Consider the following 136,516-nt stretch of genomic DNA (forward strand, 5'->3'; position numbering starts at 1 on the left):
TTCGGAAAGTGTTCAGGAAACAAAAACTACCAAAAGCAAACCCTAGCAGATTACTTAGCCTGGCCCCTGGCAAGGGTGGTGCAATTCCGCCTCGAGCAAAGACACTTAAGAATCACTGCAACAGACCCCTCCTCCAGAAGATCAACAAGAACATCCAGCCCAGGCCAAGTTTACTGATCAGTAAAAACTGCTAAACTCCTGTGCTAGGGGAATATAGCACATGGAATTCATAGCTTTTCCCTTATGATTGTTTAGTCTTTCAAAGTTAATTTTTTAAATTTTATTTTTTTCTTTGAATTTTTCTTCTTTCCTATTTTAACCAACATCTTATCTTATCAATCCCTTCTTAAAAACCTTTTAAAATTTTCATTTTTAAGTTATATTCCATCTCTTCATTGTATTTAACCTTATTTTTGTATATATGTTTTTCTTTCTTCAAAATTTTGGGAAGCAGTTCCTTCTAACAGACCAAAATATACCCAAAGTCTAGTGTATCTGTTTTATTCACCAGCCTGATCATATTCTCTTTTTTTTCCCCCCCTAGTTTCACCTCTCTTCTGATCTGTTTAATGTATATTTCTCAGGGGTCATTATTACCCTTTCAGCATTTTGTTCTCTCATTCATCTATTCCTCCCTGGACAAATGACAAAACAGAAAAACTCACCTGGAAAAAAAAAAAAAAGAACAAGAGGCAGTACCGACTGCCAGGGACCTAATCAATATGGACATTAACAGGATGTCAAAACTAGAATTCAGAATAATGATTATAAAGATAATAGCTGGGCTTGAAAAAAAGCATAGAAGACACTAAAGAATACTTTTCTGGAGAAGTAAAATCTAACCAAGTTGAAATCTAAAAGGTTATTAATGAGGTACAATAAAAAATGGAGGCTCTAACTTCAAGATAAATGAGAAAGAAGAGAGAGTTAGTGATATAGAAGACCAAATGATGGAGAATAGGCAAGCTGAGAAAAAGAGAGATAACTACTGGATCATGAAGAGGAGAATTTGAGAGATAAATCATAGCATAAAGTGAAACAATATTAGAATAATTGGGATCCCAGAAAAGGAAGAAAGAGAGATAGGGGCAAAAGTACATTGGAGAAAATTATAGAAGAGAACTCCCCTTATTTGGGAAAGGAAACAGGCACCAAAATCCAGGAGATACAGAGAACCCCTGTCAAAATCAATAAAAACAGGTCAACACCCTGTCATCTAATAGTAAAACATACAAATCTCAGAGACAAAGAAAATCCTGAAAGCAGTGCAGGACAAGAGGTATATAACCTAAAATGGTAGAAACAGATTGGCAGCAGACCTATCCACAGAGACCTGGCAGACCACAAAGGACTGACATGATATATTCAAAGTACTAAATGAGAAAAATATGCAGCCAAGAATACTGTATCCAGCTAGGCTGTCACTGAAAACAGAAGGAGAAATAAAAAGCTTCCAGGAAAAACAGAAACTAAAAGAACTTGTGATCACCCAAACCAGCCCTACAGGAAATATGGAAAGGGGTCCTTTAAGCAAAGAGAGAGCCTAAAAATTAACACAGACCAGAAAGGAACAAAGACAATATAAAGTAACAGTCACCTTACAGGCAATACGATAGCACTGAATTCATATCTTTCAATAGTTACCCTGAATGTAAGTGGGCTAAATGTAGAAGGGCTAAATGCCCCAATCAAAAGACACAGGGTATAATATGGGATTAAAAAAAGCAAGACCCATCGATATGCTGTCTGCAAGAGACTCACTTTAGACCCAAAGACGCCTCCAGATTTAAAGTTAGGGTGTGGAAAACCATTTATCATGCTAATGGCCATCAAAAGAAAGCTAGGTGGCAATCCTTATATCAGACAAATTAGATTCTAAACCAAGGACTGCAATAAGAGACAAGGAAGGACACTATATCATATTTAAAGGGTCTAATCAACAAGATCTAACAATAGTAAATATCTATGCCTCTAACATGGGACCAGCCGATTATATAAGCCAATTAATAAGAAAATCAAAGAAACACATGGACAATAATACAATAATAGTAGGGAACTTTAACATCCCCTTCATTGAAATGGACAGATCATCTAAGCAAAAGATCAACAAGGAAATAAGGGCTTTAAATGCCACACTTGGACCAGATGGACTTCACAGATATATTCAGAACATTCCATCCCAAAGCAACAGAATACACACTCTTCTCTAATGCACATGGAACATTCTCCAGAATAGGTCACAAATCAGGTCTCAACTGGTACCAAAGGATTGGGATCACTTCCTGCATACATTCAGACCACAACGCTTTGAAACTGGAACTCAGTCACAAGAGGAAAGTTGGAAAGAACTCAAATACATGGAGGCTAAAGAACATCCTAATAAAGAATGAATGAGTCAATCAGGAAATTGAAGACTTTATATAATTCATGGAAACAAATGAAAATGAAAACACAACTGTTCAAAATCTTTGGGATGCAGCAAAGGCAGTCCTAAGAGGGAAGTATATAGCAAGAAACAAGAAAGGTCTCAAATACACAACCTAACCCTACACCTAAAGGAGCTGGAGAAAGAACAACAAGTAAAGCCTAAATCCAGTAGGAGCAGGGAAATAATAAAGATTAGAGCAGAAATCAATGAAATAGAAACCAAAAGAATAGTAGAACAGATCAATGAAACTAGAAGTTGGTTCTTTGAAAGAACTAGCAAGACCGATAAACCCTTGGCCAGACCTACCAAAAAGAAAAGAGAAGGACCCAAATAAATAAAATCATGAATGAAAGAGGAGAGATCACAACCAACATCAAAGAAATAAAAAAATTATAAGAATATATTATGAGCAACTATATGCCAACAAATTAGACAATCTGGAAGAAATGGATGCATTTAGGAGAGCATTCCTAAAGATGTATAGACTACCAAAACTGAACCAGGAAGAAACAGAAAACCTGAATAGACCCATAATCAGCAATTAAATTTAAACAGTAATCAAAAATCTCCCAACAAACAAGAACTGAGGGCCAGATGACCTCCCAGCAGAATTCTACCAAACATTTAAAGAATTAATACCTATTCTTCTGAAACTGTTCCAAAAATAAAAATGGAAGGAAAACTTCCAAACTCATTTTATGAGCCTGGCATTATCTTGATTCCAAAACCAGAAAATGACCCCATTAAAGGTGAATTATATACCAATATCCCTGATGAACATGAATGCAAAAATTCTCTCCAAAATACTAGCCAATAGGATCCAACAGTACAATAATTAAAAGGATTATTCATCATGCCCAAGTGGGAATTATTCCTGGGCTGCAAGGTTGGTTAAACATCCACAAATCAATCAATGTGACACACATTAATAAAAGGAAGGACAAGAACCACATGATACTCTCAGTTGCAGAAAAATCATTTTACAAAATATAGCATCCTTTCTTGATTGAAACTCTTCACAGTGTAGGGAATAGAGGGTACATACCTCAAAATCATAAAAGCCACCTATTAAAAACCCACAGTGAATATCATTCTCAATGTGAAAAACAGAGCTTTTCCCCAAAGATCAGGAACACGGCAGGGAGGTCCACTATCACCATTCCTGTTCAACATAGTACTAGAAGTCCTAGCCTCAGCTATCAGACAACAAAATAAATAAAAGTCATCCGAATTGGCAAAGAAGAAGTCAAACTCTCACTCTTTGCATATGATCCGATACTTTACGTGGAAGACCCAAAAGACTCCACCCCAAAACTGCTAGAACTCATAAAGGAATTCAGTAAAGTGGCAGGATATAAAATCAATGCACAGAAATAAGTTGCATTTCTATATACCTTACCAATTACGGGTTGTAAAGATAAACTTTATCAAAGTATCACTAGTTATAGTAAATTTAAATTAACCATGACAATAGAAAAAAACTTCATTTATGGTTTATCTTTCCTACAGAAATAGGATAATATGTTGTTTCCATATAAAGTAATCAAAAAGTAGGGGGACAGTATTTTAGGAAATAATATTTTTAAAGCATTGCAGAAAGTTAATTGGTGTAATATTTAAAATACTATTATATAATCATTGTTATATTGTAATAATCATGTGATACAGCTATAATAATTATTTGGTAATATGTTATTAACATTATTTTTAAAATATAATTTTGTATCTTTCAAAATTTTATTTTTGATTATTTCTCATCTTAAATAAATATTACTTTTGTATCCAATTCTGAACTCGCAATTTTATGTTTTTCTTTAAAGAGGATACTCCCTGCTGGTTTATATAAATTTCAGACTTCCCAAACCTGAATTTACTTTGGCCCCAGATCTCATGTTCTGTCAACCCAAGGACATATCTTTTGTCCCCCAAGTGGACCAAAATCCCAAAGACTTTGGATTCCAGAGCCCCAACCCAAATCTAATACACCCCAGGCTTGTGGCGACATGAACTCATTCACTCACTAATGTGGCTCTAATTCTCTCTTCTTTTATGGTAGAGAGGAGGGCCTTCCCTCCTTTCAAGACTAGACAAGCATTTTCTAATGTCAATTTATTTTTTAAATTTCTTTTTTAATATAAACTCAAGTAACATACAATATATGATTAGTTTCAGAGCTAGAGGTCAGTGATCCATCAGTCTTATATAATACCCCGTGCTCATTACATTTCATGTCCATCACCCTACCCTTCTCACCCGATGCCCCCACCTCCCTCCTCCAACAACCCTCAGTTTATTTCCTGTGCTTTACAGTCTCCTATGGTTTGTCTCCCTCTCTGATTTTGTCTTGTTTTATTTTTTCCTCTCTTCCCTTATGATCCTCTGTTTTGTTTCTTAAATTCCAGATATGAGGGAGATTATATGATTATATAATATATAATTATAGTTATATATAATTATATAAGACAATTATATATTATATACAATTATATATAATTATATAATTGTCTGTCTGATTGACTTATTCACTTCACCTTATACCCTCTAGCTCTATCCTTGTCATTGCAAATGGCAAGAGTTAATTTTTTTTTATGGCTGAGTCATATTCCATTGTGTATACATACCACATCTTTATCCATTCATCTGTTGATGGACATCTAGGACATCTTTCTATAGTCTGGCTATTGTAGACATTGCTGCTATAAACACTGGGGTGGAGACACCCCTTCAGATCACTACATTTGTATCTTTGGGGTAAATACCCAGTAGTGCAATTGCTGGGTCATAGGGTAGCTCTATTTTCAGCTTTTTGAAGAACCTCCACACCGTCTTCCAGAGAGGCCGCACCAGCTGGCATTCCCACTGGCAGTGTAAGAGGGTTCCCCTTTCTCTGCATCCTCGCCAGCATCTGTCATTTCCTGACTTGTTAATTTTAGCCATTCTGACTGGTGTGAGGTGGTATCTTGTTGGGGTTTTGATGTGTATTTTCCTGACGCCGCGTGACGTGGAGCACTTTTTCATGTGTCTGTTGGCCATCTGAATGTCTTCTTTGCAGAAATGTCTGTCCATGCAGAAATGTCTGTCCATGCAGAAATGTCTTCTGTCCATTTCTTGATTGGATTATTTGTTCCTTGGGTGTTGAGCTGGATAAGTTCTTTATAGATTTTGGATACTAGCCCTTTATCTGAGAAGACATTTGCAAGTATCCTCTCCTGTGCTGCACATGCATTTTAAAAGCATATTTGAAAACACTTTACCCAGTACCTTATGTGTTCAGAGTGGGAAGGAACATCTGTATCACTTTGTCAGCAAACATGGATGGAGTGAGCTTTTACTTTCTTCTGTAACTTTATGGATGCACACATATCCTAGGGTCCAAATTCCTCTCAAATGAACTAATGATAACGTCGACACAGTCCCTGTAATGTCCAAAAGCGTTGCATGTGCTCTGCCTTTAAGACCTTTAAGAGAACCCGGGGCATGGTAGAGGGGTTCTCGCGCCCCCACCAACAGACCAAGGCAACAGAGCCTAGAGATGTGGCTTCCCTGCAATCCCCAACTGGAGCCCAGGAGGGCGGGTTTCCCATGGAACCGCCCTGCCCTCTCTGCTGCTTTCCACCCGGGCTGAGACCGAGATACCGCCACATGTTTTCCCTCATCCATGACACCACAGCTGCAGATGAAAACATGCATTTCTCAGATTAGCCTGCCCTGGAATGGGGGGAAAGAATGAAAGGAATTCCCCCTTTGTGCCCCATCCCAGAATAGGGCCACCAGGTAAACATTCTCTCCTAATAGAAATCTGTTGGGGAAACATTATTACCTTCCTGAATGTCAGTCAACTGCTGTTGCTAAAATCGGAGCATGATTCGTTACCACTAAGTCCCTCTAAAAAGTGCCATTTCCAAGCAGCTGACGGCCATGTGGAGGAGACAGCTGGCGTTGGAGGCGCCAGCCTCTAGGGGAGGGCAGCTGTCAGGCTCCTTTCGGTCACGGTCACTGGTTCCTGGTGGGCCTGACTGGAACCCTGGAACCGAGGGACTGCTTCTCGCCCTCACTCTCCAAGTTCAATCACTGCGAGCTTTTCTATGCAGATAGATTCATTTGATTCCCTAAGCCGTTATTTATTAAATTTTAAATGAGGAGGAATGTTATTCGCCAACTAAACCCAAATTCCTAGACATTCCAATGTCAGAATCCGTGATCTAAGCCCGTTTCCCAAGTGTGACATTCCTCCCTGTAATTAATATCACAGGCTTATGACTCAGCTCCAAGGCGTTCTTGGCTGTGTTGACGACATGACCCCTGGTGATTACCAATTGTGATTTACACATGGCTGCAGGGAAAGATGCTTCTAAAATAACAAGAAGTTTTCCTTGGAGGGTGAAATCTGTTTTGAGAACCGGCTTGGAAAAAAAATTAAAAATAGCAACAAACAACTAAGTTCCCCTGCCCTCCAAAATGCAGGTAAGGCCCTGGAGGCTGTTCCCAGGCATCCAGCGAGAGCCGCTCTGTAAGGCAGGTGATGTATGGACTGCTGCGTCTTTCCGCGTGGCTGAGGGGAGCAGCCATGGGCTATTTTTAAAGTGAAATGACTACAGCTTCACTTGTCCTTCCGAACAGGCTGGACACTTTCTCTCGCATACTCCTCCCTCCCTGGTAACGTTTATCATTATGGAGAAGGTATTTAAAAGGAAAAGGAAGGAAATTCTTCTATGTCCACAAGCCTGGCAAAACTTAAGTGGTGCTTGAATGGTATCTGAACACCGACTACACACTTTCTGATGGTGGTCTTTCTTTAGCATGAGGGGAAGCCATCGTGCTCGCAGCCCAGCCAAACCCCGACGAGAAGGGTTGCGTTCTATCCCACCACATGGGCTGGCGGGCCGCGTGTGCGCCTGCGCTTCTGGGGGCTCTAAGTCCTTTCATTGCCCCCAGGCAGCACTGGTGGACGCTCTCCCCTGGCATCTCAGGGGCGGCCCCCGGTGTCTGGCCAGTGAGGGGTGTTGAAGCAGCCGAAAGTCATTTGACGGAAAGGATTATGAACTTGGAGCCGCTGTGTTAGCAGAGAGCAGAGGGACCATAAATTAAGGAATTAGGTTTCACTCTGACCAAACACACTGGAAACCCCACGCATCCCTGAGTGTCGGTTACCAGGGTGTTTAGAAAACATCTAGTTCTGCAGTGAATCCCCAGCCCCCTGGAAGGGAGTCCTCACACAGTCTCCCCTGTAAGCAAGTACAGGGGACACATCTTCTATTTGCCCGACGAGCAATCTTTCCTTTGTAGAATTTTGGTGACAGTCACTGTGAAAAGCAGTGAGCCTCCCCTTCCCAGTCCCGGGGAACAGCAGAGCACGGTGAGCTGTGATGAAACAGCCACTCAGGTTCTTGTCCGCGGTCACCTGGGAGCACAAGCCCACTGAGGGAGAGGCATGAACCTCCTCTGGTGCTTCCCAGTTAGAGAGGAGTAGCTCCGCTCCCTCCAGAGGCGACAGCCAGTAGGACTCGGGCCACCCTCCATCCTAGAGAGATGGGTGTCCATTCTGAAACCGTGTTGACGGAAATCAGAATGTACACACGGGGCGGCCGGGATGAGGAAGAAGCCCATCCAGCACGCCGGCTTGTTGCAGCGCCAGCACTCCTCCTTCAGGTCCCAACCCTACTCCTCATGTTCCGGTGGGATATTTGTCACGTGCGCCAGCCCTACCTAGAGGGCGAGCTCATGATCAAGTCAGACCACTCAGAACTTTCTCCCCAGGATCCTGAAGCTGTTGGGCATCTCACCTCTCTCGGACGCGTCTCCATCCTCCAGCTGCTGGTTTCCGCCTCCGTGCTGTAGTGCTGGAATCCTCCGGAAGCCCTTTGAACCTGGAATGGGATAATTCCGAGCTGTGTATTTTGCCTCATCTCCCAGCCTTGCCCCATGGGTGCAAGTTGTCTTGCCCCGGCAGCAGCTGGCTGGGCAGAACACCTCTTGCTGGCTGCCCGCCTTTCCCTGGATGATTCTTCTCCTCCTCCCCATCCCGGCACCTCCCAAATCCTTTCTCAAATCCTTGACTCTGGGTCTGCTCCCAGGAGGCACCTGATGGGGCCAGAGGGTGTCATGTTGGCTCGATCTATAGGACAGTCTGGAAACACTAATCCACTGCATTTTATAGGCGAGGACACTGAGGCCAAGGAGGCAGTGATCACGCAGCTCGCAGACAGTGTGTGTAGGGTGGAAATTAGAATTGACCCTGTGGCCCCTGGCAGGCTCAGGCGGTAGAGCATGGGACTCTTGATCTCAAGGTCATGAGTTTGAGCCCCACACTGTGGGTAGTTTACTTACAAAAAAAAAAAAAAAAAAAAAAAAGGTCTGAGAATTCACCCTGCAACTCCTATCCTGCACAATACAAGCGTTTCTCAGGCTCAGCCTGGGTCACATTTTGGGCAGGATCGCTCTTTGCTGTGAAGGGTTGTCTTGGGTAATGCAGAGTGTTTAGTAGTCCCCCCAACCCCCAATCTGGCCTCTATGCACTAAATAACAATTGCTCTCTGCCCTCGCTATGACAAGCAACAAGACCTCCAAACTGCTAAGGGTCTCTGGGAGGAGGGATGGATTCCTCCATGGTGAGGACCACTGGCTGAGTTAGGTGTAGTTGGAAAAATGCTGCAAGAGATCAGAGGTCTACACCGCTGAAGAAAGGCAGAAAGACCGCACCTGGCCTGTTTATTGACCCTGTATAAACCTTTGGTCCAATTTGGTATCCTCTAACTCCAGGTCTGGCCCATTTTCCGTTACGCCAGCTCCCTGAGATCAAATGTTCCATTGTTCTGCTTGTTGAAAAGTTCTTTCCTGTTGAGACCAAATGTCCTTCTCAGGCACCCACTTCATCCATGTGTGCTCCAGAGCTGTGCCGGAAGCCTAATCCCTCGTCAGGGGCTGACATTTCAACTACGTGAGGGTCGGTCATGTGTCCCCTGCCCTATAGGTTGGCACCAGCCATGTGCCAGGCACTGAAAACACACGGGGGATGGCTGTTGGACTTGGAGCTCAAACCTCTAGGCTCTCTCCCAACCTTTGAGCCAGAATTTCCAGAAGCCCAGAGTCTATGTGTTCTAAAGCTTCCAGGTAATGCGGACGTAGCCAGTATTTAGGGACATATTCATGTACATTCCAATCAGTTTTTAGAAGTTATTTACACAATTATAATGATGACCACCTTTTTGCTATTTCTTATATCTAAGGGTGCTTACATACCGGTGCTGACCCCTGGTGGAAACCAGTTACCCAAGTGACACATCAGAGGGCTGGGCCTCTTGGGGAGGACCACAGCATCCTTATGATAGATTTGAGCAAGGCAATGGGAGAGCAAACCTCATTTAAGGGAATGGGAGAGCAAACTTAATGGACACGGGATCACAGCGCATTCAGATGAAGATCCTAACTTCAAAGAAATGCACATAAAGAAAAAAAAAATGACAGCAGCAAACAGAGTACCAGGCTGGAGTAAAAACATAAAAATAGGCTCTTGTATCCACTCAAATTTAGTCACTATTCGCTCAGTCCCCCACAAACACGAGTGATTGTTTAATTCCCATCTGCTAAGGTTTTAATTAACATGCCCTATATTCTATTTTAAGGGTTTCCAGGCTTCCCCAATGAGCACACTATTTTCCTCCTTTTTAAACTCCCTTTTCCTCAATGAAAGAAAGTGCAATCAATGGCTTCCTTTTTTCTTGGAAGAGTTTTTCGGGTTTCCTATTCATTGTTGCACCAGCTAAATACTCCTCATGCAAGCTGAAGCCTTTACCTCACGTGCCTTCTAGGTAGGTGTTCTCCTGTCTTATCAGGTAGAGTCCTGTGTTCCTTCCGGCTGCTCGGGGCAGGGTCCGGGACCGTCCACGGCAGGAACGACTCCTCCCTTTGGCCACAGCAGCGCGGCTGATGAGCACAGAGGAAGTCTGCGCGTCTGAACGAAACCCCAACCGGCCCCACCCCCACTTCTTTTTAAAGTGAAATGTGTCTACATTTTAAACTCCATCACGGCAACTGGACACCGTAGAGGAGAGCCTCTGTTCTGCTGGAGGCATTTTCTGGATCTTTTGAGGGTGATTCCATTCCACGTTGTAAGGATTGTGTGTGGGTATGTAGGAAAGAGAGTGAGAGAGAGAACATTGAGAATTGAGAGAGGGAGAGAGAACAGATATTTTAGCAAGGTAACGTGCCTGAGTCCTGGCGGGTCATGCTACCCTAAATAACCTGGGCTTGCACTGGCTGGCTTTTGTTCATAAAATGTTAATCTTTTCAGGTGCGGATCTATATAAAACATTGGGGATTCAAGGGTGCACAGAAATCTCACCCTCTCCTCTGCTATGTAAGGTAATGTGTAAACTAACAGTCTGAAAGGATTTCGAGGGGACTAACCTTTGAAAAACTTCCTGAAGCTTTATCAAATACTAACACGGGCCATATGGCACAGGCTACATCAGACTAACGGCACCAGGCAGAGGGCACGGTCACTGTTTTCTAGATTGCCTTTCAAGGCACACGTGTCAGGGGAAAAGTTACTTTCTCACGTCAACTATGATGATGGGAGAGGGAGTCGTTTGCTTTCATAAGGAAAAGCGCACCTGGTATTGGAAAATAATTCTCCTTCGCTTGCAGGCAAAATGGGAAATGTCTGAAATGTAATGCCCAGAGTCCCCAGGTGCGGGAGGCGTGTGGCTGGCATGGCTGCCCTCCTGGCTTCGGACAGAACGGTCGCTGCTGTACGTGAGATGCTTGGCATGGCTTACCTCCCCTTGCTCCCGCAACCGCCGCAGGAGGTAGATCCCCACGATCTACAGCCTCGATGAGGAACGCACACGGCCGAGCTAAGATTCAGAGGCAGGGTCCTCCCCACGGTGTGGAGGCTTCCTTCCTGAAGTCACTGTCTACTCATCAGCAACCAGGCTGCCATCTTTCCGGGGAGCAGTTAACTTCCTGGAGTTGGAGGATGCTCGAAAGGAAGGAATGGGTAAGGATCTGCCAGAGAGAGAACTTGCGCGAAGCACAGACCCGCACGGGGCACTCTGGCTGGTTTGGTGAGTTGGAGAAAGGGGCCAAGTGTTTGATCATTCGGTTCTGGAGCCGATGAAAAGGTTAAATTTTGCAGCGATCTCAGTTGTTTGCAGTCCTGTTGAGAATTAACGTGAGGGACGCGCGACCTGTCCAGGTGTGCAGTGGAGTCATATTTGCTTTGGGGGCTGCGCCTTCTTGCGTTGTGTCTGTTCGCCACGGGAGTGAGCCAGTGCCCGAATGGCTGTGGGTCAGCTGGGCAGTGACGGAGTGGCCGGCGTGTCTGGTTGCTCCTCCCGCTTGCCTGGAGAGATGGGATGGGGCGGCTCTGGGGTGTGGAGACTGAGGATGGTAAACGCAGGGGTGGAAAATCATTCACATTTTGTAAACAAACAAACAAACAAAAAACTAGGAAACATCACTACAGTGGCTAAGTATTTTGAGTCATTTCAGAGGAAAGTAGGCAAGGGAGCCCACGGCGGCCCCAGCCCACCCAAGGAGCACCTGCCGGCCGGGTGAGAATGTAGGTTCTGCAGCTGGGCCTTCTGGGTTTGGCCCCACCAGTGTCTCGGGCTGCTTTTCGAGCTCTCTGTGCCTGGGTTGCTCGCATCTGAGAAGAGGCATAGTAATAGGCTCTATCTCCTAGGGGCGATTGCTGGGACTAGATGAATTGATGCACTTACGGCAGAACAGGGTTTGGCAACGGTACCGCCCTGCGGTGATGTCATGTGTTACTATTTTGGTCTCCTTTCCTAAATCAGGTGGCTCTCCTCACTTTCACTCTCCTGCTTTCCACTGTGGCCCTGGGAAGTGGACAGATACTATATTATCCTTTTTGCTGATGAGGAAATGGCGCAAGAGGATTAAGTGTGTTGCTAAGTGCCCCAGAGGGGAGCCAGGTCAGGCTCCTGGCTCAGCCCGTAGCACTTTCTATGATCTTGCAATGAAGCCTCAGATGGCAAGGGGGCAGCCCTGTGGTTGGTCCAAATCCTGCCTCCTCATCCACGAGGTCATTAATCCTTCCATCCACACGGTGTCCCCGATGGTAGGATATGTTCCTGGATCAGAGTCTCTTCATTAAGATTCATTTCCAAAAGCTATTAGACATTTTAGACCCCAGCCACGCCGTGTCTGTCCCCTGGCAATGCTTGCTCTGTTTTTGCATTTCTTGATGCCCAGAACAGGTGCGATGTTGTTTAATGGTCCCCCTCTCCTTTGCTCTGCAAAACTAGGAAGGCAGCTCCTTGGGTAGCTGCTTTACTAACGGGAGAGGGCGGGTGGACTAAGCTGAAAAGCAGGGATTCTTTTCAGCTCAGCAGATGCTAAGGCGATAAGCTGCACCTTTTAGAGCCTCTGGGAGGCTCAGCCAGCCTGTCTGGTTCTCTGCTCTCCAGCAGCTGCGGTTATGGACGTGTGTCTGCACTCCGGGCAGCAGCAGCCCAGGCGCCTGCGGGAAGCACCGTGCGCCCCGGATGGGGGCTTACAGCCGGCGGCGGAGGGGGCTTTCCAGGAGGATGGCACCGGAATACCCCCAGGAGGTAACCTCCGTCCTCACCATGACACCTTGTCACTTGCTTTCCTGGCCATGGCATTTACCAGTTAACTTCAGTGACGAGATTTCCCATCTCCTTTTAATTCTAGATTGTTCCTATTAGTGAAGCTTAGTGGAAAAGTGCCTGTAGGCAAGTGTGAGCAGAGCATTAAAAGTAATTCCTATTTTTTCATTATTTGCTTATCTAAATTTGTCTTGTCCTGTGTTTAAATCTCAAATGGTTATATTTTTGTCAGAAGAACTTTTAAAAAGAAAGAAAATCTTGACTCATGTCGTTTTTCACCGACATGTTCTCCTGGCAGCTGTGTTGTATGTGGGTTGCATTTCTGGACAGGGGCGCGGTAGTAATAAATAATAAACCTAACAAATAATGTCAGAAAAGCCAATGTATGGCATTTCAAACATTTATCATCATTTAACACGATAAAATTATATTCCAACTCATTAAGACAGGATGCTATCTATTTTTACTAAACTAGTTTACATTAAAGGCAATTCTATCTCTAAAATCTTGTCTCTCTAAAACTCTCAGACTAACATCGATAAATGAAAACATTATGTGTAATAAGCATAAATTTCTTTATCTTTATCAAACATGAAGGGTCTTATGGGAGAACATTTATTATTTATTATTTATTATTATATTTATGGCCACATTTCTTTATAATGTGGGTTGGTAAAATAGATCAGCTCCTTTGCCTGTAAAATGATGAGCCATTCTATATCAGCCCACTGACTTTTTCTACCATCTTGAGAGAAAAATAGGTCCCCAGCTGGTGCGCTGTGGAAGGGGAGAAGGATCCGACGGAGCCACGGTGGGGGAGGGAAGTCTGGACGGGCTGGCACTGGTCCCCGCTCGTCTGGCTGCTGGGAGTCACATACCCAGTGATGAAACCTCAGAGGGACAGGGAGCAGCCCTGTCCCAATTCCTTGCCCCAACCAGCCTGCACCAGCCCCTGAATTTCAGGGACTTTTTTTAAGGGTCGTTGTTAAACACGGCCATTATTGAAATGTAAGTTATGGAAACTTACTGCTAAATAGATGGTATAAAACGCAAAGGTAGGGACGCCTGGGTGGCTCAGTGGGTTAAGCCGCTGCCTTCGGCTCACGTCATGATCCCAGCGTCCTGGGATCGAGTCCCGCATGGGCTCCTCACTTCTCTCTTTGCCTCTGCCTGCTTGTGTGCTCGCTTGCTCTCTCTCTCCTTCTGTCTGACGAATAAATTAATGAAATATTTAAAAAAACCCGCAAAGGTATATATAAAAACCAAGGCGATGAATACTCACAACTCATCACGACTTACTTGACTACGTTTTGAGGTTGTCTTCATGGAGCTCTTCTGCTTCCTGGCACCTGCTGTGCTGCCCGGTGGAGAGCGGGGCGGGGTAGGGGGGAAGCACCCGCCTCGGTGGGCAGCCTGTGTCATTTCCCGGGGTGGGCAGTTTGGAATGGGAGCACTCCCACCGTGGTGATCACCAACCCTACAAATCAGTGCTTCTTCCCCTTGCCCCGAGCTGGTGGTTGAACATTTCCTGGCCACTGTCTATTCCTCTGCCTTCTGACCATCTCTCCAATGGGTCTGTCAGCCTCTCAGCTCGAGGGGACAGGCTAGGGCCTCTTTGGTCATTCACAGATAATGAGTTGGTGGTACTAGATGTTAGGAGCGTCCCCTAGTAAGAGGGGGGTGAGGGCCAGAGGTCTCCCTCCCGCCCCTCCAGCCTCCCCACAGCCCCGACCAGCACAATGCCTCCCGTCTGACTTGCTCACTGTTACTGAGCAGGTTCCGGCCCGGTCAGTGAAGTCCTAGGTCTCTGGAAGCTCACCTTTTAGGTCGGGGCCCAGAATTCTCCCCCCGCGGGTAGATCTCACACTACGTTACATCGGTGGGGGGTGGGGAGGCGGCAGCTGCCCCTCGAGAGCTGTGGACATCTGTCACGCTTCTTGACAACCCTGTCGCTGTGCTCAAAGACCGTTTCTCACTTTGCTGCTCAAGGACACTTTTTGGGTAAAATACAACAAAAATTCACGTCTAGAAAAACCCAATGAAAATGCGTGCGAAGACGTTTCGGTAACGGGACGTGGTCAGATTGCGGAATCGTTTCTCGGAGCGGACTCCGGCCGTCTGCTCTTCTGCGAAGCCGTGCGGGTGTGCAGACTCGCAGCACAGGATGGCTCTCGCGCCGGTGCTAATCAGCAACCCCCGAAACCGCCCGCCCCCAGTTGGGCTTCTGCAAACACCCTCCACCCCCACCCCAGGTTTGTGCCCCGGGCCACCTCCTCCTCTAACGCCTCGAGGGGACATTTCTGATTAGAGCAGCTCCAAGGCGAAGCGACCACTCCTTGTGGCTGCCGGAGCCCGGCCTCCACCTGCGGCTAAAGAGGTCCCGGCGGGTCTCAGGGAGCAAAGGCAGGTTTCCCGCCGGTTTCCCTCCAGCTCCTCCCTGCCCACCCCTTCCCACCGCGCCACCCGCCGCTTCTCTTCTGCGGACGGCCCTGCTGTGTTTGTGCCCGCGCGCCCACGCCTGACATGTCCCCCCGTGGCTCGTCTTATCCTGAAAGACTCGGCAAAACCGGCACAGTCTGCGCTTCCGTGACGTCAGCCGCCATCAGGCGCTCTTTCCCCCCCATTTTATGTGCTATTTGAGAGCTGCTCATGGGTTTAAAGGGTATTTAAAGCAATTGCAACTTAATAGGCCGGGCTCATCTGACCGCCTCCCCCGGGACCGCGGAGCTGGCTCGTGTTTGGGCGACCTGCGCCTTTTGAGGAGCAGTTGTAGGAAGGGTTTAAGGAACACGCTCCAACCAGCGTGTGGGAATGTTACTTTGCTTCAAGACCTAAAAATAGTCAAGTCTGTGTTTGCCCAGGGCCTCCGCCAGACGGCTCACTCTTGCCCTTCTGCTGGCAAGCTGGTTTTCTCCGGGGGCAGACAGAGGGCTGGGGATGGAGCTGCACCTCTCCGGCCTCCGCCAGGCAGCCCATGGACCCAGAGCATCCCCTGGTGTCTCACCATCTCGAGGAAACATCACACCTGGACTTTGTGTCCCTGTTGTCCCGTGTCACTCTGTTTTGTGCTAGTTTGCAGCCACGGTCACTGCGGGCGTCACCCCGTCTCTGGGAAAGCCCGTTCCCTCCCCATCTTACCAGCTGTGCCCCATGCGTGCTTGATCTGGATCAACAAATCACAGAAACTGTTTTACTTCCCCACCCCTGCAGGTTCTAACAAGATAGAACCATCTCTTCGTAGCCTCCAGAAGTTTGTTCCCACCGATTACGCCAGCTACACGCAGGAGCACTACGTGTTTGCAGGCACAGAGATCGTCATCCAAGAATCCATAGAGAGCTACGGAGCCGTGGTGTGGCCAGGGGTGAGACAGCCATTACCTTTGGGATGTGGGGCTTCTGGGGCGACAGTTCCACTCGGCAGGGCTGCCGTGAACAGGCTGCTGAGTGTTCTCACTTTGGGCTTCTGCAGGGGAGGGTTGTAACTTGTTGGCCCGGGGGTTGGGGGTTCACTTGGCTTCGCAAAACCCCAGCATCTCTCCCAGAAGCCATCATCCCCTCTGGGCCATGTTTCCTGAAACATTATTTCTTTTACATTAAGGTCAGCTTGACTATATCAGGAAGATGAAACATTCATATGAATTTTAAGGGAAAAAAAAAAAACCAACCATCAGAGCCATGTGCTGGCTTCCCTTCCCCACGGGGGTGTCCCCAGGGAAGCAGGTAGGAAGTCGCCTCCCTCTCCTCCCTGCAGCAGCCCCGCGAGCGGGGGTGGGGGGGGCATGGGAATGGGGAGAGGGTCTGTGTCGGGAGTCAGCCTGCTGGCTGTGGCTGCTTGCTGGCCTCCCTGCCCTTGTTTCTCTACGGGGACGGTGGGAGGCGTGAGCACTCGTGCAAACGCTCACGCCACCACCTGGGATTTCTCACCCACACTGCACCTGCCCGCGGGGAGGCAGCGGCTCAGAAAAGTGGACTCATTTGGGAGAGCTGTGCCACCGGCTTTGGGACAGCGGCCCTCCGAGGCCCGCTCTGTTGTTCTTTGGCTTCGGATCCAAGCTGCTCTGTCCTTGGTGGGGGACGGCCTGGGGTTGGAGTTCAAATACAGACGGGGGACTCGGAGGTGCTGCCACTCCCGGGGTGGGGGTGGGGGGCAGACGTGCCATGGAGCTGGGGGGGGCGGCGGGCGGCCTGGGTACCAGCGGCAGGTGATGGGGGCCAAGGAGTGTGGCTGAGGGGGAGGGGCCGACAAAGGGCTCCAGCTCCCAGAGCCGCAATCCGCCCTGCTCTGCATTTCCCCCTTTGCCGGCAAGTAGGATTTCCTTCATGGGGAAATGCTCTTTGGTGTAGTAACAAGTTTGAAAACCAGCACACTGTTCCCAGCTTCCTGTTGTAATAGATTTGGCGAGTCAATGACCACAGCAGGTGCCAGATCAGGAATGGAAGAGTATCTGTCCACAGGACGGTTTTATTCTCACTGAGGCCTCCACCGTTCACGCCCCAAAGCCCGGCCTCTCCTGGCACCTCAGTGTCCCGACAGCTGCGAAGGAAGGGTTCGCACGAAGTGGGAAGACACCCCTCCTCGTGGGACTCCGAGGGCAGCAGTCTGAGCAGGAGATCGCTCTCCCACGTCCGCTCCCGGCCGAGAAGGTGGGGGTGTTCGCAGGGCCCTGGCTCCTGAGAAAGGCTTTGTCTCCAGGCCGCCCACCAGGCACGCACTGACTTGGCAAACCCCTCCAAGCACATCTTCTTGGCGGCTCTGGGTGACACTCTTCCTCATGTGGAAACCCTGTCATCACAAATCACTATCCTTTTTCTTCTCCAGAAGCTCCTTTCCCAGCGCCCGAGCTCTTGGCTTTGCTGCTTGTTTCGCCCCCACCCTCCAGGCACAGCCCCTCATCCTTCCGCGCCCAGGACACCCCTCGCTGCCCGCCCCCCCGCCCGCAGCGTGTGCCTCCGTGACGCCCCTCACCTGTCTGAGCATCGGCTACAGGCCCTTCCCCAGCCCGGCCTCAGCCCCCCGGAGCGGAGACTCGACCGCACGGTCCCTGGGCCTGTGGGCTCTTCCCTGCGAGCACACGGGGATGAGAGGCAGCACCCGGGGCTGGGGCTCCTGCGCCCCGGCTCCCCCCCAGAACGTGGCATCCCCACCAGTTCAGAGCAGCCACGAGAAGACGAGAAGACGAGAGGCCGGAGTGCACACGGACAGAGTCCGGCTGGCTTTGTCCTCACGTCCTCCAGCCCGATCCCTCCCCCGCAGCGCTGCTGAGACCCGCGGGCACACACGTGAGCGGCCCATGCGACAGCGCGGATCCGCGGCCACCGTCTCTCCGGAGAAAGGTCAGAAGGCGGAGGCGGAAGACAATGAAGGGACAAGGAAGGAACGTGGGCGCGTCTGTCTACAAAGTTATCTTAACTCGTGCACAGCCTTTTTAGCATCTCCTTGCTGCTCCGGGAAAGGCGGTCCACGGACCGGCAGGTCGGCCATGGCCCGGGGGGCTGTAGAAACGCCTTCTGGAACCTCCCCTCCCCCGCTGCGCCCCACTGCCCCGAAGTGTGCACACCCCTCGCAGTCCTGTATTGATAGGCTGTATGGATCGATGGCCGCCTAAAGGAATGAACTGCCCAGTTGTCCAGGGTAGCAGACAAAACTTGAACCCACTTGAACTTGGAGGAAGGAGTCGGAGGGAAGCGGTGAAGAGGTACAGCTGTGTTCTGGAAGCAGGTGGCAGCCGGTGAGACCAAGAGGCTGCTGCTCTCAGACCTCCTTCCTGGACTTGGAAGAGCCCAGGGCGCCTGCCTCTTCCTGGACCCCCACCCAGCGCCTTCGGCTAGAGGCGAGTCAGCGAGTCTGTGTCTCCGTTTCCTCTGCTGCGGATCACACCTTTCCTATGCCAGAGGTCCGCACAGGGCACTGAGGGCATAACTGCTCGCGAGCCCCTCAATAAACCGCAACTACTATTAACATCTCTTGTAGTATTTGCTTGGAGTAGGGAAGCGGGGCTCGGGTTGCCGCTGTTTTCCAGTGTTCCCATGCTCGGTGACAACTGCAAATATTTTGTTTTAGGCCACGGCTTTGTGCCAGTATTTGGAGGAACATACAGAGGAACTGAATCTCCAAGATGCGAAGATTCTTGAGATTGGTGCTGGACCAGGCCTCGTCTCCACTGTGGCCAGTATTTTAGGTTTGTCTCTTTACTGCTGACTTTGTTTCAAAACACGCTGGCTTTGACAGCTTTCTGTCTGGCCTGCTGCGACTTGGGTGCTTGGCCATGATTTCACTCATGGAATTGCCCAAAGGGTCACAAACTAGGAATTGGTACTGTTGGCCCCAAAATAAGATAGTCACACATGAGAGAGGGCCTAGGAGACCTGCCTGGCCCAGCAGGGACCGAGGAAGCTGAAATTCTGGAGCTGTGACTCTCCTGTTAACAGCCACGTTATGCTGTCTCTTGGTTTTCGTTGCGAATGTTATAACTAACATTTTGAAGAAAAATAAGTGAGTTAATCCGAGGTAAAGGCAGGTTTATACACCAGATGCAGGTTGCGAGCAGGAGGTGGGCACAGCTGAGGCACACTTGTGCCTACCCTATCACAGAGCTTCTAGCAGAGCCAGTCTAGAAATGGGGGATCTGCTTCGTGAACTCCTGTCACTAGCTTTAAAATGCCTAACAACGAACAAATCTAGGTTGGAGACAGGCAGTCCTACAAAACAGATCCGATCTTCAGATAAACAGTTTTACAAAGAAAAACATGATGAATTATTAGGCAGCTAATTATCCTGAAATCTCCCAACTCCACTCAACTGTTTCTTAAAAAATGATAACATTATTCTATTTCAGTGGTTCTCAGCCAAAGGTGATCTTGCCCCATAAAGGACATTTGGCCACATCTAGAGATGTCTGTGACCGCCACGAGCTGGGGGTGGAGTCGGGGAGAGAAACTTGGGACACGGTCAAACGTCGGACAGCGCACAGGGCAGGGCTTGCACGGGAAGTTACCCAGCAGGACTGGGTCAGGGATGCCCAGCCCACATGTCAATTCGGACAAAGCTGAGAAGCCCAGTTCCGTTTCTTGTGACTCCCTGAGCGTCTGTGTCCACTATGCTGCCTGCACGTTTCCAGGTAATAAATACAGTTTTTCTCTCTGTCTCTTAGGAGCTCAAGTCACAGCAACGGATTTGCCTGATGTCCTAGGAAACCTGCAATACAATCTTCTGAAGAACACGTTAAAGCGCGCGGCGCACCTGCCGGAAGTCAGAGAGCTGGTCTGGGGGGTGAGCCTGGAGCAGCACTTCCCCAGGTCCACGTTTTACTACGACTATGTTCTGGCCTCGGACGTGGTCTACCACCACTACTTCCTGGACAAGCTGCTTGCCACCATGGCGTACCTTTGTCAGCCAGGGACAGTATTGCTTTGGGCAAACAAATTCAGGTTCAGCACCGATTACGAATTCCTAGATAAATTCAAGCAAGTTTTTGACACAACACTCTTGGCTGAATTTCCAGAGTCATCAGTCAAAATTTTCAAAGGAATATTAAAATGGGATTAAATTAAACAGAATGCCTTTTGAAACATAAGTGTGTCTTTTGAGCAGTTTTAGAAATCATACTGTTAACAAAAGACTTTTTTGAGATGGAGAAGGTAGTACGTAATAACGACTTTATGCCAAGAACAAACATTTCGTATTACAGCAGCTATCTAAAATACCCTGCTTAGGATTATCTGGTTAATCTAAACATCTACAAAGAGTAATATGAAAACTTAAAAGTAGCTGTGTTGGCTTCCAAAAAGTCTCAATTGTACAAGTGGATTTCGCCCTTGTTTTTTCTACTGCAAATCTGTCAATACTATACTTTGGTCACATGCTTTTTGAAAGTGAGCTTGAAAGCGTTCTTCAGTCTTAAGTTTGAAGAATCTACTTACACAGATTTTAGCTGTAGCAGAAGGAGAGGCTACTGAGTGACAGAAAAGAGTAACATGGACTAAAAGTGAAAAATACAGGAAAGGTAAAGGAATATGGAAATTTCAAGGATGTTGTCTTCGGAACCTCCTAGGAGAATCCACTCTACAAATACCCTGCTTCCATGCCAATGAACTGTTGGGATCATTTCAAGTTAGATTTCTGGGTTGTCTGTTTTTCTCTCATAGATTTATGATTAAAATTTCTAGAAAAGTAGGAAAGAATGGAATTTTTTTGTTGTTGTTCTGATAAAGGAAGGCTACAAAAAATCTAAAGCATCGTGATTATAAAATGTTAAAAGCTTCTTCTCTGATAGGGGAAAACAATAAATAATTCAGCTACCACCATTTCTCAGCATACATACTTGAAGCTTTAGCCAGTGTGGGAAAGCAAAGGAATAAATCGTGCACACTTAGAATGTAAGAAAAGGGACACTATTTGTGGATGATAAGATTGTTGAATGTAAGCCCGGGTCAGCAAACCTTTTCTGTAAAGGACCAGCTAATCAATATCTTCAGGCCACATACGGTTTCTACCCAATATGTGCATTATATACATATTTGCAGCCAATTACAAAAATTCAAGACCTATTCTTAGCTTGTGGACCCTGCAAAAAACTGGCTACGGATTGGATTACATGGTGGGGGCTCTGGTTTGCTGATCCCTGGGACTATGGATAAGCTACAGTGGCATTACTGGAACTCATGAGTTTAGCAAGGTTGTCCAATATCAATGTAGAAAGCTTGTGAATCATTACAGCACGGGACCTGACCCTTAAATCTCTTCTTAGACTTATAAGTGGATTTCTTTCACATTTCCGGGACAAAAGGATATGATGATCATATGCTTATTTCATTATGTTCTAAATGGACACAGGTCTGCCCTTTTAGAAAAGCCAGATTGATTACAATCATAGAGACTGTTTGTTTTCAAACTTTTATAGGAAAGTTTACATATATTGAAGGTAGATGAATTGTACACTTAAAACATGTGCAGTTTATTGGGCAGCAACTACAGTTCAATAATGCTGCTGAAGTAAGTAGATGAAAAAATCATGAACCATCCCCAGCCCCACCATGGATTTTAAACTCCTGGCAAATCTTATTTTATCTATACCTCCACCTACTTCTCCAAATCTGTGTTAATTTGAAGGAAATAATAGATATACTTTCTTCTGTAGATTTGGCATATATATATATAGACACATAACCATAATAGTCACCCTAAAATATTTTATGTAATATGAAATTTTATACTAAGTAATTTAGTATTACATTTTAATATTTTTTAAAATCCAGGGTTCCAATTCCCATTTGTCTCTTAAATACCATGACATTAGTTCTAGAGTTTGTCTGAATCGGGCCCCAGGTGAGGTCCACGTTGGGCTCACTGGTTGGCCGGCATGTGTCCAGAGTCTCTTTCAACCGGCAGCTTCTCCCTCCCTCTTGCTTTTCCCTCTGGCCATTTATCTGCTGAAGAATCCGAGCTGTCTGTCCTGTAGCACTTCTACCAACTGCGCTATGCTGACAGCGTCCCCAGAGTATCTTTAGTATACTAAAGACATCAGAGTATCAAGATGTCCCTCCACGCTGTCCTTCCTGTAAATTGGACATTTTTATGACTCAGCTTTGGGATCACCCAGACCAAGCTCAGCTTAGACCAAACTCCAGCCAAGTTGGACTCATGAGTGAAAAAAAATGTTGCTGGAAGCCACCGAGTTTTGAGGTAGCTTGGTAGATCACAGAGGCATATAGGTTAGTACCTTTTAGAATCACAAATAAGATGAAAATGATAGAAGATATTTCCAGCTGCTTTATATTCTACTCACATTTTGGATAAGACTTGGCATAATCAGATTCTAGAACTTTCATGTGATGACTGGAAATGCAGGCAGTCTTGGACATCTGTCCTTGATCCTAGAACTGTCATTATTCATGTTTGACCCTAGAGAGGACATGGCTTCAATAAATTATACACTTGCTTCTTGAGTTTTTGGAATCCTCTCACAAAAGCAGGGGTTCTAAGCGACAGAGACAAGAGACCTTCGGGGGAGGGTGCAGCTGGCCTGCTGCCAGGCAGTGCGCAGCGCGGTCGACTGTCTCCGCCCCTCGGCCCGCCTGCCGCCCGCCCCTGGGCTCCGGGAAGGCCGCTCCTGTGGCTGAGACCCCCGGGGGCTTCATCGGAGAGCAGTACTTCCACCTCCCCTCCCTTCCTAGCCTCCTGCTCCTCTTAGGACTGAGGCAGTTTTTTCCGTCTTGTCAACCATGTTCAGACTAATAAAGTTCAGTTCTTATTCTTACTTTCTTATTCCTTAAGGAAGTCTCTGTTCAAGAGTGTTTTTGAAGATTGGGGGAATGAAAAGGACCCTCCTTTCCATCTCTGCAGGCTTCTCTTAGATCCTACAGAGAAAGACAAAAACACACCTTTTAATGGCTGGGCCACTGAGCAGAGAACGGAACACTGCAGAGGAAGGCTCAAGGTAATTCAGATTCAGTCAATTTGGGGTTGGAACAGACACACTGAATATTCTGGATGAGACCCATGAAGGTCTAGTGACGGGGCACATCAGGGCCTGAGCCAGGACGAGAGCGCAGAGACACAGACTGGCAACCCAGACATCCGGCCGTGAGAGTGGGCAAGGAGGAGAGGGACTAAGTGGGAAGGAGCGGACCAGCCTGTGCTTTTCCAGGGCGAGGACAAGTTCCCCGAGGGAGGGGTGACAAATCCCAGGATGGCAAAGCTCCCGCTGATGACAACTGGGGAGCTGTCACGGGAAAGGCGCCAGAGACCTGTGCCGAGCACACGCTCTGTACCATCTCGAATGTTTCTGTAAGCAGTACCTAGTTCGTTCAGTTATCTTCAGTGGATGTGGTACAAAAATTGGCCGCTATTATTGGAAACAGGAAAACTGTCCCTGGTTTTCTTTCCTTTTTTTTTTTTTTTAAAAGATTTTATTTATTTGAGAGATCACGCACCCGAGAGAGAGAGAGAGAGAGAGAGAGAGAGAGAGAGAGCGCGCGCATGTGCGCACGCGTATAGAGGGGGGGAGGGGCTGAGAGAAGCAGGCTCCCCGCTGAGCAGGGAGCCTGGATGTGGGGTCCCATCCCAAGACTCTGGGATCATGACCTGAGCTGAAGGCAGAAGCTTAACCAACTGAGCCAGCCAGGGACCCCTGTCCCTGGCTTTTTTGAGTACTATTTTACAACCAATATTAACAGTAATGATTTTATGGAGGACACTTTCTTCTAGTGCCTATACAGGTACAGCTGTCATCATGGAGGCAGCATGATAAGGACAGAAGCAGAGGCTGACAATAGCCAAACTATGAAAAGAACTTAGATGCCCATCAACAGATGAATCGATGAAGATGTGGAAACACACACACACACACACACACACACACACACACACACACGGAATACTATGCAGCCATCAAAAGAAACGAAATCTTGCCATTTGCAACGATGTTGATGGAACTAGAGGATATTATGTTCAGTGAAATAAATCAGAGAAAGATAATGATCATATGATCTCTCTGATATGAGGAATTTGAGAGTCAGGGCTGGGGGTCGGGGGGTTAGGGAGGGAAAAATGAAACAAGAAGGGACTGGGAAGGGAGACAACCCATAAGAGACTGTTCATCTCAGGAAACAAACTGAGGGTGGCTGGGGGGCCGGGGGGGGGTAGGGAGAGGGTGGTTGGGTTATGGACATTGGGGAGGGTATGTGCTATGGCGAGTGCTGTGAAGTGTGTAAGCCTGATGATTCACAGACTTCTACCCTTGGGGCAAAAAATACATTATATGTTAATTAAAAAAAAAAAGCAGAGGCTGACAAGACAGCCGCCACGTCAGGGCTTCTCACCACGTGTTACACTGATGGAGCTGATCGTTCTAGATCAAAGCAGATTTTGCCAGTCTGTAATGTATATGCAACTTCCACGGCAAACTAACCAATATTCATTCTAAAATTTTACCATCTGTGGAAGACTTTAGTCCCCAAAGAGAAAAGTAGTAATTAGAGACAGAAGTTTTTCTTACAACTGAGAACTAGGATGTGGCTTCTTCAACCTTTAAAACAAAAGACTTGCCTGAAAATATTCATGCTTTACCAACTGTACTATTAAACAGCTCCATTATTTACTACCTCCTCCTGAAAACACAACACAGGTCACTTGTTTGCTTTTCAGTACCGGAGAGAGGAGGACCGGGAGGCCACGGACTCAGGGCATCACCTCACGCAGGGGCCGCCAGCTGGCCTGTGGGGAGGGCCCGGCTGCTCCTGCACCCGGAGCCCCACGCTGGTCTTGAAGAGTGTCTCCACAATCCAGCAGCGGCTGAATTCTTCTTCCACATTAAAAAATTTAGCACAAAGACCAAAACCTGACGTAGAAAGTAAGAAATCAGGGAGCTCGGGAGCAACGGTGTTTTCATAGAAGTCCTATTTGAAGGATCCTAGAATTAATTGTATCTTCACCTAACTCAGAAGACAGTCTTTCAAAATAAATGTACTACCAGAAAGTTTCTAACCTTAAATTTATGTTAAAATTGGATGCTACTTTCATGCGCTTAAGAGAAAGTGTGATGTCCTAGAAAATGGGGGACATAGTGTGTCAGTGAAAAAGCACTTGTGAAGATTTTCTACTTCCTAAAGAGTAATGAGGAAACTGGCAAAAATTCTCAAAGGCAAATCTTTTCATAAGTGTGGGAACTGGGGCGCCTGGGTGGCTCAGTTGGTTACACGGCTGCCTTTGGCTCGGGTCGTGACCCCAGGGTCCTGGGATCAAGCCCCATATTGGGCTCCCTGCTTGGCGGGGAGCCTGCTTCCCCCTCTCCCCTCTGCCTGCTGCTCCCCCTGCTTGTACTCTCTCTCCCTCTGTGAAATAAATAAATAAAATCTTAAAAAAGAAACGATGAAGTAGTGTGGGAACTAACCAAAGGCCTGGAGCAAGCTGAAGTGAGTTGACTCAAGTCAGACGGCCGGACCTCAGTAAGAGCAGCACACTTGGACGTTCCCAGCTGTCCTGTTCCATCCCATCTCCAGCTCCACGAATTGCCTGGAAATGCCCCAGCCTGGCAGGCCCTGGAGGGAGCCCCGCAGGAGTGGGAGCTCCTCCCACGCTTGTAATGGTTGTTCTCCAGAAAACCTCAGGGGCAAGGCCATCTTCATCTTACGAGACTCCGCTCTCTCTCAGGCTGAGGGGCCTTTTCCCGAAGGAGCGTTTGTCTAGATGATTACAGGCAACTGTGTAATGTTGTGGCTACCCGAGATGGTGAACAGTTGGGGCTAATCCAAAGGCTTAAAAGGAAAAGCTGGGAAATGAGACGTTCACAGGGGCTTTGAAACCTGACGTCCAGAAGGCCACGCACATCCTAGGGCTACACATCTCATGAAGAACCTAAGAAGGACCCACGCTTTCACCTGCGGCTGCCCGAGGAGCTCTGTGTGAGCAGGCGGCGCTCACTAGGAATGGCCAAACCTGCATCACGGAACAGATTCTATAATTAATAAGCGACCAGTCAGTCAGTCGTCCTACCCTTTTCTAACCCTCTCAATTTCCCGACTGGATGAACATGTATACACGGGAACCTGCGTGACCGAGGATGAAAGTACGTGTGTTTGTGAGAGAACATATGTGTGGTTGTTCATGGACGGGCTTTAAATTCTAGAATGCTCAGAAACTGTATGCAAAATGCTGGCATACTTATCTATTTTTTCATAAAGGCTCTAATGTTTTTATCATATAAAGAGGTCAACTAACACAAAAAACAGTTATGAGAGACTAGGTAAGATTAACTGGCAAGTCTTTTATAACAGCAAATTCTAAGGGAACAAGATTTGAAAACCATACACACATACAAACAGGTTTGCTGTCAGTGAGTAGAGGCTTTTCAATATTATCTACGTGTGTCTTTTTATTTTATGGAGAAAGGATGAGAGAAGCAAGTATAGTAGCCAGAAAAAAAATAATAAAAAGCCAAAAACATACACAAAAGTTAATCACATAAGAACTGGCGATATATTCAAATAATTGCATGCCTATAGGAAATACAAAGTAAATAACCTCACACTGAATTTTTTGTCTATTGATTTAATATATTATTTCTGTTCTAACCCCATATCTTATTTATGAAAAACTAAGACCAACTTTAAGAAGCTTCAATATTCACTTTTATTATTTGTAAAAAAAATTAAGGTATCAGAATGCATATGGTATATACTGCGATCTTGGTTTTGCACATTTATTCACGTGTTTTACATTATTTCAACTTTAATAAACATACCATATGTGTATCTTTACAATACCTGATAAAGATTTAGCTGTCTGGCACTTATACATGTATTTCATTCTGATGCTCTGCATATCAAGAGGATGTTAAAAATGACCTGAAATAACGCCAAGATGAAGATTTAGATTTAGTGAAGCAGTTACGCTCCAGCAACTGCCACACATTTATTTGTGCCGGTTTTATTTTATTTTTTTACCCTTAATTGAGTGTAAACTTTTGCAAAAAAAAAAAAAAAAAAAAAAAAAAAAAAGATAAAAGAAAAAAAAAAGTAAAATCTGGAAATGGAAGTTGTGTTACTTTTTAGTCCAATAAATAATTTTAGCTACGCTTAATGTAGCTTTTTAAGGCCTTCATACAATTGAAAAAATTAAAGTAGAGCATGTTAAAACCCTGTTCATTTATAAAATAAAAAATAGAATTTTACAGGTTTGCAGTTAAAAGTCACTGTTCAAAACTGATCATGCATGTATTAGCTGCAACCCAACCGAAAGTCCTTGGGGCCGGCAGTCAGGGCACAGCCTGCTGCCAACGATGTGAGGCATTAAAAAAACACCATGATGTCAGCGGTCTAGACTTACATGTATTAAGCCACACGCCAGCAAATTCTCTGATAAATACACATCATTTTAATAATCAGTATTTGATAGCGGATCAAAACATGCATTAGACTAAAAATGCCACAAATTTGTCTTTATATCCATTCACTATAAAACTTTCTTTTTTAAAATTTAAAGTCTTGGTTCCTATTTTAGAATACACAATAATCAGGAGGATACATGATGGGGAGCCAGTTTTCAGTAAAAGACGCACAATGGGTCCATCCAAGTAACTTCATCAGCTATAACGAAACACAAAAACATATTATTAAAGAACAGATTTTTTAAGCTCAATATTCAGGGTAAATTCTGCATTTGAGAATAATAAAGTGGTAGCATGCAAAACTTTCCTTCCATCCAACCCACCCACCAACCACACTTCCTACCCCCTGATCTTCCTTACCATCAACTAAACTACCCAGTTTCCTACCAACCAAGCTCTACATGCGATTATGACCATTCCGGCCAACCTTCCTTCTCTCCTGTCTTTCTACCAACCTTTCTGTTTTCCTTTCTTTCTTCCTTCTGCCTAACTTGCTCCCTTTCTTCCTATCAAACCAGTTGCCTTTCTTTCTTTTCTTTCTTTCGTTCTCTCTCAGTCTGACTGTAAGCCAAACACTGTTCTAGACACCGGGAAAACAGCACTAAACAAAGTCAGTCCCCACTTGCAGGACAGTTGTGTTCTATTCAGGGGAACCGAAGAATAAATAAGCTGATCAATGAACAGACGACCAAATGAGTATGTAGTTAAGCTGCATACATCAAGTAGACCGGAAGAATAAAAGCTGAAGAGACACCAGAGCCATTAGGAGATGGGATGGTCAAGACCGGGCTCTCTGGAGAGCTGATATTTATGGGGTAATTTGGAAAAGAAGAAACCTTCTATGAAAATCGGGGACAAGCTCTCCCTACAGCTAGACTAGTTAGGTTCCTGGCAGAAAAGGGCAGGAAGGGGCATGGTGGCTGTTTCAGCTGAGCAGAGGAGGCACGTGTGAGGGAGGCAGAGTCAGCCTGGGAAGTGTGACAAGGAGTGCAACTGGGAAGAAATGCAGGAGCCAGATCCTGTGGGGCCTTACGGGCCAAGGAAGGCGTCTGGATTTTAATTCAGACTTAATGTGATGGGGCTTCACCGGGAGGTGTCTTCAAGCCCTCTTTTCCAGCTGTGGTGAGAAGAACAGACAGGACAGGAACAGAGTGGAGGAGACACCAATTACAAACCCCCTGATAGGAACATCTGGGGCAGTCACCGGTTTTACCGATGTAAGAGCTCACAGATCAGTCGACATGATGCGAATCACACTATACACACTAACCATTAGTTCCAGAAAGAGTTCTCTTAACCAATTCAAAGATCTGAAGACGCTAATTTAAAATGTCTTACAATCTCAACGGAGCGGTGCACGGAAAGGTCTACGAGGGAAGAGAACCTATAGTTCACTCTAATTAGAAACTATTTCCCCAGGAACTTACTGATTGCTTTTACATCCAAAGAATAACCTTAAATAGAGAGACCAGACCTTGGCCACACTTGGCATGACCGAGCTGCCCACCCGATCTCATATGCCCTTTAGGCACAAACTGTGCGTGTCCAGAGACAAGATGAGGATATGATGATTTCTGTGGCGTTCATTAAGTTTTTATACTTGACCATTAACTTGTCCAGAGAGACCAGAATTTCTTATCTAGTGTTTCTAGCATCAACCACAGAATTTCTCTGCATGTAATAAAGGATGGTGTAAAAATCACAAAATGGCCTATCATTTCAAATGAAGAATAAAATCAAATAGAAACTCTAAAAGTTCAAACATTTTAGAGTTGAGCCAACATGTATTTGAAAGGAATGATTTCTGTCTCCTTCAGAAAGAAAACTCAGTCTTCTGACTGTAATTCTAAACTTCCTAATAATGTACTTTTTGCCTATGTCGAAAACATTTGAGGCTAAGTTTAGGTTCTCTGGACAGGAATTTTAAAAATTTAATAATAAGAAAAGTTTAAAAAATGTAAGGAGCTTACTGGTTGTCTCTCATGCTTTTATTTTATAATTTGCATGACATGAATGAGAGTAGGAATCAGTCATCGTAAAGTCAGTATCGCTAAGTCACTATAAGAAGGCTTTTAGCTATCTGATCACTATGTGATATCGAGGTGACATGTATCAGTGAAAATTTAATACCACTTACTTGAATACAATTTTTCCAGTTTTCTTTTGTTGGTTTTTCTTCCACAAGTTTAGTTGCAAATTTAAGGCTTCTCCCATACAATTTATGTACTAATGCATGCTTGTATGCAAATGTTAAAACCTATAATGTAAAACAAGATAAGGCTTATCCATGAAATATTTACATTTTATGGTTTATAGTTTTAATAATGAAAAAATTAAGGCCTTAATAGAAGTGCAGCTTTTAAAATGAACATTTTATATCAAGCAAATTTTAAAGATGTCTTGAAAGAACAAAAGCTGAATATCGCACCAATCAGCCTATCTGGGGGGGAAGATTAAAGTGTGATAAGTCACTAGCTCTTGGACTCTATACCAAACACCTCTTTATGCAAAGGAGAGCTAACATAAGTGATCATAAAAATGCAAATAAGGATAGAAGAACAAAACTATAAAGAGTCATTATAAATTACCAAAACTGCAAAGGGGGATAAAGTAAGAAAAAAAAAATTAAAATTAAAAAATTATGTCGTATAAGTGTACTCTGATCCTAACTCCCTTTCTTCAGCATGAACATGACTACGCTGCGGTGGGAAAACCTCAAGCATACAGGAAACCTTTTCTCCCTTCTCAGAGGTCTTTACTACAAATTATCGTAGTTCATCTAGAAAACAAGCATCTGTCTGTAAGACAAAACTAATCGCTTATGCTAGGTTAGGAGAATTCTATTTTCTTTATCTTCAGAAGAAAGGAAGATTGACAAAAACTTGTACTTACATAATCCCTACTGTAAGAATTACAGTAGGGAGCTAAAAGAGATTTGACATTTTTATATAACCAAAATCCAAAAAGTTCGTCAATGTTCCCTTTTCTAAACTGGGTCTGAAAACTGATGAGCTATAAATCCAAATGATAATTATTTAAAAGTCAAAGAGCTGTGAGAAAAATAATATCTAAAGTAACCAGAATGCCCCCCTCTCCCCCAACAGATCAGTACATAAACAGATATGGGAAGGCATAAACGCAATTTCTAGATGTTCTTAATTCTAGCTTCATACATAACCGGCTTAACCAAAAGGCCACTACACACATTCTCAAACTGTTTTCCAAATTAGTTTGGCTAAAGAGCCACTGTGCAGACAGAGAAAATGATAGTAAAATGGTTCTAAAACAGGTAAGACAAAGGAGATCTCACTAAACACAATGTCTTCTTCAGAGCCCAGCTTAGCCACACTCCATATATTTTCTTCCTCTTCTGGCCAGGGAGCTGGGAAACAGTAAAGAGCAGGCAATGGGGCACAAAGGAGGTTTGTGAAGTCACCCCCAAGAACTGTGCCAGAGCAAGAAGCACAAAGATTACCTTATTGTCAAAAAGATCAGTCCATTTTGTGGTTTCCCAAAAAGTTTCCATCACAGAATCCAGAGTATTTTCTCTTTCCTCGTCCCTCCCTTCGGTATCGCTTGAAACAGCCCCATCCTGATCTTGGGCATGAAGGAGGTGGTCGGCGAGGGCGCATCCTTTTCTACAAAGAGCGTCCACGAGGGTAGACTTCTGTTTGTCCATGTCACTGTGCGCCAAATCAAAAAGCAAGGCCCAGATCGGTAAAATTCCTTAAGAAGTAGACTTGTCTGAAACTAACAAACTCATGCACCATTTGCCTCAGATTTACAACGCAGAAATATTATCGTACATCAAATAAGATTCCTTATTTGTAACAAACACCAAATGAGCCACTACCTCACACATACAGATTAAATGTGTTAGGACAGCCGTATGTGGTTGAAACAGAATGCCAGAAAGCAAAAGAAGGGAAAGTGTGTTCAGCTCTCAAGTCCGTCAGCGAAGTACCTCTTCCTCAGAACAGCATCTTTTAGAAAGTACTTAGACTTCTCATACAGAGCAATCGTCACACATTTATGACCCGATGTAGACACGTTCTTTCAGCAGTGAACGTAACTTTCACTTACGAACGGAGCAAACACTGTAAGATGCTTCCTCCGTGCCAGAAACTGCTCTAGCACTTTTACATATTAACTCATTTACAGTTAAGACAGTTCTGAGTAAGATACTATTAATCATCGCCATTTGCAAAGGAGGAAGTTGAAGCACACAGAGATTCGTCCGAGGTCCAATGGTCAGGAAGCAGCAGATCCAGGTAGAGTCTGCTTCTAGAACCCCTGCTTTTAATCGCTACGGAAAAACCGCCTTGCGGCAGGGCAGGAATCTGTGTTCTGATGACTCCAAGTGTCCAGACAGTGCCTGGCACGGGACAGAAACTCAGTACATCACTGCTGAATGAAACGCAGTCGCAACCTGCACTCCAGGGGACAGCGGTACTCGTTAGGACACTTGCTTATCTGAGGCATTTTGTCCAACTCATGTCCCACACGTGTGGAGACAAGTGCGGAGAAGGTGCCACGGGCACTCGGACACGGATGAACGGACTAACGGTACGAATGACTCTGAAGGACTCGGGACTGGAAAATGCACATATGAAATCTGCTGGCGCTACGAAATCAACAATTTGTACAAAAGATAATGAAAATGAGAAAACAACAACTTGTTACAACCCAAAAAAATTACCCACCTTAATACATTTGCAACGTAGATAAATTTAGGCCAAAAAAGAGGCGTGAGATTTTCAGCAAAGAGTTTCAAAGCTTGAAAGAACCAATTTCATTCTCTTTTGGGGGAAACGTGTCAGGGAACTGCTTGGTTACTTTGGACTCAGGAACAAAAGAATTTCGGAGTTGAAGGACAGGTGCACAGCTTCTCATTTACGGAGCGCTCCCCCATCCCACCCCACCCCACCTTCTAGACGCCAGCCACCTTCTGAAACGTCTTACCAGTACTTCACTTATACATTACAGCATAAACCCTAGGAGCTGGACACAATTATTGTCCCCACTGTGTGAGGAAGAAGGCGGGGCCTTGGAACAGAAGTGGATCGGCAAAGGCAGGTGGGATCACTCAGGGCAGCTGACGGGTCCGAGCCGCCCAGAGAAGGGCCGGACGGACGCAGAGCTTAGAGGGCGACCTAAGCGTGCTGTCCGTGCCAGTCCTCGGTCCTACTACCTGCCAAACCCCATAACCCAGTTCTCGGATCCAATAATTCCACATATCTGGAATATTCCTTCCCTACCCTCGTCTAACTCAGAACGGATCAGCTCAGATCAAATATTTTACCAATCCACGAGGCTTTCCCCAGTCAAATGAAATCGGCTCTTCCTACAGGCTTTCACAATTTACAATATTTATCGTAACTCTTCAATCACATCCCAGCCGGCACCTTCACCTTCCGCATCAGAGCACGCGCTTCCCAAGAGCAGACCGTGTCCTGGTCCGTTTTTTTCATCCTCTCAGTGATACTTTACCTACAGTGTTTGCTCAGTAAACATCCGAATCAAATCTAGTTAGAGGTACCGATCAAAGTGGTAATAGCTGTATTTTAGGAAGCGCCTCAATCAGATACTTTAATGGCCTAAAACTGCAGTTCAGTTTACCGGAAACTCGATACTAGATCACGCACAAAAGCTACTATCACATTGGAGGTAAGAAAGCGGCCGTCAGAACTTCCGATGCACGAGGGACTAGAGGAAAAGCAGCTTTGCACGGAAGGAGAAACAGACGCTCCACGGCTGCTCCTGGTCAGCGGCCGCCGCCTCCGGCGAACGCCAGGCCCCCGAGACCAGCGCGGCCCAGCACAGCAGCTCCGGGCCTGCACGGGCCCTTCCGCCCAGCACGGAGAGCCGAGCCCGCGCCGGCGGGGCCCACGGCAGCCCGCGGCAGACGCCGGCCCCGTAAGCGCCGACAAGGCGCTCCGGTGCGGCCAGAACCGAACGAGCGTCTCTCGGCATTTTCACGTGTTCGCAGCCCCTTTCTAGCCTTACCCCAGCGTCGCCGACCGTCTCCGCAGCCACCATCTTTTAAGCCAGGGCCCTAGGCTACTGTCACTTTTCGCCAGCCACTGGAGTCAGGGTTGGGGAGAAGAACTGTGAGGGGAACGGGACTCACGAGACTGACGACACAGCTCGCCGTCTGCGGCTCGCCTTCCCCCGGAGTGAAGAACCTCCTCTGGGGCTAGAAGACTCAGGAAGGACAAGCCAGAACAGCAGCTGGGCTAGACGGACCTTCACATTTCCCGACATGTCTCCTCTTACTTCCTAGACGGGGGGTCTGAAGAGAGGACACGAATTTCACAAACTAAGCAACAGCCGAGCTAGAAGGGCCGCGGCGGCTACCAGCGGAGGCCGCAGTGAGGTCACGGCAGCCTCAGCAGGGCCACGGTTCCCGGCAAGAGTTTCTCACGGATGATCAAGCCCGGACTCCTCCTGCGACGGGATTAGCACGGAATGGAATTCAGGAAGGAAGCGCGGTGTAGACGGGTCCAGCGAGAAACCAGGGGCCCCCGGGGACGGGAGACGCATGAAAAGGACTGTGGGCTGAGGCGCAGACCTTGAAGACCCGGAGAAAGGGGCTCGTCAGCAGGGGGCAGCCATGGAGAGGAGGACTCGGGCTGAGACAAAGGTTGGCCTGGGGGGGGGGGTCTCTGTCCCCTCTGACACGAAGGACAGCATGACGAGGGGCGAGGCGGAGCGGATGCCCTAGTTGTCTGTGAGAAAGACATGAGGCAGGGAATCCTCTCAAGATGGGCGGGAACGCAAGGGGCTGCTCACAAGAAAGAAAAGCCCCAGCTCGGAGACCCGGCCTGAATCCGGCTCTCCCGTTTGCTCTTCGGCAGCCAGCGGGTAAAAAGGCCCCTACTTGGCACGTTACATAGAAGGTTCAGTTTAAATGAGGTAATATACTCAAAATATCCCCAATAATTCCTTGCACGTCACTGGCGTGTCAGAAATGGACAACAACAAAACAGCCGCGTTTGAATGATTCCCTCAGCGGGCGGGGAGGGTGCAGGTCCCGCGCACAAGCCAGTCTGAGTAACTTCATTCTGCCCGAAAACTACGACGTGCAGATTGCCAAGAGCTGCGGTGCCAGTCCGAGCGACGCGACACCCAGAGCTTCGGCGCTTCCGAACCAAGGACTCCACAGAGCAGCGCCTGCCTGAGGCCGACGGAATGGCTGTAGCAGCTCCAGGAAGACGCGCTGTTTCTACCCTCGCAGGTGACGGCCTCTGAGTGAAAATAAACCAGGCGCAGGAGGGAAAGCTGCTCCGGGGAGCGCTCCCGCGATACGGTCCTGAGAATTCAAGGAAGGCGGAGGCTCCGGTGGCTGAGGGACTGTCACACCACGTGCGGAGCCATAAGCTCGCCCACCCGCGCCCGGCGACGCCGCTCTGCTCAACCATCACCCCCTGCCCCTCACCCCTGCAATACCGTGACACCGGCTCCTAACTCAAGTTGCTGGCGACGGTTTCAACCTGACTTTATTTCTATTTGTGTTGCCAGACATTACCAACTAAATCTGGGCTTTTCATGCTATTGGCCAATGAACAGTTTAGAAATTAATCTTTTTTGCCTTCTCCGTACGTCCAGCTCCCACAAGTCCCCAAGGGGCGGGACTGTCTGATCACAGCTACTCAAGTCTCTCCACACAACGGACCTGGCGGCCGAGAAAGCAAGCTGCTTCTCTTCTGCTTCATCTCAAACAACTAAGAAAATTATCACGAAATAGCTAAGGGTGGAACATCCAAATACTGGTAACTCCAGGGACAGAACAAGCCGGAATAGAAGAATACTCTCATTAATTTTAAAAAAGTAACTAAGAATGAGATGCAAGAAAGATTATTTACTGGTTAGGTACTTTTTTATAGTAGCTGCATCGGGCCTGGGGTCAGTCTTCATGGCCATATAAACCGCTAGGGCCGTTTGGTCTATATGAGAAATAACAGCATCCGCAGCTTCAACAATTTCATTAAGTCTTTTCATCCGCTCCTAGGGAGGAAAAAAAGAAGAAATAAGAAATGGATGTTTCGGGGCGCCTGGGGGACTGTCGTTAAGCGTCTGTCTTTGGCTCAGGTCGTGATCCCGGGGTCCTAGGATCGAGCCCCGCATCGGGCTCCCTGCTCAGCCGGAAGCCTGCTTCTCCCTCTCCCACTCCCCCTGCTTGTGCTCCCTCTCTCGCTGTGTCCCTCTCTGTCAAATAAATAAATACAATCTTAAAAAAAAAAAAAAAGAAAAAGAAAAGAAATGGATGTATCAACGAGTACACCAGAGTCCCTTCATTTCTGTCGTCCCAAACATGACAGTCACAACCCAGCAGAGGGGGTGGGGCAGTCTGCTCGCAGCCCAGGGCGCTCGGTGCTGTCCCTCCTGTGACTGCCACAACATCAGCATCACCAGAAAACCTGAGCTCGGATGGGAAAATACCCAAGACACATTCCCCATTGGGACTAGATGGCGAGGGTAAGCCCGATAAAGGTTCCCAGAAATGTAGTGTTTTCTACCAAGGCAACTCCTTTTCTGGGCATCTTAGAAACCCAATTGGCTCGATTACTCCAGTCACACACCACATGAAAACAGAAGGGAAAAAAGCACCTGCAGAGGAACATTCTCCCTGGTTTATTATTAAAACCACAAAGATGGGAGCAGACAAGAATAGACCCAGCGGAGTCTAACTACGATCACTGCGGTGCTTGCGGTGCTCCCCTCGTGAGTCTTGGAGGTTTCCTTTCAACCTTCAAATTCACTCTGAACCCCTGATAATTTCTAATTGTTTATGGCTTGCGCTTCCCTACTGGCCAACATTATTAATGAGAGCTGTTAAGACAGTTTGGAACGATGGCCAATTCTTGAAAACTAGAACAGTAACAAAGTTAATGCAAAGTAGGAGCTGTTCCTCTGCTGCAGGTGTTTACATCTGCCGCATCGGCCGCAGGCAGCACCCCTGCCCTGGAGGTGAATGTCAGGAAAGCAACCCTGGGTACACCTTCCCTGCTACTCCTCCCACTGACCAAAAACAGGAGCGGGAATTCTAAGCTGAACTCACAGTCACAGCTGAGTTCTATATTTACCTTAATGAGAATAGTTAACAGAACATTCAATGTGACGGAATGTTTGCGTTTGACAAGAGCAAAGACAAATATAAGGCTGCACTTTTACTCAACGTATAAACTTTATCTAATGTTACAACAAAATGAAATACTCAAATATTAAGAATGGACATGTCCCACCTTTTCAGCGTCCAACTGATGAAGTCTTGCAACATATAGAGGAAGATAATTAGGATATGTTTCTTTCAATTCATTATAAATGTCACTAGAATCCAGCCTATGTATATAAGAAAGAGAGAAATGTTATATTTCGTTTCTGTTAGAAAGAAAACAATTTCCGTCTTCCCTATTATTTAACATTGCTTTAAAGTTCCAGTCCATAACATAAAGCATCAGTCTGAAATACAAGTTTCTTTACTGATAAGAATTATCATTATTTGCAGGTAGTATAAATATGCTTAACCTAGAAAAAAAAAAATCAAACTGGAGGCATCAAGTTTTCATATATGCCAGGTATAAATGTATAGAGAGGAGGAAAAAACAATCAAATAGCAAGAAAGATGAAAAGTTCTAGAAATGTCTATAATGTATAAGAAAAATGTATACTTTTCTGAAAAATCTGAAGTTTCAGATGAATGAAGAGACATTCCATGTTCCTGGACGGGGAAGCTGAATAAAGCTGACGACATGCGTGAGGGGAGCAGTGGCCCAGGCTCTTCCTGGCTTCCCTCGCCTGCCCTGAAACCACTTCCTGGGCTGGGGTGACAGGGGCCCTAGTGGTCTCAGCAGTGCCATACCCAAGGCAGGCCCTCTGCTCCCCTCAACCCCAAACATCCACTCATCACTCCGGAGGTCTCGGCGTGAGGCTCCCACATGCCCGGCAGCTCCTCCCCAGGAGAGAGTCCTCTGTCCGGGAGCCGAGGGGCGAGGGCGCCCCGTGTTCCGGCCGCAAGCGGCCTGGTCCCTGAGCTGCAGTGCGGAAGCAGGGGGTGGCCTGGGCTCAAGTACCACAGACTCTCACTTTTCTCCCTGAACTACAGATGTTTCTTCATCCTTTGCTGTATGCCTTTACATCAACTCCGGAGGTTTTAAAAGGCTGATTTAAAAAAAAAAAAAAAAAAAAAAAATATTTCACTCGTTTCCAGAGAAGTGGGCTCCTGGGACTCCTCACACCGCCGTGCCAGACGCCAACCTTTGCCATTTCGCTTTTGAAGGATTTACACGGTATTTTCAGCTGTTTACGACATCCTATAATCGATCAGAGACGGACTTACAGACTTTGGTTTCTGGTGGAGATACAGCCTAGTTTTAAGTGCAAAAGTCAGCCTGAACGTAGACGGACCCTGGAACTGCTCAATCCCTGGGAATTAGTTTCATGACACGATGACGTCTGTTCTCTAGAACAGCTCAGGACTGCAAGGTCGCACCCGTTCAGCTGACAAGGACTCCCACAGGAACGCGGTGGTGACACAAATACCGCATAACACAAATGGAAAAAGCAACCCCTTTGACTACAGAGAATAAATTTCCACCATGTAAAAAGTAAGCTAAAAGTCAACAAATAAGCTGAGGGAAAATGTGTACAAGTACAGCAAAGGCTTAATATCTTTTATGTTAAAAAGTTAAATGAAAAATCTGATGTCCCAATAGAAAAATAGTACAAGACACGTTCAGCTGACAAGAATGCGGTGACAGTTTTTAAAAGCCTCAAGTTTCGTAACTTAAGAAATGCAACTTAAGACCACGATAATGGCTTTTTCTTTTCTCGCCATCTATCAGCAAGGCCTCGTTTCCAATTCCACGGCATCACAGGCTCTGCCATACACCACTGGAGGGAGTAGAAATTCTGATATTCCCTCTAGAAGGCAATATGTCAAAACATAGCAGGGCAATTTTTAAGTGTTAATAATACTGATTCTCAATAATTATACTTTTAAGATGTGATCTGATGGATATTTAAAGAAACTACATGTGTAAAAATGTCCATCACAGCACCACAGAGAAAAGATATAAAAGTGAATGTCAATTAGAGTATTTAAGTGGGTTACATTTCATCCACAGGACTGCAAACCACATAGTCATTAAAATGGTATTTTAAAGGACTATTAAATGACCTAAGAAATGCCAAAAATCACATAGTAATTGGAAAACCAGGACACAACATCATTCACACTGCTACATGCAGAACTACAGAGAAATAATCCTAGGACAATGATTACCTCTGGAGAGTAGGCAAAAAGGTGATTTTTATTTTTTTCTTTATGCTTTCCAGTAAAATTCTCTTCCAAGAGCAAATCAGAATTAAGTGGTTAAAATAAAACCCCCTGTAATCCTGCCACCCACCGTTAACATTCTGAATACAGTCCATGCACATATACTCCACACTGCTTTGACTGGGAAAATAAAAGTAAATAGAGGCCGAAAATCCACTAAAACTTACTTTGTCATCCACTGAATTTTAAGATCTCGTAACGCTTCAGTAAACTCTTCTTTTAAATCTTTCTCCTTTTCTGAATCTTTTTCTTTGTCTTTGCTGCCGTTCTTAGTCTTTGTCGGCGGAGGTATTAAGTAGTAATGAACAGGGATCACATCCTATGAAAGTGGAGAGAGTCTCAGATTAACACACTTAATTTTACATATTTTAAAATCATCTTCAATACTGAGTATCTCAGAACACAGGTTGCCCTGAGTTGTGCTACATCATATTCCAGATCCTAAGGGCTACAACACATGAAAAATCCCAATCTGTGATCAAAGGAATTTTCTCCCAAACTTTAAAGTACTCTTGCTTTTAAATCCTCTTTAAAATAAAGATTTATGTAAGGGGCATCTGGCTGGCTCAGTGAGTGGTGTGTGCGACTCCTGATCTGGGAATTGTGAGTTCCAGCCCCACAATGGGTATAGAGATTACTTAAAAATAAAATCTTAAAAAAAAAAAATAGTGGAGGTAAGAACAAACTTTCCTCCATGAGTGTGTGCGATATTCTTAGCTTTACTTGCCACACTGGATTACAGACAGTACTACCTACCAAAGACTACTACGCAGCTTTCACTTGTTCTACTTGAGAAAGGAAGGAAATAACTTGGAATTTTTAAAAAGATCCTCTTTTCTATATAAATTTAAAGGGAAGTTTCTTCATTCAACCAAGAGGACTTTCTGAGGGCCTGAGACATGCCACGTAATGCTCTAAGAGGCGCAGACAGCCATGCAGACAAGGCCCTCTCTCGCCGGACCGTGTCCCGCTGGGGGAAGGCAGACAACATCAGGTAGCGCGGGGCCTCAGAGGACCCCGCCGATGTGCAGGAAGCGGAACGGGACGCAGGCACAGAGAGTGGCTACTCGGGGAGGTGGGAGCAACGCGGACAAAGTGGTGCCGGGAATTCCCGCTGAACAGGGAACATGCGACCTATGTGAACGAGGCTCGGCGGCCTTAATTCACCCAGCCGAGGAGAGGAAGCGTGTGGAGACGGCAGATGGGCGCATGCAAAGCCCTGAGCTCGAGCACCCGGCACGCGCGGCGGGACGCACTGGGCACGGGGGCAGCAACCACAGGCGGCGCGGCTGAGACCATCGGACCAAAATACAGATTCTATTCTAAATGCAGGGGAGTTGTAGGCAAGGCAGTGAACACGAGTCAAGATTTCTATTTCTGCTTCCTGACTCTGCGTCCTATATGGATGAGCAATGTCGGTTTGTTTTAAGAATTCTTCCTACTATTCGGAGAATGGGCGGTAGAGGGCGGAAGGCGAGGAGGAAGACAAGTGAGGCGGAGAGCGCGGATTCCCAACACTGCTCGGGCTTAAGAGCAGGCTGTACAAGAGGAGGAAATGGGCGGATCTGGATATCCATGAAGGTAGAGCCGACACTGCCTGCTGATGAGGCTTAAAACGAGGGGACAAATGAAACCGGGCGGGACGGGGGAGGGGAGGAGGAAGCCCAGGCTTGGAGCCAAAGCATTCCGCCGTCTCAGAGAATGCTGGGGGGTGAAGGAGACGGACACCAGAGGGGCTCCCTGGACAAGCCAGCGGGACGGAAGAGGAGTGATCCACCAGTGACAACAGCGGAGGGGGTGGCAGGGGCAGGACACGGTGGCAGAACTGTGCAGCAGTGGCTGGTCCCCGACACGAGAGACGTGCAGTCTCCGTGGACAGTGGGGGTGAGGGCCGCCCGAGAAAGATGCACGGAGAACAGGAAGTAAAGCAGCACAGATAGCACCTTTGAGAAGTTCTGCTTTGAAAAGAGCAGAGAAATGTGTATTTATATCTAATTACATCTATTTTGATCTATTCTATTAAAGCACGGAAATCTCCACTTGCGAAAACTAAGGCAGTGTCTGGGAAATGAAATCCTGTATCAGACTGGCTAGCTCTGGTTCTGGCACAATAACTAGCTGCCCTTCATTAAAAGACAAAGTCAATCTCACCAATTCTAGCTTCAAGTTTATATTAAAAATGCTTAATTAAAACCTTTTTTGTTTAAATTAACATTTCTAAAATTGGGGAAAAATATGTTACCGAAACTTTTATTTTCCTAATCATAGTAATTTCAGAAAAAAACTTTATACAGGTAGAGACAAAAAAATAATATTGCAAGCCCCATCTTGCCCTAAACAGGATTTTTAGGTGTAAATACGATGTGCATATGCCCATGTTAACAATTTTCGCAACTATATTTTATTTTGGGGTATAATTATAATAGCAAATATAAGGAACCACTGATGCAGTAGTTCTAATAGCCTTCCACCATCAAACGGTAACTGTGCCTTCAGTCTGACTCAGGTGAAGCGCCCATAAAACCTCTCCTGTGACAGAACCACACAAACCCACTTTCAGGCATCTCAGCACCATGCTCGGAGGCCAGGAGCCAGTGCGCCTGCAAGCCAAGGTCGCATGTGCAGTGTGGGATGGGGCAAAGCAGTAGGGCTCTGCTTGGAAAAGCTCCTTAGACCCTGCTACCCATCCGTCTTCCTTCCTCTTGAGTTCACTTTTCTAGGTGGGCACTGCTGGGGTGAAAAGCGTCTGCAAGATCAGAGTTGCTGAAGAACCACGAAGCTCTTATGGGAACAGATTGTTTCAGTATCATCTGTGCAGCACAGATGAATATACTGAAGAATTCGAGGGGCAGAGACAGCCCCCAACAGTTACCCTCTGTTCACACAGTCCTGTACTTCCACTGTACTTGCGTGGGGATGCCGCCTGCCTGGAGGAGGAGTCCCCACAGTCCATGCTGATTCTAACCTAACGTGAGCCTCCCTTAGTTCCCCTGCCTCCTTGACTGATTAGGGAGAGAGGCAACTTTCAGGATGGGAAGGAAGTCTCTGTTGTGAGGCAATGCCTCTTCTGAAGCTCAAAGGTAAGGCATTTGCTATTATGTTTGAGTACAGAAGAGAGAACACAGAACTGAATTTAAAATAAGCAATCCATTAAACTTAATTTATGATTAACAATAAACTCTAAGAAAGATCTATAAACAGAAAGAAAACCTGTACCACGATAGTCATAAACTATCACTAAAGATTAAAAGCATAAGAGACAGGGAGAGTTTGTGCTGAATGATGTTAGGGAGGAAATCAGGGTTTTGTGATCAGCATTTTATATATTAAATATCTCAAGTTAGCAATTATAACTGTTACTATAATCCTAAAAATATTTGAGGACAGTAACTTTATTACTATTCAAAATTACAAACACGGTAATTTTAACTCCTAATCAAAAGAAAAATGGAGGGTTTTTTTGTTTTATCATGTTCGCCTCTTTTTTTGGTATTTTTTCAACTCGCTTCTCAAGGACTTAGTATAGGGTTAATTTAATGGAAATCATTTTGTACCATTAAGCCTTGAGCAACTTTGATTATGATTTAAAAAGCTAGTCAAGAGTAATCTTCAGATCAGAAATGCTGAAGTTCTCTATAGTAGATACCTAACAGTAAGTTTTTCTAAAAAACATATTATTTCCGCTATTCACCAAGCATTTTGACAGTGTCTGAACAATATCCTTGAAAGTCAAATCTACCTGCAAAACTCATAATTATTCTTTGGATAACATACTGCCTTTTAATTTTTGGTTCAAAAATTATAATTTCCTTAGCTCTTAAATTATTAACTAAATTCAAAACTTTAATATCTTTATACAAACTAAAACAGCTATTTTAAAGATCAAAATCATACTGGAATGCTATTTATCATCTGTTAAAAGTAACTATATTCTTTCATATGAAAATGAACCTAAAAAAGGTAACCTGCATTTTCCAAATGAAAAGTCACTGAGACCCAAAGGACAAACCCATCGAGGATTATGCACCAAAAGCTGGTTGGCATTTTGTCTGGCAATAAATTAATATATAGATCTTTTTGGTAATGAGACTGTAAGACCAGGAGAACCGAGAAGAGGTAACTCTAGTTGCCCAAGTTTGTTATATATAAAGCTTTCCTAACCATCAAATAATAAATTTCTTATTCACTTAATAGCTTCCTATCTTATACAACCTGATCCAAACAAAATCCACCAAAACTCCCTAAAAGATCAACCCCAAAATATACAATAGGAAGAAAAAACCCCAGCTATGCTTTTGTGATAAGCATCTTCTATTTTTAATGGGCTCCTAGAAAACCTTTTCTTCATTTTCTAAAGCAGTGGCTTTCAAGCTATTTTCAGGATGACCCAAAGATAAACAACCTATAAATAAAAAGAAATTTGTTTTATGAGTCTGATGAGTGACATTTACTACTTTATTTTGTTTTCATGTTAAAGCTGGTTATATTTCATTAAATGAATGTACAGGGCTCAGAAACAGGCCGCAACGTTCAGCCCACAGTGAAGCAGATATTCCTTTAACTGGAAAGAGGATTCCCAGTGGGGCATTTTGTTTGAATAAAGTGTTTACCATTACATAACAATACAGACATTACAGAAGTTCTCTTTAATAAAGGCACTCCATCTGTTCTAAAATGATGATCCCTAGTTTCACATCACTGCGAATTAAGAAAGACCTATCTTTTATTTATACCTTAAAACACAAAATCTTAATGATGCTTTTCATCTGAACAGGAGAAATCAGTAACATGCTGAATGAAGCCGGACAGCTGAGTATGAGTATCCCTTCCACTAAGTACCTAAGAAATAGAATTCTGCTTTTGTTTTGAGTGAAATTTGGCTCTCGCAGTTAATCAGAGATTGTCTAATAAGTTGTAGGGAAATTATGTCTTAAGCCTGTTTGTATTCTTAGAGTCAATTTTAACCGGGGGTGGAAAGTCCTTATTTCTGTTCCCACCACCCACTGCTCTGTCTCTGCTCCTCCAGCATGATGATGCAAGAGCAGGGAAGAAACTTTTTTTCAAATTCCTTCATAGTATTTTAATAATCATATCATCCAATTTAAGAATGTTTTTGGGGCGCCTGGGTGCTCAGTGGGTTAAGCCTCTGCCTTTGGCTCAGGTCATGGTCTCAGAGTCCTGGGATGGAGCCCCGCATTGGGCTCTCTGCTCAGCAGGGAGACTGCTTCGCCCCCACCCCCCACCAAATAAATAAATAAAAATCTTCAAAAAAAAAGTTTTTGGACTTTAAAAAGAATTGTTTTGACTTATATAGCTAAGAAAAAAATTACATTAATTTCTCTGTAGGATTTTAGATATGTAAAATTTCAAATACTATTTGGCATATCTGTAGCTAAGAAATGAATAGCATTAAATTTTTTTTCTAGACACACATAAAACAGGGGTCCTTCCAGCAGTTTATGGCAGGAAAAAAACTTCAGGAAAGTAGTACGTCAACACTGACAAGCTAAAAGCACTATACTGCAGAACTTAAAGAAAGGAAACTAAGAGAGAGATGTTTTTAACGATTTATGATAGGTGACAGAAAAGAAGTTTAACTAATATGCAAATAAGGCTTTAAGACATCTTTTTCAAGAACTGACAATCAGTACCTTTTTAAATTTTCCTTGTCGTTTTGCTGCAGACTGCCCCTGGGAGTTAGAAGGACATTCTGTAAGAAAACATGCACAATCTACACGGGATGGAGACACCGTCTGTCTAATTGTCTTCCAGTTTATGTCCCACCTGCACTTGTCTCCGTAAGAAGGGTCAGGTCTACGATCAAAATGGCAGGCTTTTAAAGAAAGCGACATTGCCACTTTCACTTTAATAAAAATGTAATTAAATAGGTTATGCCTAAGGGCAAATGATTTCAACTCTGTATTTAAAAAATTGAGCACAGCAAAATCTGTTAGTTATCAAAAAGCTTTTAAAAACATTAAATTGTAGCTGACAGTCCAGAGTCTGATTTCAAGGAAGTCACAACAATCACACATGCCCGGGCATCATCACATTCAAGGTGACCATGAAAGGCAGAAGTGAAACAACACTCACCTTCCCAACTACCAAACCAGTGAGAAACGCACAGTATGAGGTAAGATTAAACAAACAAGGTGCTGACAAGTGCAATGAACTCTATGCCTTTAGGTTTTGCTCTCTCTCAAGAAAATCGACCCGGTAAGTAGTCACCTGGTAAATAGCTTACAGTTAATCCCATTCTTTTATAGTTTACGCCTCTGTAAGAACATTAGGAAGTAGTAACTACCTCTGACTGGCTAAAAGTGCACTTTCAGTGACAATGCTTTTCTGTCATAACCGTCACAAGAAGTAGACACCTGAGAAGAGTTATGTGGGTGAGAACCCCATTTCCCCATCCAGGGAGCCCACAGTTGGAAGCAGCCCTGCTGCCCAGGAAGTGAAGCCTACAAAAAAAAGACCAGGACCTCTTAAATCCGTACGTCTATGAATTCCAGTGTTGTTGACTACTGATTAACTTCAAATGACACTAAAGTGTATCTATAAATAAGTACAGTTGACCCCTAGACAACATGGGGGCTGGGGACACTACTGTCCCACCCAGTTGAAAATCCTTGTACAGACTCCCCCAAAACTTAACTACAAACAGCCTACGGTTGCCTGGAAGCCGTAACAATACATACACAGTCAAGTGACATATTATTTCATATATATTCTTAGATTAACAGTAAGCTAGAGAAAATGTTATTGAGAAAATCACAAGGGAGAAAATATATTTACAGTACACTACTCTATCTACCGGAAAAGAGACCCCACATGTTAAGTTGACCGCGCAGTTCCAACCCGTGTCATTCATGGGTCAACTGCAGTATCGACTGAAATGACACTCAAGAAATGTCAGGGCAAACCGTTTTTTCAAAGCACAGAATTCCCAAGTTATGCCTCTAAGATAGCAGTAAGTGACCTCTGGTTCAATAGTGGCAAGAAGTATACTTGTTAAGATGCAAGAAATCTATTCCATCTTGGTGTGGGTATTTATGATTCCAGCATCAGGTAGGAGACCACTATGTAAGATCTGATGCTAAGGAGAAATGTAAAACTGTAAGAATGACAACTTCATCCGCACTGAGCTAGCGAGTGACAGAACGTGACAGATCCACGTTAACACTATTCCCATAATAAATGTGCAATGAAAACAGATGGAAAAGTTAAAATAAGTACCTATCCAGTTGTAATGTTTATCTCTAAAAATGTAACAACCAGAAACATGTTTTTAATGGCATAATTTTAAAGCTATAAAATAAAAGGCAATGCCAAAAGAAGTATCTCCTAATTATCTACACAATTACGGAAAATTCTAACTAAGAGAAAGGTCTGTACAAGTGAGAAAAATACTGCTCGTTAGAAATGTTTTGACTGGTTTTCTAGAAGTAACCCAAGACCCGACTTATTTTTATATCCACAATATTATGTTGGTTAAAATTCCATAAAATGTTTTAACTTCAAACATCCCATTCACTTAAGGCAAGTTTAATCTGGATCTACATGTTTCAAAGGGAGCTCAGGTATATTAGCCATGTAAGGTAGGACCAGTTCAGGGCCCAAGTACTTAGGCCTGGAAAAAGAAAAAAACTAAATATTTTAAAATACAATCAAATATTAATTGACCTTTGGGAAAACACTACTCAATTTTTTTTTTTCCCCCAGGAAGAGCTTCTCTTTAATGCGTTAAGTGTGGGATTAATTCCCATCTTTTAAAGGAATGGAAATTTTGGAATAGGTAATTTCAGTGTTAAAAAAAAAAAGATACTTACAGCTTTCTTCCCAAGTTCAGTCTTGGATAATGTTAAGGATCCTGCAAGGTAGCATCCAGGTCCTGCCCCTTTAGGTATTCTAATAAGAAAGTTCAAAAGAGAAATAAAAGGAACTAAAGAGAAAGTCTCAGAAAGATAATCAAGGGGCCAAACATCAAAACAATTGCATTCTGAAATAATTCCCATAGCTCGGTTTTCAAAAATCAAAGGGAGAAACAATCTTACTCTAAAATGGTTGACAACATAAATAAACTGAGCTCAATGTAATGAGCTCGCATGAAAAACTTGCAGTAGAGACACATTAAGTGTAAGCAACACTATCACTTACTTGTCATCTGGTAAGGACGTAACAAAGAATGGTTGGTTATATTTGGGTGGTAATGTCAAATTACTTGATTTCTTCTTTCCTAGAAGTGCAAGACTATGATTTTCATGAATATCTAAGCTCAAGGTATTAGACAACCTATGAGAAACTATGAATGGAAGATCTTTAAGACGTTCCAAATCACTGATCTGCTCATGACGAATCTGTAGTCGGATTGTATAATCTCCTTTCTCCAGTTTCAAAGAATACTAAAAAAGACAAGGAACATTTGGAAAAAGAAAAGTCAACAGAAATTATAGCCAAGTCAACAGAAATTATAGTAAGAGGATAAACGGGAACAGTTACCACGTACAGAGCACTTACACTACGTGAGGAACAGTGTGCGTGTGCACGCACACACGCAAACACCTACACACAAGGGCCTGAACGTGCAGGCCCAGGAACATCACTTGAACAGTCCCAGGCCCCGTGCAGAATAAAGGGTAAAGGAGCTGAAGGCAGGTACGGCTCCCGAGCCCTCAACTTCCCACATCAGGCTCCGCCCATACTCTCAGCTAAGTCAGTGTCTTCTCAAGACTCATAAAAGCAATGTTCCTCTAGTTCGTGAGTCCTCAGAAACATGCAAAAACCACCACCAAAGGGGTGCCCAGGTGGTTCAGTCATTAAGCATCTGCCTTCGGCTCAGGTCATGATCCCAGGGTCCCAGGATCGAGGCCCGCACGGGGCTCCCTGCTCCTCCCGCTCCCACTGCCCTGTTTATGTTCCCCCTCTCTGTGTCTCTGTCAAATAAATAAATAGTATCTTTGAAAAAAAATAAATAAAACACCACCAAAACGAGCAAAACTGAAGTGCCATATAACACCTAAGACAAATATATACACGTGTGTATACACAACTGGTCATCTTTATGTCACAACCAAAGTGCCACACACCTCTTTATCACAGACGGGAAAAACGGAACCGGCAGAGATGGAGGAGCACAGACCCACTCGGCTCCTCCTAGCTAACCTGCCAGGAGCACGGCACGCCGTTTCCTCTGAGATTTTAAAAGCAACAAAGTAATGGCACTGCAATAACCCAGTCTGCACTGCGATGTGACCCGGCTTAAAGGAAATCATTCCCTGACTAGTTAACTGAAAAAAACCTGCACAAATTATTTTCACTATTTGGCATAAAATTATACATGTTACAGGAAACACCTCATTTCTTTGTGACAATGTATTAATCAGGGATGAAACTTCTATAAACTGCATGATTAAGGGGCACCTGTGTGGCTCAGTCAGTTGAGTATCTGCCTTCCGCTCACCTCAGGATCCCAAGGTCCTGGGATCAAGCCCCGCACTGGGCTCCCTGCTCAGTGGCAAACCTGCTTCTCCCTCTCCCTCTGCCCCCTCTGCTCGTGATCTCTCTCTCACTCACTCACTTTCTCTCTCAAATAAATAAAATCTTAAAAGCAAACGAAAAACCCTACGTGATTCAAAGTTTTTCTCCTTTTATACAATAGTGCCAAGCACTGTGTTGAGTACACCGCTGTCTCAGTAAGAAATCAATCTGGAAGTTCTAATAAACACTTGGCACTACCATACAGTGCGTTTCATCCCGTTCAGACCATGGATCATTTCAAGATGCTAATATCATCTTAGATGATTTGCTCTCATCCTTCATGTGGTGGAAGCAGTGGGAAGAAGAAATAATTAAAATTAAAAGGTACACCAGGGGTGTCTAGGTGGCGCTGTCGGTGAGCGTCTGACTCTGGGTTTCAGCTTGGACCTGATCTCGGGGTCAGGAGACTGAGCCCTGTGTTGGGCTTTGCGCTCAGTGCATAGTTTGCTTGAGTTTCTCTCTCCCTCTGCTCACCCCCTCAAATAAATCTTTAAAAAAACAACAAAAAAAAAAGCGGCTATACTGGCTAGTGCTCGCAAGCTGCATCCATGCACTCCTCTATCCCACAACTTGATTTAGCTGACCTACACAGCTGAGAAGCTGTCAAGACAACTAACTGAGTTTCTAGTAGTTGTCAAAGAACCAAATACAAAACTATTGCATTAAAAGAAAAAAAAAAAAACAAAAAAACACCTAAATCCACAAAACCAAAATTATCATAAATAAGAAATCAGAGATTCATTAGTTCAGGGAAAGCCTCAGTTAATTCCAAAAATCACTGCAAATTTTATACCTGATGTGGATAGGCATCTCCTGAACCCATCTGTCTTTTGTTCTGGTCAAATATAATCCACAGTTGGCTGTCAAACTCGGATTCATAAAGTAGTTCACAAAGTAGCGGGCAGCTTGGAGTTACTTCCCCACTCTTGGGCTATAAAAAAACAATAAATAATATGATTTATATGATTTTTAATGTAGATTTGTAATACTGTTATTGATGATATTTTTACAAGTATTAAAAACATTTTCTTCTGGTAACCAATTTTAAAATGTAGAACATCCAACACTTTGGCATTAATTAAAGGCATTTTTCTTTCACAAGATTTTAAAAATATAAACCTAGCTATTTTTAAGCATTAATAAATACTCTTCAGAATCTCTAATCACTTCATAAAATTGAAATTTGACAATTCACTGAAATCAATCATCTCAACATTAAAACCAAATTCATATTATGCTTCAATGAGTTTCACCAAAATCTTATTGATCCTACATAAACTCTTGGATTCTACATTTACAAGTAGCCTCAACTACTTTACTGCTCATTCAACTCAAGGGTTATTCTGACTTCTCATTGTTTTAGCGCCTGCCTCAGAGGAAAACCACCAGACCCAGTAACGTAATCAGACAGCATCCGGCACTGATGAGACATCGACCACTGGACAGGTACCTCTGAATAGGCGAGTACAAAAACTAAGGCTCAAAGGCCCAAAGGCCAGGTCACCACTAAATCAGAGTCAATGACTTCAGACCCGAATAGTTCCTGGACCATCAGAAATGATAATTTCCCAAAGACTAATTCCAAATTAACCAGTGTTAATTACTTGCCTCTATTTTATACATACACACACACACACACACACACACACCCCTATACTGAATTCCTTGTCCTTCCATTTTTGACTTTATGATTCATGAAAAAAATACAGAAGTTCATTTTGAGGTTATTCTTTCTTACATAAACACCCACCTGATGAAAGTTGTATGTCAGGACCATCTCATAAAGCTGACGATTATTTGGCAACACATCTCTTGATCCTAAAGGTTTTGTTTTTGCACTCAGTGGGCTGTAATTAGACAAATGCAGAAGTAATGTGATTCAGGAGTTCATTTACTGAGAGAAATAAACATAATCAACAATCTATAACACAGCACAATAAGTGACAATATGCATCTTTAAGCTCTGTCCTTCTTGGTAGAGTTTATAATATTTTAATCATCAGCTTCTAGAATTCTTTACTGACTGAACCATGGCAATACGTAATCTTTAGTTTAAATTCTGCAATATTATGGAAACATTTTCAAGTGTCCACAAACAGCTCTTAACATAACTGGATCCCAACATTAGGGAAACAAGCGCTAACAGTGTTAAGGCCAGGCAGGTTTTGACTTGCAGCCTCCTGTCCACAAACTGCAGATGGCAAGGACATGTCACAGGAGGGGTCGTGCAGATGCCACACTGAGAGCTTCACGCACTTGCTACCTAAGGCTCGAAGCTACTGCTGGGGCTGCGTCTTAGAGAGCTGCCAGGATGCCTAGGCTGCGAGTCCGAAACTGCATTTTCATCTCCAGCACTGAGATGATGTAGAGTGTAAGAGTGTAAGAGATGTCCCCGCTCCCACCACGCCGATGCGCGACACTGGCAGCCCTAACACATCAATGATACCGCAGTGTCTGGACCCAGCTCTTCAGGGTGATGCAGGGAGCCAGATCTTCATACTTCAAGGAGGACTGAACATCGAAACGATTGATGCCTTCCGATGCGTGCTACAAAAGATATTTATTAAATTAGGTTCTCAAACTTTACTGATAATAAACCGCATTTTTAAAAAAAACATTTGGACCTAAAATAAACCTCTGTAATGCCAAGTTTATAAGCGTCCATGAGCAAAGACTACTGTTATTTCAGAACCACTGCCCCACTAACGTTTAAATAAAACCAGTGAGATTATTTTTCAATAACACCAATAACTGACATTAAAAATGATGGAAATGTGGAACTTACAATGTTTAACTGAGGAGCAGTACACACTATTCCATGGAAAGAAATGGTATAATCAATATTGACGTCACTAAGACTTGCCCACCAGCGAGCAATGCAAAACTCAATTGCTTTCCCACCCTGTAAAGAACAATAAAAATTACAAATATGTCAATCTGTTTTCTCATTTTCCTTCAAATTACAGAATATAAATAGTAAGTGTTTTAAAGCAAGTCTAGCTTTCAGACTTTTCCTGTTGGTACAGCTGTGCGTGGAGTTATACAATTACAGTTGCAAAGACAGAGTACAGGCGCTTAAATACACAGCTTTCAAGCTCCTACGGTGCTTGTCATAGAAGAGCGGAGGCAGCTTTTGGGAGCACACAACAAAATAATAGTGAAAACAAAGTGGAATAAAAACTTCAGACCAAAGGAAAAATGATAAGAACAACAATGATAAGAAAAGGTGCACCACAGCTCCATCAGGCACAGTCAACACCCACAGCTGAGTTTGGGGCTCAGAGCCGCCCGGCAATCAAAACAAAATGAAATTATGCTCCTTTACATCTTTCTCCCTATTACAAAAATTAAAAACAAAAACTGTTTTTAGTACTGAGTTTTAAATTAGGTTTTGTAGTGATCAGTACATTATGAAGTCTGAAGACGGGTCAGAGGACACTAACAGACCAGAGCGCGAGCAGCAGTCATCAGAGACCTGAAAGACACAGGAAAGATGGGACACTGCGTGACCACATGAAGCAGCAGCTTAAGAAAGAACATCGGGGCGCCTGGAGGCTCAGTGGGTTATAAGCAGCTGCCTTTGGCTCAGGTCAGGATCTCAGGGTCCTGGGATCAAGCCACGCATCGGGCTCTCTGCTCGGCAGGGAGCCTGCTTCCCCCTCTCTCTCTGCTTGCCTCTCTGCCTCCTTGTGACCTCTCTCTCTGTCAAATAAATAAATAAAATCTTAAAAAAAAAAAGAAGAAAGAAAGAACATCAGTGCATTCCACTCCCATGAAGGAAGAATACAGCCCAGGAAAGGGTGGGGACCCACCACACTGAGACCATTCTGGTGGGAAGCAGTGGCAGCTTTACCTAGACAGCAGAACAGCCTCCAGCAGTCTTGACAGCTGGGCATTAATAAAATAACAAGCAGAACAATCTTAAACAAGGAAATAATCTCCTGTGTGATAAGGAAACCGTTCCAATCAAGCTTTGCAGTGTAAGCCATCACAATCTAGCAGACCAGCACTTTCGTTTGACTATGTTTATTGAAGAGTTCAAATGATTCATATTTACCTCCGACTTGGTCTCAAGTATCCCACTGAGACTACCCACCTTCCTACTTCACTTATTCAGCATTAATAAAAATATTCAGCCCCAGTACAGTCTGAATACAAACTGTGAAATCAAATTCCAATACTCAGGTTTAGCCCATACCAAAAATCAAAGAAAGAAATCATTTTGAGGATTTCAAATTGGTAATTAAAAACTTACTAAGACAGGAAAAGCTTCAGTCAGTGTTCCTTTTTCTGGAAGGGAACAGAACTTATAGAACTCATGACTTCGATATGCTCTTTGCTTCACGAGCTGTACCGCGTGAAGAACAAACTTGGCTGACACCTCCGAGGAACACGAACACACGGTGACTTCTGAAATGAGGGGAGGAAGCCAAGTTGTAAACGGACACATGGCTGTTTGCATTCCAACTCTTTAAAATGCAACATCTCAAGAATAAAATGATACATTCAAAAGAAATCCGCATATTTCCTTAAAAACAAAGAGTCGACAAAACATTAATCACGATGAAAGGGGAGGAAGATAAACAAATCAGTATCAGAATGAACAACCGCTATGCTCCAAACACCACGGAACAGCAGGTGTCCATGGACGGACACAATGACCCTAATCAGGTCATTTTTATAATACTTTGCCCCTCTGTGCTATGGGGAAACTTGCTTTTAGCTAGAAACCAACCAATTCCTGATAAAAGAGGATGCCTAAATTCCGTGTCTATTTATTCAGTTTCAGTGGTAACTTCCTAGTCTCTCCCTCCTGTCTACTTCTAGAAAGTATGACCATCAACTACACATCCTCAGCTTTATTCTGAGACCAAGCTGGAGACAAAACCAAAATCACTGTGAAGCAGAATCAGCATCTTATCTAATGCACACCCACTCTAATACAGGGAACTTAAAGCAAGGCTTACGTCTCTGGTTCACAAGGTCAAGTGGGCGCAGAGCTCTGTGAACCTAATCAATTGCTAAGAATAAAAAATCTAGTGTTAGGACAGTATTTCTAATTATTTGAAATAGGATACATCTGTAGTACATTTTTTTTTTTTTTTTTTTTGCTTTATATCCCCCATTTTACTGACACACAACTGACAAATAATGTTCAGCAAGCTTAAGGTGTACACTGCGAAGATCTGATATATACATAGACATTGTAAAATGATTACTGTAGTAAGGCTAGTTAACACATCCATCACTTTGCATACTTACACCAATTTTTTTTTTTTTGGTGGTGAGACTATTTCAGATCTGACTTTTAGCAAATTTCAAACACATAATTCAGAATAGTGAACTACAGTCACTATGCTGGACATAAGAGTCCTCGAACTTACTTTGTAAGTCAAAGTCTAGACCCTCTGAACACAATGTTCCCATGTCCTCCCTCTCCCCCGGTGCACTTCTAATCTGACTGCTGAAAGCTCTGAGCTACATCCATTCCAGATTATTCTATAAATTCCTATTTTAAAAAAACTAATTATTTTCAATACCAACCAAGTCATAATTAGAGCATTATAATTACTGGCATTCACTGTTGAAAAGATATCAGATTCAATATTAATTAATCATAGATTTTCCTTTAGTATTCTTCATGTACATTTTATCAGAGCTCACTGTTCGACAATTCCATGGGGCCCTAAATGCATTAGGTAGCCCAGAGTTGTTCAACAATACAACTCTGACTCTGATCATTAACAGATAAGGTATTATTCTAAACTAAGTTAAAACCTTGAATATTATAACATCTTCAGATAACTTGGATGATTTGATGTAAGAACCAGTGCAAAGGAGTATGAGATCTTAGAATATTTCAAACTTAACAGCAAATATAGGGTGTCAGATATAGTACTGTTATGACAAAAGCACAGATTAGAGACATACAAACGTCCTGTGGTCATAATCCTAGCAGAGATAGAAGGCAGATGAAGAAAATGGTCAGGACAGACTCAAATGTTACTTACCAGCCCATGTCGCACCCTCAGGAACCTCAATAAAATGCCTTCGAATTTGACCAGGTTTAAAATGTACATCTGTCAAAGCTAGATCATAATGTGATGATTCATTTACTCTGAAAATTAAAAAAAAAAAAAGGCTAAATGAGAAGCTGTCACCCAAAAAGGCTTTATTATCACGAGCCCACTGGTACTCTAGATCTTACCCGTTGATCAGAAACAAACACAGGGATTTAAAAGTTGGTCACAAAACAGTGTGCACAACATTATCTCATTTTTGCAACATGTCAGCAGTGATATAAGTTCTGGATAGCCCAGTGTAGATTATTTTTCCTTTTGTCTATATTACAATTTGTCTAAAAGACACAATTTACAGCTCCCTCATTCACAGGATTTCCCTATTAGAATCTGAACTATCGTGAGTCCTAAATATTAAAATCAAAGGTAATGTTTCGTGTCACTGATACTGTCTTCCAGCTCTGAGACTGGCATTAAACCCCTTGTACAGCTCCAGAACACCTCATGCCATAAAAGACAAAGGAAAGAAGAAAACTATTTTCATAGCACTTTTGTAGGAAACCAGTGACACACAAAGGTCAAACGTGTAACATTCTACTACGGAAAACTAGAGAATATGCAAAGGACAAATTCTAATCAGTATGACAAACACTTAATGAGCACCTAGTGTTTACATGAAGCACTGTTAAGAGCTACAAATACAACAGACAACAAATACTACATACAACATATAACACAAATACATACACAACATATACAAATACAACATTCTCCGCTGCCCTGGCCAGTTTCACGAGGACAGAAAACCACCAGAAACATTTAAAGTGATATGCTCTGGGTGGACAGGAAGTGTTCGTGGAAAAGACATAAAAGGTACTTGGTGCGTGGAAAAGCTTCCTGAAGGAGACTATATCTCAGCGGATTAATGAATCTTAAAAATTATCGTCTAATATCCTACTGGACTTCAGGGAAAGTCTGCCTGAGAATTTCAGCATTCTACAATTTCTCCACATGGGTACATCACTCTTGATCTCCCGAGTTTCACCCCGCGTTTCCTACGGGCTGACACGTGCTGCGCGATGACTGCTTTCCAGCTCACGCACCGGGGAGCGGCCGCTCACTGAGGACTCCCGGCTGTCCTCGGGACTCGCATCTCACTCTCGTCCTTCGCCTACTGCACAGTCCGGTTCGTTCTGAAGATGCTGTATATCGGGCTCCATGGAGGAATTGGTAGGACACTGGCCCTGCGCCTTGAGTAACCCCACACGTGGGGTAAACGGAACCTGACAACGTCCGGGCTCAAGCTGGTGCCACTGGCATGTACGACGCGCCATGAAGGAGCAGGAAGGGCCTCCCTGCATCGGGGAGGACTAGGAACGAGCCAGCCTGAGGAAGCCCGAGTGCCGGCACCAGTGACCGAGTGCAAAGGTGCAGTCTGGCGGGCAGGTGACAGGAAATGCTGGCTCTCGGGGACCGCTGTTTGCTATCTGAGAGCACGATCCTGGGCAGGATATACTTTAAACAGGAAGCAGTAGGACAGAGCAGAGTTCCTTGGTCCTGGGGCGGAAGACCAGATGGGAAGGGAGAGTCTGGAAACCGACAGGAGAAGTGCAAGACCCAGAGAAAACAGTGATCCCACAGACAGGGGTTACGATGGTGGAGGGGGTGGGGGAGGGGACAGGGACGAAGTAATCTTGCCCAGTCCTGCGCACGGCCAGGCAGCTGGGGGCACCGTCAGCTCCATGGAGTTTTGGTGCAGGCACAGGGCACGGGAGATGCCTCTGGGATTCTCACAGTCAAAAAGCAATAGAAAGACCACATGGCACCTTGAACTTTGTAAGCAAGAAGCAAAACTAAAACCCAGCTACCTGATTCTGCTCTATCCATCTTTAAAAGTTCACACTATTTCCATAAATAGCCATTAAAAAATCGCACGTGACAGTCAGCTGTTGGCACCTCATTACTTACTTGGTTGCTATAACGGCAGTGATTGGAACTCTGAACAGAGGACCTGCATTGGGGGATGCTATATCGTAGCCACAGACCTTGAAAAGAGAGTAAGTTTCAGTAGCCATACACTTTTACGAGAGAAAAAAAAAGTGACACCTATTCACAGAGTAAGTTAATCTGACATTAAAACGTAAAGATCTTCAACACAAGTTGATGCCATTTTTTCTGGCGTTGGGTCACGTGTTTAACAGCACATAAACGAGTGCATGCATAACCACCCCTGACCATTTCAGACTGACGGGGAAACGGACTGCCTACCACACCAGGTACTTTTACACGCTTTAAAGAGTATTTAGAAAGTAGCAGTGAAGATGCACCAATACCTCTGTGTAATGCAATCCTTCTCTTAAGCCCCTGGGATCCACACGTATGTTGATGTGTCTACATTGATTCATGAGTTCCAGATGGCTGGGACACTGGACCCAAGATGAATTTGAAGTTAAAGCTAAATGGAGCTGAAGGGATATTTTTTCGGCATTTTCTAGCATGAAAAAGACCAAAAATTAAAGATTAGTACTTTTTTCCTTTTCTTCCATTTAAAAAAGTTCAATCCTCTCCTAAAATCTAGCAGATGAGTTCAATCAGCTGTAAAATGTACTAGGGCCTGGGGTTCCAAAACACAGCTTAAGTAAAGCAGTCACAGAACCTTCCCTACATCTTAGGGCACTTGTGACCCGTGCACACGTTTATCCAACATGGCTGTAGCCTAAAAATAAGGCGTTTTCGTGAGAATCTGTCATCACTGCACGCAGATAACAGCATCTGACTGAAAGGAAGACGCCAAGCGCGCAGTGGTGACTACTTTGCTTACAGCTCCTTGAGCTGTGGTTCTCCCTGGCTGCTTCTACTTCCCAATCTCCAACCAAAACTCTCTCTTACACCCAAGTAGTAAGAGTGGTAAAGAAAAGGAACTGGACATTTGACTACCTCAAATTCGGTAAAGCCCTAGGTCACTGACAGCCCAGGCTACTGTTTTCCTCAGCGGTTACCAGGCCGAGCGGTGAGGACACTGGGATCCCTGCTTTGCCACCACATCCATCCCCCTTAAACTGTGTATGATTTTAAAATAATATTGTCGATTCATGTTTCTCTATAGAACATGAACTCAAATGGCATTTCTCTCATACCACAGTATTCACTCAAACCACAAATGTAAGCACTTCAGCTTAAAGTCCATTTATTACTCACCAGTATTTTCTGGAAATACAGGTTCAATGCCAACGCCATGATCTGAAGGTGCAGCCACCTGAACAGGGTCTCGGAGGTAGATGCCGCGGTTATTTCCAATAGTAACAGTGAAACCTAATTTATTAGCAAATGATGTATTCTGAACGAGGTAGTCATAGGCTTTATCGACCTAATTAAAAGAACACAAACAATAAAGTATCAATGGTTGGGTCAAGAAAACATTGCTATAAATTACTAGTTTAATTTCGGTTGTGAAAAGGTACCGGTGAAAAGCTAGTTTCTACATTTGCCTCTAAACATGGTAACCCCAAGTAAGAGGGCAATTCTACCTTTTCAAACAAAACACCAGCCCAACCACTCACCCCAGCTCCACACCGCTAGCCCCAAGTGACCAAAGTCAGGAACTCCTCCATACACCATGAGAGTCACAGGTTTTGCCCTCGACATCTTTGCTCCGAATTTCTGCCCTCCACACGTCTTAGGTCTATTGTAGTTCTCTCTTATTGAAACTAATTTGACTTAACTACAAAATCGGATTTCATATCCTCTTTGCTTACCAGTTCAGAAACTATTATGGTCATATAATGTAAAATTAGATAAACTCAATCACCATTATAATAGGAAATATTATCCAGTAATAGCTAAGACTGAATCTTGATGATTAATCCATTTTTCATAAAAACAACACTACCTGAATAATACCATGTCCTTGGGCAAATACTTCTATATTGTCAGCCTTTACTGCAGTGTTTTCTAGAGCTCTTCTGACTGAATGAACCGTGTAGTTAACGTTATTAGCTTTCAGACCTGAAATGAAAAAGCAAAAGCAAGAAAGGAGTATTAGAGAGTTTGCTCCTTGAAACCATTTTCCCCCGCACCAGCAGAGATAACATGTACATTCTCTGGCTTTAACATCCTGTGTTTCAACCCTCATTTCTTAATGTTTTTGGAAAAACTGAACTACAAGAGCCTGACTCAAACTGCTGGCATAGCACATGGATTTCATTAAACAAAAATCGCTGCACGCGCATTACATAAGGGCATTACTGAGCGAGCGCTCTGCAAAGGTGATGGAGACGTGTGAAGCAGATACCTGAAGGCATTCAAATGACATTTTCTTTAAAAACAGTGCTAGTCAAGGGGGCACCTGGCTGGCTTGGATGGTAGAACACATGACTCTTGATCTTGGGGTTGTAGGTTTGAGCCCCACGTTGGGTGTGGAGATTACTTAGAATCTTAACAACACAGCTGGTCAAATAGGGTCGCCGCCTACTAATCAACCTGGCTCTGCTACAGACACCAAGGGAACCTGAACCAGCAAAAAAGATGCCAAGGCCCGACCACAGCTCAATTAATTCAGCATCTCTGAGACTGAATCCCAGGACTGGTACTGGCTTCCTGGGTGATGCCGGGAGTAGCCAGAATGGGAGTGACTATTCTGTGGGAAAGATGTGGAAGCCACCCACTTGTCAACTGTGTTGAACACTGTTAGAGAGAAAAGATGAGGAATACCGCACTCCTGTCCACTCCAGAGTTCATCAACTGCATGCGCATTTATGATATTGTAAGAAATGAACAAAACAAACATGAAACTATGGTGCTTTACGGTCAATCAAGAAAGTGGCCAATTTTGTCAGTGAGAATCCGAAAGAAGGTGATGCTCTATCAGGGAAGGAGCAGGAGTCTCATCTTACCAGAATGCACAGGGGTTTGCAAGGCCCAAAACTGGCACCAAAGAATTCTGGGCAGAAGAGACTAAGCTGTAGAAGGACAGGAGCAAGGAGCAGGGATCTGGGGAGGGTCAGGAAAACCAGAAATGAAGGCAGAGAGTCCGGGGACCTCACGAGAGGAAGGTTCCTAAGGCGGAATTTCCGCCAGGCAACAACCTGGTGACCGTAACTGAGGTCTGGTCAATGCCGACGCCCCCTGCTCAATCCCGCGAGGCGCCGGCACGACACCCCGGAAACTCCCACCTCCCTTCCCAACTCAGCCATCCCCACGGCATAGTCACTGCCTTCTAACATGTGATACAAACTCCTTTTAAATTCTACTCACAGTCTGTCTTCCACAGCTATGATAAATTCCACACGGGCAGGTACTTTCGAGCCAAAATAATGCTTGAGAGTCATTAACAGCAGATAAACGTATTTGTTAAATGAATGACCACACATCCAAATCCTTATTATCACACCATTACTCTCCATCTTAAACATGGACATGACCAATTCCACACATTTTCTTACCATGAGAATTTCAGAAAACACAAATATCTGTCTCCAATAAGGTAAGAGAAATTTATTCAATTATTTTTTATGGCTACTGCCTGACCGCACGTTATGCTATACACTGAAAATTCACCATCTGTTTCCCGGAATTTAGAAACAGTAGTAAGTCAGGCCGCGTAGAGCACTAAGCAATGTCCTTACCTGAAAGTATCAGGGCGATGCCTCCACATGCATTGGGAGAAGACATGGATGTCCCGTTCATTAGCTGAGTTCCTCTCAATGTCCAGTTGGGAACAGAAGCGATGGCTCCGCCTGGTGCACTGATACTTACTCCAAGGGCCCCATCAGCACTGAATGAAAAGCCATTCAAGTTTGCTTACGAAGGTGAGAACCGGATAAACATGGGCATTCAAAAAAAGGCCACTGGTCACATATATTAGAGTCCAATACCGTGGATAATTTGCAGTATTGCAATTAGTTAGAAAAAAAAAAACCCAGCACAGCTATTTCCCCATTATGTAGCAATTATCTTCCTTAAAAGAGAACAGAATCTTGTATGTTTATATAAGTGCAAAAGGTTATCAGGTATATTTTTGGAGGGAAATAAATAAATGTCATTGCTTAGATTCCTTAATGAATCAATCCACCTTGTCTTGTCTGCAATAAGTAGAAGCTTTGCCTTTGTCTAAAGTTCTAGCATCGTCTAAGAGAAATATGTGGGACACAGAGGGCATTTATATTTTTTTAAAGATTTAATTTATTTGGGAGAAAGAGCACGCGCTTGCGTGTGTGCGTTGCTCAACGGGGGAGTGGCAGAGGAACAAGGAGACACCCTGCTGAATGCGGAGCCCAACTCGGGGCTCCATCCCAGGACCGTGAGACCATGACCTGAGCCCAAGGCTTAATCGACTGAGCCATCCAGATGCCCCCAGAGGGCATTTAAGTTTCCAACAGCCGCATTTAAAAAAAGCGAATGAGAAACTGATAAAACTTATTTTAATAATGTATTTTATTTAACACAAAATAGCCAAAATATAATTCAATATGTAATCAGTAGAAAAAATGAGTTAATTTATATATTTTTTGGTACTAGTCTTAAATACGTGATGTACATTTCATACTTAGAGCACATCTCAATTCAGACTAACCTCACGTGACTCATGGCTGTCATACTGGACGGCTCAAGTCCACAAGTGCCCCTCGCTGAGGGCTCTTGACTCCATAGGGCTAATGAGATAATGTCCACACAGCACATCACCATTTTAGTCACCGAACATTTTAGTGAAGCCTACTCTAAAAAAGTAGCTCTGCCCTCCGCCCCAAGTAAAGGAATAAGATGACGACCCACTAACTTCGTCCTCCCTGAAGAGTGGCCGGAAGTTCCCCACAAAAGCTGCTGGCCTCTCCCTCCCACCACTCTTCTCCAACTGACTGGACTACTCTTCTCACTGGCTAAGAACACTAGTGCAATTTGGTTTCAGATTGTCACAGAGAGCTGAAAGCAATGTAAATCAGATCCTTCTCCTGCAACGGGTTGGTGGCACACCGTTTAGTGACTATCTTAAACACTGTTAAAAATATGTTGACCTGTAAAGATTTTCATACAGTATTACTGTGTGACAAAAGGTTACAAAGGTGCCTGAACAGTGTGATCTCCCATTTACGCACAGGAGAATGCCTAAAAGAATGTGCACCAAAATGTCACTCAAACACATCATAGACAATGAGATTTAGGGTAATTTTTTTTAAAAAAGATTTTATTTATTTATTTGAGAGAAACAGAAAGATCACAAGTAGGCAGAGAGGCAGGCAGAGAGAGAGGGGGAAGCAGGCTCCCCGCTGAGCAGAGATCCTGATGTGGGGCCCGATCCCAGGACCCTAAGATTGTCACCTGAGCCGAAGGCAGAGGCTTAACCACTGAGCCACCCAGGTGCCTCTAGGGTAATTTTTACTTTCTTCTTTGCACCATCTATATTGTCTAACAACGTTCACCATAAGCACGTGGTATCTTGTAACTGGAAGAGTCATAAATTCTACATGACTACATTCCATTGCTCTTTATTCATTTATGCCACTCTATTAGTGATTATCAAAAGCATTTAGTAAGTGCCCTAAAAAGGGTTCCATGATATATAATTTTTATTAAAAAATAAAATTTGGGGGTGCATGGCTGGCTCAGTCAGTAGAGCTGTGACTCAATCTCAGTTTGTGAGTTCAAGTCCATGTCGGGCGTGAAGCCTACTCTAAAAAAGTCATAATATATAATTTAAAAATTTCCTTACATATACCTTTCATATTCCTTATTTAAAAACTTACATAAGCATTATGTAAGTTTCCTTTAAAAAGCTAATGATATTTTTCTTCTAACAGTATATAATAAAAATTCAAAACATGCTTATGTAGACAGTATTTGGCAATCTGTCTTTAAGAACTGTGCCATACTTGTAAACACCAGGAAGTCAAGTAAATTCTGTACGTCTGACAGTCTTTCCTGACAAAGAGGATTTTTCTTTTTTTTGAGGATTTTTCAAATAGTACACAGAATATGCTCCATTCAGAGATCACTAGTCAATGTTTTATACCCTAATAATTAAACCTAATAATTACACCATGTATTTGCAATAAAACTCTATGTTTATGGCACAGTAAACATGAACAAATTCTCTCAATTCCTAGAATAATTGGATGTGAATCAGTAACTCCTTAATCCAAGCTTCCCCCATAATTCATGAACTCATTTTTCTTTAAAAAAATTCTTTAAATGTTTAACATTTAAACATTAAACCAATGGTGGTTTAAACATTCTCTGACACTTTGTGCTTATACTGACCATAGATAAAATGTTTCAAAATCAATCTTAGAAGAGAATCAACAAATTTAATAATTAATACTTTTATTAACTGAATCTATAACTTGTAAAATATTGCCAGCTTTGACTCTGAATCCTGGCCACTCTTATTCAGATGTGGAGTTTTAAGCAATTAGTTAGGCTGATGTGGGCAGTATATGGTGCTGATATAGGTAAGGCTTGATGAACCACATGGAGATCTATAGCCTGGATGGTTTCAGTAACAGTTATAGTAAACTACTGAAATAAGTTTATTTTTTTAAGAAATTATCTAGGAAAGGGGCACCTGGGTGGCTCAGTGGGTTAAGCCGCTGCCTTCGGCTCAGGTCATGATCTCAGGGTCCTGGGATCGAGTCCCGCATCGGGCTCTCTGCTTAGCGGGGAGCCTGCTTCCTCCTCTCTCTCTCTCTGCCTGCCTCTCTGCCTACTTGTGATCTCTGTCTGTCAAATAAAATAAATAAAATCTTTAAAAAAAAAAAAAAAAGAAATTATCTAGGAAAGAGTAGAGGCTATCTATAACTCAGAGGATTAAATTTGGCATTACCACATTGACCTGATTCCAACCAATTTCTCTAATCGTCCCCCGCCTTTTTTTTTTTACGATTTTGTTTGTTTATGGGACACAGAGAGAGAGAGCAAGCACAAGCGGGAGGAGTGGCAGGCAGAGGGAAAGAGGGAGAAGCGAACTCTCTGCTGAGTTGGGAGCCCGATACAGGGCTCAATCCCAGGATCGGGAGATCATGACCTAAGCCAAAGACATACACTCAACCAACTGGGCCACCCAGGTGTCCCAATTTTTCTAACCTTATACTCAGAACAGTTATGTCATATATCTAACAATAAAATATCTAATTTATTCCTTTAATTACATTTCCCTGAAATTAGATTGTTCAAAATGAAAATGTTGAAAAGTAAAAACCAAAAAGTACCTGGTAAAGTTACCAAAACTTTGTCCCTCCCCACCACGAGTTGCAAAAGACCCACGTACTACTCTCAACCTACCTGGGGCCCCTTGAAGACCATGTGTACTGATTTGCCGGTAATTTCTCTCTCAGCGAATACTCAGCAACCATCATATCAGGAGAAACATACGCACCAACACCTGTGGGATGAATTTCATCATGAACAAATGAAATAAAATTAGGTCCTATTTCTAAATCCACTGTTCACTCAGCTATGTGACCGTGGGCAAATCACTCAATCATCCTATACTACAGTCCTTGTTCATAAATGGAAAGAAAGAAAATTTAGTAAGCAAGGAAAGTTTACTATGTACCAGACATTAAACTAGGTACTTTGGTTTTTAATATAAAAACATCTACCAGGATTATCATGTAGATTAAATATAATCACATACCTAAAACTGTGTGTGTAAAAAAAAAAGAAATGTGTTTTAAACTATAAAATATAACTTTAGGAAAATAAGGGAATTGGTTTGCCTTCATTCTTAAATACCACTGTATCCAAAATTCTACCCATAAAGTAGGCAGTATCCCTCTTACCCGAAACAGCTGTAAAAACAAAGAGCAAAGATATTTAACATGCCACAGTCTTTCCAATAAATATGTAAAGGCAGAGCAGCCAAAAAGGCTCTAAATTCACAGACTTATAGGGACCAAACTCAACTTTCTTCATTCTAGAAATCTGGAAACAGGGCCCGGAAAGGCTGAAAAAAATGTACTAAGTGCACAGTGACTGGCAGAGAGGAGACTTAGAATCCAGGCCCGCCGGCTCCTAATTCCTTACAACATTGTACATATATGCAGAATAGGAGACTGGAGAAAATACATGAACTACGAGGATTTAGGTGAACAGTGCGGCCACATTAAACTGTAATCATTTTGTACAAGGTAGTTTCCATTTTTCAGTGAGTCTGGAGATAAGAAAATGCCAAAATACTGAGTACTGTGGCAGAGGGGTAGGTTTTGATCTTCATGTACCTTTCAGTCCTATTTTCTGTTTCATTTTAATTTGTGTATTTAAAGTATCTAGAGAACTGAAATACAGAGCACAGATTACCGGTAGGCACTGTTGTCTCAACACACGATTTAACGGAATCACTTCAGCTCGAGGTTTTAAATTACACAAAGCAAGCTACACCTTGCTTGAGACTCAGAAGCTATATGCCCATAGTATGCCCTATAAACTAAGATCACAGTTATTTAAATTTTTTAAAGGACCAGTTTTCTAAACTTGGATACCCAAATGTTATTACATATCTGTAAGCCTTTAATAATTACTATAATATGTATACATTCAAGCAGTTATTGATGAACACACCAGAAAAATTATTTGGGACCAAACAGCATTTCCTGTCACGTATCCAATTACAAATGGGAAGAGATTTTAGCCTTACCTTGCTCTCAAACTTAGAAATAAAGGCAAAAATGCTAGCAGGCATCATCAGTTACTATCTATTTGTTCTCTCAGTTCATCACCCTCCTCATTCATGCCTCGTACTAAAAAAGCAGGGCTGGGTGTTATGTTCTGTGGGTGTTTTCGCACAAGTTGGCAGCCACAGCTAATTTTATCGTGTTCATATCACGTCGCAGCTCATTCTGATTTCCCTTCACTCTTGTCGCCGGGCACCTTCCCCACTGAGTACCGTGAAACGAACACAGCATCTCACCCTCCGGACCAAAGAGGGGAAGAGAAGCCACGTTCACAGAGTAAATGTGTTTCAACTGCTTTTCCTCTCATTAGTAAAGCTCCCTTTCTTGACATCTGATTCTCTCTGCATGTCCCAAGAGAAATTAAAGGAGGAAACTATATTATAAATAAATAGTCATATACTGTAAATAAAAAGTGAGGCAAGTATCTATGTTTACGTTGTTCACTTAGTCTGGAAAACTCCTTCCTTGTTCATTTCTACTCACCTAAGTCCTCACTGGCACGCTTCTTTCAGAAAGCCTCGCCTGGATCCTTGAATTGGGAGTAACTGCACTTCTGCAAACACAGACTGGCCCTGGCCCTGCCTTACACCTCCTCCCCTAGTCCACTTCAGGCCAGCGGCTCTCCACCAGGCTTCGCCTGAGGGCACACACTCAAGGTTCACAAGGGCTTGCATACAGTAGAGATACAATTAGCATCAGATTCGTGGAGCTTCTTGTTTGCTTGTTTTCAAACAAGTCTGTTTCTTTTTTTTTTTTTCCAATTTTTTTTTTTTAATTTTTTATAATCATATATTTTTATCCCCAGGGGTACAGGTCTGCGAATCGCCAAGTTTACACACTTCACAGCTAAACAAGTGTGTTTCTAGAGCAGGACACTAACCTATGACACTGGATGTCGTTCCACCGGGACAGCCGACTGTGGAAAGGCAGGGACCATTATTCCCGGCACTTGAGACGTAAATGATGTTATGCTTCCACACGGCTTCACTGATCACTTCACAGATTCTCCTGAAAGACAGAGAAGTTCTTTGAACACACAAAACAGTGACATTTTTCAAAACACGATTACACTGTGAAGGGATTTTCCAAATACGGCTTTCATAAAGACCAAATGAAACTATGCGTTCTACGTAGAGGAACTGAACAGTGGCTACAAGTGAGAGGTGTGCATCAGAAGCCGGGACATTCACAGACTGTCAAGGCTCAGCCTTGTTCCCAGCCCGGTGTGTATAATAAATTACTGTTCGAACGTGCGGCTGAGCACACTTTGGCACATCCACCCTTGGTGGAACACGACACAGCCAAGCCAAGAGATAGACCTCAGCTGGGTTTTAGTGTCAGGAAGGAGTCATGAGACCAAGGTCATGTGGGAAGAACGCTAGATTGCACATGGAATGTATGTAGGCAAAAGAAACCACAAAGGACTCAAAGCAAATACTGAAATAATAGCAGGGACTGATTAGACTAGTGGGGAACAGATAGTTTGACTTGCACCGTCCCCTTAATATCATGTATTCAGAAATGATTCTGCAGAGGAATTCCTACGTGTATTTATGATTAGTGGCAAAAGTGAAGGGGAACTAAGGCAACAGGAAGAACTCCGGAGCAGGATTTAAAATGCGGACTCTGGTCAGCAGCTGACAGCAAACAAGCAATGTACTGGTCTTAAATAAAGGAGATGGAGTTAACCCTCAAGAAAACGCCGTCAACAGAAAAAAGGCACACGGTCAAGAACACCCCAATCCTGAGTGAAAGGAAAACTATTAGGGAAAGATGACCTTAAAAGGATGAACGTCAAAGGAAGAGAGAAAGAAACACACTTAGGTAAAAAAGGTACTGAAGCAAGAGAAGAGGGCAAGACTGCATTCACGAAAGAAATGAGTGAGGACGACAGGGTCATTGCCACAAGGGCAAGAAAGCGATGGGTCACAGGAAACCCAGGACCAGTCCTCCGAGAAAACGCAGTTATTTGAAAACCGCAACTATAGGGCCTGGCTTGGTAATATTGTCATTCTGGCAGGGCTTTATTAACGAGCTTCAGAAACTGGGTGACAGGCAGCTGTGGGGGGCCGGGTGCGAATGCGGGAACGCTGGGAGTCACTTTAGTGTAAACACACGAAATGAAGTCATGTCAGTTATTATCATGAAGAAAAAAAAGGTGAAGTAACGTGACTTCAAGGCTGAGCCACTGCATTTAGCAGCAGGCGGACAGCATGACACAGACAAGCAGGGAGTCGTGCGACACACATCAAGATGCACCAAGGAGCCCCGGAAACGGTGACTACGCCAGCCACGCTCGCTGGGAGAACGAGGGAAAGCGGCGTGAAAGGAGGCGCTCTGTCTGTCTGGGGGCAGCTTTTAAGGACAGGAAATGGCAAACCAGATAACCAGTTGCATGAGTGACTTTTAACCCCGAGCACTTCACTTATTTTTTTTAATTTTTAAAGATTTTATCCATTTACTTATTTGAGAGAGAGAGAGAGAGAGTGTGTGTGCATGTGCACGTTTGAGTGCGGGATGGGGGGTTAGGGATGGGCAGGTTGGTAAAGGGGAGGGAGAGAAAGAGGCAGAGAATCTCAAGCAGACTCTGTGCTGAGCGCAGAGCCCAGTGCGGGGCTCCATCCCATGACCCTGAGATCGTGACCTGAGCTGAAACCAAGCGTTGGACACTTAACCAGCAGGGCCACCCAGACGCCCCCGCAGACACTTCATTTATTACACAAGAAGCGAAGGCAGAGAAGGGGTTAGAGTAGGTTGTAGGAAGGTCAGGAGCCCCCTAGGAGGGCTTTAATCTTCTCTGGGAAAGGAAGAGGTGAGAACACCAGCTGAGGGAAGAAAAGAAGTCACGGAAGGTCTTCGAGGAGAAAAGGGGGCATAAGTGGCCACACGGGAGTGAAAGAGCAGACGCAGATGATGGAAAGCGATACTGAGTGAGTATCTGAGATTCCCGCACGAACTTGAGTGCAGCGTGAGTGTGCATCTGCAGCTAATAATAAGTTCAGGAGGCCGGGTGGGATCACCGCAGAGGTCGGCAGGCTGCCGCCAGTCCAGCGCTCTGTCAGGTCGGTGCACCTGCCAGAGTCCAGGCCGCTTGTAAGCAACGGCCTGTAATGAGGGAAGGGCCAGCGAGTCTTCCTGGCTATGAGGGAATCACAACATCACAGACAGGATGATGGGAACAGGGGCTGGGGGTCCACGAGACACACACTGTCATCTACGCGTGGCACTGCTCGTTTTCAGTTGTGGTGGACAATCCAGTTATAAACACACTCAGTACCCGGCTAAGTACCCGGGAACACTCACCCGGAGTTTGGCCAGTGAGTTGCTTCTCCATAGCTGTAGTTGACAAGATCACACTTATGATTTATGACTTCTATCATCTATCAAAAAGATGAAGAGTCTAGTTTAGGCAGCAGTTTATATAGAAAGATTGGCCCGTAAAATAAAGGCATGGAATCCCAGTTTCTTAACCAATCATCTTCTATTTCAAATCCAAATGTGTATGTTACTTTCAACTTTTAAATTGGAAAACTTAAAAAAAAGCAGAGACACAGAGTATAATAAGTAGTCAATAAAAAACACAAATAGCATGTGCAGAATGGAATGGTTCTTACTAAATTCTAAAATCACTGAAGTTAAAGTAAAATCTAATTCATATATTAAAATGAAATGCAGACTGTAAGTTAAATTCTTCTTAGACTGATGAAACAAGCTGGCTAAAAGGTCGGTTTGGGGTTTTTTAAAGTATCTCAAAATAGTGTGCCAGGGGGCTTAACAGAAACGAGAAGTATAATATAATATTTCCATATTTTCTTAAAAATTACATCTTAATAATTTTTAATAAAAATAATTTAAAACTGCATTAAGAGTTTTTGCTTCCTAAAACAAAGCCCAGTATACCAAATACAGTCCAATATTTTCTTAGTAAAGTCAAGAACACTTCGTAAACCTAGAACTATCCACAGTAACCCGTCATTTATCTTCTAAATCAACACCTCCCCAACACTCACAGCGCGTATAAGGCCCGTGCCTGTTTCCATTGTGCTCAGTCGGGTATCACCAATCTTGATGGAAAGAATTTGAGCACCGGGAGCCACACCATTCCGTTCAGGTTCTTCTGGAAAATGCCCAGCAGCTATACTAGCTACATGGGTTCCATGAGCTCCTAGAGGCGAAAGGAGGGGAACACGACAGCATATTTTCAGGAAAGTTTTAATCATTCAATTTACATACTATTAAGCATGATAAAAATAATCTAATAAAAATATTCCCTCACTTTAACCCTACCTGTATATTAGTAAGTCCCATCAATAATTCACATAAAACACAAAACTTTCTGAACTACATATACTATCCTGCTACCCTGGATTCTGTCCTGTTCATTGAAAGCACAATGCAAGTTACAGAGGCGACAGTATCTGCAACACACACAACTGACCAGGAGCTTATATCCAGAATATACGCTTCCCAATCCAAGAGCAAGAACCCAGAAGAAAAGTGGGTAAAACACTTAAAAAGCATTTCACAGAAGGGCATAACCAAGTAGCAAATCAACATATGAAAAGATGTCCAACTTCATTAGTCATCGGGGGAAGGCAAATCAAAGCCACAGTGAGCCGGCTCAGCGCGCTCTCAGAACAGCTGCCCCTTTATGGCTGACAAAGGCAGCTACGCAGGAGGGCGCGCACGCACTCCGACGCTACTGACGCTACTGGCCGGAGAGACCAGCATTGTGGAAAGCTGAACACAGGTGTACCCTATGATCCAGCAATTCCACTCCTAGCCTTACACCCAACGAAGAGCGCACAGGTACGCTAAAAGATACAAGCAAAAACATTCACAGCAGCCATCGCTTGCAGAATTCAGAACTTGGAACAATCCCAAGATCCATCAATAGTAAATAGGCATATGGTGCATCTGTGGATTAATATGATATAACAATAAACAGGAACTACTTCTAAACATTACGGATGCACACAAAATTAAGTTTATCTAAAGAATTCACAAACAGAAGGATTATCTATAACCCCATGTAAATGGAAACACCTCACCTTGGGTTGAACTATGTGAAAGTGCCCCTATTGGATCATTTTTGACCTATAAAAACCTCATTATTATTGTGTGGTTCAAACTAATGCAGTCACAGACATCAGGACCAGATCTAACTCTGAGAGGACTGAGGGTAGACGTGTTCAGGGAGAGGCAAGATGGGGCTTTGACAAGGTTTTATTTCTTGGTTATACAAAAGTAACCATTCTGTGAGAATTCAATGTGTATACAATTTGTGATTTGCATACTTTTCTATAGTATATCATATTATCAATAAAGCAAAAGCAAAACAAAACAGCCAGGGTTTCTTTTTTTAAGTGAAGAAGTTTTTTGAAAGACATGGGCAGACAGAAATCTCCCACTACTGTCAGATAAACAGTCAACACCTACTGGCACTGGCCCTAATGATTGGGTGACAACAGAGTCGTCGTAGTCCCAGAAGAAATGGGAGCGCATGACCCTTCTGTCTGCTGCCACGCTCAGAGTCCCACGCTCTAGACAACTGCTGTCACGTAAGAATATGGACCCAGGGCTACCAATTCTTCCTTTCTTATTTTTTCCAATGGAAAACAGGGCAGCTGGATTTGAATGTCACCCACCCCCCAAACTACTCGCCACCCCCAGCGACCAGTCCGACGGGCGAAATGTGGAGCTCTGGGGTGCTCGCAGTCGGCTGGGGGCGGGTAAACGGGGGCAGCCACTATGTTTCTTAAAAGGTTAAGTACGTACCTGCCACACCAGCCAGTTCTCCTAGAAACCAGTCCAAATTAAACAAAAACATACTCGCACTCAGAGACTTGGACCCAAATGCTGGAACAATGCAAATGTCCACCGACAGGCGAGTGGGTAAATAAACCCTGGTGCAGCCACACGGTGAAATATGACCCAGCACTAAGGGACAAGCAATTTATAACAAGAGGGATGAATTTCATGCCATAACTCTTCTACTTATACAAAATTCCAGAAAATGCAGAACCTGGACAGACAGAAAGCAGTTCAGGAGCTACCTGGGGCCGCAGGCGCAGACGGGGCTGGATGAGAAAGGAAGACCAGCAGACTTACAGGGTGACGGCTACGTTCATTATCTTGGCTGGGATAGTGGTTTCCTGGGCGCACATCTATCAAAACTTACCAAATCGTGTGTATACGCACGCAGTTTACTGTACGCAACTCTAACTCAGTAAGACTGGGACGGGGAGTGATAAGAGTTAAAGCCGTCCTTGCTTCCTCCCTAGAAGTAACCACTGTCCGGGAGCTGGTGTGTATATTCCTTCCATCTATATTCTTTAGCATACAAACACACATCCATGAATACTGTATAGTATAATTTAGCATGTTTTACAATTTTACACAAATGTTTTATCAATGCACGTTTCACTAAAATTTTGTATTTGAGATTTATGAATACAGCTATATGTAGATTTATTCATTTTGTTTGCTATATAATATTCCACAATGAATACTACACAGTTTTAAATTAGCCTGTTCTTTTGTTAATGGATATCTGGATAGTTCCCAACTTTTTTGAAGTGACACTGAATGCCACATGAGGAGCTTTTTACCTGACTTTGTATTTGGAGGTGAACTGCTTAAGAGGTAGTATGTGGAAGTAAAATTCCTTCCAAAGGAATTTTCATCAAATGAATTATACCGATTTTTTAAAAGAGTATTTTTATTTACTTGACAGAGATCACAAATAGGCAGAGCAGGGGGCAGGGGCGGGGGGTGAAGCAGGCTCCCTGCTGAGCAGAGAGCCCAATTCGGGGCTCGATCCCAGGACTCCAAGATCATGACCTGAGCCAAAGGCAGAGGCTTAACCCACTAAACCACCCAGGCGCCCCTATACTGATTTTTCTTTTTGGTGGCCGGACCATGCTGTACTCTTGGAATGGATCCTACATGGTTTTGACTTTAGAGAAAACAATACCTTACTAAGGGGATCAAATCCTATTTATTATCCCATACCTAGTTCTTTAGATAGAATTGCTGAGTTAAATTCTCTATAAGGGTACTTTATGGCTATAGTAGCAACACCTTACCATGTCAGTAACTAGTAAATCTGAAACAGATTACCTCCACTGGTCACAATGGAGAGCAGGTTTCCATCATCATATATATTAACAGAGTAATTTAACATCTCAGCTGTGCCAAAGGAACCGTATTCTTGGGCCTCTTTATAGTTTCTTAATACTGTAGATTTACTCAAATCCCCATCTTCATTTGAATCAATGCAGGCTCTGTAAATTGAGAACAGATAGTGAAATTTATCTATTTTCTTTGGCTTTCTAAAAATAACATTGTATGGTTTACCAGGTACCTTCTTACTACTTTGTTTATTTTGTCACCACAAACACAGTAACTGCCAGCTTTTGAGTCCGCTGTTTCAGAGTCACCAGTAAAGATTAGGAAAGAAGCTTAAAGGACCAGCCTTTAAATGAAGGCATGTATGAAGGACTTTAGGAACACCGTCCACCACAAAACTCCAGGCAGAAAACCATCTAGCCACTTAAGAAATTAGACCAAAGCTTAGCTTCCAGCTTTAGACTAATTCAGGATGATTATGACATACAGCCTAGACCTTACTCCTTTCGGCTTCTTTTAAAATTGGTTTCATGAAGCCAACAGTGTGTGCAGCTCCTTGAAACTAGATGAACTATAGACGGTGTCCCACTCCCACAGTTTAACAGTCTCAGGCAAACATCGTTTACAAAAGTACTTTCTACATAGTTTTATGGTTATCCTCCTGTTTGTTCTTTCCCCATGTTATCACTGCTGTAATTTTTAAAATATATAGCCCAAATACTATGAAGTATCTGATTAAAGCTAAATAAATCTAAAATAAAAATCATAAATGGAATGCACATTACTTAAAAGTCAACATTATGTTTTTAGCTATTGGGTCTTTGTGCAGATTTGCTAGATAAGAAAAACTGTTTTAACAAGTAAAAGTCAATCACAACTGCAACAGTGAGTTAATGGAAGCCCACCAGAATAGAGAGAGCATTTCTTACAAATGCTATCTCATAACTATGACAGTTGGGACAGAAGGATCTCTGAAACTGTTTGTTTGATTATACGCTCATCAATCTGGGGCTAAAACGATACATGGCATTTCAAAAAAAGACATACAATATAGGAAAATACAGGAGACTGACCACTAGTGGGGAAAATGAGACAAACAGAAAACGCGTGGCATATCAGATGGAATTAGGAGCGAGATTAACAGGTTAAGATGTATTCCACCAGATCTCCCCATCTGCTAGACAGAGCGGCACTTTTGTTCCTGAAAGCATTAAACGGGCTGGTATCCATCCTGGCAATCATCTCTGAGGTCCTTGGTTTCTTTCATCCAGCCCATCAGATACTTGAAATTCCTGGCAGTCCCTCCAACATCTTCCAACGTCAGTTCTCCTCTGCCCTAAACCCTGTCCCTACAGTCTCTGCTACTTGAGCTGATCCTTCAACGAAATCTTTGCTGATGCTTCTGAGATGGGCTCAGATGTTCTCACACTTGCTTCCACAGTCTAGAGTTCATGGAATGGCTTCTCTACAGTCTACATGGTACAAAGAAGGTACAAATATTTGCCAAAGGATGAAACAATGAAGGAATCAACATCATTCTCACAGCAAATACACGGACATATTCCAAGATCAGTTTCCTGCAACCACCATCAGTATGAAATGACTCAACATTCAATCGCTGTATCAAAACACCAATATAGAATTGAGTGACTTCCTCAGTAACTCCACAGAGGCCAAGTATGCGTACGGTACAGGAGCATGACTTTCTGAAGGTGGCTGGCTTAGTTTAAGGACAAGTGTCAGAACACCAGAAAGGGAACACGGATATGAGGTTCACGGGTAGGATCTGAGTACGTGTGTGAGGGGGGACAGAACAGGGAGGTTGAGTTATAAATTTCCAGACTCTGTAATATATTTTTTCGTCTAATTTTCTGTGGAAAAAATCCATAGCTTTCATCAAACTCAAAGGAAATCTGAGATAACAAGGTCAAAAACCAATGAAAAAAAAACAGTTAATGGCCTTTTCTTCATGGAGTCCTCTATAAATAGTCTTCTCAACCAGTGTTAGCTCCATATTGAGTGACAGTGAGTTTGACCCTTATACGCCCTGACAAATACTTAAGGGTAGCGTTATGGCAGGTTACGGGCTAGTGCAGTGATATGGGTTTAATGGTGGACAGTCTTTGTAAAAACAAAGTCAAGGCACTTAAGGTCATTTTACCTCCCCTCAGAAACAGCTGGCATTTCTGCAATGACAGTGCCTAGATTTGCCCTGAGTAATTTGGGATCTCTAAGATTCTCCTCAAAATATTCTGGCTCTGAGTTTATCTTTGTGTATGGTGTAAGAGAATGGTCGAGTTGTAGTAAAAAGAAGGGCCATCTGTACCCCAATGTTCATAGCAGCACTGGCCACAGTCGACAAACAGTGGAAAGAACCAAGATGCCCTTCACGGCCGATCGGATAAGGAAGATGTGGTCCATATACACTATGGAGTATTATGCCTCCATCAGAAAGGATGAATACCCAACTTTTGTAGCAACATGGACGGGACTGGAGATTATGCTAAGTGAAGTAAGTCAAGCAGAAAGAGTCAAGTATCATATGGTTTCACTTACTTATGGAGCATAAGGAATGGCACAGAGGACATGGGGAGTTGGAGAGGAGAAAGGAGTTGGGGGGAATTGGAGGGGGAGACGAACCATGAGAGACTGTGGACTCTGAGAAACAAGCTGAGGGTTTTGAAGGGGAGGTGGGTAGGAAGCTGGGTGAGTCTGGTGGTGGGTGTTATGGGGGGCATGTATTGCATGGAGCACTGGGTGTGGTGCATAAACAGTGAATTCTGTAACACTGAAAAAAATTTTTTTTAAATGAATAAAAATTAAAAAAAAAAAGAAAAAATATATTCTGGCTCTGAGACAGAATGGGGGAATCAAAGCCCCATAAAATATACAGTAATATGCAAACAAAAGTTAAATTATTTCCAATAATACCTGACAGTGTAATTCTGCTGCATTTTTCAGGGATTATAACATTTTCTAAATTGGTACCCCAGTAACTTCCGCTTTTGTTTCCTTTGAGTTTCATTTCCAATGCAAAAATTATAAAAGTTGTCTTAGAAGACTGCTGACAATCTGTTGCAGTGTGTCCCTTGCTTTGTCAACTGTCTTAAAGCTCTTGAAAACACATACTGCCACCCTGCACATCCTGACCCAGATTCCTTTCCCTTAGGGCAAAGTTGGCAAGTGTTTTCAATTCAGGTAGGAAAAGTTCTAATTGAAACCACCTATTGCCCCACTACCCTATCCCTGCTAATACTAGAGTATCTCTTTAAGCCCTTGTGGTGTATTTGCCCATTTACACTGTTTTTGTATCTAGTATTCTCCTCACATTTAACCTTAACCTTGTGTCCTCTCCAACGCTAAAAATCTCCTAAAGCTTATCACTGGGAATGACTATATCATCTTATACCATGAGGTGGATGTACCAAATTTGCTAAACCATGCATCTGAACACTTTTTACACTTGATAGCCAAAAGGCCGAGAAGTGATTGAACACTTTTTAATATTATACTCTGATCCAAGCTTTCTGTGAAGTTTTTAAAGAAAAATAAAATAGTTCACAGACATGTGCACACCTGCATCTATACAAAAAAATACCCGAATACGTGCAAAAAAATGCATTAATATTTAATATCATATGGATCAGAATGTTGCTATATGTAAATTATCTTATTAACATTTTCAGTTCCGAATGGAATGGGGATTTCTCATTCAGCTGAAAATGTTATATACCCATTATCAGAGATGAGTCAGCACCCACATCCATGGGAGGAAAGCTCTCCTTTAGGAATGGTGCACTGCAATGTAAATGATCTGAGAAAAGTAATCAAGTCCTTACATCTTGTTCTGTGTTTGCCACATCTTGGGAAATGATCCTCTGTGTATGAGCAGAGGCCCCAACTACAAAAACAACTGCTTGTTGATTTCGAGTTTCAGGGAGGAGTCTCTGATTATTGTGGAAACCCTTTTAAAACATGTATGTCTAAAGACCTATATTAAGGCCATACTCCCAATTCCATGCAGACAATAATGCAAGACATTTACTAGCCAAATACAAGAAACATGCCTGCTGTGTACAATCCACTGAGAAAGAACATGACAGGTGTACATGACAGGTAACCTGGTCCACACTATCGCTATTAGTAGTAACAACGGTAGCAGCGGGGGGAAGAGCTGACATTTATCAGATGCATTCATTATGTGTCTAGAAACATCAGATTTAATTTTCCCAAAACCCTCAAGGAGGCACTACGATGACTCTAATTAACAACGAGGAACAGGCTTGGCGGGGTAGGCAGTGTTCAAGGTCACACAGCTAGGATGCCATCCCAGAGACTGAGCTCTTCACAGATGTGCTCTACTGCCCCACTTCAGCTTAGCTACCTGGTCTCTGTTTGAGAAACCTTCACTCAATTGTACTCCTTTGTCCTTAAAACATTAACAGCAGATCTCTTTCCAACGGCCCTGCCCCAATCAGGAACACTCCTACGTCTACGAATAATCAACCTGTAAATGTTTGGTTAACAGTTACTGTCTGTTAATGCAACAAGCTTCTTTAAAACACGTAAGGGTCAGGTTTACTATCTAAGATACCAAGAAGTTCAAAGGGTTTATCCAAAACTACCCAGAAACCAATTTGGCTCTCAAATATTTCTGAATGGTGATATTAATGTCACTTAAGCAACTCTCTGGACAGTTCTGGGAGCTTAATGTTCTTCGGTGTAGATAAAAGCATTTTTTTAAGTGAAGATCAATATAACACATGAAGCTTACCTCCAGGTTTCACCATCATGCCACACCAAGCAGTCATACACAGGGCCAGGATCACTATATTTTTTCTCAAAAGAATTTAGCAATTCCACTTGACTTTGAAGTTCCTCCTTGATTAGTTTATTTGCCTAGTCCATTAGAAAATATATTAATATTAGTACATTTTGTGCTCTTGAAAAGTTCTATTAACATATAACCAAAGATACAGTGTCACCAAAGTAAAGCCATTTTACCCTAGAAAAATGTAAAAAAGTTTTCTTTTTATATCTATGCAACTTGTAGTTCAATTTAATAATGCAGATATCAATTAATACATCGAACATTTTAAGAATACTACTACTTTTAGTCAATCTCTCATTTATTTATTTATTCTACCCACTTTGGGAAAGACACTGTGCTATGCATTGATTTTATCATTTGGCCAAGATGTGTTACTCACATATCTATAATCTATAACTAATTTTCAAAAATAACTCTAAAATTACTACAAAGTAGATTATCTATTGACTTTAAGATTTTTTATGAGAACTGTTTCTATTTAAATCTGTTTAAGAATCTAAGTAAGAAAAACCATGAATTATCCTCTGCCCTTTAGAATATGCTAATAAGTTAAAATACATACTATATTCATGAACTTGTACAGGTAAGCTGCTATTTAACTATTTTGATCCAAAAAAATGAGAATTGTATACACTCCAACCTGTTTTTTTCCCCCAACTACATGCTACATCAGACAGCTCTACAGTTCACCTGAACAGTCCTACTGAATTAAAACTTAATTTCCACATTCCAAAAGTCTTATTACACTTCATTTTTGTTATTCAACATTCATTCCTCCTTAAAGGAAAAAAAAAGACAATAATATAGAGATTTTTGGTAAACAAAATGAAATAAAAGGGATAATTCAGTCCAGACCCCTCCTGCTATAAAACTGGCCGTATATATAGCACCTGAAATACGACACTTAACGTGTCTAGTAAGAGGCTGAAAGCCAAACAGTGATCTAAAAGAAAATAATACAGCTCAAGAGGATAAATGACACAGTTAAAAAAGAGATGCTGTACACAGATTAAATAAATGCAAGTTAAATGTGTATGTAGATCTATTCAGGCCAGGAGTTCTCAACCCTAACTGTGCATTAATTAAAGCTCCTGGGAGCTTTTAAAAATGCCAGCCTTCCTGCAAGGCTTTGATTTAATTCCTCTCTAGGGCATAAGCACTGGCGGTTTAAAGCTCTTCATGTGATTCTAATATGCAGCCAGGGTTGAAAACCACCAATACCATTCCACTTTTGATTTTAAAAAGGTATATGCATGCATTAAAAGAAAGACTGAGAAGGATAAACATCAAGGTACCATCCCTGGGGTGGGGGGGTAGCATTTTAGAGGCTCTCAATTGCTACTTTGTATGCCCGTGTGATCCAAAAATTTCTGCAACAAGCATGAACTATTTTCATAATTAACATTATCTTCATTTTATTAACTGATTAAAAAAATGTAATAGCTAGGGCACTTGGGTGGCTCATTCGGTTAAGTGTCCGACTCTTGATCTTGGCTCGGGTCATGAGCTCAGGATTGTGGGATCGCGCCCCATGTCGGGCTCAGCACTCAGTGGGGGTCTGCCTGAGATCTTGTCCCTCCTCCTCTGCCCCTCCCCCTGCTTGCATTCCTTCATTCTCTCTGTCGCTCAAATAAATAAATCGTAAAAAAACAAATGCAGCAGCTATTTAAGGATGTGGAACCATGGGAGCTCTCACAGTACTTCTCACAGAAGTATGAATGGGTACTACCACTTTGTGCCCCACCAAAAACATGCATGAGAATGTTCAAAACAGCGCCTTCCATAACAGCCAAGAACTGAAAACAAGGCAAATGCCGATCTGCAGGATGGACACATCGGCTGTGGTGCAAACATCACACAGCAACAAGAGTGGACAAACTACAACACCCACACACGGATGAATCTCGCCAACACAGGACTGAGTGAAAGCAGCTTCTCATGAGAGAACACAGTGTAGGATTCCATTCTACAAATTCCAAACAGGCAAAATCTTTCAACAATGTTAAGTCACGATGGTGGTCACTTCTGGAGGAGGCAGAGAGCAAGGACTAGGAAGGGGTACGGGAGGGAGTGTTCACTTGGTGCTAACTCGTGACTACACACACTTAGCATTTATGCACTTTTACATACATGTATGTTCACTGAGAAGTTCTGAAAACTATGTAAGTTGATTTCAGAATAAAAGAAAAATTAGTAAAATTAAACAATTTAAAACTTGTGAAAAAAAAAACAGTCTGTTAACTCTCTAAGAACTCTATGCTAATACACTTCTATGGCAATGTTTAAATAAAAGCGACTAGCACCAACTTGAGAAGGACAATTGTTGGCAACATCAAATTCTTCTTGTTTTCTACAGGCTTCTGCAAGGGCCACCCTATGAACAGGATCCCAGATTTTTTCCTTTCGTTCTTTCTGCAAAGACAGAAAAATTACCTTACAATGAGGATGACAAACATCCTGGTAAACCCGGACAGTCTTGTATATACAGACCTAGCTGTCACCAGTCGTGACACCACACAATTTTCACATAGGAGCTAAAGAATCATTTATAATCAAGTGGATAAAGCAATGGATCAATAATTAACAACTAGTTAACTCAGTGCACCTGGGTTTTAAGAGGACACATATATCAAGGCACATCCAAATGTATTTTGATACATATGCCCCAATTTTAACCCATCCAAGAATAAAAATAATAGTGTGTTGCATAACACATTGAATTCCCAGTCACTTACAATAAAAGCAAATATGCGCTGTGGGCCCTTATGCAACTGAGAACGGCCTTAAGCCACATGCAAGCGGACGGCAGGGTTAAGACTAGCTGTCAGGAGGGACATGCAGGCTTCTTCAACCCCCTCCATTTCTGGCTTATTTCTTCCCTATCCTCTCTCATTTGACAGAGTTCTGTCACTGGGTTTACCTTCATCTCTATCTTTAACCCATAGTGCCACCAAGTGGAGGTCGGCTAGATACAAAAAAAATCCTTTCCAATAAAACAACTCCACTGAGCTAAGGAGGGGGTAGACATTAACATACTCTATTTGCATGTTCATTTGCACTTTATCATACAGTGGATGAAATTTAATATGGTGCATAAAAATACTATGCTATGTGTACATCAGCCTGAAATTTTAAAAATAAAATAGCATCCAATAAGTTATATGCATTTTTTGTCATTTCATTTTTTTTGCAGAATGATTAGAATCTGACGAAAAAGTAAAGGCCTTATATGGAGTGTGCTGAGTCGCTCTTACGGTGCAGACCCCCTGGAGAAGCAAGTCACAGTGCTATGATTAGAGGGAAGCACCCATAGGTCTTAACCCTTTGGGCTCATTTTCAAGGATCACATTATCTTTTACAGTTGAAACTCGGAACCTGTGTCAGCTACCAGCGGGACAGTAATCCTCTAAATCGGTGCCGGCAAATATGGGAGCCACGGGTTGCTGTTTAGATCTCAATTTTAAAATATTACAGAAAATTAAAATTTCACACGAGTCACATTTCAAGTTCTCAACAATACTGGTCGCCGGTGACTACCGTAATGGGCACACAGAGAACGTGTCCATCATCCCCGAGAGGTCCACTCAGCAGCGCTGCTTTAAAGCGGCTCCTTCTTCCTCGATTTGCAACTTATTTCTCTAGTAACAGCCGTGTGTCTACTATATTGCAGCTGCTTCAGGTCTGAGTAACCCTTTCCCTAGTACTGAATGACGACTAGCCAGGATCAAGAAACCTCGTTAAACAGTACGAAAAGTGGGACAAATCATCACAGAAGCTATAGAACTGGGAACAATTAAGTTAGCCAGGACTTTACATCAACTTTATATAGTCTTTAGTCTTTTGGAGGTTAAAAAAAAAGGTCCCTCAAAATCCAATGAAAGCTATATTCCAACTCTCAGAAAAACACACATATATAAAAACTTGAAGATAATTTCAATGTATTCACAGATTTTCTAAACTTATCCGTGTACACAAGATTAAGAACTGTCACTTTAAATGGCTAACATTCCGCTGAACAGAGCCCTGGAGCAGTCATTGTCCGAAAGTCTCCCAGCCTCCACAATCATTAAGAGTTCATGGGATCTTATGAGAAATGTTCTTCTTTGGTCGGGAACACATGTGAGGAAGAAGTCACTGATTCTAGATTGCACATTACCTGTATCCTTTCCTTGAGTGCCTTTGGATAGAAGTCATAGCCATTTTTAATGCCAATATGATATTTGCCTGAGGGATTTGTCCAGCTCACAGGAATCTATAGAAAAAAAATAAATTGTCAATTCCCTAAATGCTTCCCAATTCCAATGATTTACTACTAGGGAAAAAGGCTATTTCAATTCTATTCCAATGGCTCAACTTGGATGAGCAAGGTTCTGTATCAGAGCAATATTTCTAAAATTCTAAGGTGTCACTTAGTATCTGTCTGGCTTTTCCTTTCATCCATAAATAAGGTGGTTCACCTAGGACACCTTTCATTTACACTATGCTTCATAGTTTATAAAGTGCTTTCAACATTTGTGACCTCACTAAACTACTACAATCTTTAGTTCTCAAGCATCCAAGGACACATCACCTCTCCCTTCTCAGACCTACTGCCAAACTAGGGGTGAGGGGAAGAGGTTTACAGACCCTCTGGACGACACTTAGATTTCCTGTTAAGAAATACATTCCCTACAATCAACAGGGATAATGCCTAGATACTTAAAATAGCTCTTTAAGAAAAAAGTTCTATAAAATCATGTTAATTATATATAACATCTTTTAATAGTCTTTCCAAAAATCGAGAAGTATTTTAAAGCTTCTAATTAACAGAATGATGGAAAGAGCATGCCTGGTGACAAATGGAAAAAGCAAAAAAAAAAAAAAAAAAAAAAAATCAAACTGCTTGTCCAAACTGCAGGAAGGGTGAAAAGAAAGTTAGAATCTAGCTCTATCACAGATACCAAAAAACTCAGTGTAAAGGTCATGTGCCGTAGGTAAACCTGGCTATGAATCCAAACTCTCCCACTAACCAAAGGGGACCCACAGGTTCCTACTTCATGTAAAAGGAAGAAAATGATCCCTACCTTACGATTTGCACATATACTGAGCATTAATCCACTTCAAATGTCCACCAAGAAAATGTGGAATATTCACACTTTTTGTAATCACAGGACCCGCGATTAGAAACAGCTTTCAAACGTGTATAAATCATGAGGTTGAACTTTAAACCACTCAGACTTAGATGACTCATCAGTTCTTACTTGCACAGTATTTTTAACTGGCTCACCTCCATGTCGCTCATCAAAGTATTCCCCAGGTGAGAAACTTATGGATGAAATTTTCTCACAACCAAGTAGAGATAAAAATGCCATTCACAGAACTTCAAAGATCTACTGATTTTTTTAAAAGCCTGCCTATATCAATAATTATTTCTGGAATCAAATGGATGTTTGGAGTATGTGAAATTTTACATATTGTTGGCATATAAACTACTGCTTTTCATTCAAAACTTACCAACCTCTTTTAGAGAACAATCCCTGTTCTCTAACTTTAATGTCCTTGCTATAGCCTGTAACATAACAACAATACAGTGTTGCAACAACAAAAAGGAAAGTAGTCACTAGCTGGCACATTCAAAGACTACTTCACCACAAGTGTCCCACTACACAGGTCAGGTAACCCTGGGCTAGTGGCAACTTCTTTGCACAAGGAGATTATAAAACGTTGTGAAATGCTGAAGGAGTAAACGGAATAACTCATTAAAACAAGTGTAAGATAAGCAGGTGCTAACACATATTTAACCAAATTACTTACATTATATATAATACAATGGAAAATAATCCATGAGACTTCATGTATATTTAATTATAAATGAGATCAATTAAAAAAACAAAGAGGCAACCCACGGAATGGGAGAAGATATTTGCAAATGACAATACAGACAAAAGGTTGATATCCAGGATCTATAATGAACTCCTCAAACTCAACACACACGAAACAGGCAAACATATCAAAAAATGAGAAGATATGAACAGACACTTCTCCAATCAAGACATACAAATGGCTATCAGACACATGAAAAAATGTTCATCATCACTAGCCATCAGGGAGATTCAAATTAAAACCACATTGAGATATCAGCTTACACCAGTTAAAATGGCCAAAATTAACAATACAGGAAACAACATGTGTTGGAGAGGATGTGGAGAAAGGGGAACCCTCTTACACTGTTGGTGGGAATGCAAGTTGGTGCAGCCTCTTTGGAGAACAGTGTGGAGATCCCTCAAGAAATTAAAAACAGAACTTCCCTATGACCCTGCAATTGCACTCCTGGGTATTTACCCCAAAGATACAGATGTCATGAAAAGATGGGCCATCTGTACCCCAATGTTTATAGCAGCAATGGCCATGGTCGCCAAACTATGGAAAGAACCAAGATGCCCTTCAACGGACGAATGGATAAGGAAGATGTGGTCCATATATGGAGTATGATACCTCCATCAGAAAAGACGAATACCCAACTTTTGTAGCAACATGGAGGGGACTGGAAGAGATTATGCTGAGTGAAATAAGTCAAGCAGAGAGAGTCAATTATCATATGGTTTCACTTATTTTTGGAGCATAACAAATATCATGGAGGACAAGGGGTGTTAGAGAGGAGAAGGGAGTTGGGGCAAATTGGAAGGGGAGGTGAATCATGAGAGACTATGGACTCTGAAAAACAATCTGAGGGGTTTGAAGTGGGGGGGGGAGGTTGGGGTACCAAGTGGTGGGTATTATAGAGGGCACGGATTGCATGGAGCACTGGGTGTGGTGAAAAAATAATGAATACTGTTTTTCTGAAAATAAATAAATTAATTTAAAAAAAATGAGATCAAAATCTCTAGGGTCCACATACCCAGACACTTCTCAAATCACTACTATGTATTTTCCTTACAGTAAAGGCAGACTGGTTGGTTACAAAAAATTAAACTAAGGAAAGTAAAAAAATAAATGTTATAATCATGGTTCTGCTATCTAGCATTAACCAATTTTGAGTAAAGGTAATTTATGAGGCAATTATGGAATATGTCATTTCACCTATTTGAGTATTTCATACATACGAACTTATTTTCAGTCTCTTTTGAGTTTCAAAGCTTTATATTTTGACCATCTTAAGCAGATATCTTTAAAATGATTTTATTACATGGTAACTACTGTGAAAATTGATGAAAAGAAATCTTGGTTCGAATACAGTCACAAGAGCCAGCAGGGGGCGCTCTCATGCCCTACCCTCCACATCAGTTGCTGACCCAAGAGGAAGAGACTGGGCCTTGCAAGCAGATACTACAATACCACCTGAACAGGAGACAGCAAACTCTAGTGGACTTTCTGTTTGTAACAGCCCTTCCGGCTTTCCCGCCTTCCTCTGTCCTCTGTATAAAACAGTGGTCCTCTCTTTTGTTCTGGGTGGGGACTTGCCCATGACTTTGCCACAGGCTACTTGTTTCAGACTGCAATTCTCTGCTATTCCTCAATAAACTCATGTTTGCTGGTAAAATAACTGGCAGTTTTAAGGTTAATACCATAATGGAATCAGCGGAGTTTCATATGAGAAACAGAATTTTTTTTTATTACTAATTACATCTCTTTTCCCAGACTCTTTTAAAGAGGGGATGCCTAATGAATTGAGCATTTTCTTAACAAGCCAAATGCCATCATGAGTGTTAATGTTCCAGGCAGTAATTTGTTTTGTTTTTCTTGATTTCAAACTATGTTTCAGCCTGTCAGCCTCATGGTAAATCCAGCACACTCCTTTAGCTACCCCTGCCATCTAAATATGGGACCAAATTCAGTCAAGTCGTTCTCTACGCCTAGACTTGATTTTTATGTAAGACTAAATATTGATGATTTAAAAACCAACTTTAAGTTGGATGTGGTAGAATTTAAAAAGCACCATGCTCCCTTCCAAATGTCTACTAAAATTAGAAAATTACAAAAGGAGAAAAAAAAAACACCCAAAGGTCACAGAGAACTGGAAATGATACTCAGAAGCTGTATCACCCCCATTTTAAAGGTTGCAAAGTAAAAGGCACCACTGAAAATTTATGGGAAATTGTGGTGGTGGGTGTTGGGGCAATTGGTCTTCAGATGGAAAAGAGGATCCAGGATTCCTGTTTTGAACTAAGCCTAAAACCAATTCCAGTGAATTCTGGAACATGAAATGAAATATGATGAAAGTATTCAGAGAATGAAAGAGGAGCATATCTTCATGCTCTCGGGGTCAGAAGGATGTTTTAAGACATAAAAAGTCCTCACCAAAAGGCAAAGACTAATATCCAAATATATTAAATTTACTTATCCAAGGACACCATAAGGGAAGTGAAAATAGATATACAGAATGGGAAAAGATACCAGAGACATCCCATCAGAGGACAGGTACTTAGAAAGTGTAATGGAATCCTACAATTTAGTGAGAAAGAAAACGACTCAGGAGCGGAACAAAGAGGGCAAATGGACTTAACAGGCACTTTACAAAAGAGGAAATCCAAATGTCTAATCAACATAGGGAAAGCAGCTCAATCTTATTCGTAATTAAAAAAATAAATATTAAAACCACAACATCATAGACTCAGATTCCCAGCATATTCGCAAAGATTAAAGAGCCTAAGAATACGAAGTGTTAGCTGTGCAACTATTAAAATTCTTTTACACTGCTAGTGGAAATGCATTTTATTTTATTTTATTTATTTATTTTTTAAAGATTTTATTTATTTATTTGACAGAGCGAGATCTCAGTAGGCAGAGAGGCAGGCAGAGAGAGAGAGAGAGAGAGGGAAGTAGGCCCCCTGCTGAGCAGAGAGCCCGATACGGGACTCGATCCCAGGATCTTGAGATCATGACCTGAGCCGAAGGCAGCGGCTTAACCCACTGAGCCACCCAGGTGCCCTGGAAATGCATTTTAAGTGCAAATACTTGGAAAATCTGCTAGGCATCACCTGGTCAAGTTGTATCTCTATGAGTCAGCAATTACACTTCTAGGTACACATCCTGGAATTACCTATACACACATGCACAAAACATGTACACAAGAGTATCCTCTAAAGAGCTGTTATGGAAGCAGCTGACTGTTCATCAGCAGTAGAGCGGACGGAAGGGGTGCATGCACGCCACGGCACCTTGCACAGCAGTGAGATGAAACAGGTCACTACCGCATGCGGGGCCATGGCTGTATGACAGTCTTCTTTTGAGGCTTCAAGACTAACAGTCTGCAAGACTAATAACAGTCTTCTTTTTAATGACCACTGTAACATACCTGAACATCTGCACATCCTTGAAAAAAATGAGCTGAACACTTACGTGGGTGTGTGGTGTACAGATGGAGATGGGAGCTGACACCAATAAGACTGGGGGCAAGAAAGTCTGTATGAGGAACAATCACACTCCTGCTGCCCGTCCCACATCCTGCCCAAACCTGACAAGCCAGGCAACTGGACATGGAACCAGAGAGATGTTGAAATGTCAGCTTTCTAGAGAGGTTCACACAGCAGAGGGGTGAGGGGAGACATACAGAAGATTCTGCAAGAGATCTGGGCACTAAGCGTGAGCCCCTGAATATAGCCAGGCTTCTCTCTCACCCTCTCCTCAAAGCCCAGGCCGGACACGCTAAGGTCCTCTTGGGAGATCACTGCACAACCCACTGGGAATACGTATGCTGGAAACTGCCACTAAGGGTCCGCCACGACAGCACCGCTGCCCTCACCCCAAGACCCCGCACAAAGAGAGCACTTCCATCATCGTCGTGTGCCCTGCTAACCGAGGGTCAGAGAGGAGAGCTACATCCCGTGGGCAAAGCTCTCAGGTAGAAAGCAGAGCGCAAGGAAGGAGGAGGCAAAGAGGAGGAGAAAGGGAAGGGGAAGAGGTAAAGCAAAAAGGAGAAAAGGAAAGGGAAAAACAGAATGGGAGAAGAGAAAGTGCATAAAAAGGAAACTAGAAAAAAAATTTGAGACAATATTCTCACAGATAAAATGTTGCGCACATGACCCAAAAATATGCTAAGTGAATATGAGCGGAATTGCATTTAAAAATAATAAGCAAAATTTAACAAAATTCAATATGAGGGCTAGAAAAGAGTACTGAGAAATCTCAGAAATCTTTCAGGAAGGAAAAAAGCAAATGAAAGTAATGAAGAAAAGGTGGAAAAACATAAGAAAATTGGAAGACCAACTCAAGAGGTCCACTGCCCAGTTAACAGGAGTTCTAGGTAAAAGAATGGCAAAGCAGTGGGAGAAACTAACCCAAGAAAACATCAGACTCAGGAAGAGGCGAGATTCTTCCTGACTTGCAGGCGCAGTTTTCTCACTGTGACCTCACACGGCAGAGAAAAGACAGCAGAGACTAAATGCCTCATGAGAGCCTCACCCTCATGACCTCATCCAACCCTAACACCATCTCCAAATACCATCAAATCGGGTGTCAGAGCTTCAACATATGACTTTTGGGGTCATACAAACAATTCAGTCCATAACACATGGAAAAGGAAGGAAAACCTGGATGTTAATGCCTCCTTCCTGCCCGTGGAGGGCAGATTCTAAAGACACCCCATGCCCTTGTACAGTCAGTCCTCTCCCCTCAGTGAAGGCTGGGTCTATGACTATTGGAACTGTGACTGTGTTATTATAAGTAATATTGGAAAGGTGAAGGGATTTTGAAGAAACAATCAAGGTGTCTAATCAGGTGACCAATTTAATCAAAGAGGACATTACCCTGGTGGAACTGACCTAATCAGGAGAGGTCCTTAAAAGAGAGACTAGGGCCATCTCGAAGGTCAAAGAGATTCTCTAGCCTTAAAGCAAGCTGTTTTGAGTTCTACGGGTGCAAGAAAAATGATTTCTTCCAACAATCAAATGAACTTGGAAGAGGATCCTGAGCCTCAGTAGAGAGACCACAGTTCCAAACAACACCTTATTACAGTCTTCTGAGACACAGCAGAGAGCCATGAAGAGCCAGACTCTTGACCCAAGGAAACAGCAAGATTAATAAATGCAGGGTTGTATGTGGCTTTAAGGCACTAAATATGTGTTAACTCATGACGTAGCACAGAAAACTAATATGCTGCCACAACAATCTTAGCCAGAAGACAATGCCTAAACATGATTCAGATAAATGGTAAAAGATGGGCAGAGTTTCATACAGCTCTTTAGACATAGATAAACACAAATTCATCTTCCAAACTAATTCTGCTTATTGGTTTAACAGATAAAGAGTACTGAATCACAATCAAATTTTTGACATCTAACAAGCTCATTAGCTAACATCTCATCAACTCCTTTTAGTATCCTTATCATTTTTCACGTTAGCTTAACTTTCTACCCAGGTCTTTCTACCAAGTACAAAGAGTAACACAAAGCCGGTCACTTAAGTCCACGATTATTAAAGCCTAAATATTTCATGTTCCTACTTCTCAGAAGGACCAGGAAAAGATGAAGGCAAAACTACAATTGGTCAATTTTCCTACCTTTCTATCCGAAACTTAAAGTTTTTAGAATTTGGCAATCGCATTGAAAAATATATCCCAATTTTAAGCTCACTATCAAACAAATAAACAAAACAAATTTTTCAAAGATGGCCCCAATGACCTCCACTTCTTGGTATTCATGCTCTCAGTTAAATCCCTTTTCTCTTAAGCATGTGCTGGATCTCATGGCTCATTTCTACTGAAAACAGAATGTCAGATGTGATGGGATGTCAATTCCAAAATTAATTTGTGAGAAGACCATGGTCTCCATCTTGGGCACTCTTTTTCTTAGATTACCCCCTTCACCCAGGGGGAAGACAGCTGCATGGTATGACACAGCCCCAAGGAAAGGAACCGAAGCCTATCAATAACTACCTGAGCAAGCTTGGAACAGACTCCCCTTCCCCACTCGGGCTGAGCCCTCCAATGAAACCACAGCCCTGGCCTACAGTAACCTCAGGAGAGAGATCTTAAACAAGAGGCGCCCAGCTAAGTCACACCCAAATTACGGACTCACGGAAACTGTGAGATAATAAATATTAGTTATTTTAAGCCATGAAGTTTTGGGGGTAATTTATTAAAGAACAAGCTAACATAAGCTAAAACATAAGACACCAAACATAAGCTGAAACCATAAGACACTTTGAGGCAACAGTATAAAAGAAGGTAAAAAAAAAAAATCGATAAAAAAATTAAAGTTCTAACCTTGAGCACTCTTCCTGAAAGACCAACAATCTCACCATCTTTGGGTTCTACTACTGTAGCAGTATTCACATCACCACTTCCTGTTGTATCAATGATATCAATGATTTTTGGTTTTCCATCGGTTGTAACCTGAAAATTAAAATAATTAGAAATTACAGATTTAATTTTTTAATCCTTAAAAAAGTAATGTTAACCCCCATATGTGTGCAATGTGAATACACATACATAAAATATTCTATGAAATCTGCATCAATTAAAAAAGAAGACTGAATTGTTTTAAGTCAAAGTGGGATAGATACTTACAAAAAATTTAGTCATGGAAAGCATCACAGAATCCTTCAAGTGATTTTATATATTCAGTTAATAAATATTTACTAACCATTTACTAAGACCGCTGTAGGGACACACATAGAAGCAACCAATACACAGAAGTCCCTGATCTCACAGATCCTATATTCTACTCAGTCAATAAACATGTCAAATACATAACATGCCAGACGGTGGTAATTACTATGGAGAAAAATCGGGCAGAAAAAGGAGGTAGTGTGGGGATTTTAACTTCCACTAGGTTGGTCAAGAAAGAGCTCCCTGAAAGTAGCATTTGAGTAAAGATCTGAAGAAGGTGAGCTTTGGGCCGGACAAGAACAAAACTTTAGGGAGAAAATATGTAATAACATGTAATTATAGGATGTTCACAAGTATTCAAACTTAGTCCAAAGGTCAAACTTAACATTCAAACTTATTTCTCTCAAGGCTTTGTCATCTCAAAAATCGATACATTCCCAGTTGCTCAAATCAGAAAGTTAAAAGTCCTTCTTTTCTGATTCTTTATTCTAGTTTATTCTTTACATCAAATGTGTCAGGAAGTCATCTTCATTCTATTTCTAAAACACAGCTCAAGTCCATCTTCTCCCCTTGATTTTCACCACCAGAATCCTGACTCTCTCCCCACCACCACCCCCTTGCCGTCGTAATGGTGACGCTCCTTGCAGGCCTCCCACGGGCCATTCCTGGCCCCCATCCCAGGCAAGTCAAACGAGCGGTACAATGCCCGTTCTCCACGTGGTACCCTGCAACGGATCCCAACACAGTCACTGCAAAGGCCTCTGAGAGACCTGGCCTGCCCCGTCCGGTCCTGCACCACTCTACCACACTGGCCTCCTTTCAATTCCTGCCTCGTGCGAAGCTCTTCCCTGCCTCCCACTTTGCACGCACGGTCCCTTCGCTTGGAACCCTATGGCCCTTCAGCTGGTCCACGGACATCCGTATCTCATCTTCCAGTGTTCGACTGAAATTGTCACTCTTCAGAAAGGCCTCCCTGATGACCTCTTCTGGAGCTGCCACCCTAAACCGGAATCTTATTCTTTCTCACCATACCTTGTTTCCTTCACAGAATCTGTAATTATACAGCTAGCTGACTTCTGATGTATTTCCACTATTAGAAGATAATCTCTTTTAAGGGGAAGGGCTATGTCTATCTCACTCACCAAATTCCCCCAAACCTAGCACTGCCTAGTTGGTACTCAATACATATTCAATGACTCAATGATCTGACACCAATTTATAATATTAAGAGTGATTTTCTATGGCACGGTTTCTTGGTCAGTCCTCAAATTTTCATTTGGGCCACACCGACTGTTATAGGTCACAACAGTACTGTACTTTCATACTGCTTTTGTTGGAAAAATCACTTCTGGGCTAGCCTCGCAAAGGAAGTATCTAGCATTCAAGACATATATACTGAATTATTAGCAGGAAATCAGGCATGGAGACATAAAGACTGAGAAAAGACGACCAAGAAGACCCTTACCCTCAAGGAAAAAAAAAAAAGGCAATGGAGAAAATGCCCAGAGTATTATAGAAGCACAGGGTCTTCCAACTCCTTTGCCTCCTGGAGAACTCACACTCCTAAGATCAAGCTTAGTGTCCCTTTCTGTGTCTTCCCAGGCATCGCTTCCTCCCACCCACACCCCTCAAATGCAGTGTCCTTAAAGCTCTGCAGTTTAAGGGTTACCCAAGACGGGAACAGGGAAAGTCACCACGTGGAGGAAACAAAGGCAAACATGTTTTTCTTTATGAGGCAGAAGCAAAGGGGTTCTTGATGGGTCCCAAATCTTATTCCAATAACACTGTCATAGAATCACCAGGGGTCACAGAGACCTTTCTGGGACAGCTGTTTTTTGTTTTCAATGTATAGTAATTTTTATGCTAATGTCTATACTAATAACAAAATAAGTAATATATTCCGGAGTCTCAAAATCATCACCAAAACACTGTTGTGGAAGTCACACCAAACTATGATAAGATTATGATAAAACTTAAATCAGTTACTGATTTTGAAGGGATTGGTTAAATATCCTTAGAAATAAAATAATGAAGGAAAAATGTAAGAAAATCTACCAAAATAAAAAATGGAAACAAGAGGAAGCTAATATTCCCCCATAAAATTAAAACTAGCTAAATCAGGTACGAAGAATTTAAGAAAACAACTGAGTTCAAAAAGTAGTCCAAGGTAGCATGTAATTTGAAAGCTAGGCCATAGCACCAGGAACACAATCACCTATCTCTATCTCCTCATTCAATGAGCAAACAACTTCAGTGACTTGAGATCAAGAATCACAAGAGATCACTAACAAGCCAGACAGAGATCTCTCTCATTAGAAACCTCATTATCAGTGTATGAGCAAAGGAAGAAAGCCTAATGGGATTTAGTGACTTACTTACTATCCATTATTGCCACAAGCTTTACTTGGTAGCATCTCTCTTTCATTAAAAATCCTTATTTATGCAATTTTCTATCTCTATGTCTCTTTCTTCACCATTAGGTAAAGGCAACCACTCACTGGAGACAGTAAGACAGAAGAGGGAGTTTGGGGTTAGGAAGAAGAGGTTTTAAAAAAGCCAAACCAGCTGAGGAATTTGCAATGGAGCTTTGGGAGAAGGAAACTGAACTACTACCATCCAGAACGAAATCCCTCATCTTTTGTGGGGGGGTAGCAGGGGGTGGGGGGTTGTATTACAAGGCAAAGAGGGACTGAACCACTGCCAGAGCTGTGAATAGAGCTAAGGTAGTAATACAGTCCATGTACTGGGGTGGGGGACTGAGAAGTGCTTACAGGGCTATGCTGGCTGGACAAAACAGAAACTGCCTAAAGGTTTTCCCCAAATGTCAAGAATCTGAATTACTTTGTGTCTCCACTGAATTGATTATGGTCCAGGTGCTGGTGAGGTGGGTGAGAAACAGTCATTAAACATTAGAGGGTCAAAAGAAAGGGGGGAGGGGAACTGCAAATCATCCCCAACAAAACCAAGTGAATGTGTAAGTATTTACCTGAAAATATTATTTTAAGCAAGGGAAGATATTTCTTAAGCAAATACTGTTATTATGACTATTATTCTCAATAACAGTCTACCATCAGAGCATGTCTAATGAATGAATCGGGCAGGCTCTACTTTCAGAGAGCTTACAATCCAGTTGGAAAACAAATTAGCAAAGCCATAACTACAACACAGGACAATAAATAAAAAAGGTAAGGACAGTATCTATGAAAACATGTAGGACACAAAATGCAGCTTGGGGGAATTCAGGAAGACTAACCAAGTAAAAGGTAATAAAAATTAAAATCAACTGCATAGCACCTAATATTAGCAACCAATTATATATATGTGATAACTGACTTATTGTGCTCAAGTATTTTACTAAATGTAAAAACAGAAAAATTTTTATAGAACCACTTGTAACCTTCTTCCCCAAAACATTTTTTCTCCATGAGGAAATTACATAAACTGTGCACACATATAGACTTTTTTCCATTCAGCAAAAATATTTAATGTCATAAGTACATTTCATACAAAATGAATCTGGATATATGCTGTCAAAGAATTTTAACTCGTGTATGAAAAGAGGTTATGTAAACAGAAATACTAAAATGGAATATTTCAGGTGATGTGTGGGGGAATCTGAACACACTGCTATGAGAGCAAAAAAGAAAAACACGCAAATAACTGTGGGCATGAACTGACCCTATTCATCTTGAAACCTCAGGGCCTCACACAGTGGTGGACACACACATGTAAATATATGTTGGGGGTCTGCATGAAATCAGCAGATATCCCAAAAGCTAAACCCAGGGGGTCTTAAAGGATTAGGCAGGAGTTTGCAGGTGAGGGTGGAAGTCTTGCAGACAGATGAACTTAGATGTTTCGGGAAAGGGTGGGCTGTTCAAGGTGGAAGCGAAGGGTTAACAGTGGGGTGGACAGAAGTGGGGAGGGGAAAGGTAGAACCAAAGCACCATGGGGAGGTCAAGCTGGAGGGTGAAGCGCTACACAAAATTCAGATTTTGGAATGTTTAAGCAAAGGCAACGAAGACATCAAAATTTAAAAAGTCTTGCTTTGTATTAAACAAGGGTGTTACAGAAGGTGTTTCTTTTCTTTCTTTCTTTTTTTTTAGGAAAATAATCTGGTAATGTGAAGGATGGAGCAAAGAGAAAACTGGTGGCAGGGACCCAACTGCCTACCGCATATGCTTTCCGAGGGCAATGTAAGTGCCACCCTGGCCCTGAAGCCAGCTCTCACCACTCCCTCCCCCTCCCCCAGTCTTGGTGACACTTGCAGAGAACATCCTTCAACTCAACCTCAGACACCTGGCAGGTGCCTGGATATTTGCTGAGGAAAGATGTAATCATTTATCTACTTATTACTCCCTTCATGCTGTCCCCCCTTTACTTTTCACAAGCCCAGGCGGATGGGATGTCACAAAAGAGCGCTGGACCCAAAGCAGTCACTGAAGAATGACACCCCACTGCCTTCTCTCAAGTGTTTAATTGGGCCCGGAATCCTCTCCGCAGACCCATCTGGCTTTCCAAAAGTCCGCTTTGGCCTCTTCTTCTTTTTTCATTCTTTCCTTCCCTTTTATTTCTATCCACCTTCTTATCTTAATAGTGTATACAGAGAGCTACAAAATACATTTGCTAAAGCAGGAAAAAAAAACTTAAAAATTCCCTCACCTGTGCAATCCACCTTACTAAATTTCTTTTAACTGGCCATATTTATGTCAATATTTCCGTTACAGTTGTTAGAAGAGTTATATTTTCATTTTATTTCAATATTTTATTGCTTGAACATTTGTTATTACATGCGAATACCTAATGTATATTTATCCTTTAGAAAGCTGATTTAAATTCCAGTATCAACTCTTTCTAAATAAACCTGCTTAAAAAAAATTAGTGTTTACTTAACACTTTCCTTAAGCACTTTTTTTTTTTTTTAAAGAGTTTATCCATTCACTTGACAGAGAGCCCAAGTATGGGGAGCTCCACGCAGGAGAGGGAGAAGCTGGCTCCCCACTGAGCAAAGAGTCCCGTGCAGGGCTCCATTCCAGGACCCTAGGACCATGACCCAAGTTGAAGGCAAGCGGAAGGCAGACGTGCAACCCACTGAGCCACCCAGGCGCTCCTCTTGAGCACTTTAAAAAATCACATGTAAATAATCTTCTCAATCAATTTTCATAGCAATACTGTGGATGAGACCTGCTACCACTTTACAGAGAATAATGGAACAATATGATAAGCAGATTGGGAAGTTCTACAAAAGCATTTTTGCGGAGACACTCCTCCTCCAAACTCTCCTGATCCTCTTATTATCCTGACAAAAGAACCGGTAAACACTTAGCCCAGCTGTTCCCCTCCTACTTATCCCTATAAAAAGTAAACACACACTACAACAGAATGGAAACCATTACTACTCTGTAATAAAGGCTCAATGAGGTGATAGCTGTCACTGTTTGTAAGTCTTCGGTGTTATTAACACAACCGTACCACTAGAGCGACCGGCAAGGAACACACCACTTGCTCTTCTGATTCACCAAAGCTTCCTGGCCCTGTCAGCCTGAGGTGTGTGGCACTCCAGAGTGCCGCTGAAGAATTAACAGGAGGAAGCAAGATTCCTAGACGGATTCTATACCGTCGGTCAGAGTGGTTCCCTTTTTCCCCCCAGCATGACATCCTAACCTCCAAAAACGCTACCTCAATTATGAGAAAGCACCATAAAGGATCCAGAGGCCAGAGGGTACTGGGGGAGGAAGAGTTATTAAACTTAAGCGTTTAGTGTAGAAAGGAGCATAAGATACACAGATGAAGGACTGACAAGAAGGAGAGCAGCGTCCCATAGGATTAGCCAGGTTAGATTTTTTAAGAGAGGGATCTTCCACGACGGTGATATTTTATCTCACTAAGAGGCTAAGGCTAAATTTACAAAAGTCAGACTCTGACGACTTAGAATACGTTTAATCAAGAGACATATTTTTTTTTTCAAGTTACCTTTTGATACGGTACTTTATAAAGATTTCAAAAGGTGCCTAAGGCAAAATTAAGTCATTTTTTTTTAAAACCGTCAAGTGTGCTGTCTTACACTTTGAGGCTAAATAAAAAATACAGAAGCCTAATTTAATAATGCCTGAAGAGTTCGCCAAAACCAAACTAAATTAGGTTCTTATGTAAAACAAAGACTAAGCCACGCGTTTCAATGACCCTAAACAAGTACATTGCAGAAGATGGTTTAAAAATAGAACACGCAAAACTACCCGAGGAAACAGTTCCGGAAGTTGACCGAGTTATCTTCTCGAAACCCGGCTTCCATGTGAACACAAACAATTCTGCCCAAAGCCCGATCTCCCGGACGACCCCGGTGAAAAGGAGGCTCTGATGGCTCATCTGCCCCTTCTCTGTTTCCTCCCCACCCCCATCCCCACCAATACTAAAAACTGTAAAAATCCCCGCTTGAAAATCGCAGGCAGGGACCGGCGCCCGAGACACGAGGGACCTGCGGAGGAAGGCGGCGCGGTGCAACGGGGCCCGAGGGCCCGGGCCTGGCAGCCCCTGGGCAGGAAGGGGATTCCGGGGCAGAAGGCGGACCCAGGCGCCCCGGCCAGCCGCGCCGGGCACGCCGCTTTTGTCTGGGCCGGGATGACGGCCCAACGCGAGCCCCCCGCCCGCCCTGCCCTCCGCCTCCTCCCGGTGCCGGCTCCCGCTCAGCCGCAGAGCGGGGTTCGGCCTGGCCTGCGGGGCTCCGAGGCTGCGTCCCCTCCGCGTCCCCGGCCGACCCGCCGCCCGCGCCCCCGCGCCCGGGCCCTCGGCGGCTGCCGCACCTGCATGCCCGGAGCCCCCGGGTCGACCCCTGTGTCCAGGACCGCGATGAGCACCCCCCGCCCGTCATACTCCGGGTAGCGACAGAGGAAGGAGGCGGCCCCGGTCTCTTTCTTGGGCAGGAGGCCGTGGAAGGGGAAGGGCTCCTCGGCCGCGGCGGTGGCCATGGACGCAGGCTGGAGGACGAGGAAGAGGCAAACTGCCAAGCTGCGCGCGGACGAGCGGCGCGAGGACACCCGGGCAGCCGCGGGCCTGGGCGGGGGCGAGGGGCGGGGCCGGACGCCGACCAATCCCGGCCCGCCAGGGGGAGGCGACCAATCACGTTACCGCTACGTAAGCCATAGGCGCCGCTCTTAGGCGCTGGGCCCGAGTGTTGCCCTGGCCGCAGTGAAGGAGGCGGAGTCAGAATATCCTGGGGGAGATTTTGGTTCTGGAACCCGGGGGTGTTTAGGAGCGGAGGCGGCTGCGAGTGAGGGCTCCGTGTGTCCCGAGCGAGGCAGTCTCCGAGGGGCGGGGAAGGAGGTGAGCCGCCAGCCGGGAGTCGCTGGAACTCGCTTGGGGCGAGTGATGGTTTCGGACTTGTAGTCGTGGACGAAAGTTTCGGGTCACCTGCTGCAGGAGCCCCCGCTGCCCCGAGGAAGGGAAGCGGGCGCTCGAACGCCGGAGTCCCTGGAGCCGCGGGATATCGGCGATTTGCCCAGACTAGATTTTCTGAAAGTTTCTTTGAGTCACTGCTGTAGGGTTTGCGTTTCCCTGTAGGTCTTCCTGTTTACCCCTGTGATCGCAGCCTGTGGGGTGGGGATCGACCCGAGCTTCGGGCGACAGGAAGTGGCTTCTTGGGCGTTCAGTTGGCCTCGTAGGCAGTTGACGAAGTGGGAGGCTGAAGTGGGCCCCTCCTATCCTCACTGATTACAGACCTTTGACTTCTGAGATTTCTAAAAAACAATTTTACCCCTTAAATGGAAGTTCCTCGTTGTTCCTTTAAGGTCCACTCACTTCTCGAGCCACCGTGTGCCGTTTTTCAGGTAGACGGTGACTATCAATTGCCCCAAGCCGCACGGGTGGGGTTCCGTAGCGATCTGTATGTCTGTATTCTCGCCTGAGTAATCTTGAGCCTTTTCGCCTGTGCCAAAAGACTCTTTTGGCAATCTGGTGAGGCTTCGGGACCCTTTCCAGCCGTGTTTTTAAACAAATAAAATGAAATACATACGAGGACAAAGGACATTACGTTGACATATAGTTGTCAGAAATATTAAAACCAATAGCAGTACTTTATGTGTGTATATAGTAGTAACATATGTGTTTCCTTCCATGAAATCACAGTAAGCAAATAAGCTCCCGTAATTTCAAAATGGTGAAGAGCATAAACGGTATTTTGAGATATCTGAAATAACTACTATGATGGGAAACGGACTTGTATTGGTGAGAAAGTAACAAACAGTAACTGCTAATACTACTCTGTTTATTGCCTCCATCTATAACTGAAGAAAACAAATTTAAGAGGTTAGTGAAATAAAGATAGTATTTTTTTTTAAATATTTTATTTATTTGTCAGAGAAAGAGGGAGAGTGAGCGAGCACAGGCGGACAGAATGGCAGGCAGAGGCAGAGGGAGAAGCAGGCTCCCTGCCGAGCAAGGAGCCCAATGTGGGACTCGATCCCAAGACGCTGGGATCATGACCTGAGCCGAAGGCAGCTGCTTAACCAACTGAGCCACCCAGGCGTCCCAAGATAGTATTTTTTTTTCCTTTTTCTGACACAAGTTTTTGAGCCCCTTGGATTCTACCATGGACCTCAGGTTTAAAATGCCTGATGGAAAGGGAAGCCCTGTTTTTGCCAGTCCCCAGTCCACAGGATTTAGAAAGTCCTCCATGCACTCCCAGAAAGACTGTAATGGCTGTGGAGTTGTTTTAATGATTACTTGACCATTCACTTGTTTCATAAATCTCGGAGAACCATGTTCTCTTTAATGGAGAGGAAAAGGAGAAGAGTCAATGCTTTCTTTCCTATTCCCAGCTGTGTTTATGTTGCCTCTAGAGAAGAACTTCAAAATAATAGGAAAGAAAAGGGACAAACCCTAAGAAGATAACCAATGTAGAGCATATAGTGACAGAATGAAATAGCCCCATTTAAAATGAACCGTGGTCTAGTCATGTCCTTTTACAAGTGAGCAAACAAAGCCGGACAAGTTACCTGACTGCAGTGAGTTACAAAAAGAGTTCATGATGGGATGCCAGGGAGGCTTAGTCCGTCGAGCATCCCACTCTTGATCTTGGCTCAGGTTGTGATCTCGGGGTCCTGGGATTGAGCCCCACATGGGCCTCCATGCTTAGTGTGGAGTCTGCTTGAGATTTTCTCTCTCCCTCTGTCCCTCCCCCTGCTCACTCATACATACTCTCTCTGAGGTAAATTTAAAAGTCTAAAACAAAACAAAACAAAAAAAAGTTTGTGGAAAAGCTGGCTTTCTGTTCTCACAGTCCCCAGTATTTTTTACCCTATCACATTGGGCTCTGCTGTAGCACCCATCAAATAGGCTCCTGTAATCATGTTCTTTAAATTTTTTTTCTTATGGATCCCATAAAAAGGTTTTAGAAAGATTATGTATCCTCTTGTACAGTTTTAAGTTGTTGAAAATTTGTCATGAGTTTAAGAAATTATGAACAATATAATATCTGGCATGTGAAAATATTGGCACTCTTTTAATTTATGATCTATAACAAAAGTGTGTTTTAATATTTAACTTTAAAAATTTTCCTGGGAAAAGTGTTAACATTTTTCTTTTGGATTAACTTACCTCTTCATTATTAGAAAGCTGATCAAAACACTGTGGGTAAATCTTAAACTTTAATTACAAATTACAACAGAAAGAAAAAACTTACTTAAAATGTGGCTTTTAAAAAGATGCACGAGATTCACATAGGGCTTTTATTAAAGATAGTTTTACTGACAATATTCCAAATTGTCCCTTTATTTGATGCCCCAGGAGCTATTTCACCTGCAGACAGTAAACAATAGCAAGATGCCCTTTTTGCCAAAAAGGGGGAGACCCAGATGTGACAGGTGCAAAGGAGAGTAGGTGTATCCTTCCACCACACACATGTCTAAGAGGATTAGTTTAGAAAAGAGTAGATATGACATTGAATGTCTGGGTATTCATTATCTGTGACTTTGTACCACAGTTTTAACCACTGTTTCTTATAACCCCTGAAATCACTTTTCACTCATAATGAAGTCCTTTATTCTTTGTCTTCAAAGCATAGCCTTCCCGCTCTGTGGTTACATTCTTCCTTCTTCGATTTACTGCCATCCTCCGCTAAGAGGAATCTTTCAATGCTGAGTCAGTTCGCAAAACTTGACGAACAGCTTGACAGTTCTTTGGATATGGGAAGGAAACAAGTAGAGGACACTTGGAGGGAACAGTGAAGAGGCAGCTACATAAAACAAGAGCTTAGGAACGGGAGGAGGAGGTGGTGGCGGAAGGGCAGGGGGGGATCCAACAGGATCTCACAAAGGCGTCACCTACCCTATCTGGGGCAAAGTAATAGGCTGGACACATGAAACCTTCCCACACAGCATTGTTCAAAGCTCAAAGTGCTGCGCCAGGTGTCCTTGATGTCCACCTCCCATTCCATCACCTGCCCATTTGAGAATGCAGGCCAGTGCAAAGGGGCTGGGAGAGGCAATAGCTTCCCGTGAGTCACCTTCTTTGCAACTCTTGTGGCACCACATCATTTAGAGAATATTTTTTAATTGGGTTTCCAAAACTACGTAGGAATTTTGAAAGCTGCTCCTCCCAGGGACCCAAACTTGGAGTGCCAGAAAAACATGTTAGACTTAGGGCTCCAATGAAAGGCTAAACCTAATAATGATCCTGTGTACTCTGACTTGAGCAAGAGAGGCAGAGAGTCCGCTAGTAAAAGCACTTAGAAGTTAAGGCAGTTTGTCCTTTAGGACTAGTTCTGCCACTAATTAGCTTCATGACCTTTAACAAAACCTCAGGGTACTCAACTACAAATCTGGAGGTTTTATCAGAGCTAGATGGGAAAAAGGATCTCTCACACAGGTAATCAAGGACTGCCGTTAGGATCGTGCAGCTGGCACGCGGTGGAGGTCAGGGCTCGTCCTCTCATTTGGTGTCCTACTCCCTAAAGTTCAGACTTAGATAAAGTAGACAAAGTGATATTTTTCAAAGAATTATTTAGTTTGCAAAAAATCAATTTAGCATATAGTACAACCTTAAAGCCTGTTTCCTTGAGATAAAGAGATCAAACAGTCTGTGAATTTGTGAAACATAATATGGACAGATAAGCTTTTACTATTTCTAGAACTTAATATTTTAAACAAAATATATCTCCGACCTTGTTGAACTATTCCTTTTCCTTTAATAAGAGAATACAAATGGAGAGCGGTTTATAATAATCTCTATGTGTATGTGTATATGTGTGTGTGTGTGCGCACACACATGCACCCACATATCCTGGGGTGGTAGTGTTTTGAGGTGCCAAACTGATAATTCTTTGAAGTCTTCTGAAACTGACTAAAATCTTCTGGGGGAAGAAAAAGCTTTTCAGTAAATCATAAAGCATGTTTGCTCTTCCGGGCTAGCTTTGGGGAATATAAAAGGCATTGAGAAGGAAGAAGGAAGAAGAGATTTAAAAAAAAATTTAAAGTCTTTCAACCCATGGAATGGGAGAAGATATTTGCAAATGACATATCAAATGAAGGGCTGGTATCGAAGATCTATAAAGAACTTCTCAAACTCAACACCCCGAAAACAAATAATCCACTCAATAAATGGGCGGAAGACGTGAACAGACACTTCCCCGAAGAAGACATACAAACGGCTCACAGACACATAAAAAAATGTTCAACATCACTAAACATCATGTTTAGCTGCGGGTACCCGTGAGAATTTGTATTTTTAGTAAAGGCCCAGGTGATTCTTCTCATCAGGATGTTTGGGAAACTACTCTTCAGTGCAGACTTGCCTACTCCGTTCTAAGCTCTGTAGTGCAGAGAATTGAAACTGGAAAGTTTAAGATGTCTGTCCCACTGGGTAAGGTGCTGGCTATCAGTCCCACGCTGCTCTGCCTTGCTTTGTGATACAGGAGCTGGAGCCCAGAAGTATGTCTCCCTTGCCGATTGCCATAGATTTAAGCCCTGCCAGATTTCTAGTTTGTCGTCTCCAAGTTAAGTCCTCCCATATGTTTAAGAACCCACTAGGATTAGGAATCCACCCATCTTTGAAACTACATTCAAGGACCTCCATGATGCTAACCGAAGGTGGATTCTTACCTTTTTACTTGACCATTATCAGCAATATTCAGTGCGGCTGACTACTGCTTTTCCCTGGACAGACTTTGGTTTTGTCCTTCTTGTTTTCTGGCTTCACTCTGTGTCTCCTTGGCTGAATCCTTCTTTGCTCCTGACCTCTGGCTTAGAGAGGCCCGACAACTCAGCCCATGGACTTCTCTTTTCTAACTACACTGAACTCCCTTGATGATGAAATCTTGGGGCATGGCTTTCAATATCATCTTTTCACTGAGGAGTCCCAAATTTGAGTTGCCAGCTTGGTTCTTTCTTCTAAATTCCATCTGCCTGTTTGATACCTAACATCTGATACCTGCTTGGTTATGGAATACAAACATCAAAACTTCACATGCCCGCAAACTTCATTGCTGGTCTTACCAGACCGATTCTTCTCCCAGTGATCTTCTTCTCATTTCTGGAAGCATCACGCTTCTAGTTGCCCAGGTCAGAAATCTTGGGATCTTCCTTTTCTCCTCACTCTTCATCACACACCCAGTGTGGCGGCAGACCCTGTTGGCTCTCTCTTCCAAATGCACCCAGAATCTGAGCCCTCCCGTCACTTCCATTGCGAACTCCTTCATCCAAGCCAACAGGATGTTTTGTCCAGGTTGTACAATCGGCTCCTCTGTCATGATAAGCTAGATTATACTATTGTCATCCCTTCCTCATCTGTTCAGGACACTATGACAAAATAAAAGAATATCACTGACTGGATGGCCAAGGACCATCTCTGGTACCGGCAATGGCTGCAAAGCTGGGGTAGTGGCGTCACACTTAGTGGATGCTTAGAGCTCATCAAGAGGAGAAAGTGTCACTATTGGCAGTGTGACTCTCCTCTAGCCTGGCCGTCTAACCATCCACAGAAAATGCTTTACTCCGAGTTAGATGCTGCACCTAAAGCAAGACCACATTACCTGAAAGGTAATAGGTGCTCAGCCAATGGTAGTTATTACTAATGAGGAAGTTAGAACTGAAACCTACACCTGCTTTCTACCATCACTCCTTGTGAGCCACCCTATACATCTCATTTAGAGCTGCTGAGAGGGTCAGGCCTTTCAACAAATATTACAGCGCATCGATCATATGCAAATGTTCCATTAGACACAGCAAGGAACACAACAGTTCCTGTGCTCGAGAAACTTCAGTTTCATGTTTCCTGCCATACAATGTGAGGGATCTGGGGCTGTGAACCAAATACACTGTTCAGCAAGACAGAGTACTTTTCCTTCCTTCTGTCTCAGCCATCAGAAGGTTCTCTGTGAGACGGCTCTAGGAACAAACCGAAGGTGCTTTAGACAAGCTCCAGAGAGTGGCTCAACTGTCTTACCAAATCCAAGAACCATATTGTACAGCACATCCCTGGAACATAGGCCTCTTGCACAGCTGTAACTTTGTATCTACTGAACAATAGCTCCTCACATCCTGCTACACCATCTCGTAACCACCTTTCTACTGCTTGCTTCTCTACCCTTTGACTCTTAGCTGCCTCATATGAAAGGACACATGCGCTCATGCAGAATTCGTCTTCCTGTAGTTGACTTAGCTCCTTTGGCATAGTATCTTCCAGGTCCATCCTGGAAATGACAAAAGGAAAATGACAGAATTTCCTTCTTTTTAAAGGTTGAACTACATTCCATCGTATGTACATATTATATATTCTTTGCCCACTCATCTGTCAATGGACATTTTGGTCCTTTCCATATCTCAGCTGATGTCAATAATGCTGCAGTGAACATGGGAGTGGAGACATGTCTTTCAGAAACTGATCTTAGTTCTTTTGGATCTATACTGAGAAGTGGGATTCCTGGGTCAGATGGTGGCTCTATTTTTAATTATTTTGGGGAACCTCTGTACTGTTTTCTGTAGTGGCTGTGGCATTTAACATCTCCATCAAGAGTGTACACAGGTCCCATCCTCATGCACCGCTGATGGGAATGCACACTGGTGCAGCCACTGTGGAAAACAGCATGGAGTTCCCTCAAAAAATTAAAAATAGAATTTCCATACACCCAGTAATTCTACTACAGGGTACTTTCCAATAATACAAAAACACTAATTTGAAAATAGACAAGCACACCTATAATTTGCAGCATTATTTACAATAGCCAAAATATGGAAGCAATCCAAGTGCCCATCAATAGATGATTGGATAAAGAAGAAGTGGTATGTATATACAATGGAATATAACTCAGCCATAAAAAGGATGAAATAATGTCATTTGCAACAACATGGGTGCATCTAGAAGGTATAATGCTAAGTGAAATAAGTCAGTCAGAGAAAGACAAACACCATGTGATTTCACTCGTATGTGGAATTTAAGAAACAAAACAAACAAAACCCCAGACTAAACAAGAGAGAACAAACTGTTGGTTTCCGGAGGGAGGGCAGTGCTGGAGGTGGGAGGTGTGTGGAATGGGTGAAATGGGTGCAGGCAATTAAGAGTGCACTTGCCATGATGAACGCTAACTAACATAGACTTGTTGAATCACTATATTGTACGCCTGAAACTAATATAACACTATACATTAATTATGCTGAATTTAGAAGAATAAAATAAAATTCTAAGAAATGAAAGAGTATACACTGGTTCCAACTTCTCACCATCTTGCCAACACTTATTTTTTTTTTTAACATCCCAAGAGGTATGAGATAACTCATTGTGATTTTGACTATAATGAAAAGGATCCTAATTCCATTTCTCTGAAATAGAACCCAAAGACCAGAATTAGACTTCTTCCATTTCCAGAATCTCACATAAAAACTTTTCACTTAACATTATATTACTCACATTTTCAGAGTTTAAAAACTTCCTTATAAACAAGATTTGTACATAGTTCAATGAATACACCAAAAAACTTTTAAGTATTTCCCAATTTTTGAATCCATAAATTGTGTCTAAGTAATTCTATAACAAACATCCTTACAAAACCAGAATCTTGATCGCTTCCCTGATTGCTTTTTTTTTTTTAAGTCCCAGAATTGTGGAGTTTCTCAAAGAGTATAAACATCTTCATTTCTTAGTCAAAATGCATGAAATGTTTTCAGATTTGAATTCTGAAAACCTGACCATGTGGGGAAAAGAGTGCTCATGAATCAAGAAGGCATGAATATGTAGGCAAACAGATTCTAATTAGGTGACTTGAACCAAATAACCGTGGTGGCCAGCTTTTTTGAAAGAATTTCAAGCCAAATGAACCAAAGTCACTCTCCGATACTAGAAGACAGCTCAGCAGGTAGAATGGAGCCCTGAGTAGAAGAACGAGAGAATGTCCTCACAAAAGAGAGTCTTCAGCCGTGGTCCATCCTGAAGATGAACTGATTTTATAAAAGATGATTAGAACTATTCCTGGCACATGGGGAGAGATAGAGAAGGATTTGCTGCTTTGCTTAAGTGCTTGTCATATTTACAACTGAAAACTGGCTACAGTGGAAAGGAAACGGCAAATCTACATATTGTAGGAAAGTACACTCATGGTCATAAACTTACACTAGATGTTCAGTTTCACATTTATAATTCCATAATAATTATCCTTATCAGTAGCAAAAATTTCTCAGCTTCTTATCTAAACTTTGGTTCAGGATCTGTTTGTGTGAGTGTGTGAGTAGCTGCTAGAAAAATACGGGGTATCAAAAGTTATCAGTTCAGGGTTTTTCTACTTGGGATTGGTTTTGCAATAGTGCCACCTTCTGGTTAGAGTTTGCTTTTACAAGCAGGCATCGTGTGCAGACTCCTTCCCATCCTGTCTGGTGCGTTGTGATTTTGGGCCAGGGAATCTCTTGAACAAGCGGTGGTAAATCAGCAGATTACCTGCTCAAGGAGCTGTCCTGTTGGGTGCTATAGGATGGAAAAGCATTCAGAATACAGGAAACTAAGAAGCAATGCTAAGCATATAAGTAAACCCCTACTGTGTCTAAACTTGGAATACTTCCTGGCGTCTGATGGAATGATTCTCCTTTAGAAAGTTACAGTGGAAATTACTGCCAGTGTTCTCCTCTAGGGTTTTTATAGATTCCTGCCCCACGTTGAGGTCTGTCATCCATTTCGAGTTTACCTTTGTGTGTGGTGTAAAAGAATGGTCGAGTTTCATTCTTCTATACACAGCTGTCTAATTTCCCCAGCACCGTTTATTGAAGAGGCTGTCCTTTTTCCACTGGATGTTTTTTCCCACTTTGTTGGAGATATTTGACCATAGAATTGAGGATCCATATCTGGGCTCTCTGTTCCACTGGTCTGTGTGTCTGTTTTTGTGTCAGTACCATGCTGTCTTGGAGAGCGCAGCTTTGTAGTAAAGTTTGAAATCAGGTCACGTGATGCCCCCAGCTTTGTTTTTCTTTTTCGACATTTCCTTAGTGATTTGGGGTCTTTTCTGGACTGTGGATTCTGAGACACAAACTGATGGTTTCGGAGGGGAGGGGTGGGTGGATGAGCTTGGTGGTAGGTATTAAGGAGGACACGTATTGCATGGAGCAGTGGGTGTGGTGCATAAACAATGACTCTTGGAACACTGAAAAAATAAAATTAAATTAAAAAAATAGAAAGTTACAGTGAAACTGAATAAGTTGCTGAAAAGGCCAGATGAAATGATTGTGTCCAAAAGTCTCTCTCTCTCTGTTTCCAAACCTGCTGTGTGCATAGGTCAGGAACCACCTAAGAAGGGTCTTTGAGCCACTAGAGTGCCTACTTAGTTTTAATATAAGCATTTGGATGTAACCATATGAGTCCATCTACAGCGATGGTTGTCAAACCTACGCCTCACCCTGTCCCCTGTAAAGTAAGAAGTTAAAATTTGAAACAACTGCTGTCCGCACACTTGGGTTTTCAAAAAAGCTCCTCCCATTTTTATTTTGGTAAAAATAATGTCTTACAGCAATTTGTATTCAACAGAACACAATATGTATTCAGATCCAATAGTAAAGATTATTTACAGCTCAATTCGGGTCCAAGACGTGTACAGTTCCCCGCCTTTCTCACTCGTTCACTTTCTCACTCAGAGAAGCTTGTAGAAAGAATGGGAGTCTTTTTGTTATAGGAAAACCCTTGAATTCCCTCTAGGGTGCAAAGCCCAAGGACTTTTTCACTACGTTTGTTCTTAGATCCAGTCTCAGGGTAAAGATAAGAAAATTCCCTCCTATCAAGCAGCTCCTGGTTAACATGAAATTGACAATTTGTTAGTAGCAACAATTTACTTGTGACAAATGTCACACATGATCAAGACAGTTCAGACTGAGCCCCTCAGGCTGAGAATCTCCCATCTCAATGTCCCAAATTCAATGGCTACGCGCAGGTACACTCTTTATTCTTGTTTATTCAACCTTTCACCATGGATGGATTGAAAGCAAAATCTTCCCATGGCAAGGCCCACAAACACCTTACTGAACTAACATCTGGGTGTGTGAAATCCTTTGTTGTAGTATGATACTTTTAAGCAAAAAACATACTAATTCTCAGTTATGGATAATAATTCAGAGGTCTTTCCTGAGAGAGAAAAATGACACCTAAAAGAGTAACTGGCTTGTTTGTTGTTGTTTGTTTGATTCTAAACTTGTTAAACAGACTTCTCACCAGAAACTGAAGCTGACTCAAAGGGCCTGTTCTCATTTGAGGCACACAAACCAAACTTTAGTCCTGAATTGATACATGAAAATTATGAAAATGATAATAGTTATTTCTCTTTATTCCTTCTCTAAGTCTCTTAAATCTCTCTGTCTCCCCGCGCCCCGCCCCCCCGAGCCCATACACTCTTGTGAAAATTGCTGCTGAATCCAAATCTCTTGCTATCCCAGCTAAAAGTAGATTTGACAGACTAGATCTAGTGGCTTGTAAATATAGGTTTCCCTCAAAGAACCAAGACCTGAGTGCTGTTCCGAACAAGGATGAACCTATAGACATCTCCAGTTCACCTGCTATATTAGGATTTGGGAGACCATTAGTCAGAGGCTTACTTACCTCCTACACAAAAGTATTTCAAGGTCTGTAGGAGTGTTCTTAAGTCAGGTTTGATCAATCTTTATTATTTTCAATTTATAGCTTCCCAGATACTCAAGTTGGCAAAGACTTCTTCTTTTAATTTTAGAAAAGCAAGTTCCTTGATTAGTTAATAACACTATTCTATACTTGAGAATTGCTGAGAGTAGATCTTCAGTGTTCTCACCACAAAAAGGAAATAGTAATTATGTGATGTGATGCAGGTGTTGGCTAATCTAGGGTGGTGATCATTTTGCAATATATAAGTGTATCAAATCAACACCTTGAAGTTACATAGTGTCATATGTCAATTAAAAAAAGAAAAGAAAAACAAGTTCTTTATCTGCCCTCGTTAGCCATTTTTAATGATTTCATGTGGCTATCAGAATTAATAACAGAGAGACTTAAAGAGATCTTCTTTGTCTCTGAGAACATGTACAGTATAGCATGATCAAATAAGAGACGACTGAGGGGAGGGGGTTGGGGATGGACAAAATGGGGAAGGGGAGTGGGAGGTATGGGCTTCCAGTTTTGGAAAAAATACGTAGCTAAAAGCTACAGCACAGGGAATTTAGTCAATGGTGCTGTAATAGGGTTGTATGGTGATGGATGGTAGCTACCTACCTTGGTGAGTATAATCATGTATAGACTTGTTGAATCACTATGTTGTACACCTGAAACCAAAGTACCATTGTGTGTTAACGATACTTCAATTAAAAAAAGGAAAAAAAAAACCAAACCCAAGTGTTGATAAGTGTAGGCTTTTGAACCCAAGATGGCTGCCTTGAACCTTTTGAAAACCCATGAACCCTCCATGTTTAAACTGAGGGGAACTATAATTTAATTTGTTCAGCTAAATAAATCATTCATAGAGGAGGAGAGATTTGGAGCTTAAGACCTAATTGACCGTAAAACAAAGAGCTAGATTTAATATAATCGTGTTTCTGCTTGTAATAAAATCTCTCTATAAATGTTATCCTAAAAATGAATCATTAAACCTGTCGCTGGCTTCCATGTGACTCTGGCTTGTTGCTCCCCAAATGCTTCACACCACCAAACTCCATTGCTTTTCTGTAACTGCACATCTGGTTTCCCCACCTTGCATTGTTATCCTCAAGCAGTACCTCCGTCAACATGTTCTTCAACATTTCCCGCCCACTAACGCTGCAAAGGTCTATGATTCATGATTTCTCCAGCAGTGAACCATCCCACCTGTGGTTCTTCGCCTGGTCCTTCAGGGACTCCCAGGGCATCGTGGCTTCTGTTCGTTGGTTTCCTTCTCCACCTTTGGCTGTTGGATTCTGGTCTCTGACTCTGGCAGTAGCAATGCTATCGTGTCTACCCCCGCCCCCCGCCCCCCTCACCCCTGCCTCCCTTCCACTGTCCGCCATCTTGTCTCCAGCAGGTCCCTTTCAGGACCCTTTCTCGGTTGGCAGCCAGACAGCAGCAGAGGAACCTCGATTTTTATATCTATGCCTGACCCTAATATCGCTTTGCAGCCATCCCTGGTGTTTGCCTTAATTAATTAATTAATTTTTTAAAGATTGTATTTATTTATTTGACAGAGATCACAAGTAGGCAGAGAGGAAGGCAGAGAGAGAGGAGGAAGCAGGCTCCCCACTGAGTAGAGAGCCAGATGCGGGTCTCAATCCCAGGACCCTGAGATCATGACTTTAACCCACTGAGCCACCCAGGCGCCCCTGGTGTTTGCCTTAATTTAATATCTACATTAACCTGCTTAAAATTTTTCCAAAGTTACTACTTGCATTTGCATCCATTCTGCCAATCAACAAGTATCCCACAGATCTGGCATTTAAAACCTCCTGCAAATGCAACTCAAATAAAGGGTTCAATTTAGGAAGAGCCTTCAGCACACCATCTGGAGAGATCAGTAGTCAGCTCTAATGGAATAGACATCCGTGCAGTCCGTAGTAACAGCTCCCTACTAGCAAAGCTCTTCGACATCTTCAGACTGAGAAAAATACTGTATGTGTAGAATGATTCTTTTCCATGACTCTCAAGGAAAAAGGAACGGCTAATATTTCTGGAGAAATTAGCTCTAACCCTCGATGAATGAAGATGAGAGGAGATATTTTCTTCCAATGCAGCAATTTAGCTGGAAAAGTGTGATTTTGGGGGACTTTTCTTTCCTTTGAAAAATAACATAGTCAGACGCTCATAAAGCAGGTCCATGGGTAGGTGTGAGTTAAGGGCTGAGAGCTGGGGAGGAGTAATGAAAGCAGGAGGTCGAGGCACTCTATTTTCATTTTAGTATTTAACAAGTAGGGGTGCCCCAGGGTGACCGCACTGGGTGAGGCCAGCATCAGAGGGAGGTGCTCAGTGTCAAGAACAGGTGGGACCCACAGTCCTGGAACAGGAGAGGGACGGCCTTGTGTGAGAATTGCACATGTAGCTTCTGCACGTGCTCCTTTGTAGACTGTCAGCTGCCGCAGTTCCAATGTCTTTTCTGTCACTGACAGCCCTCCCCTGCTGAAGGATTTCCCTCCCTCTCCCCCAGGTTTGTCCATTTCACTGAATTTCTGGGACATACAGGCTCCTAAGTTGAGGACAGAGGAATGTGCCCATACTGGGGGACATGCCTTCCAAGGCAGAGGGCATGCACGGGTAAGAGTCTTCTTTGCTGTTAGGCAAAACCATACACTGTAGTAAGAGTGACTGGGTATTGGAAAAAGACTTTGATATAATAGACACTTAGATTTCCTTTCTTTCTTTCTTCCTTTCTTTCTTTCAAGATTTTATTTATTTGTCAGAGACAGAGAGAGAGAGCGAGAGCACAAGCAGGGGGAGCAGCAGAGGGAAAAGCAGGCTCTCAGCTTAGCATGGAGCTCAATGTGGGGCTCGATCCCAGAACCCTGGGATCATGACCTGAGCCAAAAGCAGAAGCTTAACTGACTGAGCCACCTAGGTGTCCCATTTTTTTTTAAAGATTTTATTTATTTGTCAGAGAGAAAGAGAGAGAGAGAAAGAGAGAGAGAGATTGATTGATTTACATTTTCTGAGCAAAGTGATTTGAGCAAAATAGATATTCATAAATATTTATGAGTAATGGTTGTTAGGACTTACATTATCCATACAAGCCCACCATTCTGGTTGGAGAAATGGATATTCTGAGGAAATAAGCCAACCCCATATTTCTAAGTATGAAAAAACCTAAGGAAACAATCTAATATCATAAATTCCCTACCAGACTGCTATTTCCCAATTGTTTATGCTGAATTCTGTTGAGCATGCATATGTGACGACTGCTCAGACGACGATCCCCCATGACGCCCCCTCAAATGGGAAGGCATCTGTTTGGTCTCGGTTGGGAAAGCTTGCTAAAAATGTCTTCAGTTTGGCGTGAAATCAGCTTATTGGAACAGGGTATACTCCAAAGTAAACGTTTCCTACTTTTCTTTTTTTAGTAAGATATTTCATATTTATGATCTATCTCCGAAGGATCTAGGGACTTCACACATTGCATTTTTTAAATGTGAAGGTGAGGACATAGTCTTGGTCGTGAAAAGTAGTAATTGTGTTAATTACCAGAGATGAGAGTGTAACTAAATATTTTTAAAAATGTATTCCTGAGATCATGAAGACACATGGATGTATTTAGTTAAGCAGAAAAATCAACTCCCACCCTAAGCCAAAAATATGACATCTAACAAAATTTACTCCAAAAGGAGGATTTTCGTTGTTTGTTTGGTAATAAACTAAAATTTTATGTTCTAGACAATAGAGAACGATTCAAGCTCTTTGTGTCTTCAAAAAGTAACAAATTCACTTACTTAGAATATGTAATACTCTTTGACAGGGGAACACTAACCGGTCACTTTCCAATGCTTTAGTGACACGTGAGAATTTACTCCAAATGGGTATCTTCAATAATAACACTGGGGCTTAGTGCCCGATGAGAGTGACGCAGTGACAGGGAGATATTCATGAGCTTGAAACTGGTGATGTCATAAGTGTCAATGACAGCTAAAATAATAGTGTTGGAGTAACAGGTATCTTCATACCAGAAGGACTCTCTCCAAGGTAACCCTGGTCATCTCTTTCTGTTTGCTTCATGAGAAAATACTCATTGACTTAAAACTGTGACTTACATTTCATAATTGGGCGGGCGATTTCACACCCTTCCGCTGTCTCTACCAGATTTGTTCCTTCAATACCAGGGTGAGTGTTCTATTTACTAGAGTTGAGGTTTAGGGACCACGTGCAGCAATAAAAGAAAGGTCCAGGGCTGGAAGCAGAATGTTATGGTCGTGGTGGAGGAGTGTGTTGAGATGAGGGGAAGCAGTGACGAGTCTGTGGAAAGACATCTTGGGGGGGAGGCCAACTTGTCTGTCATTGCTGCACGGGGCGCAAACGACTTCCGTAATCCGTGGTGCCTTCAACCATTCTTGATTTCTCCAGCCACCCTGGGTGTCATGACCATGGTCAGACACCTCTGGACATGTCTCTGTTTCCTGAGGTGCACACAAGGGGACTCGGAGTTACATAGGACATCAGTAGATTAAAGATACAATGGATTTCTATGGTTAGTGGAGGGCTGCAGGCCGCAGAGGAGTCGAAGGAAGTGTCGACCATATTAAACTGGGAAAAAGAACAGAGGCAGTGCAGCCTGAGACCTGACTGGAACCAGGGACACAAATGCCACAAGGGCCCTTTCTTCCAGCTCTTGACTCTGTTTTACTCAGGATGTTGGTTTCATTCTCTTATTCCGTGCACTTCCTGCATTTGATGGATGTACGGCTCCTGAGTTTAATGTCTTATGGTTCCACAAAGGGAAGACTACCCTTTAGTGCTCTTCAGCATCAGGTCAAATATCTTTATAATAGTGCTGGGGGGATGGGAAGGTGGCATTTCGTATTTCCGAGTCAGTAAAAATCCCAAGGAAGTCCCACTGGAACAGCTCCACTTGCGGACCCATCCTCCTGCATCAGCTGGGGGCGGACGGGTGGGGTCACTGGGAACAGGGAGCCACCATTCCAACCAGGGGCACAGAGCAGGCCAGCTCTCGGGGAGAGGGACATGCGCTTGGAGGACGCATCATGGATTTTGAGCACAGGAATAGGATTGTTCCCTCTAGTTGTGAGTCAAGAAGTCAATTCCTTTCATTATTGCTCTGTGAATGTCCCCAATTTTATTTCACTGGATTCCAAGCTTAATTTCTTGTTTCTCTTGTTTTATTAAGCACCATAATGCCTAAAAGATGCTCAAAAAGATTTTTGCTAAATTGAATGGGGTTTGTTTTCATGTCAATGATGGCATGCAAATACATTTTACAATTTTCAAATATGGAGTTGAAAGTTCCAGAAATGAGTATTCCATATTTCCTTTCCACACCTGTCACAAATGTTTCATTTTGTAAGGAGCTGTAGTCACAACCCTTGGTTCTTGCTTCCTGTACGCCAGTGAAGTCCAGAGATTAAGGGGAATATCTACCTACTTTCTTTTTAAAATTCACAGTAAAGTGGCTGTACAAAAGTGCAGAAGGGCTAAGGTGGTGTCACATATAGGGCGTAGCTGTCATACTACAGGGCTCATAATGAATTACATGATGCACTTCCTACAGAAAAGGCTTTATTAAATAAAACAAGGCAGAGTCATTGCAAAGACAGAGCATGAGTCTCCCATTCTTATTTCTCTAGTTATGCCAAGAAAGATATACCAGAGTCCATTGGACACACACTGTGGGTTTGAAGTTCAGTGGAGAGACCATCCCACTACGAGTTTTATGGGGCTGGATTAAAAGCAACCAGGTCAATGAGGAACACAGCATCTGTTTGGAAACCAAACAGTCTGGATTTGGGTGCCAGGTGATTAAAAGGATACCAGTTACTCAGAACCTGATAACTTTGGAAGACATGGAGGGATAGAGCCACCAGAACTATGGGAAGATATGCTTAGAAACGACTCTTCCTGCTGGAAGAAGGGGGCACTCTTTCTACTTGTGGAAGCTGGCCCGTTACTCTTGGGGTCATTTTTTGGGGTAAGGAGTCTAGGGGTACAGAGAAGAAAGATTGTTTTTAAACTAGGGGGCCAATATGAACTGGGTATTTTCCATTTACTCCTACAAGACCACTTTCCATTTTTCTTTGCCCTTCTCTGTGCTCCAGGTGATGACCTTTCTATATGCCCCTTTCCTCTCTCTTTCGGCCAATGGGAGGCCTTGGTGGGATGGAATGGGGAAGGTGGGGAAGGCCAGGGTGTCTACTTCCCAAAACTTCGTCTTTCTGTGAGTTGGGCTTGTCCCTCTTCAGTAAGGCTACATCTCTTGTTGGTTGTCACTCTTCTATTATAGCCACTGTCTGGCTTCCAGTACCTGCTCCCTGACCTTGCCCCTTGACAATGGTAATAACTACTCCTAAAATGTGACAGCAGCCCTGCCCTTGGCTGGACCAAAGTGTCTTCACTGAAATAAGACCTTGGTGACACATACTATGTCCATCACAACCTTACTAAGTCCTCATCTATATTCAACTCCACTGTCCCCAGTCTTCCAAGTCTTTTCCAAATTGAAATTTCATTGGTTCTGATTTTAACTCTTTATTCATATTTAATAAACTGAACTTCCACTGTAAACCTGAACAAATTTAAGATTTATTGAAGGTATATTGAAGATTTATTGATTCACAAATCGTTGTCTTTTGTATTTTTCACAGTAGCTATGTAAGATGTATTATACGTCTCCTTTTGAGTCTCAGAAAGACTGAGCTCAAGACATCATGTCTGTTTGGTGTGGATATCTACATCAAAACCACTACGCCACACTTCCTAAATCCTTCATGAAACAAGGCAAACTAATTTCCTAATTCAAGGAGAAGCAAGAACATATCCCGCTCTATTCTTTGTCAGTTCTGTACATAAAATGAAGATGAAGTTAGGACCAAACAACCGTGTTAGAATCAGTCATTTGTAAGCTACCCGTTTAAACATGCTAATTTTTTTTCTTAAACTCATTCTGAGTTTTGTCCCTAGAGAGTCTTCAAGCTGTTGCTTCTGCCTGTCTTGGCTCTGTTCTGACCATCTACTCATTCGTCTTAAAATCAATTCACCATGGCTTTCTGGATCCTTTCCTTCTTTTTTCATCATAAGCCCCCATCTGTTTGCAGTTGATTCCAACCCCACTCTCTTCCTTGGCTCTGCTCTGCTTAAAAAAAAAAATTATTTAAATTCAATCTAGTTAACATATACTGAATCATTAGTTTCAGAGGTAGAGTTTAGTGATTCATCAGTTGCATGTAACACCCGGGGCTCATTCCATCAAGTGCCCTCCTTCACGCTCATCACCGTCACCCCATCCCTGCCACCCTCCTCCAGCAGCCCTCAGTTTGTTCCTTGAGTTAAAAGTCTCTTATGGTTTGCCTCCTTCTCTGTTTTATATTATTTTATTTTTTCTTCCCTTCCCTTACATTCATCCTTTTTGTTTCTTAAATTCCACGTATGAGTGAAATCATATGATTATTGTCTTTCTCGGATTGACTTATTTCGCTTAGCATCATACACTCTAGTTCCATCCATATTGTTGCAAATGGCAAGATTTCATTTCTTTGGATGGCTGAGTAATATTCTAATGTATATACATATATAATATATATAACATTCTTATATATATATGCATTCATCTGTTGATGGACGTCTGGGCTCTTTCCATAGTTTGGCTATTTTGAACATTATTGCTATAAACATTGGGGTGCAGGTGCCCCCTTTGAATTACTATGTATCCTTTGGATAAATACCTACACAGTTGCTGGGTCATAAGGTAGTTCTATTTTTAACTTTTTGAGGAACCTCCAGTGTGGCTGCTCCAGTTTGCATTCCCAACAACCGTGTAAGAGGGTTCCCCTTTCTCTGCATCCTCACAAATATCTGTTGTCTCCTGACTTGTTAATTTTAGCCATTCTGACTGGTGTGAGGTGGTATCTTTTTTTTTTTTTTTAATAAACTAAGGTTATTCTTTATTTTTGATGCCTTGACACAACCTTAAATTTCAACCTGCATTTTAATTTAGATTCATTCCAAAAAGTATGTCATCTTAAAATTTGACAAGTGGGGCTTCATGTGATTGTTTCAAACTAAATTAAGCAATCTTGTTATACATGCAAAATAATATATGTATAAAGTTATTCATTTTAGCATTGTTTTTTCTTTCTTTTATAAATTTATTTTTTATTTATTTTCAGCATAACAGTATTCATTATTTTTGCACCACACCCAGTGCTCCATGCAATCCATGCCCTCTATAATACCCACCACCTGTTACCCCAACCTCCCACCCCCCGCCCCTTCAAAACCCTCAGATTGTTTTTCAGAGTCCATAGTCTCTCATGATTCACCTCCCCTTCCAATTTCCCCCAACTCCCTTCTCCTCTCTAACTCCCCATGTCCTCCATGCTATTTGTTATGCTCCACATATGTGAAACCATATGATAATTGACTCTCTCTGTTTGACTTATTTCACTCAGCATAATCTCTTCCAGTCCTGTCCATGTTGCTACAAAAGTTGGATATTCGTCCTTTCTGATGGAGGCATAATACTCCATAGTGTATATGGACCACATCTTCCTTATCCATTCGTCCGTTGAAGGGCATCTTGCTTCTTTCCACAGTTTGGCGACCATGGCCATTGCTGCTATAAACATTGGGGTACAGATGGCCCTTCTTTTCACAACATCTGTATCTTTGGGGTAAATACCCAGTAATGCAATTGCAGGGTCATAGGGAAGTTCTATTTTTAATTTCTCCACACTGTTCTCCAAAGAGGCCGCACCAACTTGCATTCCCACCAACTGTGGAAGAGGGTTCCCCTTTCTCCACATCCTCTCCAACACATGTTGTTTCCTGTCTTGCTAATTTTGGCCATTCTAACTGGTGTACGGTGATATCTCAATGTGGTTTTAATTCGAATCTCTCTGAGGGCTAGGATACAAAGTCAATGTACAGAAATCAGTGGCTTTCTTATACACTAACAATGAAAATACAGAAAGGGAAATTAGAGAATCGATTCCATTTACTATAGCACCAAGAACCTTAAGATACCTGGGAATAAACCTAACCAAAGAGGTAAATGATCTGTATCCGAGGAACTACAGAACACTCATGAAAAAAATTGAAGAAGACACAAAAAGATGGAAGACCATTCCATGCTCTTGGATTGGAAGAATAAACATTGTTAAAATGTCTATACTGCCTAGAGCAATCTATACATTTAATGCCATTCCGATCAAAATTCCACTGGTATTTTTTAAAGAGCTGGAGCAAATAATCCAAAAATTTGTATGGAATCAGAAAAGACCCTGAATCGCTAAGGAAATGTTGAAAAACAAAAATAAAACAGGGGGGCATTACGCTACCTGATTTCAAGCTTTACTACAAAGCTGTGATCACCAAGACAGCATGGCACTGGCATAAAAACAGACACATAGACCAGTGGAACAGAGTAGAGAGCCCAGATATGGACCCTCAACTCTATGGCAAATAATCTTTGACAAAACGGGAAAAAATAGACAGTGGAAAAAAGACAGTCTCTTCAATAAATGGTGCTGGGAAAACTGGACAGCTATATGTAGAAGAATGAAACTCGACCATTCTCTTACACCATTCACAAAGATAAACTCAAAATGGATAAAAGACCTCAACATGAGACAGGAATCCATCAGAATCCTAGAGGAGAACATAGGCAGTAATCTCTTCGATATCAGCCACAGCAACTTCTTTCAAGATATGTCTCCAAAGGCAAAGGAAACAAAAGCGAAAATAAACTTTTGGGACTTCATCAAAATCAAAAGCTTCTGCACAGCAAAGGAAACAGTCAAGAAAACAAAGAGGCAACCCATGGAATGGGAGAAGGTATTTGCAAATGACAGTACAGACAAAAGGTTGATATCCAGGATCTGTAAAGAACTCTTCAAACTCAACTCACACAAAACAGACAATCATATAAAAAAATGGGCAGAAGATATGAACAGACACTTCTCCAATGAAGACATACAAATGTCTATCAGACACATGAGGTGGTATCTTATTGTGGTTTTGATTTGTATTTCCCTGATGCCCAGTGATGTGGAACACTTCTTCATGTGTCCGTTGGCTGTTTGGATGTCGTCTTTGCAGAAATGTCTGTTCATGTTTTCTGCCCATTTCTTGACTGGGTTTTTTGTTTATTGGGTATTGAGTTTGATAACTTCTTTATAGGTCTTGGATACTAGCCCTTTATATGAAATATGATTTGCAAATACCTTCTCTTATTTTATAGGTTGCCTTTTGGTTTTGTTGACTGTTTCCTTTGCTGTGCGAAAGCTTCTTATCTTGATGGCATCTCAATCATTCATTTTTGCCTTTGTTTCGGTTGCCTTTGGAGACATGTCTAGCAAAAAGTTGTTGTGGCCAAGGTCGAAGAGGTTGCTACCTGTGTTCTCCTCTAGGATTGTGATGGATTCTTGTGTCATATTTAGGTCTTTTATCCATTTTGAGTCTATCTTTGTATACTGTGTAAGAAAATGGTCCAATTTCATTCTCCTACATGTGGCTGTCTAATTTTCCCAACACCATTTGTTGAAGAGACTGTCTTGTTTTCATTGGGTATTCTTTTCTACTTTGTCAAAGATTAGTGGACCATAGAGTTGAGGATCCATTTCTGGGTTCTCTATTCTGTTCCATTGATCTATGTGTCTGTTTTGGTGTCAATAGCACTTGATGATTATAGCTTTGTAATAGAGCTTGAAGTCTGGAATTGTATACCTCCAGCTTTGGTTTTCCTTTTCAACATTCCTTTGGCTAATTAGGGTCTTTTCTGGTTCCATACCAAGTTTAGGAATGTTAATTTCAGCTCTGTTAAAAATATCTGTGGTATTTTGATAAAGATTGCACTGAATGTGTAGATTGCATTGGGTAGCATAAATATTTTAACAATATTGATTCTTCCAATCCATGAGCATGGGGGTGTTTTTCCATTTCTTTGTGTCTTCCTCAGTTTCCTTCATGAGTGTTTTATAGTTTTCAGAGTACAGATCATTTACCACTTTGGTTAGGTTTATTCCTAGGTACCTTATGGTTTTTGGTATAATTGTAAATGGGATTGATTCCTCGATTTCTCTTTTTTTTCTGCTTCATTGTCAGTGCATAGAAATGCAACTGACTTCTGTGTGTTAATTTTGTATCCTGCAACTTTGCTGAATTACTTATCAGGTCTAGCAATTTTTTGGTGGCGTCTTGCTCTGCTTTTGCAGTTCTGGATTTTCAGATCTTACATCATAGGCAGTTTGACTAGCCCTCCTCAAGTTTTGGGGGAAAGAAGGCACCTTACAAGGGAAGATGGAGTTCCCTTGGCACTGGGCTTAACTAGTGGATGTCGCCTTTGTGCAAATAAGATACAGCCCCGAGTTTGGATGGCACATAGTTTGGCTGGAGGATCAGGAGCTGAAAGACCATTGGTATACCCAGGGAAAGGCAAAGGATTTAATGTGACCAGAGCCTACAATGTGGGATTGTGGGGTGGAGTGTCAGGGTAGGCAAAAAGAGCCACAAGTAAGTATAATTACAGTAAGATCATTTTTAACAAAATGCTCAAGTCAGCAGGGATATGGATAATTAAGCATAAATCCCAAATACATTTGATTATGTTGATAAAAGTTATTTTCAGCACCCATTGCCTGTGTTGTGCCCCCTTCTCCCCACCTGTGTTACACTGCTTTTGTAACAGAATAGAATTTCTAGTTAATAGTGGGTGTTTCTGAGTCCCACACAGGTAACAGTTTGCTATTATCTGAAACTTCAGGAAAATAAACACTCAAGGTTTTAAAGAAGGCATATATGAATAAAAGCGGTATGCCAAAGTTCACTAGAAATGACTTGTAGTGGGTTCAGTGGTGTTCTCCTAAAAGATAAGTCTAAGTAGTAATCCTTGGGAACTTGTGCTTTTGACCTTATTTAGAAAAGGGTTTCTGAAGGTGTAGCTTAGTTAAGGATCTGGAGATGAGGACATCCTAGATATGGCTGGGGGGGGGGCGGGGCGGCAATTCAAATGGTAGGTTTGGGTTTTTTTTTTTAATAAGAGAAGGGAAGGAGCTCTGACACGGAGATATACGGGGAACACCATGTGAAGACAAAGAAAGAGACAGGAGTTACATAGCTACAAGCCAAGGAATGCCAAGAAATGCCACGACCACTAGAACCAGGCAGGGGCAAGGAGTGACTTTCCTTCAGTCTTCAGAGGAGCGTGGCCTGTGGATACCTTGATTTTACTTCTGGTCTTCAGAACTGGGAGAGAATATATTTCTGTTATTTTCAGCCACCAAGTTTGTGATAATTTGTTATAGCAGCTCCAGGGGAGTAATATATAGCTTTTAATCGATAGGGCTAGAGTCTTATCCATAATCATGTCTCTCTAAAATAGAGTAGAATTTTCAGAGCTGTATGGATTTGTCCTCATCCTGGCCATATTCAGAAGGTATCATCTCATGACTGAAGTCATTTTCTCAAGCCTTTCAATACTGGTCTAATATTTAGCCAAATTTAGGTACACATTAGATAGTTTAAATCTTTGATCTTTGTAAAGATTTTAAGGTAGTAATGACATTTTTTCCCACATGAACTATATAGCTTTGATCAGGATTCCTGTCATGTGTTCATCAAATCTGCTCAAATTTCCAGCCACCATGGATCTCTTCTTCCCAATGGCCTGTACCCCTGCAGTATCTGGGGTTGCTAAATAGTAAATATTTTGGCATATCAATTAAATTTGACTCCACGTTATATAACCTGGTACAGGTTAATCCTGATTGTGTAACAGTAGGCAGCATTTTTGAGCATATAGTTGTGTGTGCATAGTGTGTATCATTTCTAAACCCTTCAGCAATGCTGCAAGGGAAATATTAACCATATTTTGTAAAGAAGGAAGCTGAAGTTTGGAGAACATAACTGACAGCGAATTCAGGGCAGAATCACAGCTGGAATTTGCTGTCTCTTCGACTCCAGGGCCTGAAGCCTTTCTACTGGGTTATTCTGCTTTTTCAGAAATTTCTATAAGTCAGCAAGTTGACATTAAAATTTTTTTTCAGAGAAACAATATCTCCATATATTTAGCTTACAGTGTATCTGTACAACAATCCGTACAGCCTTAAGTGGATGTTCACAGATGAATTCCAACTGGATATAGTTTGCCTATATCCTTCCAGTTGGGAACTTGGATCCTGGATTACTGGAGCGCATCTGAGAACTTGGTGGGACTGACTTAGTAGGATTTCTGATGAGGCAGGGGCTTAGAAATGAGAAGAAAGAGATCCAAGGGTTTGGGGAGCAAAATGCATTGTGAAGGCACTTCATGTCCTTTTACTAACTCGGACAACTAGGGGCCCAGATGTTTTTCCTTCTGCTTCTCACTTTAAGAAGTTTCAGATGAAGAATGAGAGACTGTGGACTCTGAGAAACAAACTGAGAGTTTTGGAGGGAAGGGGGTGAGGGTATGGGTGAGCCTGGTGGTGGGTCTTAAGGAGGGCACAGATTGCATGGAGCACTGGGTGTGATGCATAAACAATGAATCTTGGAACATTGAATAAATAAAATAAAATTAAAAAAATTTAAATAGTGAAAAATTATATATAAAACAGTGTAGCAGTTATGCATAATTATATGTTGTTTTTTAAAAAATAAAGTTACAACATTATTCAGCATTCCATTTCAAACTACATACAGAAAATAAATTAATGAAGTTAACAAGTATTTGCATGCCATGTTTATACCGCCATTATACATATTACCCAAAATGTGGGTACAACCCAAGTGTTCATCAATAAAAGAGTGGATTAATAACAACAACAACAAAATTATCATGCGCACTGCCTCAGACTAATCGGGGACATTATGAAATAAAATTATATACATTGCCTGATACTTCTGAAGTCCAAAAAAAAAAAAAATCTGAATTCTAAAACTTATCTGCCTCCAAGATTTTCTGATAAGAGATTTTTGAATTCTGAGGCTGATACCTTGGATTTAAACCTTATCCCTGCTATGTAAATGGTGTGATATGGATTAGTGTAGTCAACTTCTCTTTAATTCAGAATCTTCTTCTATAAAATGGTTCGGTGTCCATACTTACCCATAGAGTAGCTAACAGAACTCTATAAAAAATGCATGGAAATTGCTTAAAGAAAAAAAAAGAGAGAGAGAGAGGAGTTTCGTGGTGGAGAATTTTTGTCTGCAGGCTTTCATTTCCACTGTGGATTTTGTTGGGGGTTTTCCCTCCTTGGGCCTCCTGCTGACTAGAACAGAATCCCACAGCTTTTACTAAATGGTTGAAATAACCACAGAGCCCTCCAGGTATGTTTTATGGTTGCTGACCATTAGCATCCGTGGAGAATTATGAAGCAGAAGCAATAAAAAAGTAAAAACTTTCAAGTTAATAAATCTATCCCTCCCCCCGCCACAAAAGTTGCCCCTGGTGTTCATTGGATGCAATGAGCAAAAACTTTCTCATGTTTTTCCTTTGCTATAAACCTTTCTCCACTCTTAGGAGCACCAGATAAGCTTCTTTTCCTTTTTTTTTTTTTTTTCCCCTTCCAGAATTAACAGGCTTGGGTCCCACTCCTTAAAAAAAACAAGGCTCCATCCTGCATCTTTCCCTCTCAGTGACTTGGCTCTTGAAATGAAATTTTTTTTTTTTTTTTTTTTTTTTTAAATTTTGGAGTTTTCTGATTAACCTCTTGGGGGCAGCAACTGCTTAGTACTTAATGTCATTTTGCCTGCGGGATGATGTGAATCGTGATAGCTTATTTGTTCTATCTTCTCTGCTGAAGTGTGTTATGATGTCACTGTTTCAATTCTATGCTTCCTTCCATTAACTAAAATAGTAAACATATGAATCAAAGTCATATGTCTTTGCAAATTAAAAGGGGACAAATTTGCATGTTCAATGAAAGAAGCAGTTGATAAATTGGCTCACAGCTTAATTTAGTTCACTTTCATTTTTCTGAAAATCATAGTGAAAAATTCATTTTTTCCCACCAACTCACCCAAAATTGGATTGTTCTTTTTTTTTTTTAAGTTTTTATTTAAATTCCAGTTAGTTAACATACAGAGGGATATTATTTTCAGGTACACAATATAGGCATTTAACCCTTCCATACATCACCCAGTGCTCATCATGACAAGCGTACTCCTTAATCCCCATTACCTATTTATTTATTTATGTTTTAAATATTTAATTTATTTATTTGACACACAGAGAGAGATCACAAGCAGGTGGAGAGGCAGGCAGAGAGAGGGGAGGAAGCAGGCTCCCCGCCGAGCAGAGAGCCTCATGCGGGGCTCGATCTCAGGACCCCTGATCATGACTGGAGCCGAAGGGAGAGGCTTAACCCATTGAGCCACCCAGGCGTCCCCACCCCCCATTACCGGTCTAACTTATCCCTCCTCCCCACTGGTAACCATCAGTGTGTTCTCTCTAATTAAGGATCTATTTCTTGGTTTGCCTCTCCCCACCACTTATTCGTTTTGTTTCTTAAATGGCACATGTGAATGTAATCATACGGTATTTGTCTTTTCCTGACTGAATGATTCATTTAGCATAATATACTCTAACTCCATCTATGTCGTTGCAAATGGCAAGATTTCATTCTGTTTTATGGCCAAGTAATATGCCGTCGCATGTCTACACCACATCTTCTCTATCCATTCATCTATCAGTGGACACTTGGGTTGTTTCCATAATTTGGTCATTGTAGGTAATGCTGCTATAAATGTTAGGGTGCATGTATCCCTTTGAATTAGAATTTTTGCATTCTTTGGGTAGATAAAAATTGGATTGTCCTTTAATTCTTTTATGTGTTTTGTTTTCATACATGATTGTAACCTCCATTTGTAGGTCAAAGGTTACAAGTTACATTTCTCATTTGTTTTTTTAATTACCCCAGTACTTATGAATGTATTTTTGTAGGTATTTAATAATGTGAAAGCTATTGGCTTGAATTGGATTAAATTATTTTTAATTTTTTAAATAATATTTATTTATTTATGTATTTATTTATTTGAGAGAGAGAGTGAGTGAGAGAGAGAGAGCACAAGCAGGGGAGAGGCAGAGTAAGAGAGAGAAGCAGGCTCCTTGCTGAGCAGGGAGCCTGATGTGGGGCTCCATCCCAGGACCACCCCAGCAGAAGGTGGACACTTCACCGACTGAGCCAACCAGGTACCCTGAATTAAATTATTTTAATGAATATTTAAGGGTCTGTTTTAAAGAAGGCAACATTTCAGATAATGAAGACACAAAGATAAATAAGACAATCCTTTTATTCTCGAGGACCTCACATATCTTTTTCTAAATCTTTATGTTCAAGTCTTTATGTATCATTTTGAATAGGTAGTAGAGACATGTGATTCCAAGTTAATGCAATTGACATTGAGCAGTGTAATTCCTATTTATGTCTCTGCCCTTCCTCCCTCCAAGTCCAATCAATCCTCAGCTGGTAATCATTTTCCTTAATCCCATGTGTCCTTTTGATGTTTTTTTACATAGCTACAAGCGAATACACAAATACATATACTTTCCTTTTTTTCTTATAACAAGTTAGCACATAAGCCACTCTTACTTTGCTTTTTCCACTTAATGTCTTCTGAAGACCTTTTTATTTCTGTACATAGTGTTCTTACCCTATTTTAAAAAAATGACTACTAGGGGCACCTGGGTGGCTCAGTCCTTAAGCATCTGCCTTTGGCTCAGGTCATGATCCCAGGGTCCTAGGATCGAGCCCTCCATTGGGATCCCTGCCTGCTTGGAGGGGAGCCTGCTTCTCCCTCTCCCACTCCCCTGGTTGTGTTCCCTCTCTCGCTGTAATAAATAAAATCTTAAAAAAAAATGACTGCTTATATCCCATAAAATGTTACTATCCAAAATATATAAAAAAATTTACACAACTTAATACCAAAAACCGCCAAATAATCCCATTAAAAATGGACAGAAGACATGAACAGTCGTTTTTCTGAAGAAGACATCCAGATGGCCAACAGACACACGAAAAGATCCTTGACCTCACTGATCATCAGGGGAATGTTAATTAAAACCACAATGAGCTATCACCTCTCACCTGTCAGAATGGCTAAAATAAAAAACACAAGAAGCAAATGTTGGAGAGGATATGGAGAAAAAGGAACTCTCATGCACTGTTGGTGAGAATGCAAACTGGTGCAGCCACTGTGGAAAACAGTATGGAAGTTCTTAAAAAAATTGAAAATAGAATTACCGTAAGATCCAATAATTCCACTTCTATTTACCCAAAGAATATGAAAACACAAATTTGAAAAAAATGTATGCACCCTTGTGTTTATTCCAGCAGTTTTTACAATAGCCAAGATATGGAAGCAACTCAAACGTCCACTGATAAAGAAGATGTATATACACATACACAATGGAATATTATTTAGCCATAAAAAAGAATGAAATCTTGCCATTTGCAGCAACATAGACGGAGTTAGAGTGCTAAGTGAAATAAGTCAGAGAAGGACAAGTACTATATGACTTCACTCACATGTGGATTTAAGAAATAAAACCATTAAAAAAAAGATAAAAAACCCCCCAGACTTAAATAGAGAACAAACTGATGGTTTCCAGAGGAACGTGGTGGGGGGGCAGAATGGGTGAAATATGTGGAGGGGATTGAGTGTACTCACTGTGATGAGCATTGGGTGATAAATGGAAGAGTTGAATCACAACACTGGGCACCTAAAAACCAATATAACACTCTAGGTTAACTATATTGGAATTAAATTTTTTAAAATGGCTGCATAATATTCATTATGTGTATGATTGCTTAACCCAGGATTTTCAGCCTTGACACTACTGAAATTTGGGCTGGGATAATTTTGTTATGGAGGTTGTCCTTTGCCTACTAGAAGCCAGGACCATGCTACCCCTGGTGTGACAGCCAGGGATAAATCATCCTAGTTGAGAACTGCTGGTTTAAACAATCTTCTAATGAGGAACGCTTGGGTTCCCTCCAATTTTTTATTTCACAAACCATGCAGGAATGAGTAATCTTATACATATGTTATTTTGTATGTGTTTAAGATATAAATTACTAGCCATGAGATTGCTGGTTAAAGTAGAAGCACCCTTGTAAATTTGGAAATATTGCAAAAGTTCTCCCCCTAAGACCATGCCATTTTGGAGACCCAATGACAATGTATGAGATGGTTACTTTCTTTCTATGTAACAGTCTATAACAGAAAGAAACATGGAGAATCATGACAGGCCTGGTATACTCAGAGCACCAGTGTGGCAGAGGTGTGGGGCTCATTGAGAGAGCATAGCCTGGGAATGGTCTCCTATGACAAAGAAGAAGGTAGGATTTTATCAACCAGAACACGGACCTCACTGCTGCTGGTTAGCAGGAGAGTGGGGATGGAACAGAGCTCCGTCTGTGTTAAGACAAAGCTGGGGGCACATGGGCGACTCACCAGAGCTGGAAGGGATTTGTGCCTGGACCTCAAAAGCCACCATGGCAGTCATTTAGAGAGGGATGGTGGGGGAATGGAGTGGTACAGGGAACAGACAAGGGCAGAGACCACATTGGGGAGGTTCCCCTAGCTCTCCACGCTCTGTCCTAGATCCTGCTTCATCTGAGGTTAACCATAAGTCAGATAACCTCACTTCTCTGCTTATACCCTCCAGAGGCCCCCCAGTGCATTCTGAGCAAACATCTAATTGCTTAGAATGGCCTCAAGGCCCTATGTAATCTGCTAGGCTGTGACTCTGGGGGAAACTGAGGCTTTTAGGAATTAGGGAGGCACATGGGCTCAATTTCTCACCCCCTCCCCAATCCCTGAGCCCCCTGCCACCCCCACCCCCCGCAGCTTCTCTCCTCTCCCCTCTGTCTGTCATTTCACAGGCTCAGCAAGTACCAGGGGCTGGGGGGTGGGGCTGGTTTCTGGGCCAGTCAAGGCAGAGGCCCACATGACTTGTCAAGAGAGATGGTGTGTGGGAATTTGATGTGTGTCTATAGTTCCTACCCTAGCCTTTAATGTAGGTGGCATTGATGAATGTAGCAACTAGAAGCGAGCAAATTAATTCTGCTTCTGTAACTGTTGAGTTTCTTGGCACGTTATTGTAGCTAACATAATACATTATCTTCAGCCCTTGATTGCTTCTAAGTCGCCAATATACATATGTTTATTTGTAGTAAGCTTCTTGCCCAGGTTCCTTTCATATTTATCTTCTTTCATTCTTGATGGTTTATGATCTCTTTTATCTTCCTTGTCCTTTTGTGGTAGGCTGAATAACGGCCTACCACAGACGTCCGCCTAATGCCCGTAACTTGTGAATGTTACTTTACATGGCAAAGAGACTTTGCAGATGTAATTAAAGTTGTTGAGATTGGATTGTCCTGGGTTATTTTCATGCACCCCGTATAATCCCAGGGTCCTTAGGAGTTGGCTGAAGGATGAGTCAGAGTCAGAGAGAAGATGATGTGACCACAGTCCCAGAGATGGGAGTGATACCCTCTGGTGAGGAAGGGGCCATGAGCCCAGGAGCACAGGCAGCCTCCAGAAGCTGGAAAAGGCAAGGAAAGGGATCCACCCCACATCAAAGTCTCCGGAATAAATCAGTCCTGCTTTAGCCCAGTGCCACTAGTCCAGTGAAACTTCAGATTCCTGGCCTCTAGAATGTAATGTGTTGTTTTAAGCCTACCTTTGTGGTAATTTGTTAGAGTAGCAATGAGAGACTAGTAACTATTAAGACATCTTTCATTATTATCAATCTCAGGGGCTACAGTCTAGTGATCAAGAGCCTGGGAATGAGGGTCAGGCTGCTGGCTCTATTATTTCCTCTCTGCATACACTATCCAAGTGGTTAAATCCCTCCAAGCTTCATTTTCCTCACCTAGGAAATGGGCATATTTATTCCTGCCCTTCAGATATCGTGTGAAGGTTTTGCCACGACACGTGTGAAAACACGTAACACCGGGCCTTATGTAGAGTAGCTTTTTCATAAAGTTTTGACTATAAGCACTGGAGACCTACCCACCAAGTACCTTCAGCAGCTTGTATCCTGCCTTCCATGCATTCAGAATAAGGTTCCACTTATTAAAAGTCCGTTTGATTCTATGTTTGCGGGAACCCAAGTAACTTGCTGCCGTGATACATTGTCAGCTGGGCACCTCATCATTTCTTCTTCTCTCCTTCTGCTAATTATGAAAATGGAACATTTCAAGTTACACATTATTTTGGGGAGCTATACTCTGTCTCTGTCCAAGATGAGGGGCTTGTAAACAACCACCATTGATGTCTCACAGTGCTGGAGGCTGGATAATCCAGGATCAAGGTGCTGGCAGATTCAGGACCTGGTGAGGATCTGTTTCCTGGTTCAGAGATGGATGCCCTCTCACAGTGTCCTCATGTGGCAGAAGGGACAAGGTCTCTTTTCTAAAGGCTCCACAGTCATGACCTAATCATCTCCCCAACTCCCTGCTGTTAGTACCATTACCTTGGGCTCAGGTCTCAACATCTGAAATCTGGGGGACACAAACATCAAGTCTATAGCTTTGGTATGTCTTCATTAATAGCTTAAGAGAGTTTCATTTACAAGATCCTTTACGTAGAAACAAAAACATTTAATGGAACAGACTAGTTTGAACATAATTTAAATGAAACCATAATAATATCTATATCTTTTTGGACTCTTTCAGCAACAAGTAACGGAAATTTAATTCAAAGAGAATGTATGGAAATCTATGATCTGATCCCAACAGAATGTTCCAAGGCAAGATGGCTTTCAAGATTTGGTTCAGAGATTCTGCAATGCTTGGTGTTGGCTTCATCACCAGCATGGTGGCTTCTCCAAACCTCACCTTAGTCCCACAAAGATCAGAATCCTGAGCCAATTGCTGGCAAAGAGAACGAGATGGTACTGGAAGAGGGTTGGAGTCAGCCCGCCTGGTGGCTCCGGCTGTGGGGGAATGGCATACATAGGGAATACTGTGGAGATCTATTAGGGAGGGTGAATAGGCAGTGGCTGCTGGCTAAGCAACAATGATCATTATAGAGTTGATTTTTTCCCCCTCAAATTAAATATCTCCAGAAACTGCTTCAAGATTTTCTTAGAATACCATCTATATGTCAAAAATGAAATATTTCTACTTGGATATTTACAAACGGCAAAACACACAACTTCTGAAGTCAAAGTTTTGAAGATTTTTATTTATTTAATTGACAGAGAGAGCAAGAGAGCACAAACAGGCAGAGCAGCAGAGGGAGAAGGAGAAGCAGGCTCTCCACTGAGCAGGGAGCCCGATGCAGAGCTCAGTCCCAGGACCTTGGGATCATGACCTGAGCCAAAGGCAGTTGCTTAACCAACTGAGCCACCCAGGCACACTTGAAGCCAAAGTTTTAATCTTTAGGCTTTCTTTTCATGGAAAAAGACAACCATGTTTTCCAAAATTTAAAAAACGTTGGGTTGAGATATGCTGTAGAAAATTTCATGTGAGCATGTGATTTTAAAATATTGAAGAGCTTAAAAAAATATTGAAGAGCTTGTTGAGCAACCTCTTATTACGAGTCACAAATCTTTGATAGCCATTGTATTAAAAGAATCCTACTGTTTAATTAAAAAATCTGTAAAATTTTCTCTGTACAACTGGTAAGTGACTGATAGTGAAGTATGTATATATATATATACACACACATTATATACAATGTATATGTATAATGTAAATAAGGTATATGTCTGTGTATTATGCATAGGTTGTAATAGAATGTAAATAAATGTGTGTCTATGTACACATGAGTACATGTATATATGTTATCTATCCACATATGTGTGTCTATGGAGAAGGTACATATGTACTTCTGTATGTATGTTTGTATCACTATAGTTCCATTAGAATATCAATAGTACTCTATGTTCTCATGTGGAAAAAATCATATTTATTTTCTCACAAAGCTCCCATAAAGCTGGCAAGTTTTAATTTTCTACTTTATGATTTTTTCTGGAATTTCTCCTCCTTTTGCTTCTGGTCCTATTTGCCCCTATCGCAGTGCTTGCTCCCTTTGGACTATATCCAAAGGCTGTTATGATCCTTGTTGTTCCATTTATTTTAAAAGAGACAAAGTGGCTATATTTCACTCAGAAAAATAATGTTAAAATATCGGGAAACAGTAATGGGAATTGAAGAGATGTAAAACAAAAAAAACCCCCAAAACCATGTCTGGGGATATTGTTTTGCTTAAATTTGCTAGCAGCCCCAAATTATTCTTCATTTTTCTGTAGAGGGATTATTTAATCACCATAATTGAGATTTTCATTTCCAGGGCAATTGCAAGTCTTTTGTGAAGGTTTCACATTGACTTATTATTATTAACCTCAGGGAGCAGAGACATAAAGAGAAACAACGTGTGAAGGGAGAGGGCTCTTCGCAGGCAGAGAGACCAACACAGGGGAGAATATCAACCATCCCCAAAATAGAGTGTTTAATCGAAACAGCCTGGGGAGATTCAAAAACACAGAAACCTGACACCTAATAAGACTCACTAGGGTTTTAAATATTAAGAGGGTAAAATTAACGTGTTTAAACACCCCTCAGGTTCAAGGATGTCTTTAAATCACTTTAAGTGTACTTTCTCTTCTTAAAAGGAATTAGCCATGTCAATACATATATGATAGCCCTTTACAATCACTACCCTGAGAGCCTCTAGGCTAATCGTGTGGTACCTAAATCCTCACATCTTCAAGCTCTTTCCTCTCTTCTCTACCCAAACCTCATTTTCCTCGACTGCTGCACCCCCTCCCCCCCGCAGAGAATTTTAGGGACCTCCAACTCTACTCCTAAAGCTCTCTGGGCATCTTTGTGTATAGTTGTAGTCAACATCTCCAATGATTGATGTTTTCCATGTCCATCTTTCCTACCAGAGCACGAGCTATTGGAAGGCAAAGGCTATACCTCACTTTCTGTCCATCATCATGGGCACAGTTTGTGACTTGTCGTGTTCTATCCACGTAGTAACAACGCAAAATAAAGGAAGGATCGTGTACTTTTCCCAGCTCAGTTTTCCTTTATCAACTTCCATGGTTATCTTAGAAATATTTGCATGTTAAATAGTGCCAGAATTTCCATGTCACTTCCGTCGGTGCTGACAATGTGGCTGGCTCTTGTTGAATTCCTGTGTTGCACGGAGACAGATGGAATGGGGCGCCTCTTCCAGGGGGTCCACAGTCCCAGCCGGAAGTAGACGAGGAAGGGGAATTGTGTAGAAGGTTTAAGACAGAAATGAACTCCTTCAAATATTCAGACAATGGAGTCTGAGTGCATGCAATATGCCGGGGGGAACTGTAGATTAAGCATTATTGGTTTAATTTAGATTAAATAGACAGGGAAAATGGCTAATTCAAGATAAAATCCACTTAGAGTATTGTAATGCCCAAATTACTTACTTACTTTTTTTTTTTTTTTTAGCACAAAATCACCGAGTCCAGTCTCTTTTCTATTAGGTGATACAACAGAAGCATTTGTTTGTCTGAGTCAAACAGGTAACTGTCGTCAGGTTCTCTTTCCTGATCAGTAAGTTTTCGGGAAATTAAACTCACTTTCCATGACTAACGGATAATAAGCCAATTGGTCATTTGGCAAGGGGATAAGGAGAGAATTCTACAACAGACATTTCAGGGCAAAAAGAAGCAGTTGAACGATTTGTGCAGAAATAATGGCCATGAGATTGGACTCCAGGCTGTTATTGGAGAGCCTCATGGTCACAGGTGTTGAGGGGGTCTCTTTGGCTGTCTGAAATGGTGTGAGGCTCAGTTCTGTGTAGATAATGGGCCAAGGAAAAAGCCAGGGAGAGCCAGGGCTGGAAGTACTTCCTTTAGTACAGACCATTGAAGACTAACCTGGAACATGTCCTTATTTTGGAGAGCAAGCTTCAGCGACGAGTCGTATCTCAGATACCTCTGGTGGATCAGCTAGCTGACCGGAGGGCTGGCACTGTCACGTAGACTCCTGAGCCATCTGGGAATGAACGCCCAAAGGAGCAGAGAAACTGTGAAACACGTGCTGAAAATAAAATTTGCTTGGAAAAAGCCCTGGTTTTAAATCTTCAGGTCAGCCTGGTTATATGCACAGTGGCAAAGGTAGCTCTTCTCTTGGATGAATAAGCCATAGAGTATTTGCTTGAATTAGCCATTTCACATTTCTATCCTTCCTACATTTATAGAGTTCAATGGAATACACAGTGAATTTATTTAAAAGAAAAAGAATTTTGCCATTTCTACTGGGAGGGCCTGTGTGGCTCAGTGAGTTAAGCGTTTGCCTTGAACTCAGGTCATGATCTCAGGGTCCTGGGATGCCGTCTCCCTGCATCGGGCTCCCTGCTCAGGGAGCATCTCTGTCTCTCTCTGCCTCTCCCCCAACCCCGTGCACTCTCTTGCACCTGTTCTCTCTCTTTCAAGTAAATAAATAAAATCTTTAAGAAGAAAGAAAAAGAAAAAGATTTTGCAAGTTTTCCTTGTTTTAGCCTTGGGTCATTTTGCTATCTTTTTTTTCACATAAAACATTCAATTAATTGTAAGATCTTTGTCCTGTGCCATTACCCTTTCAATCGGGCGTGTAAACATACACAAGCTGTAATTATGTAATTACTGGATGTTAAAATGCAAATGCTTAGTTTTTAAAATGTTAAATTTGATTGAAAAAGTAAGATATGCAACACAAATATATGTGTTGTATTTCAATTAGCACCATCACAATAAAATAATTTCTTGTCTTTTTTTTAAAGTAAAATAATTTCTTATCATATCACACAAACTTTACTTTTTTTCCCCTTTTTGATAATGAACAAATAAAACAACCCTTTCAACAATTATTCTCCTTACAACTTCAAAATGTTTGAAAATCCATGTGACTGGCCTACTGACTATCACTTTCAAAATATAGAGGAAGGGAAAAAAACCCCAGTGAAATAATATTTTAACAAGAAAATAAAAATTGAATTGCCGGCTTGCCTATGTGAACGAATCTAGTTAATTAGCTGTTCAGTTTAGACAAAACTGAATCTAAAAATCATCTAGACTCAAATTCTAAAGCAAATTTTGTCCTAATAAGATCAGATCTTAAGAAGTCTCTTAACTATGATATTCTCTACTTTTAAGCTCAGGTAGAGCCTTTATATATTTTTTATTAAAAAGGAGTAGTACATAGGAAAAGAAGAAGTAGAATTGCTTTACAGGCCACCCCTCGATATTAATCATTTTGTTTCTAAAAATTCAGACAAGTTTTATATACGTTATGTATTTTCAATGATATGGTTTAAATTGAAGCTGAACATCTGTGAGTTTCTTGAATAGGGCTGGTTTCCTTCAGTTTATGAAAGAAATTGATTCTGGCCTCTTTTGCTCTCTAAATTTGTTTCTATTTAATAACTGTGTTTTGAAGAATTGCCAGCTTCATCCAGGAGATGAATTCTATTCTATTCTATTCTGTTCCATTCTATTCTGATGAATGTGACTCTCCTGGGAATCTTAATAAACGGTGGGTTCTGATTCAATAGGTCTGGTTTGGGCCCGGGCCTCTGCCATTTCTAACAAGCACTCAGGTGTTGCTGTTGAGGCAGGACCACACTTTTCAGCTGCAGGGACTTGGAGAAATGTTTTATTTTCAAACCCTCTGTTGTCTCAGTATTCCTTGAAAACCTGCTCCCAGGGAAGAATCGAGATGCGTCTATAGGGACTGGCAATGATGTGCGCATTATAGGGGATAATTCCCCTTGGCTGATCTTCCTACTGCTTTAAAAGTGCTTACTATGGACACTTAATACAATTATTTGAGAGAGAGAGAGAGAGAGCATGAGTGGGAGGGGCGGAGGGAGAGGGAGCGAGACACTCAAGCAGACTCTATACTGAGTGTGACCCCCACATAGGGCTCTATCTGAGGACGCCAAGACCACCACGGAGGAAACCAGGAGTCAGTGGCTCAAACCATTGTCCTACCCAGGCGCCCCCTATGGACGCTTCTCTTAGTATTACAAACTTTAAAATCTTTGAGTAAAAGCCAAGTCATTCTTTTCATGAAAAATAATCTTCCTTACCAAAAAAAAATCTTATTTTAAAATACAAAATTCTAAAAATGAATCTCAGAGTTTTAAAACAAATACTTTAAAATAATTCAAAAATCTATTTTAAAAGAAACTAAGGGGGCGCCTGGGTGGCTCAGTCGTTAAGTGTCTGCCTTCAGCTCAGGTCAGGGTCCCAGGGTTCTGGGATCGCGCCCCACATCGGGTTCCCTGCTGGGCGGGAAACCTGCTTCCTCCCTCCCATTCCCCCTGCTCTGTTCCTTGTCTTACTGTGTTTCTCTCTGTCACATAATAAATAAAATCTTTTTTAAAATAAAAGAAACTAAGAAGGTCATTTCTGTACATCTTGAACGATACACATTAATGGTTCCTTAAAATCCAGGATGTAACAAAGTAGAATCTTTTCTTCACAGAAACACATTTGTTTTACCTTCTCAGGATCAACATCTATCAAGAAGTTCTATACCCAGGACTTCAGTGTTTCTGTTTCTCTCACAGAGAGAGTGTTTCAAAGTCATTATAGAATAAGATTTTTTCTTACGATCTTATTCTTATTCTTAAGATCTTACGAAGTTGTAAGAGGGAGTTGTAAGAAGAAGAGTATTATTCATTTTAACTCTTGATCTGGCCTGTTAACTCTCACAACCGTGGTAAGCAAAAAAGTGAGAAATGTCATCTTTCCTATATCACAAGAGAGATTTGAAGGTCTCATAAATTTTAAAATTTCATAAAGAGATGTGGGAAGTAAGAAGTATGAGGGATTTTCAACTCAGCAGCATAAGAGTGTTTTTGTTTAAATAACATTCAAGGGCCATGTGTTAATAATGGAAGCTTTGGGGAGCCTGGGTGGCTCAGTGGGATAAAGCCTCTGCCTTCCGCTCAGGTCATGATCTCAGGGTCCTCGCATCAAGCCCTGCATCAGGCTCTCTGCTCGGTGGGGAGCCTGCTTCCCCCTCTCTCTCTGCCTGTTCTCTGCCTACTTGTGATCTCTCTTACTTTGTCAAATAAACAAAGTTTAAAAAAAATTACAATGGAAACCTCGTCTGAGCTTCCATTTCAGCTTGGGTGTGTGTACACTAGAGGTTCTCAGTTCTCGTACAGAACTCCTATGCCATGGATTTGCTTGTTTTGATTAATCATGTTTTGGTGTGTGATGAAATACTTTCAATAGCAAATATGCATTTTGGGGATATACTTTCCGACTTCACAAATGGTTTAAAGAGGTGGTTCTCAAAGTGGGGTCCCCAAACCAGGAGCATTAGCATCCCCTGGGAATCATTACGGATGCAAATTCTCAGATGGCGCCAGATCGATGGAATCAGAAACCCAGGGTGGGGCCCAGCCATCTGAGGTTTACGAAGGTCTCCGGATGAATCTGATGGACGTTTAGTTAAACTACATCGGCTGTTCCCAACTGGGATGGATTTGCCCCCCCCCCCCCAACCCCTCCTGGAGACCTTTGACTGTCTGGAGATAGTGTTGGTTCTAACGACCGAGGGAAGGGTGCTACTGCCACCTAGTGGGTAGAGGACAGAGGTGCCGCTAAACATCTTAACAATGGTGGTGGGGGGGGGGGCGGCGCCCAAGGAAGAGCCCAGCAGCTCAAAATGTCCATAGTGTCGAGCTCGAGAAACTCTGGACTAAATCCTCAAAGAAATCAATAAAGAAAGTAGCTAAATTTAGTCAACAGAAAGGCAGGATGGATTAGCGAAGGAGCAAAGGTGTAGAATTTAGGTTCTGACTCTGTTAATTAATAGTTGTGTGATTTCATGTAAATCTCTTAATCTCTCCAATTCAGTTATCTCATTTAGAAAATGGGAGTAATCCCTGCCTATTGAATGGATTACTATGGGGATCAAGCGAGATAATGTGTCTGAACATACCTCCTAAACTGTAATGCTCGTCTGATTGAACCCAAGGATTTTTCGGGTGGGGGGAAAGGCATACCAGGAGGCGGGAGGCGGTTGTGCAGGTGCGAGCGTCGGGTCCAGCAGCCTGAAAACAGCCCGACGCCACCTCCGTCTGAGTTGTGCCCCAGACCTTTTCCTTGGTGCTTCTTCCGTGCTTTCCTGTAACTGCTTCAGTTGACTGTTCTTACTTCCAGTCGCTGCAAGATAGAGACATAGCAGGTTCTGGGTGCATTAGAGGTTCTCAGACTTTAGCCCGCATCAGCCACCGGGAGATTTCTATTCTGTTCTATTCTATTCTATTCTATTCTATTCTATTCTATTCTATTCTATTCTATTCCAGAGAACACTTAACCCTCTTCATAGATTTTCAAGTGTTTTTAGCAATACATTGTCTGTTATCCATACCGTGTCCTACCCCAGATCTTTAGAGCTTTTTCATGCTACGTAACTGAAACGTTAAGCTCATTGATTAATAATCTCGATTTCCCAGGCCCTGGCAACCCGCATTCTGTGCTCTGCTTCTG

At 42.5% G+C, this 136,516-nt stretch overlaps 3 protein-coding genes and 2 long non-coding RNA genes across 11 annotated transcripts; 3 read left to right on the forward strand and 2 right to left on the reverse strand.

Annotated features, from left to right (window-relative positions):
* Positions 1-5,553: 5,553 nt before the first annotated feature.
* On the reverse strand, positions 5,554-12,206 carry LOC116573986. The gene is made up of 3 exons (XR_004279091.1): positions 11,206-12,206; positions 10,221-10,509; positions 5,554-8,295 (listed from the first exon to the last, which is right to left on the reverse strand). It is a non-coding gene; the product is annotated as an uncharacterized LOC116573986 (long non-coding RNA).
* Positions 10,503-40,790, forward strand: METTL21C (methyltransferase like 21C). 2 transcript variants are annotated; one of them, XM_032314465.1, is made up of 9 exons: positions 10,503-10,626; positions 10,719-10,789; positions 11,355-11,426; positions 12,862-13,005; positions 16,234-16,385; positions 19,085-19,202; positions 20,175-20,819; positions 31,331-31,334; positions 40,779-40,790. In XM_032314465.1, the coding sequence occupies exons 3-7, from the start codon at positions 11,423-11,425 to the stop codon at positions 20,567-20,569; spliced, it is 813 nt and encodes a 270-aa protein (XP_032170356.1). In that variant the 5' UTR covers positions 10,503-10,626; positions 10,719-10,789; positions 11,355-11,422; the 3' UTR covers positions 20,570-20,819; positions 31,331-31,334; positions 40,779-40,790. The 2 variants fall into 2 exon arrangements, with proteins under 2 accessions (XP_032170356.1, XP_032170357.1); XM_032314466.1 differs by lacking the exons at positions 10,503-10,626; positions 11,355-11,426 and having other exon boundaries at positions 10,766-10,789.
* LOC116573985 lies at positions 17,285-19,121 on the forward strand. The gene is made up of 2 exons (XM_032314467.1): positions 17,285-18,465; positions 18,501-19,121. The coding sequence occupies exons 1-2, from the start codon at positions 17,796-17,798 to the stop codon at positions 18,599-18,601; spliced, it is 771 nt and encodes a 256-aa protein (XP_032170358.1). The 5' UTR covers positions 17,285-17,795; the 3' UTR covers positions 18,602-19,121.
* TPP2 (tripeptidyl peptidase 2) lies at positions 27,133-97,070 on the reverse strand. 6 transcript variants are annotated; one of them, XM_032314460.1, is made up of 31 exons: positions 96,756-97,070; positions 89,611-89,739; positions 81,586-81,681; positions 79,737-79,841; positions 77,373-77,497; positions 72,590-72,753; positions 69,478-69,632; positions 68,771-68,847; positions 66,348-66,475; positions 64,077-64,176; positions 60,428-60,576; positions 58,693-58,808; positions 58,002-58,170; positions 57,137-57,294; positions 56,772-56,848; positions 54,795-54,901; positions 53,039-53,193; positions 51,569-51,685; positions 51,230-51,330; positions 50,534-50,630; positions 49,577-49,714; positions 47,404-47,648; positions 47,076-47,154; positions 44,898-44,936; positions 39,414-39,565; positions 37,154-37,250; positions 35,785-35,915; positions 31,384-31,591; positions 31,219-31,290; positions 30,046-30,165; positions 27,133-28,107 (listed from the first exon to the last, which is right to left on the reverse strand). In XM_032314460.1, exons 1-31 carry the CDS (start codon positions 96,918-96,920, stop codon positions 28,018-28,020), a joined length of 3,861 nt encoding a protein of 1,286 aa, XP_032170351.1. In that variant the 5' UTR covers positions 96,921-97,070; the 3' UTR covers positions 27,133-28,017. The 6 variants fall into 6 exon arrangements, 4 of the variants coding, with proteins under 4 accessions (XP_032170351.1, XP_032170352.1, XP_032170354.1 ...); XM_032314461.1 differs by lacking the exon at positions 44,898-44,936; XM_032314463.1 differs by lacking the exon at positions 31,219-31,290.
* Positions 97,071-98,004: 934 nt separating this feature from the next.
* On the forward strand, positions 98,005-99,432 carry LOC116573987. Its single transcript, XR_004279092.1, has 2 exons — positions 98,005-98,274; positions 98,484-99,432. It is a non-coding gene; the product is annotated as an uncharacterized LOC116573987 (long non-coding RNA).
* The last annotated feature ends 37,084 nt before the right edge of the window (positions 99,433-136,516 follow it).

The sequence above is a fragment of the Mustela erminea genome, chromosome 15 (assembly GCF_009829155.1).
Source record: "Mustela erminea isolate mMusErm1 chromosome 15, mMusErm1.Pri, whole genome shotgun sequence".
NCBI lineage: Eukaryota > Metazoa > Chordata > Mammalia > Carnivora > Mustelidae > Mustela > Mustela erminea.

What these genes read in the sequence shown, in the direction of transcription:
- METTL21C (XM_032314465.1), top strand. An exon ending in GAGCCGTGGTGTGGCCAGGG is followed by an intron (nt 16,386 to 19,084) that starts GTGAGACAGCCA and finishes ATTTTGTTTTAG; the next exon opens with GCCACGGCTTTGTGCCAGTA. An exon ending in CACTGTGGCCAGTATTTTAG is followed by an intron (nt 19,203 to 20,174) that starts GTTTGTCTCTTT and finishes TCTGTCTCTTAG; the next exon opens with GAGCTCAAGTCACAGCAACG.
- LOC116573985 (XM_032314467.1), top strand. Translation starts at nt 17,796, where the DNA reads ATGTGGAAACCCTGTCATCACAAATCACTATCCTTTTTCTTCTCCAGA. An exon ending in CTTTTTAGCATCTCCTTGCT is followed by an intron (nt 18,466 to 18,500) that starts GCTCCGGGAAAG and finishes ACCGGCAGGTCG; the next exon opens with GCCATGGCCCGGGGGGCTGT.
- TPP2 (XM_032314460.1), bottom strand. Translation starts at nt 96,920, where the DNA reads ATGGCCACCGCCGCGGCCGAGGAGCCCTTCCCCTTCCACGGCCTCCTG. An exon ending in CCAACAATTGTCCTTCTCAA is followed by an intron (nt 77,498 to 79,736) that starts GTTGGTGCTAGT and finishes CTAATGGACTAG; the next exon opens with GCAAATAAACTAATCAAGGA. An exon ending in CTGCTCCTCAGTTAAACATT is followed by an intron (nt 51,331 to 51,568) that starts GTAAGTTCCACA and finishes TATCTTTTGTAG; the next exon opens with CACGCATCGGAAGGCATCAA.